Source organism: Haemaphysalis longicornis, unplaced genomic scaffold, assembly GCF_048455015.1.
Source record: "Haemaphysalis longicornis isolate Haplotype H1 unplaced genomic scaffold, Haemaphysalis longicornis Haplotype H1 scaffold_1, whole genome shotgun sequence".
Taxonomy (NCBI): Eukaryota; Metazoa; Arthropoda; class Arachnida; order Ixodida; family Ixodidae; genus Haemaphysalis; species Haemaphysalis longicornis.
In genome coordinates this window covers 337,684,403-337,828,581 of record NW_027526203.1, presented here as the reverse complement: position 1 = coordinate 337,828,581, position 144,179 = coordinate 337,684,403, and the positions used below count along the sequence as shown (strand labels likewise).

Sequence of the window (144,179 nt, the reverse complement as noted above, 5' to 3'; positions counted from 1 at the left end):
GTGTGCATTTCAGGTACCCCACCGGTATCAGTGGCCCGGAATCCTGTCCATAGCGAATGGCGGCGGCGTGAAGCTGGGCCACGTCGTGATGAAGCTGCGCGCTGACGTGGTGCCCAGCTGGGTCATCCCGAATTGCATCAGCCGGGGCGTGGACGTCACGAACCCCAACGGTATCTCAGGCACGCCCATCTTCAGCAACAAGTTTGAGGACAAGAACTCCCAGCTGGAGCAGAGGAGCCCGGGAGTCCTTCCATAGCCAATGGCGGCGGCGGGAAGCAGGAACGCGTCGTGGTGGAGCTGCGCGCCGACATGGTACCCAGCCGGTTCATCCAGAACATGATGTTCCAGGCCGTGGACTTCGCGAACCCCAACGGTATCAGAGGAACGTCCATCTTCGGCGACAAGTTCAAGGACGAGAACTTCCAGCTGGAGCAGAGGGGCCCAGAAATCCTGTCCATGGCGAATTGCGGCAGCGACAACCTGGGCCGCGTCGTCATGGAGCTGCGTGCCGACGTGGTGCCCAGACGGGTCATCCCGAACTTCATGTGCCAGGGCGTGTACTTCACGAACCCCAACGGTATCGCAGGCACGTCCATCTTCGGCAACAAGTTCTAGGACGAGAATTCCAGCTTGAGCAGAAGGGCCCGGGAATCATGTCACTGGCGAACGGCGGCGGCGAGAAGCTGGGCCGCGTCGTGATAGAGCTGCGCGCCAACGTGGTGCCCAGCCGTGTCATCCTGAACTTCATGTGTCAGGGCGTGGACTTCACGAATCCCAATGGCATTGGAGACACGTCCATCTTGGGCAACAATTTGAAGGACGAGAGCTCCCACTAGAGCACAGGGGCCCGGAAATCCTGTCCACGGCGAACAGCGGCGCCAACATGAATGGGTAGCTGTTCTTCCTGTGCAAGGCCCGGATCAGCTGGCTAGACAGAAAGCACGTGGTGTCCCGCAGCGTCGTCGCAGATATGGACATCGTGAAGATCAAGGCCTACGGCTATCAATCCGGCGAGATGTCCAAGACGGTCGTCCTCGGCGACTGTGGACGGCTGTGGGAAGAGCGCCGCGCAAGAACTGGGCGCCTCTTTATTGTATTGTTTTAACTTTCCCTGTGTTTAAATTCCCTGTTGACTGTTGTTTCGACATTTTGTTTTCGTTTCCTGTTTCGCTGGGAATCTTGTTTTCTTTTTTTTTGTATGTTAGTATTTTGAGGTTACATCAATGTTTATATCGTTAATAAAGAAACTCCAGATTGCATGGAAAATTTACTAGAAGATTGATTAATAAAAATGAGTGTCTTTCCACTCTGTGAAGAAGGATGTCCTGCGAAGCTGGACGCAGTCCACAAAGTGCACGAAACAAAACACGCTTGTTTGTAACTTGCGATTGAGCGCACTTACTAGCCAATAAGCTGAATGAAGCTTGGAAGGACCCGAGCTTCATTCTAGCGGTCAAAGATGGAGCCGTCTGTTTCCCTGTCACGTTGTAGGCAGCTTACTGTTTGTGTGACACACCAACCGAACTATCTCGATCACTGAGGATACTGGACAGGTTGCAGCGGGCCGTTTGACTTCCACCTTTAAATCTCCCGGCAGCACAACGGACATGTCATCAGTAAGGGCACAACATCTATAGCTGCGCGTGTACTCCCCCCCCCCCCCCTCTCTCTTCCATTCCCAACCCGTCCACACATAAACCGTGTGCGCATGCTTACAGGTGAAATACACCATCGAAACTGTCGCTCTGAAAGCCCTTTAAGCTGAACAAGTAATATTGGCTGACGCTGGTTTTCCCAGCGATCAAGTTGCTGTTCATCCGGAAGGGACTCGCAACTACTCTACGTGCTGGAACTTGAGGCGGCTACGGCGGTGGCAGCGGCTTTCCGTTGTTTTTGCGCCCATTCGCGCTTCTGTTCGAGCCGGCACGCTTCTTTAATTCCCGTTATTCTTCCCACAAGCGAACGACACGCGTCCGTCGCATGTCTGGAAGGCCTCGAGCTTTGTTCTAGCGGACAAATATGTGGCTTTCCGTTACTTCCCCCATTATAAACATCCTGCTGTCTAACACACCAACTCAGACCCAAACCACTCGATTACGGAGGACAGCTGACAGGGCGCACTGAGCCATGAGACTTCCACGTTTGAATCTCGGTTGCGATATGCCATCGTTTGCGACATGAAGCCCAGCTGTGTGCACGCCCACCTCCCTCCACCCCCAACCGGTGCTTGCATAAACTGGCAACCGGTGAGTAGCGCAACTTAGGCGTGAAATGCACCTGCGAAAATATCGCTGGGAAAGCCTTTCAGGCTGAACACGCCGGAATTCCAACCGGGTAAGTTCCTCTTCCACCTAGAGGAATTCGCTGCTATCCGACGAGGTGGAATTTGAGGCAGCAACGGTGGCGGCGCCGATTTTCGGTAATTTTAACGCCCATTCGCGCTTCTGGTGCTTCTCCGCAATCATCTGATGAAGGCGCTTACGCAACGTTTGAAAGAGGCATCGTTCTGTAATTACACGCTGAAATGACTTTCGTAGGCGCAGCGCATGTCTGTAACAGAAGTGTCTCAGTTGTAGCCAACAGCGCGTTCACTCGACGAGCTGTTTGGTCTCAGGGTTGCGTGCTCGCATAGCGTTCCGGCGGCCCTTGGTTCGGATGCCACCCAGGGCCAAATTTACCCCATTTTCGTTTCAACTCAATTAGTTACTTCGTTTAAATGTGGCGCCGTTCCGAGGATTCATCTACCCGTTTCTCGTTCTTTCAGCAGTCGCTCATTTTGTATACGATCCGTCAGCTATATTGTGCAAACGAGGTCCGGTGTTCGACCGACATAGCGAGACTAAATATTCCGCGTTAAAACGAGTTGTTACCGCTTGCTCAAGTAGGCCGACATTCACTCCGTAACATGACTATTGGTAAGGGTGCTCCGTAATTTATAAACGAACGCTTTGAGGGTAAACTTCATCGAAAGTTTTTGAATAATTCCGAGGACATATACGTACTTCTTATGAGGTGTGAGTGCGAAATCAAGTATGTCCGATTGAACGCCGCTGACCGCGCCTTCGAGTTTTGCACAGCGAACAATGAGTTTTGCTGCGGGCTATGTTTTCCGGTCTTGCGATGAAGTTTAGTGAAGGTTATTGTTTAGAGTTCTTCTATGTTCGCGTGTTGGCCGTTGACCAGAATCCTTTGGACGATATTGCTGCCCGGCAGAGTTGCCTCTACTGCGGAGCAGAGGAGTCTGCGCTCGCTGAGGGCAGTTGCGCCTCTGGGTGAGGTAAGCGAAATGTGTGCGTGATGCAATCTGTGCTTCCCATCTGGCTTTGCGTATTTGCAGGCTCTGCCTAGCAGCGCAGTTCTTGTATTGTTTTATCAACGCGAATCACGTGCAGTGGAACTGGATTTATGAGCCATTTCGCTGCTTAATTTCGTTTTTTTTTTTGCTTAATCGCATGTTCTCTCAATAATATTTCTCAATTTGTTGTACATTATTTATTAGGGCGAAAGCCTTATATGCCTCATAAGTCAAAAAATCTGGCGTTTTTGACCGTCCACAGCGGGTGCTCCCAAAGATCATCGCGGAGTGCAGTTCGTAAAGACATCACGTGATGGCACTCATGAGGAGAACAGATGCACCACAGCCTCAAAGAACGTTGCTCCTCGCGAAGTAGTGGCTGAAGTCAACTTGACTGCGTTTATATATAAATACTAAAAAAATTATGCGGCGCACTTAAGTCTGCTTACGTGCTATGAAGGGAAAAGCGTGGCGATACTTATTAACAACTTGTTTTCCGCAACATCGCTTTTGCATATCTTTCTTGGCTTTCGTATCTCCGTCTTACAGCACGAATTACGTCAGCAAGCAGCCTGGCACACGCCACAGATTTCCTAGAAGCAGGGTTTTGCGATGCTAATGTGCTCCTGTTCTACTCACGTGCCATCACGTTTAGGCGTCGCGCAGCGCGCACTGTTCTGCAACTTTTACGTTTCCGATGTTTATTTAGCTTTGTGAATTTTGTGAAGCGTGCACATTAAACTCACAAAGCTACCGATTCCTGGCCAATCCCCTGCATGGGTAGGTGCCACGAAGAAAGGAACCACAAAAACAACTTTTTTTGTTCTGCCGCTTGCAGCGTACGGAGGTGAGCTTTTTGACAGCGTCAGCAGTGGTCGGGTTGGCGGCATTTTCGCAGTTTGGTTTCATGCAAGTGTTGAACTCTCTACGGTATTTTGTTGGCTAAAGTGTTTATTTACACTTTACGAAGGTGGCCATTTGCTTGACCGGGCGCCACCAACGACGAAGACAGTTTTTCACACAAAGGGGCATTTAACGCCTTCGCCTTAATAAATATAAATAACGAAGAAATTCCTCCGGACACTTTAGTCTGCTTACGTACCGCCAGGGGAACCCCTGATGCTTTCGCATTCGATCCACGTAAGCAGACGTAAGCGCCCCGGGGAATTTTTTTATTATTATTATTGTTGACGTAAAAGTACCGTATTTACCCGATTCTAACGCGCCCCCGATTCTAACGCGCACCCGATTTTCCTGGCAAAAAAAAAAAACCGAAAAAACTTGCACGTCCAATTGTAACGCGCACGGAACTTTGTGACCGAGACAAACGAATGCGAGAGAAACGGGCGATTTATTTCCCGAAGTAATCTCACTCATTTCACTCCTCGTCGCTCTCCGCTGACCACAACATCTCGGCCTCGGTGCCTACAAGCGCGTTCGCGATGCCACACTTCTGAACGAACGTTCAACCATGGTCGATGGGATCGTGGCCCACGCCCCGCACGCCCATCCCGAGAGCTTCTCCAGAGGTGCACGCTTCAGCCGACCGCTCGTTTTGAACGCGTGGTAGCCGCTGCTGCAATTGCTGTTATCAAGCGCGCAAGGGAAACGATTTGACGATTTGTGTGAACGCCGATAGAAAAGCCTAGGCGCCTAGGCTTGCTGCGCCCGAAAAATCGTTGCTAAAAGCTTTGGCGCCATCTTGAGATGGTGATGGCGATGGGTGGGACGAAATTTCCGCTGTTTCGGCAGTTTCGGTTTTGTATCCGATTCTAACTGGCATGCGATTTTTCGGCCTATTTTTTCGGAAAAAAAGTGCGCGTTAGAATCGGGTAAATACGGTAATTGTATTGACAAAATGCCCTCATAATTTGTAGGTTAATGGCTGTCGTAATCAGCGCAACAGCAGAGGCTTTTTTTTTAATATTCCCCTGCTCTTCCGCCATTCCGCCGACAATGAATGACGATTCTGAACATACGTTTGAATGAAAATTTCGTTCTGCGCTGTAGCATCACACAATGCAAGCGGGGCGTTCTGCATTGCGCAGTGCCACGTTGCAGACCGCATTTTTGAGTCCTTTTGTATGGTTGTCGCTGTCGTACGCCTCGGCTTTGTTGATGGCATGGATTGGTCAATTGAGTGCATTGTGGCGAAGTTGAACCACGCGATCGCCTGAGGCTATGTTCAGACTACCGACGCAAAAGCCATATGTAATCAACGGACGTAAAAAAACGGCGTGTCACGCAGTTCGGTTGGCTAAGACGTGAAATGACGTCGTTCTGTAAAGTTATTACGACAGTTGTGGCAGGAGTCTGAACCCGGCTATAGAGTGTACGCATTCAATTAATGTTTTTTTTTTGTTTTTGTTTTTTGAAATAACGACAGAAAGCCCTTTTTATGCATATCTCTCTTTGACTCACATGGCTCCTTCAGTTTCTGTGGAAATGAAAGGGCGCATCAAAATAAAAACGGGAACGTACAATGAAAGGGCATGGGTCCTGCTTGTCTTCCATCCGTTACTTTTTGATGTCCTCTTCTATCCTTTTAGCAAAACCAGGTCGCCCAAAAGCATGCTTTATGTGTCTGTTTTAACTTCTTGGTTATCGTAGTTTACCCGATACATTGCGGTGATCGCTTTTCCTACTTCTTAACATGCACTTAAAGTATTCAAAAAAGGCAGCCCCATCCTGGCCGGCAAAGGTACCCGACTTTTCCCCTTCAGTCTCGCTATGCAACCTGTTGTGTTGTGTCCTGATAAAACTGGCACAGCCTCGCCAGGAATCGGTGCGCCAGCGGGGCTTGCTTCAAGCAAAGCGCGCGCGCACACACTTGATCGCCGCACCTGATCGACCGCTTGCAGCGTCTGGTCGGCGAGCGCCAGGTAGACGAAGTTCAGCAGCTGGCCCGGCGGCGGCGACGGGTGCTGGTAGAGGGCCGCCGCCGTGCTTTCAACCGCAGTCATGCCGACTCCAAGGGCACGGCCAGCGGCTTCGGCGACGACGGAGGCCCGCTCCGCTCGGCCGAGGGTGTTGTGCGGCGCGCGCTAGGCGCGTCGGTGCAGAGGTGCGTGCCGCCGCATCGCCGTTCAAGATGCGCCCTCGAGCAGGCCCGATGTCACGACGGCGAGCGGACGACCAAGCAGTATCCGATCCCGGGAGTCTCAGTTCCGCGCATGCTACCCAGTGTTCCTCCCCGTGGCCGCGTGCCTCCGGCCGCTGTGACGACGGCCGAGTTCCTATAAAAAGACCCCAGCGCTGGAATGCCTGGGCGCTCTCCCTCCAGACTCTTTGCTCGGAGCGCGCGTCGCCGAGGCGAACAAGTGGGACTGCCACCGAGAAGACGCATCGTAAACACCCTCGCAGCGTCACGCCAGCGCCTCGCGTTTCATTTCCCGCGCCCATCTGCTCGCGATTACAATGCTCATCGAGGCCCCTAGCAACGTGACGATGCGCGAGCGGATGTGCCAGCGTGCAGGGAGGGCATGCTGGTACGAAACGCACTGGGAAAGAGAAGTGTATGTCACAGACACTTTAAACCGCAAACTTAATTGCGCAGCTTGAACTGTAAGCAAGAGTATACAGGCCGTCCATAGCAGCGCGGAAGTCACGAGCCGTCACTATGCTGAAGTCAATGGAAGTTCCAGTGACTTCACATTAAGCGTGCTTGTAGGTTCACATTCGGTGTCGAACTGTCGAGCGCTCGGGCGTTATTTTACGTCCGTCCGCTCGATGGGGCCTTGGGCTCGGATGGTCCGCTGTCCAAACGACCGCCGTCCTGGAGGCTAGACTGACTTACATATCGCGATCAACGCTCTGCTGCGTGGGGCCGTCGAGCGTAAAGCCCCTTCCCGTCAAGTACCCACCTGCTTGCTTGACTCTCTGTTCAGCGAAGTCCAAGTGCTCGGGCCCGCCGCTGACTGCTCACTGCTCATCTTTGCATGCACACCAAGCCCGTCTCGCGGCTTCTGGGCCCGCTCCCGTCGAGACTCATCTCGCGGATGCAACACGACGCCCGCTCCGTGTGTTTGTGATGTGTTTGTGCGCGGAGGACTCGACCACATTGACAATCCCCTTCCCTCCTTTTTTCTTCTTTCCTGCCCTTCCCATTATCTCCTCTATGCTCCCATCCACCAGCGTCGAGTTGAATGCATTGGGCGTACAATAATATCCTCTTCGCATCTTCCTTTTTTTTTTCTCAAACCGAATCATTTACGTGTCATATAATCGCAGTGTTTGTTCCCACACGCCACATTCTATCTCCATTGAAATAAATGTGCCTAAGCATCTACTTTTTTTTTACTCGCATGATACTGTACGTACCCGTAAACGGGTGTAGGCCCGTTCGTCACATGGCGTTTCGTCATAGGCCGGTTCGTAATAGGCTGTTTGGTCACATAGGTCCATTCGTCACAGGCCAGTTTGTCACTTAAGCAAGTTCGTCAGATGAACGTTAAAGGAGCCATGAAGACAAAATACAAGTTGGGTTTATTAGAAAGACCGCTTAGTCCCGATAACAATGATACCAATATCATCGCAATCTTCGAACAAATAACGGAGATATTGAAGAAAACGTGTGAAGCAGTCGCGACCCCCTAGCCAATTTCCCCCAACTTTTCTATGACGTCACGGAACCTTGTTTGTGCGATTGGCGGCCGCCTAACTGACCTGTCACGACGACACATGACTGGACGTCTGTAATGGGGCCTCTAGTTCCATTTGACCGCATCACTTGAATGCTAACGTGCAGTTAACGCAATGAAAATTATGTTTTATTGTTGGCCCGTATGACGTCATTCTTGCTCATATCACGTCACTGTGGCACAAAATTTGGAAGTTTCTAAATACTTGTTTTTTTTTCGTTAAAAAACATCTTTTGTGGCTGTAATGAAGCTGAGTGAGATACTGAATTCTAGGTCTTTCAAATTGAACAAAGTTGTATTTTCTGTTCATGGCTCCTTTAAAACAAATTTGCGGTGTTTTTTAGACTTAAGTGGTCATAGGCATCCCTCATTATCATTTGTACATGTGCATAATGGTTGCTGAGTAAGAAAGTGTAATTATAGCTGATTTGCACGCGTTGTTCTCACAAATTTCGTGATTCTCGCAATCCTTTTTCAGCAATGTGGAGTGAAGAAGTTTTGTACTATATCTTTCCCTACCCATGTGATACATTTCTTTTGGAAGGAGAAGCAAGACAAGAAAGAGAGTGCTTGTTATACCAAAAAAATTTATTTCAACCACCATCTGCAAAGAAGCAAAGGGGAAGGCCAACCCACGAACTGTGAAAGGGTCAACCTGGTAGGAATTATCAGAGTTGAAGACACTAACGCCCCCTCCCCCCTCTCTCTCTCGACATTCGCACAAAATGAAGCTTCCAGGCGAAATTTCCAAGAACGAGAGGGTCGGTGCTACCCCTTTGCCTATTACAGGACCACTTAGAACCAGATGCCTCTTTGACCAGTTTTCCCATGACGAGTCGGCTGGGACGAGTGGGCCTGTTCCCATGGAGGGTGCCCAAGCCGGCCTCAACACTGAAAAGGGGGCGCGCGTTCTCTGTAGCCCGTCTTCCAAGATCTTTGTTAGGCTACGTGCCTGCCTCACTTCTCTGTCTAGGGTTGTTGAACTCGTATCGATATTCTTGATCAACCCAGGTCACCGTACTCACCCACTCTGGCTTGCATTCTTTGCTGAACTTTGCCAGATGTACGGCCGAAAAGAGAGAAAAAAAGAAAACATGTGCCTCGCTTCCCGCTTTTGAGTCGAACCGTCCTACCCACTTCGCTGAGACCCACATGCGTACAAAAAATAAAGCACGTGGGCACTCGTTTTGTGCACCTATGACGAACTTTCCCATTTGTCGAGCCGGCCTATGACGAATGTCCCCATGTGACTAAACAGCCTATTACGAACCGGCCTATGACGAAACGCCATGTGACGAACGGGTCGTATCCCCCCCGTAAACTTTTAACAAGCGTATTGGCTGTATTAGCACGTGAGCTAAGGCATGAACAAATCGGCCGCCTACTACGGGGTTTGATTAATGGTTTAACGAAACCGTCTGGAAACAGTCTGCGGATTGATGAGCATTGTTGAAGGTGCAGGTATCTTGGCGATAAGCTGATATGTCGTTGTTGCTTGGTTCCGTGGTTCCATGGTTCCGGCTTGAACTAATCAATGGCTTTGGCTCTTTAGTGCAAAATCGCTCTGAATTTCGATAAAAGGTTGACGATTACGCTTCAGAAAGGCGGGATAATACAAATATAGCCGAGACACGTACCAGCGATTCGCTGTTACATTCGCAAGTGGAACACTGTAGTATTTCACTTGTTAGCTGAACAGAGAGCGCTCTGTATCTTTTCGTGCGAATACGACGCATAAATGAACGACGACTACAAAAGGGAAAACGGGTCCATTAAAGATGACTGCTGATCCTCAAATAAAGGTTTACGGGGAGCTGAGCACAAAAACGATCAGTAGCACAGTGTACGCATTTGTCAAGCCAGGAGAGTCGTTGAAGAGCGAAACCAAAGAAAAAAAAAAACTAAGTAATAATGGAGACACACCTAAAAATGCGAAGGGTAGAAGTAACAAAAATAAGCCCAAACACTGAAAGCTACTACACGCTCTCGATAATCGGTCCTAAGATATACGCACATACGCGATTACATTACTAACATTCACTCAACAAGCGGATCATTTTCAAGCACCGTGACTGGAGGAGGAAAACTTTTATTGAAGTCAGATAAAGGCGCACGTGAGTGGAGTCCTCAGTCCAGGACAGCGGTAGAGCTTGCTGACGGCCGTCTTCGCCCTCCGAGTATATCCGGAGCTGCCGATCAGACCAAGTTTCTATGTTCCTATTCTGTTGACACCGTGATTGGTCGACAAGTGAGGTCGACGCGTCTTTTTATATAACTAAGAATTTCCGTCGGTACCCGTCTCGATAAGTAATTGTAGTACATAAATTAATGCAGCTAAGCTGCAGCCGTCTACTTGCATATATGCAACAGGTCACATCCGGTAAATTCACTTAGCTTTACTATTGCTCGCTGTACTTTATTTGTATCTAACTAGTTGTTCAGTTAAGAAGTCTCTCTCTACCTCCCTCTCTCTTTCCTTTTTGTTCCCTGACACCAAACTTCAGTTGCGCGTAAGCACTTGCCTCTGGTTCATTTTTGTGCTCGTCCGTTTTGCCGCTGTGCATGCAGAGATCGATATGCACCGACTAGGAATATGGATGTCTTGGTTGTGGGTCTATAGCGGGGCAAGTGCACAAGCTACGCGAGCGATTCCATGCCGGTTGCGCTCAGCCAGCCGTTCTATAGTATAAGAAGCAGCTCAGCTGAAACAGATTAATAAGATACGAATGAAAACAGCACATTTACGGCAGTGACTAACGGAAGTACTCGAACACAAAGAGGCCACCCCCAAGTACCTTCGAATCAGCCCGTGCCAGGCTGGTAAAAAGGGCTCTCAAGCTGGTAAAAAAGGATGCCCTCCCGAAATGGCGCCCCCAACAAACAAGGCACCTCGAGGAAGAAGGGCGCCGCAGGCAGTTGGGCAGGTCGCTCGAACGACAGGAAACGGAATGAGAGGTGAGTAAAGTGTCAGGTCGTACCCACGGTGTAAGAAAAACTATTCTTACACCGTGGTTGTACCATACATAGGTATGGTACGACCATATCATGCATAGGTATTCTTTTCCGCCCCCCCCCCTGGCGATGCTGATCCCTACCCCCCCACCCCTCCCCGAAGTGTCACCCGGCGTTTTACTAAATAAGTGAAATGAGGAAACAAATCATTTAACCGAGGTTGCTATAACGATAGTCGACTGAATGTTTCAAATTAAGAACTACTGGTACCATAAATTGACACACATGAAGGTTAATAAAAATTGAGCTATAAAATTAGGGTCAAATGAGCACAGCACGCAAGCAGGAATATACTTAGCATCGTACTCAACGGGCAGCAGGCAATGAAAAGGGAATATGGCGTATTGTTGACGAAGATGTCGACTCATTGCGTAACATTCCCCCCATATTTTAAATGCGAATACATTTCTTAGTCGAGCCATGTCAGGCGCCGTGCGGCGTCCACGCGCCCGCAGGTGTTATCTCTCCGCTCTCACCCCCTCTCCCATAGCAACAGCTGCGAGCGCGCGCGCTCCTCCTCTCCCCTAGCAACCGGAGCAGGTGGTGCGGGCGGATCAGCGGCGAGTGAGTGGAGAGGAGGAGCGCGCTCGGGCGTGTGAGGGCGCTCGCATCGCGGGAGCTCGCCGGAGCTCCCGCGTGTGTGGGAGAGTGTAGGCGAGGGTAGGCGCGGTGCTTCGGTGCTTCTCCTCTCGACGCTCACCCCACTCTCCCACGCCCGCATGCTTCTCAAAGACCCTTTGACTGTGCACTTTACCGACCACAAGGCAGTGATCGTGGCCGTCAAGTACAACGACAACACAAACAGGTGTTAAATAAATGGTTACGCTACAAATCACCGTCTCCTCATTAATTATGAATTCCGCGCACTCTCGCGCAAAAGAAATGCATTCGCATTTCCTCACGATTCCCTTCGGGGAGGTGGGGTGAATTTTTTCGACAGGACGATGTTTTGTATGTCATTTTACCAGTGTCTATTGCAATGTTGTTTATCTTCAAGTTTTCGCAGCAGTACTGCAACCATTTACGCCCTATTCGCCGCGAGATCGACGTATAGGTGGCGACAGCATCGCGCTACTAGTGTGGATGCTTCGCTGAGCGGCCCGAGAGAATGCACACTGTGGGCGCGCTTCGAGGCTTTTTCTCGCCGTATGTGCCCATAAAAGGCGCAGACAAGAGTGATATTCGGTAGTTCTGCTCCTCAACGTTCAATGTATTGCAAGCGGCAATAAGTTTCTATTACTACGCCGAAAAAGAGGCGACCCATCGGGAATCTCAGAACGGCCAAAGTAGACAATGATTGATTGATTGATTGTAGGGTTTAACGCGCCGACGCAACGCAGGCGATGAGGCGCGCCGTAGTGGAGGGCTCCGGATTAATTTTGACCACCTGGGGATCTTTATCGTGCGCCGAAATCTCGTACACACGGGCGTTTCTGCTTTTTGCCTCCATCAGAAAAGCGGCCGCCGCGGCCGGGAATCGAACCCGCGACCTTGGGCTCAGAAGCGCAACGCCTTAGCCACTGAGCCACCGCGGCGGGTCAAGTAGACAATGAACTCGTACGCCGTGGCTAGTAGAAAGCTCGATCTTTCCATACTATGGCTTTGAGCCTTCAATAAAAGCATAATTAGAAACAAATCACGAAGCCTCTATCTCTGGAATTCAGTTTACAACAGCAGTTTCGATCGCTTTCATTGGTAGCATGACGCATTCTTGCATTTGTGGGATACCCTGTAATGGTAACACCACTTAACTGCCCCCGCATTTTTTTTTTTCTAAGCGCTTACGATATTTTTTGTGTGTTCGAAAGGCGACATAAAATTACTGAATTTTAACCAGCGCAGCGATATAAATGCAACAATTCAAACGGGTCTTATGTGGAAAGCTTTGGTTAAATTACATTTTAGCGACTCTCGAGGCAGCTTTGATGAATAATGGTGTCGGGTCACTTATTTAAGGCTTTCATTGCAAATTAAATTGCAAATTAAATTGCTGACGCGCGCAGTAAAATCAACATCTCATGTTTACTTAGATTTGTGCAAAGTGACAAGATGGTTTACAGTGTGTAAACCAAGCTTGCCGATCAGTATTACTTGCCATTGGAAATACGCCAGGCGTCATGTTCCGTAGCGGTGAAAAAGCAGTATTTGAACAAGTAAGAACCAGTATTTCGACAACTCATGAACCCCCTTTTTGGCCCGAGATTGTCCAGGAGTTGTGGGTCGCCTTTTTTGAAAATGGTATTTGAAGAGAGCATGATGGGGAAAAAAATCCCGCGAGTCGGGGCATACGCCCTCCACACATGTGGGCAACAACGTGCATTAAATTACGCTATTTTTACTTCTTTAAACTTAGGTCTACCTTAAGGGGTTAAACTCTGAATATATTAAGCATTTGGTTATGCTGAGTGAAACACATTTTTGGGCAAGGTGATTCATGTCGTGAAAAATGACACACGACACAGGACACACGCAAACTCACAACTGCTTAATTTTTCCGAGAAATCCCACTGAAGTACTCTTGCGCATCCACAGAAACGCATTTTAAATAATACATAAAATTATCAACACATACGCAAGGACTGTCCAAAAATGGTATTTATTTTCGAAAAAGGTACGGGAAGAATCCGATAACACAGACGCGTGCGTGTGTAAAATACGTCCCCGTTAACGTATCGGCGATAGCGCACGGGTTGTGTGCAGTGTGTCATTGTTTTTGTTTGTTTTTTCTTTCTAAAAAACCCAGCGCAATATAACAAGGGTGTGGCAAATGTACACGGGTATGCACGGGCCTTGTCTCTTCTTACCCGTTTCGTGTAGTAAACTTTTATCCTTCAAATAACCACCACGCCACCATCAAAATGTACCCTTTGACATTTCCGAAACGGCACCAATAATAAAAGTGCAATGTGTCGAAACAATGTTTACACGTAACACGTTTCACTCTCAAGCAGTGACCACGGCGACGATGTTTCGTGGAACTAAACTAGCGCATTGTCCCGCTGCGGCAGCTGATTATTGCGCTTCTAGATAAAATCCGCAAGCAGAGGTAACTATGCCACTGCTTAGTGCCAAACAAATACACATAATCGGTTTTTTTTTTTTTTTTTTAATCGTGCGCAGCGCGCGTCTCGCCCCGCGCGCAACGCGAACGAGCAGACGACGCGATAGCGCCATCCACTTTAGGAGCGGTTCGTCCCGCCGCGGCCAGGGGCCGACTGTCAGGGTACGGTCGCAAGGAGGATTTCAATGGCGTCCCTACAGGCAGCGCTACTACAGCGCAGCAAAAAGCGATGACGAAAGAGAAAGCACGCAGGACGAATGCTGCCTTCACTTTAGTCCTTTTTTTGTTTGCTTGTTTTTGCGGCGCTGTAGGCCAGGTGGATTACCAACTCGCCAATCCTGCACTCTGCTAAAGCTGTAGAGGAATTAGCAAAAGGAATGGTCCTAGATTTCACACTCCATGCGAAGATAGTGGAACATAAAAAGGCATAACAAAGCGAACAAAAGTCGTATTGACTGTTTTCAGTGGGAAAAGAACGGTGCGGGAACCACTTAGCTGCACCTTCTCTTCGTTCTTTTCTCTATTTTTTTTAAAGGAGAAACATCGGTGTTCGCGCTTGACAGTGGATTACCTTAACCACCTTATTCCACGCCGATAACCGAACTCGGCCTAGCAGAGAGTAACACACAGGCAGGGCGTGTGCCTATTAGCGAAACAGTTGCTGCAAATTATTTGTCCGTGGCTATTTACTTCTTACACAACGACAGCAATTTAGCGCCCTCACGAGTAAGGACACGCACAGTTTCGGAAAATACCACGGCCGGGAAGCAAGTGGTTAGGGCTCCGGCAGCCCCGGCGCTAGCTTCCCCCCTGAAATCTGCCGCGCCCCGTGACATGCCCCAGTCCAGCGAGCGAGGCACACAAAGGCTTCTATTTGAGGTCCCCGATGCAGCTATTTGTCGTTACTTTGGGTGCCAAGAGCGGCTGTTGTCTTCCCCGGCTCGCGGTGAGGGTGAAGGCAACGGCGGGGAGGACGACGCAATCAGCGGCGCTCTAAATGCATCCGCCTGCGAACAATGCGGGAAGAAGAACGAAAGAGTCGTTTCTCTCCACCCACGGCCTCGGAACACAGGCGCAGGTGAATAGAGCGTCGCTCTGCCGGTGTTTCGTCAGCGGCGCCGGAGCTCGGTCATCTTATCTCGGTCCCGACGCCCGCCACGAGCAGAGAAATGTTTGTCTTGCAAACAGTTAAGTCTGATTCCGACGCGAGGAATGGTCTTCGTGAACAACACTAGCAGTTTCACGCTTTGGTGACCAGTGTTTCATTAAAAGAAAACTAGTGTTAATACAAATATTCAATTAATTATCCCACCGAATGTCACAAAACATTACCGAGTCATTGCGCGCCTAAAATGTGTGTACATCACGGAATGCACTGCCTTGGAGCCACCTTAGTGAGCCTAGGACCTCTGTATAAGGACGTTCGCGGTTTTCCTTTCTGGTGATAGAACCTCCAAACTGCCCCTTTTTGATTGATTACGGAAAAATTCTCAATTAATTTAAGGCATTCGTATGAGCAATCCAGGGACGCAAGAGCCAGTCCAACAGCTTTACGGGCCTATGACACATTGATTGATTACGGAAAAATTCTCAATTAATTTAAGGCATTCGTATGAGCAATCCAGGGACGCAAGAGCCAGTCCAACAGCTTTACGGGCCTATGACACATTGATTGATCTGTGAAAATATCTTTAACCTTTTATTTCTTAACCTTAGGCGCGAAATTTTGAAATATCCTAAGTTATTGAGCGTTTATGTCCCGGAAAGAATGTACTGTCCAAATTTCAAGCCTCTAGGTCCAGGGGGTCAGCGATGTTACCACGAAATACACGAAACCAAATGTTTTATGGAATTGACAGTTAACGCCCCTTGAACACCATCGTTAGAAGCAGAGGCGGATACACACTGACCTCCTGGGGACGGGGGGAGTATTCGGGAGAAGGGAGATCCCCTTCATCATCCATCGTTAAAAATGAAACCTAAAAATGCCGAAATTAAATTTGCGAACTGCTATTGAGTTAAGTTGGGAAGTAATAACCAAATGGATAACTGCCGACCTAAGGAACATTTCTGAGAACTCTTCACTCCTCCATCGTTAGGGTTAGGGGAGAAATTTCTTATCACTCCTCGATATGTTAGGGGGAAATTTTCTAAAATATTTCAAATCCGGTTCTAAAGTTTGTGCGAGTAATCCTCACAAGTTGCACACAAAAGCAAAGTGTCGGTAACTTCGCGGGCCTAGGAGAAAATCGGGGATTTGTGAAATGACTGTTTAAGCTTATATATATATATATATATATATATATATATATATATATATATATATATATATATATACACTTAACCCCATTCTTCATGGTGCGAATTTACCTTCGAATTCGCTGCTACGGCACCGCTCGTGCTGCAAAATGGTTTATTTTCGTTGCTGCGGCAAACTCCCGTGAACACCGCTCGGCATTTCGCAATTTGCCCGCAGCAACGGAAATAGATCGTTTCGCGCGGCGAGCAGCAGTGAATTCGCAGGTGAATTCGCACCATGTGATGTGGAACGGGCTATTAGATAAAATTTTCAAAAAATCCCGCCTTATGTTGTTCTATGTAGGGGAAGGGGGGGGGGGGGGGGAGGAATGTACTCTTCAAGATTTAGGCATTTATGCCCAGCTATTTGGTCTGGGTGATGATGCACTTGTCATTCAGTGAGTATTGTCTTGTGCTCATTAGTATCGACTAGCATTTATGGCCGGCACCAGCAGTACCCGCTCCTCTTAAAAGTAAAAGTAATAACACGTTCGAAGCATGTGTAAAGGCTATTCAATTCGCTCAGTGTAGCAAAAACGACAAAGGAATGACTAATAGTATGTATGTAGGAAATAGGTGCAATGTGAGCCTTGATGAACTCACTTGAGTAGTTAGCGTGGATTCATTCGGCGCGCGATCAGTAGTCCTTCGGCAGTTCACTTCCTATCATGTTGGGTTGTTTGCGTAAAAATTCGGAATTAGCTTTCTATATATTTTCACAAGTAATATTAATGCGCGAAATGTCAATTCGAGCGCTCTATAGGCCGAGGAGACGCCAAGAAATTTAATAGGACACGTGTAATCCCCTTTTATACCTTCAGTGGGGAAATGCAAAGAATTCGTGTTTTTATCGAACGTCAATTTTATGAGAGGAATTCTATCTCCGAATTTTAAGCTACAGACCCAGCGGTTCGGTGGGGATGATGATTGCACAAAACCAAAAGTCATTCATTTCACCTCGTAGGGTGGTGAAGTTTATACAAATCCTAAATTCTTTTTTGCGTTTGTATGGGAGTCGCTTTCAGGTAGAACAATTGATTCGATAAATTCACACGAACCTATATTGAGGGACGTTTGAAAACGAGTTCAACCATTCTAGCTTTACGAAAATTAAATATTTATAAATGATAAAATTTTTCACGCACCTCTAATCACTACTAACTTTCAGGCGCAAAAGACTAGATAACTTTATCTGAATAAGAGGCATAGAAAGAGTTCGGAAAACCTCGTTTATGACAAAATGTTGAACCCGTGAATTTTATTTACAAGAATTTGCAGTGTTTATGAAAACACGTTGTAATGCAGTTAGGAGTGGCCTTTCTGAAATTAGTTTGCACAAATTCGTGTGAGAAATTTGTAAGTGCAAAAGCTAAGTCAATAACTTTACGGGGCATGAAGACCTTGTGGGAGTTGCAGGATGCCTTTCAACACAGATAAGAGCGAAATTTCCAGAAACCCGGAAAGCTTCAGTATCAATGTTTGCATAGGTCGCCGCGCGCGAGTGGTAGACGTCATCCTCAGCATTGTAGACTTCCACCAGCTCTTCGTCATCGACTCGAGGTAGCGGTGACGGGATCTGCAAGTGGTCTCGCGAAGGATTGGCACACTCGTGCCACGTGGTCATATCCATAATGGCGTCTAGAGAATTCGGTGGCCGCGGTGGCCTCTCCCAAGCAGGGTGTCTTTTCAGCTTATATAGCATTAGCGCCGGATTTTTTTTTTTTTTTTACATACGCGGCACCGCTTGACGACAGCCCTGGAGTGTTATGACTATTATTATTTTCCTTTTTTTTTTTGCTAAATATGCGCGAGTCGGGGACTCGGCGGTCGCCGCGAGGCACGCGCTCACGAGCGTTCTCCCTTTTCTCGCTGCTTAGCTTCTTTGCCAGTTTCTTTTTCTTTTTTTTTTTTTTTTCTTTTTTTTTTTGCTAAGGGCGCTGCGCGTGCCGAGGACGCACGGTGGTCGCCGTGAAGCACGCGTTCACGAGCGCTGGGCATTTGCTTGGTATTTTTTCCTGCAACGGCGAACTTACGGCTTGCACAACAGCTCCGCTGTTGAAATTTACGTGCTATTGTTGCTAGGCAAAATCCAGGGCAGATGCCGTTTCTTACATCAAAAACTCTCCGTGAAACTATTTGCTTCGTGGTGAAAACCAACATACAGGTTGACGGCGCCCGCGCCAGGTAGCCTTTCCACGAACCGCGGTTTTTGGCGGCCGCCTCTCGGGTTGCCGGCAACCATGCTCTAATGGCTGCAGACGCTGTTGTGTTATAATACCGCGACCGAGGCTCCCGTTGCTGCTGCCCATTTAGCTCATTTCCCACGGGGCTCTGAAATATTTCGGCATGATTACTGCGTTACTTTCTGTACAGAGTAGTAACACGAACGAACTTCATTGCATAATCAGAGCCTGCCTCCAAAGCATTGCCTTTTAGACGCTGCTGGATGCTGACGAGAAAGTAGGTGTGTTTGTTATCTTATTCTGCTTAACAGTGATTTTTTCCTAGCTTCGTTTACTTGTGATTCCGACAGTACAAATTTTTCTATATTACGTTCAATTCATTCATATGTGGTGGCTTTTGGCTGCTCGCCCTAAATCGCATACTCACGGCTCATTTGACTCAGCGGGAAGCCATGTCGGCACCGACTCAAGCTCAACACGGGGTAGTACGAAATTCTCCTTACTATTAACTGCAGTACAAGCCACCCGTGCCCATTTTCTCCGCTGCACTTAATGAGGGAAATTTCCGGGGCAGATATCGAAGCCAGCTCTTGTGGGTCGCCAAGGAAACCGATTGCTCAAAATCAGCCCATTTCCAGGTGGTGCCTCCGGTGAGCGTCCGAGGGAATGAACAAGGCGGCCCCAGTCCCTGGCATTGCTGAATCTGTGGGGGATATCAAGCGGCGCTATGAAGACACGGCGCAAGTTCTGTTTCAGGAACGACGCGAGAAGCAGCGACCGTCGAGTTTTCTTTCGTATGGAGAGACCAAAAAGTGCTATGCGTACAGCGGCACGGGAAAACCTTACATCGACGTTTCCGACGGCGTTCGTGCAGACCAGCAGTCGTTTCAGAGTCAGGTCTGCAGCATCATGTAATGGTCGATCCAAGACGTGCCCTTTGCAGTGACCAAAAAAATTGGGGCACGAAGGCCACATTTTTTTTTCTTCTGTTTTTCATATCGGGGGCACATTATCGACACAGTTCCATTTCGTGATCAATGGCCAAGAGCTTGTAGCAGGCCTAATCTAGTCTTTCTTGGAACTGTTTGTTCAAAGCTTCGGGCACTGTAGGCCTATCTGTTGGACGTTTCCACAGGCCTTTGCTCGATGTCGTTGCACACTTGTTAGAACCATCCATTTGTCCTCCTTTTTATGTGGGTGAACCTTTGGTGTGGCCTCAGTGCACTTCAGACGTAACCTCCACATAACAAACTTGCACCACCTGCCTTTTTAGTTTTATCGACCTATTTTCTTCGCAGCATTAATAACTTTATGTACGTGACATGTTTCATAGCAGTGAGACCGAAGATCACTACCTTTTTAGCCTGTTTTGTTGTCTCGTGCACTGCTGTATAGAGAATACATTGTTTTTTGTTTGTGACCATGTCCAATGAAACGTGATCATGCTCATTTGCATTGTATTTGGTATTCTCAAGACTAGATTGCAACCGTTGTGTTGAAAACATAGTAATGCACCGTGGGTACCTATTTCCATGTGTGTGCAGTGCACAATGGCTGTACGAGTCTACTTTAACCGGTGCTACTTTAGTTTGCTGTTGGATCATCAATGCATCAATCTTAGTCCAGGGTTGTGTTGTGAAGAATTGTGAGCAGTGAGATAGTTAAGACACTTCAGTGTTTAAAAATACTCGGGTGATGACGGTAGGGTGCTGATGTGACAAGAAGCAGTCTGCCATTTCTGTCACTTGCCTTTCCTGCCAAAGCTGAGTATTGCGTGTGAGGGGATCAGCTAAATCATGCCGGTAGATAATAATGTAGATAATGAAGCATTGAAGCAATACAGCTTTAAGGCTCTGGACTGGGGTAATCTGAGCATGGAAACCATGCCATTGCAGGTATTGGGTTTGCAGTGAAAAGGTACCCAGCCTAATCGTAGCCTCTAACATGATGGCGCAGCACTTTCAATGCATTTCAGTATATCCTAAAAGCTTGAGGGTGCTGGCTGTTAGGTAAACTATAATGCTCACAGTGCAAAAAAACGGCGAGGGGACAGAGAAAAGGACACAGTTGAAAGTTGGGCGAGTTGGTGATGCATTCTGGGAATAAGTGCGAAAAAGACGACACTAAAGAAAGAACAGGACGGCACGCCGTCCTGATTCTTTTTTTGTGTGTTGTCTTTTTCGCGCTTATTCCCAAAGAAAGGGAAGGACAACACACAAGCACTGTGGAACCAGAACGGTGCAGTTATGTGTGGGATAACAAATTTGCAAACTGTAAAACTGTCCCGAATGCAGGTCTTCCACAGTGGCAGTACTAGTTCACATAACATTCACCTCGGCTGTGGAACTAAGTTACTAAGGATTCATTGAAAGTGCCTTTGTTGACAGCATGTTAACCTTGCTTCACTGCTGCTTCTCTATTCCATCATTGTTTAAAGTAGGAAGTATGCAAATGCGGCTCCGGAATGGTTCTTGTGTACAGAGAAATTGACAATGAACTAAACTATGCAAATTCCGTGTCCTTTCGTGGAGCCTGCAATCTGTGTTGTTGTGTCCTGAAAATGTGATGCCAGCTCCAAAATGCAGTGCATTTAATGCAGATGTACTTGGCGCAGAGAAAAGCCCAAATCACAGTTTAAGCATGCAACACATTTCTTTACTCATTGAAGAGTGTGCCTCAAAGTGGGAGGAAGGGATACCACTTCGCTTTCTTTTTTTTTTTCTCTCGCCATGGAAGTTCAAGGGCTGCATGATAACTGGTTAAATTGCATAAACCAACATTCAGTAATAAGGCCAAGTTAACTCCAATAACATATTACATTGCCAAATGTTTTACCTGTATTTGCAAGGTGAGAGACTAGCCAAGAGACTCATTTGCACCAGCTCTGAGAATATACCATGTGTTGCATTACTACCTGTTCTGCAGCGAGATTCGTGGATTCTGAACGGCAGATTCATACATGCGCAGCAAGAACTGATGACTTTGGTGAAGTCATCAGTTCAGTGATAAGTTCAGTGATCAGGCAGTGATAAGTTATTATGATAACGTAGGCAAACACTGCTGCCAAGCACCAAACACTTGCTGCAGTGGCTAAGGCGTTGCGTTACTGAGCACGATTCCTGCTAGTGGCGGCTGCTTTTCTGATGGTGGTGAGAAATGTATCGTGTATTGACATTTCTGCACATTTTCACAGGTCGCCAGGTGGTCTGAAGTAATCCGTAGCCCTCCTTTACGGCATGCCTTGTAGCGGCCCAGGTGTAGCTTCGAAGCGGAAAACTGCAGTTTTAACTTTGTGGATATACAACAAACCGGCTGATGAAATGCAACCCCTGTTTGTGGTTTTATCATGACTACATTAGCGGTGCAGGCAGAAACATTTTGTTTACGCATGGAGCCAAGTTATGGATGTGCAGTGGTTACAAAAATTTGTTGCAGCTCCCAAATTGGTAAACTTACAAAATATGCCTTGGTAATTGCTGGAAACTTGTGAAAAGATACTTGGCAAACAGGAAAAAAAGGTTCCCACAGAATAGCATTATTTACGAACACGGAGTTGGAAAACCAGAGCCAGTGGTTCACTGCAACGGCTCTTAAAACTGAACTCGAGCTGAATGCCTTAGCAAAGTTTTTACTTGCTCTATTTGTCAGTGTGTGCCAACAGTTTTGCGTGAATGTACACAAATTACAGTTGTCATTTTTACATGAGTCGTAACATCTTCTGCAGGCTGAGATGTGAATTTGCAAAACATTTGTGGTGCAAGACATACATTGCTGCATGAACCCAGGACAACAATGTTATGTTTTCTAGATGCATGCAAGCCATTGGCTCTACTGTCAACTACCTGGCATCAATATTAAAGGCATGGAAGCGGCTGTGACTAATTGTGTTTTGTGCCTGGTGTCTACCTAACATTGTACTTTATTTTAAAAATGAGGCCCAGTGTGATATGGAGCCGGACTTGCGAGTAGACCTCAGATGACCCTTTCCATGTGACTGGCTGCTTTAATTTACTCAGTGCAAATTAAAGTTTGGAGGGAAGCACTGTACCCATTTCACACGAGTTTCGCAATTCTCATGTGTGTGGCTTCAAAGCAGTTCAGTGTGCTCTGTACAAACAGGCACACACATGGCCGTATTCTCAGTCCCTCCTCCACTCGGCTGAGGGGAGGATTCCGCAATGCTCATGCATGAGGAAATTGATTTCAAGGGCCTCCTCCACTGGAGGCTTGAGTGCAGGAAGGACTCCGAATACTAGGGATACTGTGAATATATTTATATCTACCATAAAGTTCGGAAAGAATGCCCACCCAAACTACAAAGATATCAAGTGAAAAATACAGGATGGGCGAACTTTCGGTTCAGGTGCAAGAAACCACAAAAAAAGTGGCCACACCGCTAACCCAAATTGCAGAGATATCAAGTAAAAAAGCTGGACAGGTTGTGTCTCTTTTGTTCAAAATCGAGACATCAACGGTGTTCGCGACCACAGGACACTTTCACGGAGGGAGCTCCCTGGGCTTTCGAAGGCGTCGAAGCTAGCACGATTTTAGGGGGTGGGCAATCTTTGGGGTCTTTTGGTAAATTGAATATTTCACCAGGGCGATGCTTCGGGGGTGGGCGTTCTCTCGGAACTTTACGGTCAGTCTCCTTGCTGAGCCTTTCAGAAGAAGGATTACCAGCCAAATCATAGCATTTCTTGCATTTGCGAAAGAATAATCTGGCAATAGCATCTTCACGACTCCCTCGAGGCCACTCCGGTCACCATGGGAGTTATGAGAAAAGTGCAGATTTTCTCTAGCTTCATAATTGGCTCGACTTTGAACATTTTAGTGAATGTGAAGGTACGTAAAGTGCAGCAAAAATCCAAAGACGGTGTTCGTCAATGTAAGTATGAAATAAGAAACATTGTACCAACAGAAAATATGAGCATTAACTTTTGCAAAGCCACCCGGAGACGTATTGTTAAATGCTTCACTGTTATTTTAAAAGAACGAATATATATACAACTTTTGCAAAGTTATCGCTATAATTTATTCTTTTAAAATAAGCAGCAAAAGTGCTTTTGTGTGATTTTATGAAAGTTATAGCTCTTAGTAATGGTTAGCACAATTGCGGATAAAAATAGTCTCGTAGTCCTCATGATAAAGTACAAGAGAAAAAGAACTCGCATTGTTTCATTTTCGTATAACTGAAGTGTGTATTTTACTTCCTACAACAGTAAACACCCTTTTCTGTGCACTCTTACTGCACTTTATATAATCATACATTTGCCTTAATGACCCTAAGCCAAGCCAGCTACGAAGCTAATGCAAATCTTCCCATAATTGCCGTTATCTCACATGGTTGAAGTTCCGGCTTCCCCTCTAGTATATTTTTGTAAAACACTCTGTAGGTCAAGCATTGCGACTGAGCGCAGAAAGTAATGTCTGCTAAAAGCATGCATCTTTGGTGATGACTCAGTTGGCTACTTGAAGCAAGCTTATTTTCAAAATTGTCAGATCGTGTTATCAACTCCTTTATTCCTCAGCCATTAAATAAATGTTGGTCAACCCATGTGTCTAATTTAGTAAGGGGGGGGGGGGGGCAATAATTTAGGCATAAATTTGGGACCTTGCATTTATACATAACATGTGCAGCAAATGACTCAATTTTATCCACATATTTTTATGACTGTCAGTTAGTTTTAGAAGTGAAAAGAGGAAGCTCAACGTAGGAACTTAGCAGTGATTTTGTGTTGTACAGGAGTTAAACATCCAACAGTCATCATTTAACCCACTGATTGAATAAAACTGCCACTCATTGCGCACAAAACACCATTCTCCCTTTCATAAAACTCCAACCCTTTCTTTCTTTGTCTTTAGCTCTGCTGAAGAAGCCCAAATATTGCGCTACCACAAACACCCCCCACAAGTCCTTGAAGGGCTCGGCCAGTAGACTTGTCACAAAAAGGGGCAATCGTGCAGCTTTGCGCCATGTGCAGTGTACGCCTCCACTAGTTCTTTGCTTGCTACAGCACTCACTTATTCTGTGGTAGAGCATTTGTAGCAAGTTCTCACTTACATTTTAACAGCCTAGCTGTTTAAGCTCTTAGTGCCGCCGTATAGCGTCACCAAAAAAATGCAGAGAAAAAAACACCGAACGCACATGCGCATGCGCCTCGTGAGGAGCACTTGGCGTTGGCCAGCCTGACCTTTGAGAATACTCTGCCCAGACTTCGTGGCGTGATCTCTCGCGTGCTCTCCTAGTAGCCAGTTCTTGTGCATTTGCACCTGAAGTGTCCCAGGAGCACATTCGGTTCTACAGACAGCAAATTCGCAAAGCCACTTGCCGCGTGTTCTAGTGCGTGCTAACGCCGTCCACTTTGGGAGAGATGTGAAAGGCTGTGGGCGAAATGATCCGGGCCTGCTAGTCATGGAGAACTTTCAGCGGCAAGTTCGGAAATCCGTGTGAGGTACAACAGCCGGGTCCCCGACGAAGGGAGGGTGGCCACCAGGTCTGCTGTTTCTCCAGCCTTGCACCACTAGTGCAAGCTGTGCCATTTTCGTTTTTAATTCATATTCATTCTGATTATACTATTCATACATGCTTGGACAGTAACACACATAAAGCAATGGAACTGGTGATGGCTTTTTGTAGCACTTGAAGCAGGCAAAATGAGTTTTTGTAGCAATGTTTTTTCATTTGGCACATACTCCTTTAAATTTTTACTAAGCTCACTTTAATGAAATACAAAAGAAAAATGCACCTCTCCGTCTGACGACAATGGCTGAACGCAAAGCTTTCTCATTGCGAATTCTTTGGTTGTCATCCGAGTTTGGACTGAGTTTCAACCATGTCGAAATGGAGCAATCGGACAGACACTGGTGTCGTAATGCGGGGGACCCAGTTTCAATTCCAGCCACTGAAGCATTTCTTTCTTTCACTTCACCCACGATCATTCATCATCATCGTCAGAGAAAGTTGGCTTTCCTGCAGGGTGTTCTCGCATCACCGACACCATCAGTGAGCATCGCTTTAAGAGACAAAGCCTCGTTAATCCTCCAGGTGCCGCAAAAAAGTTAAAAAAAAAAGGAAGTATGCAGATTGGTGTACAGCAACAGCGTTGGGTTTGTTGTCAGACACAGCCAGTGGCTAATTTTTACACGCCACAATGGCACTGGCCTGCATCCAAGCCTGTAATATTAAAATTGAGTTAATTTAGTTTTTTTTACTTTTGTAGCTAGCATGTGCTGTAATGGCTTCCTCACAACCACTTTCCAAAGTGCCCAACCACCTTGAGAACAAATAAACATTTCGTTTTAATTCCCCTGGCAAACAATAGCTTGCCATTGCTAAGAACAATTTCTTTTTGTCAATTCGATTGTACCTTGTAGCTGTGCTTGCTGCATTAGCCAACTTTGTAAGAATGAGCAGAGGCCTCTCTCTTGCACTAAGTTAAGATACCTGCTTGCAGTCGCCACTTGAACTATCAAAAACGTAGGAGGTGGTTTTTGCACAAAGCTCGTGTAGAAGCTCCCTGATTAGAAACTTTTCATGGCACATGTCTTTGTCGCCTCACCCCTGGCATACTGACAACAGTGCTTCCCCACTGAAGAGGAGTAATGCAAATGCTGCATAATACATGAAACGTGCTGACAATTTATGCACCCAATCTCGATGTGGCCTTTGCTGCTGTCAATTCCTTGTAGTTGCATTGCATCGAATTAGCTGTGGCACGTTCAAAAGGAAGGAAGACAGAACTTGGCAAAGAATTTAAGTACTTGAAGCGCAATGATACCATCTGCTGTAACTGCGTCATTATTTTGGGCTTTTGGGACTGCAAAAACCAACTGCCGCTCCACCGAGAGATTGTGCTTGTGACCAGCCTGTGCACGGCGCATGCTGCTTGCTTCTAACTGATGGGGTACGATACCGTACTGTTACACATGATTCGCCATTTAGCTACACACGACACCATGGGCAAGACGTCAAAGCACCCCCTAAGAACCGGGGTCCAAGTCTTCACTGTGGACACTAAACTGAAGGAGAAAAGAGGCTATCATGTACATACGCAAGTGCACTAGGATCAAAGCTGCTTCCCCAACTCACCTGATGCAGTCTGTGTAGTTCATCAGAATGCCAGGGTGCCCGAGTTGAATTCTGGTGGTTAATGTCCTGTTTGAGGTATAGTATGCCTTTAACAGTACCCAACCAATTTTCAGGCGCCCCCAGATCAAGCCCAAGCAGCTCGGAATCGTAACCACTTGGCCTTAGTTCCTGTGGTTACCAGAGTGAAATGTCGAAGTTTTATGCACGTGTTGTATCACGAAGTTTAGGAGGCAGGTGAACTGTTCATTATGGCCCGCATATAATTTGCCCAAGTTAAAACCATACATCGCAAACCTACAGGCGCTAAATTAAGCTGGAGGTTTGTGGTGTCCTTAAAGCTACCCCACACCCATACACACTCCGGCACATAAATGTGGGGGATCAGTTAAAGGACCGGCCTGGGTCAATCGAGTGGTAGGCTGATTTGGTGGGTCATCTGGTATCCAGAACACAAAACTGCTTCAAATCAACTGGGCTGAAAAAAAATCCCGGACCATCTCCACTAACGTGAAACCAGGGGAGGGGCGAAGCATGCAGTGTATAAGTGTATTCTTGGCGCCTTGGTGTTTTTGCCCACGGTGGTGAAACCACTGGGGGATAGAGGTATACAGCTTTGCTGTAAAAGTCTCATGCCTTTGAAGCACGAAACGTTCTAGCGTGAGGCGTTGGAAAACGAGTGTCCCGGTGTGTTCTTTTAGTGCGCCTTTTTGCCGACGGAGCTGAAACGTTTAGTGCGAGGTGTTGGAAAATGAGTGTCCTGGTGTGTTCTTTTAGTACATGTTACGTCCTAGCACGAGGCGTTGGAAAACGAGTGTCCCAGTGTTTTAGTACCGTGACTACATGAAACGATGACGACAGGAGATGATTGCACAATTATGACTTCCACAATTATGAGGTTGTGTGCTAAACGACATAATAAACTTGCACAATAATGAGGTTTATGTGCTACAGGACATCTATGCAATAATAGCTTTTCACGAACAGCAGAAAGCTAATAATTATGCTGCAAATGTTGCCACCCCTTTCCTGTGCTTATTTGAAATTTCCACCATCCTTCCTGCCATTATGAGGACCATCACCACTTCAATGCATCATGGAGGAAAAGCCCCTGCCATTTTCCCAAAGCTTTCAGTAAAATTAGGGTGACCATAGTTTTGGAGGTAGAAAACGGGACACACCAGTGGGGAGGGGTTGAGATTGGGAAAAAGGTTCAGATTGCGTGTATTTTGCTGACGATTAATTTTTTAAGGACTTTATGCAGCAAGGCTCAGTTGTAAAATTATGCACCCTTGCACAGAAAGTTCAGTCGCACAAGATACATTGCACGCAATATGGACAGCAGGTTGATGTCCATGTCGAGTCCCCAAGGGAAAAAACAAAACAAAACAAAAAAACACTCGGTTTCAGGAAAACAGCGCCAGTTCCGCAACACCAGAAATCTCATCGCAGCGTACATCCTCTGTTGTCATCTCTAGGAAACCGAAATACCTGAAGGTTTCCAATCTTCTAGTTTCTTTTCCATGATGTGCTTGACAATGATCTAGTGGTGAAAGAATGCCTCTTCAAAGACGTCTTCGCAAAGAAACTTCAAAGCAATCTTTGAAGTCTTTGAGATCTAAAGTTTACTCTCTTAGTAAATATTTTAATTAGTAAATAGGGTATTTTAATTAAAGTACTTAAGGTCTATTTATAGAATGTAAGAGTCGGCACCCTTTTCGTTTGATCAACTTGCTTGGCGTTAATTTTGAAACTATGCCGTCGTGCAAAAATGGGACACGAGTATTTATTGGGACAAAAAGACGGGACGGCAGAAGCGGACCTCAAAAACAGGACAGTCCCGGCCAAAATGGGACATCTGATCACCCTAGGTAACATGCGTCATCCTTCCATGAACTGCTATCCATTGATGCTGGCACTTTTTATTAATTAGTGTTGCCTGCAAGATGAGGTCTATCATAGTTGTCTGTTTATGCATAACACACTTCGCCGCAAGACATGCACGCATGCACTTGGTGTAAAGGAAATGTGTAGACTGCTGGATTTATGCCTCCATTATAGGTCGCATTTGCGTGCATCCAAACATCTAGTGCAGCGGTGCACATGCCTAAGCATTTGGTGAAGCCACGTTTCCATTGCTTTCCCCAAAAAAGGCAAAAGTACTGAATTACAAAAGCAGATTTACAGTATCTAACTGCTACTGGCAACGCTTCCATTTTCTCTATACACACTTACAATATATTTTCAGCAACTTTAAGCATTCTCTACTCTGCTGGATGCATCAATTGCCACCGGAACAGATGCCACTGGAGCACCGCACATGATGGCTCGAATTCAACCCCAGTAATCATCATGCACAAACCATTTCTCTTTGGGTTAATCTTGCGATCAGGCTGTGACCCCACCAGGCCGGAGTAATTATGGGAGAACTGTTACGTGCACAATGTCACCACTATACTACCAATAAACCGTTAAACTAGAAGCCATTCGCTGATGTGCACAAAACAGAGCCTGTCACCATCCCAACCCAGTGCAACGCTAACTTACACCACTCCGTCTCAGAATGTGCCACCCACTACCCACCCTACCTCTCTTTTTCTAAACTGGTTAGCGAATGCATACAGGCACAACTGCCGGTGGCAGAATAGACTTACTGCAGGACTTAAATATCATAAATCATTACTCAGCAATAAAAAAAAAGAGGCTTGTTTGATTATATATAAAATTTTAGGAAATATTACCACATTGAGCCTACATAGCAAAATCCGCACTGTATGCTAGTTTAAATTCCTGATGACAGAAGCACAATACGTACTCCCCTCACTGCATGGCATTACTTTGATACATGGGTCCCCATGGGCAGTTTTAAGACTACATTAAAGTGACCATATTCCTCGGACCCCAAAGCGGGATGGGGGGAGGGGAGGTGTAAGGAAGAAAGTGGCACACAGCTTGAAGAGAGACTAAGGCTCAGTGAAATTTTGTTTTAACTTGAAGATAATACGTTCCGTAGTTCTCTCGATCTTTGTTCGACGAGCAACGATGCGTGATTTGCTGAATAAGTAAACAAGTACTGAAGCACGTCCACCCAGCGTTTTTCAAATGCAGAAGGGTGTGCTGAACGGATTGTTGGTACACTGTCACTTCAAAGAAAACAGCCCAGACATTCGGACTAACCAAGGAACACACAACACTTTTTTGCTTAGTTCTATCGTGTGCACTGTTTTCTTGAAGTTCTTCAAACGGTTTCTTTCGGCTCTTTCATTTCTCCAGCTTTTCATTAGTGACACTGGGCTTGATACCCGTTTTTCGTATTTCTGGCCGGAAGCGGGGCAAAACACCGTCCCACAAGCAGGCTGCGGGACAGCGGGACCACAGCCGCAAAACTGGGACATGTCCCGCCTAAATCTGGACGTCTGGTCACTTTAGACTACATATATTTAAAGGGGCCATGCAGACAAAATACATTTGTTTTAGTCGAAAGATTTTGTTTTATAGTGCCTCCAGCACTTGTGCGCAAGCAAACGATGCTTTATTCACTGAGAAATTAATCAAGCTAAGTTGAAATTTTCATTCTCCCGACGAATCGTGTTTTTGCGACATTTGCACTGACATCGCAAGAACCGCTCCCAAGCCGATCGCAAGGCCTCGGTTACCGCTAGTCAAAATAGATGGCGTCACTATACCTCAAAATGCCGTTTTCCGCCTTTGCTTTATTTTTGACCGTATTTGTTAAGGTAGAATATAATCGTTTTGTGAAACATGGTGTTCACTCAACAAATATGGTCACGCAAGACACCGTCGCTTACGCCAATCGGCTAGTATTGTCTGCGACAACCCGAAAGCGCCGCAGGGCTGTGCAGCTAAAACAAGTATAGTGCGTGCAGTACTAACAGCAGTACACACCGGTACTTCTATGTTTACGAGTACTTTCGTAACTTCCACTGTTTACCCCACAAATCTTACTGCTATAAAAAGAACGTGCCCGTAATTTAAACACAAATAGCTCGTTCGGAAAGCTTGTAAGCCCTGTCTAATTTGCGCTTGCTTTTGGTGGCCTCAGCCAATCGCAGAGCTGTCGCATATGACATCACAGGTTCTGTTGCTGGGAATGAGCTTGCGGGTCGCATGGCCATTCCCTTTTTTCCTAATTATATAGCTTATTTAAGCAAAGTTAACGTTAAAAGTGGTGTCAGTATGTAGCAATCTTTCGAATGAATTAAACGTGTTTTTTGTCTGCATGGCCCCTTTTAAAGGAGCCATGAAGAGAAAACACAAGTTTGGTTCATTCAAAAGATTGCCTCGTTAGAATCATACTGACAACTTTTAACGTAAACTTCGCTCAAATAAGCTACATAATTAGGAAAAAAGGGAATGGCCATGCAACCCACAAGCTCACTTCCCGCAACAGAACCTATGCTGTCATACCAGCCTGCTCTGCGATTGGCGGAGGGCAGCAAAAGCGAACGCAAATTAGGCAGAGCTTATAAGCTTGCCGAATGAGCTATTTGCGCTTAAATTTAGGGCACATTTTTTAGCCGTAAGAATGGTGGGACAAACAGTGGAAGTAATGAAAGCACACATAAACATAGAAGTACCGATGCGTACTGCTGTTGGTACTGCGCGCACTATGCTTGGTTTAGCTGTACAGGACTGCGGGGCTTTGAGGTTGTCTCAGACGACACTGGCCGATTGACGCACGCAACGGTGTCTTACGTGACCATATTTGTCGAGCGAGCACCATGTTTCATGAAACGATTTGTTTCTCCCTGAACAAAAACAAGGCAGGTTTAAATACGGTCAAAACAAACCAAAGGCAGAAAACGGCTTGCCACGGTATGGTGGTGTCTTTTAGGCTCACTAATGGTAAACAAGGCTTCCCAATCGGCTGCAGAGCGGTCAGTTCCCGTGATGTCATTGCAGACCACGAAAACGCACGATTTAGCGGGAAAATTAAAATTTTAACTTCTTAGTAAATTAAGCATCGTTTGCATTCGGACAAGCGCTGGGGGCACTATAAAACACGAAATCTTTTGAATACCACAAACTTGTATTTTGTCTTCATGCCTCCTTTAAGAACACTATAATGTTCAGATGGCAATGTTCCACATTACAACTGGTTACCAAGAGAAGGGTAGACCTCTTTTTATACGAGGTAATTGCAGTAATACTAATAATCACACCAATGACATTCTCAAAAGAGCAAATTACTCAAACAGTGCTGCGTGGTAACCTATAAGCTCCATAGCATTTAGGACCCCTTTAACGATTGCACGATAAATGTGCTTATTTTCAATGAGCATTTTCATTTTTTACCTTTAATATTAGTATTTCAGTCACCATTACTTATTCTCGTGCAAAAACTGGATGTGGACAATCAGTGAAGAAATGTACTGAAAAGCCAATTCGAATTCACAATTCCGCATGCCTAGGCTATACACGATCTATGCGAGCTGAAGCTGCACATATGGACCTTTTCCACTGCTTGCAAAGGAAACTCCCGACAGGCTATGTTGGCCAGCTATGGTGGCAACTTTGGGCATGTTTTCACGTAATATGTATCACATCAGCAGTATGTTGCTCTCCCCTTTGTTGCCTTTGCAATTAAGAGAAGTAAATAGCTTATTTTTTATTGGGAAAATCATCATTTGTACCCGTGAAACCTGGCTTGTAGCACGTTTCCAGACACAGCTTCGAATCGCCAAGCAAACAGTCACCAGATGTCTGCAGGGAGATTCATTTATAGGCTAAAAAACATTTACACACAGCCAGACTTTATACATGGCACCAGCTTAGTTCAGCACACCCGGAGTCCTTTAGCATCAGCACGCACCAAACTGTGCGCGCAGGCATTTCTGAATTTTACATCCATAGCAGCTGTAGCCAGAAATTGAAGCACCGACCTCATATAGCAGTGGAACACGTTACCTATGTAGCTTTTACTACCATAGAAGGTGTGCTCCAAACCCCAGAATCACAGAAGGGATAGAGGCCAAGAGGGCCAAGAGCTCAAAATTCATGCGCCTGTGACAAGCACAGAAGTTAAGCAGCTGTACTCCAGATACACACCCAGAAGGCAGCTAATTTGTCTTAGCGCTACTAATAACATGACAGGCCCATCATGGCCACCCAGTGAGATCCTCTGTGTTTGCTTTCAGGACATGGTAACAGCACAATTTACTGCCTGCAAGCAAAGTGATAGGGAGAGTGGTCCACGATGAGTCACATACTACTTCATGGGGCTGTGAACAGCATGTTTAATGACACAGGCCTCATAATAAGCACTGTATTTAGAAATTATAGCAGGCGGCTCCGGTGGTTGAAAGAAATAGCTGTGAAAGTCACTGGTAACACCAGAACTGTACAAAAGCAAGGAGCACATTGTGCTCAAGTATCTCGTTTCCTTCAGGCACGTTCACTTGCAGCTCTCAAGAACACCCCATGTACAGCAGTTGGATGACAACTGGTGTGCCAGAATATTTGAAGGTGGTTCTCCACTGAAATATCTGAGTAATTCTTGAAGGCAATGCATTTAACCACACAGCTGAGCACTTCATACCGTATCCTGAGCATGCTCAAGGCTTCCTGCAGCTTTAAAGTCTGGGATAATAAAATCTAATTATACTTCTAACATTTGGTGCGTTGATATTGACTGAAAAAAAAAAAAAAAAAAAAAAAAGCCGAAACTGGCTTCTTCACGATCAAATCTCAAACGATACACATTTGACAATGGTGCCAGCCAAGCCCCACTGCACCATTCCTGGCAAAGAGACAAAAAAAAAAAAAAAAATAGCACCAAAGATTCCCCGTTTACATCACGGTTGGGAGTGCAGGCTGCTACTCCTGGCCCACATCCTGTCAGTGAGAACAGACGGCCAATAATGAGATTGAATGTTTGCATGATTCCAGAAACACCAAGAAACCACCCCAGAGAAGATGACAGAACATTAAAACGTTTGCAACTGAACCATGTTTGCAATAACACTGTAGACAAAACTAGTAATGAACAAATGTGAGAATGAAAGGAATATTTCAGAGCAGTCAAGGTGGAATAAATTTTTTTTCAGTGTAGCTCTTTAGACATGCAGGGTACAAGACTGGTACAAGTCTGTCATGCAAAAGATGCCACAAAAATGTAATCTCCACACTGATGTCTGAGTGATTTCAATTATTTTTATTATTTATAAATGTAGACCATGCCATTATCTTTATTACAGAATAGGAAGGAACATAAAGAAAAAAAAAAGATGCAGTTAACCTATGGCACATGACAGAGATAACATAATGTATACATAATAACGTGTAAGAGTACAATATTTACCGACACAATGTGGCATAGGTGGCTGCCACACGTGCAGGGGAGTTATTATGTACATTCACAATAGGAGCGGCACCCTCTTAAAAAACCACGCAATATTATCATCCAGTGTGCAACACTTTCTCTAGGCTTCTGGCAATTGCAAGTGTCCTCCAAGCTGCAAGTTCATTAAGCTGCAAGGCAAAGTGCACTAGCTCTAGAGGAGGAAAAAAAGTGCCACAACAACCACCATAACTCCAGAAAGAGCTCCAATGGCCATCCATTGCCGGCGATCTGAAAAAATGAGAAATAAAACTTCATGTGGACAGGTTACATCATTTTTAGGCATATGACACTTCTTTTATCTCGCTGCGCACATGCGCTGATGTAGCCACCCGTATGTTGCCCCTTTGCAGCTGGGGAACCCCTGGGGTCAGTCATATCTAAACCATCTGCTCACAGCGTGTGGATGGTTGCTATGGAGCTCCTCTATTTTGGCTGCTTTCTGCCCATCACTAGCACACGATGGTTTGCTGCAGCACCGATAGTTACCGTAAAAAAATTACGCCCACCTCCCCTCGCGGGAACCCTGGTGTGATGCGACGCTGAAGGGGATTCCGTTGGGTGTTTCCGTTGGGTCGATTAGTCGAATTGCGTGAAACGTGCAGTGAACGTGAATTGCGTTTCAATCACATCATTGGGTTCCACGCGAGGAGATGCGGCGCAAGCGCAAGCGCAAGCGCGGGCGACCGTCGACTGAGAGACCGGCCGGAGTGTGGCACGCACCCGAAGGAGAGGAGACCGCGGAGAGAGAGAGTACTGCACATGCGCACAGTGTGCAGCGGCGCCCACCGGCGGAGTGAGAGTGCGCTGCGCCACGCGCCCGCAGATGTTGGGCGAGAGTGTTCGCTATTGGAGAGAGGAGAGGGGGTGAGCGGAGGAGAGACGCAGCTGTGCGGACGCGGACGACGACGACGCAGGAAGGACAGGGCCGCCGGCAAGAGATGCTCCTCTCAGCGTCGCATCTAAAAAGTTTAGACCGACAAAAGGAAAGGATGAATGATGAATTCGGACTGAAAAAAAGTCCTTACAAGTGGACCACTGCTGACCAAGAAAGACCCTGTTGAGACTGATACCCAGGAGGACCCTACTAAGACCAACTAAAATGTGCCACCCAATCACTGTGACAATTTTGGTTATCGCTGCAGCTACATAATACCCGGAGTGAAAAAAAGAAATGGCGCTGGGTGACAAACAGAAGGACACAGCTGTGAATGACTTCACAGTTGTGAATGTTTAGAAAGAATGCTTTGCCGTCGATCTCAGACAGTGCGTTGAACTGCCTTGAAGATACGAATCAACATATAGGGTGCATCACCAGGAATATTTCCTACTTTGGCCAACAACATTAAATGTTGCAGCTAAAGCTTGGCGGACTGCCGCAGCGTCGCCACCAAAAAAACCATTTTGGTGGTGCCAAAGTGGTGATCCACAAAGACAATATCGGCATATCACTTGGTGAAAAAAGTGCCGGCCTCTATTTGTCTACCATATGCATGGTAGAGCCTTATAGGCTTCAAGAAAATGACAGTTGATGTGCAGGCACAAAATGCTTTATGTACGTAGTATGGGCCAGATAATAGACAATTTTGGTTTCACGTACGTAGAAGCTTCCCGTACATAGCTTTCACAGATGATGAGTGCACATGCCCAGAATGCAAAGGGTCGCTTTGAGTCTTACAGACGTACACAAGATTCAAATTTTTACGTTGCGGACTTTGCCTTGCTTCCTTACGGAGAGTTGACCAACTTGGCGGCGCCCTGCCCTGCCCCGCTTCACGGCGATAACAGCTCCATCGCTAGTCCCTACGTGCGATATCGTGTTCTAAGCTGTTGATTTGACCTTCAATTTGCCTGTTCTAACCCTCACCCAGTTTCAATAAAAAAATAGCTTTTGCTTTTCAGATAGAGAAGCGATTTTTCTGCTGTTAAGCCCGACGAAGTAGCGTTTGTCGTCATAGCAACAGGCTCGCAAGATTACGAGTGGCTACAGCAGTGTCTGTGTCTGTTAGTAGGTGGCGCTAACAATACCGCGCGGCTATTGGCAGAGTGGGTGTATCCAGGTGCCCTACGTGCAGGGAGCGTGGTGTACGTGTAACCATAGGGTTTGAAACTACATTTGTGTGGGCTATGTATACTTTTCTTGTTTGCGTATGTGAACTCTATACGCACGTGAAAGTAAAACTGTCTAATAATAACAAGTACTTCGTTAATTGATTTGATTGATTGATTGCAGGGTTTAACGCGCCGACGCAACGAAGGCGATGAGGCGCGCCGTAGTGGAGGGCTCCGGATTAATTTCGACCACCTGGGGATCTTTAACGTGCGCCGAAATCTCGTACACACAGGCGTTACAACAACAAGTGCTTTGTTGAAGGGCCTCTATTACCACATGGCAAATGTTTTAACTACTGGATGTAAATTGTTTTTCACTTTCTACTTTAGTCAGCACTCGATAAACTTATCTCTAACTCAAAGAAATCCTTGTTTCTATTATAATAACTGCGCTAAGTGCAATTACCTCCCTTCCCTCCCCCCAGGCGTTTCGAAATGCCCACCTATTCTTTACTTTGCAAGAAAAAAAAAAAAAGATAAATGCGTCTTACTTTTTTTAATTTGTAGAAATGGAACCTAAACCATTTCTGTTCTTTGGCTTTCAAGTGCGCATGAAATGTTCATGTAAAAGACAGCAGAATTTTTAATTTTATCTGAAGAATATATTTTTTAAGCTTAACATTATTTGTTACGCGACGCACCTAAATTCACGCATACAATCACCATTTCTTGTTATACTTAACACCACAGCGTCGACTCTGCCCGCACTTCACTTGGGTCTCAACCTTCCAAGTTGCACCAGACTTTTTGTCAAAGCGAACTAAAACACTCATTAAAGGTACCATTTTGAACAAGGTGCAAAAATGTTTGATTGTGTTTAGGGACGTGTTTACATGAGGCCCTTCACCATTCCTGCCTCTAGCAGAGAAAAAAATTGAATCACACACATGAAAATCAACATGAGGCTGATAGCTGCAGGGTCAGTGATTGCTAATTAGAATTTCTGCAACCCAGGATGTGGTAAATATAGCCCTGTGAGGTAAAGTTAATGAAAAGTGATAAATTACCCCATCTGCTGGTTTTGTTTCTCCTTAAAATACCAGTGTAGGTGTATTCATGTAGCATTGTTGTGATGGCATATGCATACAGTCTAGTTAACTTATAATATCCAGGTGCCAAGAAAATCCCATCGTTGTAACCGATAATTATTATAATTGGGTTGCAAAAAAAAAAAAAAAAAAACGAAACAGAGCTCAAAACAGTTTTTTCGCATACAAGCAAGGTCATGCTACTACTAATTTGCGGAAAAGAAGCCATAGTCACTCAGCTTTGTTTGCTGCACGCAAAACTAGCGCACTTTTTCGAGACCATTCATAGGAGCTTCAACCTAGCTGGGCTAAATGTCGTTGGTGGAAACGAAGTCCCCGGAGGACTGAGTCATGAGTTGGGCCTCCTGTGAAGACACTACCTGAGTTGGCTGTGCAACCAGTGAGGTTTGCCAATACGGGAATGCAGTTAACAGTAGTGCCGAAGCACAGCCGTTTATTTGGAATCTCCCAAAACATGCAAGCACGAAGCTCAATGTCATTAATGAATCACGCCATCTGGTCATGATCGGAACAGGAGGCACAGACGGCTCGCAAGCGCGACAGAGACAGTCCCCTACCTGAGAGAGAAAAAAACTTTATTGCAAGTCATGACTACGAGGGAACACAGACCGGTAGTTGCAGCTTGCCAGTGACCAAGGCAGCCTGTTCTGTCAGACTTTTCTGTATATGTGGGTCTGAGCCACCCAGCGCCGCCTCCAATTGCTCGGTTATATCAATTAATGGAAATGGATCTTTGTTATATGCCCACATGGTATGAATGAGGGTGTCCTTCGAGCCACATGCAGGGCAGTGGGAGGATTGATACAGGGTGGGGTGAATTAGGTGCAGTCTGGCGCAAAGTGTTTGAACGAGGCACCACAAGTGTTCTTGAAAGTGAGAGCGGGTAGGATGAGCCGGCGGGAATATGCGGTGGGTGAGGCCGTAATGCGCAGTTATTTCCTGATAGCTTAGCAAGCTGTCTTGGGCCAATCGGGCTCCATGTAAAGAGACGAGGCTTGGGCCTGCTTGGACAGTGAGTTCTCGAGCTGCTTTGTTGGCTGCCTCGTTGCCCCCAAGCCCTGTATGGGCAGGAGTCCAGACCAGCTCCACGAGGTCGGTAGGGGCATTTTGAACAAGAATTTGAAACACCTGAGGAGAGACAGTACCTATGGTAAAGTTTTGCAGTCTCCACATGAGATAAGTGTTCCACCACGGCCATGCTGCTCGTCATATTCCACCAATCTCCCAGACCCGGCCTTCGATCTGAGTCCTCTCCCCACATGTGGAACGGTGGGGCCACCTCTCGGGGCCCTGCTGAACCAGCAGCCCTGCCTGGCAACACACCCTCAGCGCATCGCATACCTTACCGAAGCGTGAACCTGCTCGAGGTCATGTACCTCCACAATTTTCACACTTTTTCCCAATCAACAGCCAACAGAACCCTTGACAGCTGTGAACAAAAAGACGGTTGTTGGCACCCCTCCTTGAGTGAGAGGAGGGTCAAAGGATAAAAAGTAGGCTGTGGCCAAAGGGGCAAGGGTTGGAGGCACTTGTGGAGCTAATCTTAGGCCTGTGCAAAGTCATGACATGCTGGTGGGCCAACAAAGGCGAATTGGTAGAACTGGGGGTGTACAGTAGAGAGAATAGAAAGAATGTAGCCACCGAGAATATCAGAATGGGATGCGGTTGTGAACAGCCAAGTTCAAACCACACAGATTGTGGATGGACACACATGCTGCCAAGCGCAAGAACTCTCAGCCAGTAACAACTCTGGGTGGTTTTTCTCGACATCACTGAAAGTTAAGGGATTCATGGGCATCTGTCTCCACAAAGCGGTTGACGGACATTGGAGCCAACAAAAGACAATGTTTAAAGCTGATAAATTCCCGAGTTTCCTATCCTTGCTGGCTGTACCTGTGTCTCCAGCAGTTCCCTGGTGGCCAGTAAGCATGTGATTGTTCTGGCAAGCCCACCACATTTTGCTTGAGGCATTGTTGTATTTTCAAAATGGGGTCTCACAACAGCTGCTGTAAGCTAAAGCATGGTGCGAAAAAAAAAAAAAAGGTGCTCCGTAAAAGCAATGGCAGCTAGCCTATTTCTTTTCAAGAGTATGGAATGCAAAATGAACCTTCCAACACAAAAGCTAGCACAAAGCTGGTAGAGAGAGCGTGTCCTGTGAATTTTCAGTTGTGGCATCATTTTCCCTTCTCATAATTGGTCCAGTTACTGCAATTTGCACACAATTGTCCCCCTCAGTCCGGATATTCTGCCTATGATGGCACAATATTATGATGGAGGGGAATGGAAGTGCACTGGAAAAGGTAAAAAATGACACGACAAATTCCATGAAAATATGCCTCCAGAAGTTCTAAAAAATAAATGTCTAGGCACTGATAAACAAAATAGAAACACTGTGCAGGGGTGGAACAGGGTCCATGGGTTTGGGAGCAGTCCCGGGAGCAGGCAGAAGTGCCTTTTGTAGCAGGCTTGGAGCAGCCAGAAATGCCATTTGAAACAGATGTACATAACACCATTTCACAGCATTAGGGTGCCTCCCTAATCACCCTACATGCTGCTGTGCAAGTCTGCCAAGTATGCCTTTTATCTGTCTACTATCTCTGTCTACTACCATGCACTAGAGCGTACTCTGAACTTGAATGGCATTCAAGTGCATTATTGGGCTCGCTAGCATGGTGCTGTCTCCCCACGTGGGGTGTCAAGATCTGCTGCATCACGTGTGCTCCGGTAATATTGCCCACGATGACATCATAGATTCTGGTGTCCATGCACTTAGCGATTGCCTTCCCCGAGAAATAAGGTTATGATATTTCTACTAGGGCATCTTGAACCTGGACACTCTTCCCGTTAGCTAGACGCAATGCGGCTGTTTCACTCGTCACGGCCGAATCGGGAACCAGAGACCAACGGACCACCAGCGTGTTGCTATTGGTGTCCCTCAACACCGAAACTGTCTTCCCAAACAGTACCCCTTTCAGTACCAGAAGTCTAAGTGGTGTGGAGTTCCCCTGTTGGACCATGCTAGTCACTGTCGCTTCCTTCTCCCCCTGGGAACAGAAATGGTTACAAGGGGTTTCCTTCATCCTGTTCTTTGACGAACCGCGCGCGTTTATTTGACGACACACAACACGATGTTGCCTGCTTGACTCGTTCAGGACAAGACCTGCCGTCATGACCCACTCGGCAGCAACCGGAAAAGTACGGTTGCTTTGACTTTGAGCAGCAGCCTTAGGCTTTGTTCGTCACAAAGGAAGCAATGAGGCATTCTAGGTCCGGTCATCAAGTTGCGTCCCGTGTCTTCCAACAACCCCGGTTCCTGTTCTCCGAACCACAGCATATTAACTTGATGCTGGGCCTCAAGGAAGTAATCAGCCGCTTCAGTTATCTCCGAGAGTTTCTTGCAGTCCCAGTCCCGAAGGGACACTGATAGTTGGTCAAAAACTGTTCGCTGACAATCAAGTACCGGACTCCATTGTACGTTTTTGATGTCACCAAGGAGGTTATATAAAACTTCTGGAGTGGAGGCCGCCCACAGCGGGCAACGCGGGGAGGTGAAGCCGGGCGAACCGGTCGGCGGCCATACTGGCGTGGGTAGAAAAGGCGCTGCGCCGGCAAGGACGCTGAAGTGCGGTCGCGTTTTTTTGGCTTTACAAGGGAGAAAACGATGGTAAGCTAGTATATCGATTACGATATTTGAGGGCAGACTGAATTTTGCCTTACGCGTAAAGTTTTGACGTAAGATATGGTTCAAGCAGCGAGTTCGCCTGTGTATATCTTACGGTGGTCAACAGAGCTGTCGATGCGGGAAAACGCGCAGTGCTATGCTAAAGGCACCACCCCTGATTTTATTTCAATAAACGTTTATTCGGTATAGCTAAGGCTATAGACCGCCCCCTTAACATTAAAATTACCTCATGTTGCGCGCCATGGCAAGAGATTCCGCGTTATAAGGTTACTATTAGCCGTGATTTCACGCTGGAAGTGCGGGACACGCGAAAGCGCGATTATTTGACGCTTGTTTCTTTTAGCGGCGTGGCAAGGATTTATTAATGCTTATTCATTAATGATTAATAAATAACAATGCAGTAACGGTTCGAATGGTTTTTAAGCAGTACTGCGAGAATCATATCCATCAGGATATTGCAATCTTTATATGTAGTGCAAATGCACGTTTTCTGGTTTAAACCACATGCCCAGTTTTGCCCTTGCCGAAGACCAAATTAAGCACGAGCTTTTGATTGATTGATTGATTGGTTGATTGATTGATATTGTGGGGTTTAATGCGCTGACGCAAAGCAGGCGATGAGGCGCGCCGTAGTGAAGGGCTCCGGATTAATTTTGACCACCTGTGGAATCTTTAACGTGCACCGAAATCTCGTTCACACAGTAGTTTTCGCTTTTCGCCTTCACCAGAAAAGCGGCTGCCGCGGCAGGGAATCGAACCCGCGTTCTAAGGATGAGCAGCACAGTGCATTAGCCACTGAGCCAACGCGGCGGGTCTATTTCCAACTTTTCAATCGTATTTTGCGAAATGGATTTGGCACGCACTGAAGCACATTAAAGCAGGTTTTTTTTTATTCCGCGTGCACTTTACAGAAGCCATGGGACTCGCATTGACTTTATTTTTCAAATCCAGATGGTTACTTAATTGGATGCACGACTACATTAACCGCGCACGTTGTCACGATAGCAGCGTGCTATTGATAAGAAAACTACTCGCAGGAGGTTACTCAATCACATTCACAACCTCGTTGACCGCGCAAGTTCGGACGCGAGCAGCGTGCTATTGATAAGAAAATCATGTGGACGAAGAATGCGGAAGAGCATTGCGGTGCATCAAAAACTTCTACGAAACAGCGCCAACGAGAAACGTCGTATGGCCGGATGTAAAGGAAATATATTAAACAAGAGTGCCTTGATTTTTGACGGTAACTGCCTTAGCAACACTCTGCATTTAAATTAGTGCGGAAAAGCAATTTGCGCCCCACATATTTACAAACATGTGATTTCGCGCAGCCAAGCGTCTACAGGACCACCACAACTACGAGCGAAAACATTCGCATATCTGCGCAAACAAGCGCGTACGGTATGCTCAGTAAGCGGACGGCAGGTGCTACGGCAAATTTTCCCTTTACATCACGCACAAACGGCGGGAAAATGGGCACTCATAACGTTATAATACTAGTAATGCCCTCGAAACGCAAAACAAACAGATACCCTCAGTACTTACAAATGAAAGGTGATCCCCGACACCTTCTTCGCGTGATTAGCGCAGCCGAACGCGACGCACGAGCAGACCATTTCTGCTTTCTACACCTTTGGAGCATCCATCCGCGAACGAGGATCGAACGAACACGAGTTCTGCTCTTTGTCAAGAGAGAACTCGGAAGAACGACACATGGGGCAGAAAAAAATGTCATTGTGTCTACTGTTTATTTTAGTTGTTAGCGCCCAAGAATGTAAATAATTACCAGATGTGTGCGCCCCGGCGCACGCACGGGCGACTTGCGAAGCGCTTAACTAGAAACACGGAGAGGGGAGCATAACCGAAACCACATGCGGCGAAATGAACGCACGCAAGAAAAGCTCGGTGCGCTTGAAGGTAGCCGCATGAGAGAATCAACTTGCAAAACAAAACAAAAGAAAACAAAAAAAGAACGGAAGTGAAAATATAACGTAACCCGCCGCAAAAACAAGTACATTATGCGACGAATGCAATGCGTCTGCTACCGCGGAACGAGTTTTCTACCCACGGCAAGATGGCGGCCGTCGGCGTCAGTTTTCGAGCACCATCTCCACTCCAGAAGTTCTATACAACCTCCTTGGATGTCACTGACATTTCTACCCAGCGGTCGAAAAAACTCTCTAGACGCGTAAAAAATTGCTTCGCCATTTCCCTGTCTTCCGGCTTGCTTCGCCGAAACCTCTCCCTGTATCCTTCTGCGGTGAAACAAAAACGCTGCAGAAGAGCCAATTCGGCCCTATCATAGTCCATGGAATCCTCGGGAGACAGTCGACCAAAGACTTTAAGGGCCTCTCCTGCTAGCTACAAGCTGAGGGCTGTGGCCCATTTCTCCTTTGGCCAACGCTGTCCGTTTGCGACTTGCTCGAAACACTTCAAGTACGCATACAAGTCATCCCGAGCTTCATCAAAGACCGAAACGAAGTTATGTGGATTCAAGTTAAACCCTGCGCCTTCCGTGGATGTTGCGTTAGTAGCCGTCGCGTCAGAGTATCTATGCTCCCCGATTTCCACCAACCTGAGTTGTAGCTGCAAATTCTTTTGTCTTCTTTGCTCTAGCTGGAGTTCACTCGTGCAGCCTCGCGCTCTGCAGGTCTCTCATCTCTCGCCTTCGCGAGAGCATCGTCCACCCATGCATGCAACTCAGTGTCACTTAACCCGAGACTCTTCCCTGCTGCAACGCTTCCCTGCACACTCATCGTACCCTGAATACTGAGCCGTTAGCTTTCAATGTAGTAATGCCCTCGTCCTGTCACGGACGCCAATTGGTCCGCGCAGTTCTTGTACTATATCTAGAGGTTTACAAAATGCGGAGTTATCTACCTTCGGCACCAGCGAGCACCCCGCGTTATTACTGTTCGAAAGTCAAACCTCACGTGCAGAGTCGAAGGGGATCAGACAAGAGGCCTTGCTTCGTGTCCGGTAAGAGCAGTGTTTATGCGAACCCACGGTGGCATTGCGTAAAACAAGGGGTTTGCTTGCATTTTTCTATCAAACAGCGGTTTCTGTGCGTGTGGACCTGAACATAGCTTTGTCTTCGCCCGTCACAGGGTTGCGAGAGTCGACAAACTTATGCCAGACTACCTAACAAGAGCCCAACTAATGTTGGACAATCTTCCACTAAGCAAAGCTAACCCCAAAGTTGAATTGAATTTCACTGAAGTTTATTTGTTCTTTTCTGAATGCAGAAGAACGGAGGGACGGCAAAAGGTGACGAGCTTTCCCTCCGTTTCACAAAGAGTTCATTTCAAGTTTCAAATTCATTTCCTTTTCAAGTTCACACAAGCGAGAATGAGTAATTACCTCAAAACAAAAGCGCACCGAATTAACAAGTGAGGGCAAAGCGTCCAAGACCCTGTTAGTTCAATACATATAGCAATGGAAAGTTGCGGGCAGCAAAGCTAGGATCGCCAAAAATGGGCGACTAAATTAATGTTCACCTCAAATAAACTACAACATTTCATGCGGATATTATTCTATCTGTTTGCAATGAGACACAAAAACATTTTACTTTAGGTCATTTTCCATTGATTATGGAGCAGCAGCCGACAACGGCAAACAACCGTGCAAATGCAACACACAGAAATTCAAATGGGTAGCGGTGGTGCCTGCGGCCTTACGGCTAAGCCAAAGCCAAGTTCCATAGCCGCTCATAGACATGATGAAACCAAAACCGTAAATGCCCTGATGAAACAGAAAACACGATGTTTCAGCCAAGTTGTCGGGCACTGGGATTCATGGCGGTCGTATCTAGTGGCTCAATTCATGCACTACGGCGTAGGACGGCGCTGATAAACGAGTTTGGTGCAACAGGGGCGGTTGGGCGCAGGGTGGCACAGGTAAACAAGTTTGACGCAGAATGGCGCAAACGGCACAGCTGTTCAACCTCTGCACTGTGACACAAGCTATGCTGTAGACTATGCAGTGACACCGGAGGTCAGCACAGTGGTTTTGCTGCAACATCGAACTACTCAGCAAAATCATCGGATGATCCCTGTATGGCAACGTGCACATGACTGCTCCTATTATGGCCCCTACAACATGCTTCTACTGTAACAGAAACCTGGTGTAACTGTCAATTTCAGCTAAAGTCAGTTTAATTCAAATCCGCCAACTACAAGCAGCCCCCACAGACCAGCACAAGTCCTGAACAAGACTAATAGAATGTGCCTCTGCAATATTCATTGTGTGGCTAGCTAAGTAGCCAGGTGCTTCTGTGTAGAAAGTAACCAGAATAAAGGGGTACCGTATTTACCCGATTCTAACGCGCACTTTTTTTCCGAAAAAAAAATAGGCCGAAAAATCGCATGCGCGTTAGAATCGGATACAAAACCGAAACTGCCGAAACTGCTAAAATTTCGTCCCACCCATCGCCATCGCCATCTCAAGATGGCGCCAAAGCTTTTAGCAACGATTTTTCGGACGCAGCAAGCCTAGGCGCCTAGGCTTTTCTATCGGCGTTCGCACAAATCGTCAAACCGTTTCACTTGCGCGCTTGATAACAGCAATGGCAGCAGCAGCTCCCACGCGTTCAAAACGAGCGGTCGGCTGAAGCGTGCACCTCTGAAGAAGCTCTCGGGATGGGCGTGCGAGGCGTGGGCCACGATCCCATCGACCATGCATGGTTGAACGTTCGTTCAGAAGTGTGGCATCGCGAACGCGCCTGAAGGCACCGAGGACGAGATGTTGTGGTCAGCGGAGAGCGACGAGGAGTGAGATGAGTGAGATTACTTCGGGAAATAAATCGCCTGTTTCTCTCGCATTCGTTTGTCTGGGTCACAAAGTCCCGTGCGCGTTACAATCGGAGATGCAAGTTTTTTCGGTTTTTTTGCCAGGAAAATCGGGTGCGCGTTAGAATCGGGTAAATATGGTAACTACATGGAACAATTTTTGTTAGTGAAGCAACATGCATAACCCAATAGTTTACAGTGGACTGGTAGTGCAGGCAATAGCGACAGATGTCACCCACACTGCATAATAAATACACTGCTGCCGGGCCCCTGCATCGCTGGTGCTCGATTATGGCAGGCCAGAAGTGGCCATAAGCGAGCGATGAGCGTTGGGAGGGGGAGGTGGGTAGCGTGGATCCATGAATCCAAACCTCCTTGGTGAACCAAGCCACCACAGTCGCCATAAGGCCTAATGCAGTAGCCACCGCACCTTTTTAATTGCCCTCATTCCAATAAACTTTCTCCCTTGAGCTCTCTGTTAAAGGAGCCATGAAGAGAAAATGCAAGTTGGTTTTATTCGAAAGATTTCGTGTTTTATAGTGCCCCCAGCGCTTGTCCGAATACAAACGGTACTTTATTCACTGAGAAATTAAACAATTTAGGTTAAAATTTTGATTTTCCCGCTCAATCGTGCGTTTTCGTGGTCCCAAGTGACATCACTGGAACCGACCGCTCTGCAGCCTAGAGTACCTTCAATCACGCATCCGCCGTACAGGGTAGAGACACGTATACGCTGGCGCCGCCATTTTCGGTCGCTCGCTCGCCGCCGAAGCAAGTCATTGTGTCAAAATCGCGCTAAAATTATCGCCGCAACGTGGTTTACTGAAGAAGTTTGAATCATATTGTCTGTTTTGTGTTGCTAGGTCTCGTCGGAAACGAAAAGAATAACGCGTTGAGCCCGTTGGCCCAATTGCGGCGGCACGGGACCGTTCAAAGGTTGTCTCCACCCTGTACAGCGGTGTTGGTTTGTTCCCGCGTTTCTTTACGTTCCGTAACCTAGATGGCGCCACCATACCGTGGCAAGCGTTTGGTTTGTCTTTGCCCGCATTTAAACCTGGCTTGTTTTTGTTCTGGGAGAAAATATTCGTTCCCTGAAACAGTGCTCGCTCGACAAATGGGGTAACGTAAAACACCGTTGCTTGCGTCAATCGGCCAGTGTCGTCTGAGACAACCCCAAGCCCCGTAGTGCTGTGCAGCTAAACAAGCATGCTGTGCGCAGTACGAACAGCAGAACGCATCAGTACTTCTATGTTTACATGTGCTTTCGTAACTTTCACTGTTTGTCCCATCATTCTTATTGCTTTGTAAAGAATGTGCCCTAAATTTAAGCGCAAATCGCTCGTTCGTCTAGTTTGTAAGTTCTACCTAATTTGCGTCTGCTTCTGCCAGCCTCCGCCAATCGCAGAGCTTAGCTCATGTGACGACATAGGTTCTGTTGCGGGAAATGAGCTGGTGGGTCGCATGACCGTTCCCGTTTTTCCTAATTATGTAGCTTATTTGAGCGAAGTTTACGTTAAAAGTGGTGTCAGTATGATTCTAACGAGACAATCTTTTGAATGAACCAAACTTGTGTTTTCTCTTCATGGCTCCTTTAACTGGTCAACAATTTCAGCTGTTAAGAACTGGATCACCCTTAACTAATCCACTATAGATGGATTCCCGATCAGTGGTGTCCAACACAAACCAGACACGTGAGGAAAATGAACCCTTGCTTGCTTGCACTGTGGTGTGCAATTATCACATTCGGAGCGTCACTGAGCTCCTCGTATGCTGGTCCCCAGAACATCACAAAAATAGGCTTTACCTCCATCACACCTCGTAGACCGTGAGTCGGGTGACTCTACGGGTATCGAACAGCATCTATTAATTGCATTTAGCACTTGTTAATTGCATTAATCGCCTCCTCCCTCCAACGAGTGCATTTTCCCTTTTGGCAGAGGGAATGTGAACACTACACAGCAGTGGCGTTCATTAGGAAGGGGGGACCGACCTAAGAGAGCTTGCTTCAGCATTTAAGTGCGCGTACACGCACACACACACTGTGTTCGAAATGGAGAAACTGAAATTGACCTGCTGCAATTAGTTTCCTATAAACCCCCATCTTAAAATTTAGCCCTCCCATTTCAAGGAAGAGGAGGGGGCTGAAGCCCCACGAGTGCCATGCCCCCTTGGATACGACCCCTGCTGCAGATGTTCCGTATTTTTGCAATTCTAAGCACCCTCCCCTATTGTCGGGGGAAAAAAAAAATCGAAAAAAAGTCTGCATGCAAATCTAAGCACCCCTTGATCTAAACAACAAACGCCAGGGGGAATTCTGAAACGTGGAAGCTGGCCCGAGTTGATGTTGTGGTCAAGTAATTTATGAAGTTTTGAATTACAAACCGCTTCAACGGAACATAAGACAACCTGTTTGGAAATACTGAGAGCGGCGGCCCAAGCGGCACAAAGGACTCGAATGGTAGAGTGTGTGACTGAATACCAGACGCAAGTGGTGGGTTCACTCTCTGTGGCTATTTTTTTTTTAATGTTTGCCAAATAAAACAGTATTACTTCCACCCGTCTTGTCGAGATAGGGCCGTGAAAAAAAGTGCCCGGGAGGGGGGGGAGGGAGAGAAACAGGAGTAATTTAGGTTTTTCGGCTCTAAGCACCCCCTTCACTTGGGTCATTGCGATCATGAAAAAAAGGGGGTGCTTAGAATCGAGTAAATACGGTAAACGTGCATGGTGTTACCATGTTGACAGATGTGCTAGCGGCGATGTGGAATCTTGCTCCCACAAGGAGCGGGTGCTGGTTTAATTTTACGCTCTTCAATAAGGCATAAAACCTAAAACAAACCCCATAGATTAAGCTTTTGCATTGTGGTATGGAGCAGCAAAAATGTTCGACTTCGGGAAAGCACGAATAATTCGACCCAAACTAAAACCACTTGGTACTTCAGTTTTGTATACGCTTGACACCATGCCATACCACTGTTTCTTTTGTGCCTTTCTCATTTCCAGTTTGACGTAGCGCAAACAGCAGCAAGGTGCTTGCGTTATCAAATCACTAAGAAAAAGGGACTTTTTTTACGCAACAAAGTTTGACGCAACAAAGCTACATCTGGGATAGAAAGGTGCATTGTAGTGGAGGGCTATGAAATAATTTAGACCACCTGACAATCTTTTACTTATTTACGTACGCCGAAATCTGGATACATGGGTGCTTTTGCTTTCCGCCTCCACTGGTGAAAGCGCTGCCATGGCTGGGATTAATTAAACCAGTGTCGGTGCACTGACAAGCATAATGCTTTAGCCTCTGATTGGGCCACCGCGGCAGGTGAAATGACCAAAATGAGGAAGGGCAATGTGTGTGTAATTTGTGATTTGTAAGATATTAGGGCATCTTTTGTTGGTGAATAAATCTCAGAAAGCTATGGTAGGACCGAAACTTTTACTTGAAATGAACAGTTGTCTTTGGTGTCCCTTTAAAGGATCCATGAAGAGAAAATACAACTTCATGTAATTTGAAGAACTAGGATTCAGTATCTCACTCAGCTCCATTACAGCCCCAAAAGATTTTTAACAAAAAAAAAAAAAGCAAGAAGTATTTGAAAACTTTCAAATTTTGCCCCCCAGTGACGTGTTATGAGCAAGAATGAAGTCATACGGGCCAACAATAAAACATAATTTTCAGTGCGTTAACTGCATGTTAGCATTCAAGTGATGCGGTCAAATGGAACTAGAGGACCCATTACTGACGCCCAGTCATGTGTCATCGCGACAGGTCAGTTAGGCGGCCGCCAATCGCACAAACAAGGTTCCGTGACGTCATAGAAAAGTTGTGGGAAATTGGCTAGGGGGTCGCGACTGCTTCACACGTTTTCTTTATTATCTCCATTATTTGTTCGAAGATTGCGATGATACTAGTATCATTGTTATCGAGACTAGGCAGTCTTTCTAATAAACCCAACTTGTATTTTGTCTTCATGGCTCCTTTAAGAGGGGATACTGGTCTTAAAGCAGCTTCTTCTAACTTCCAATTCAACTTTGTGAAACTAGTCACACTGAAAGTTGGGCCAGTTGGTAAATCATCTTGAAAGAAACAACACAGCGCTTGTGTTGTACATCCCTCCGTCTTTCGTCCTGTTTTTTTGCGCGCTGTGTGTGTTTCTTTCAAGATGAAACTAGTCAGCCTTGCTGCTTTTTTCCCACTGATTTCGAATATGCCATTGTTTTTTCAGCTGGTCATTCAGTTCCCAAGATAATTAGAGATAATTAGCCATTTTTGGTCAAGCAATAGACAAAACAGTGTTACACTGGTCACAAAACTGTAATCTTTTCATTTTTCAATACTGTGAACCCTGGTGAATGCACTAATCAAATCAGTTTTTTTAAGCATCGCTTGGAAGTAATTTTACAGCTCATTAAACTTTGGTGTTTGAAATGAGCACTCAAAATAGTTCCTTGCCAACATGACATAGTAAACGTATTCAACCTGTACAAATACTGCTTGATCCGGAACTACAAGTGCAAAAGAAAAAGAGGTCTAAATTTGCTTTCCAGTCTAGCAAGCCTACAATTGTACGAGACTCCATATCCAAAGTGCCATAAACCCCATTGGGCATTACCCCCCCGTCCGTACAAACCATGCTCATCAACTCCTATCTTAACTACCCACAATATTAAACACACTCATTGATGAGGGTATCGATATTGATAATTTTTCACTGTCATTTTTACGCAGTTATCTTGCCAACAATCTACGTTCTACATAAGAATGTACAATTCATTGTTAATATTGAGATCAGTGATGTGCAACTTTGAATGTCTGTTTGACAAAAAAAAAAAAAAAAAGCTTGATTTGTTTTACGAATTTGTTAATGAGTAGTCTTGAATTGTTTGTGTGTATGATTTTTGTTTGTTTGATTGTTGCTTTTTTTAGTCCACTAAGCACAGCATAGTGAAATGTCATTTTTTCAATTTTTTTTCATTACGCAGAGCGTAGTTGAATGTCATTTCTTTTCTTTTTTTTACTACGCAGACCGTAGTACAATGTCAAACTCTGCCCTCTACGGCACTTTGCTGTCGCTGCCAGCTGTAAGAGTGGTGAGAGCTCCATCAAGCGATTTTTCGCTTTTACTCCCACCTCCTCCATCACTTGTATTGATGGAAATGAAGACTATTATTATTATTATTAATATTATTATTATTAAAGACAAGTGTCCCTCCTTAACATTATAAGATTCCTTTTTCTTAATTTGAGCTAAGATGCCTGCCACTGGAGTTGCTTGTGCCTAACCCCCAAGCATTACTCTGAGCATTCTTCATTCCATGGTTCGCTGGGCTGGGCCGAAGTACACAAGTTTGCGCCCGTAAGTCATTACACGGAGTATGCACTGGTTGAATACCTTTCTTTTTAATGACAGGCGTAGCCGACTGTTCGTTAAATCTTAGTGTGCCTGAAGAATGCACCCTAGTCTGTACTAAATCTACGCTTTATTTCTTTCTCTGGGTTTGGATCGGCACTGACAACTTGTCCAAGATAGCTATATCCATCCACCTGTTCTAATAGTATTTCACTAAGTAGGCTAAAGAAGCTTTGCATGCTGTTTTAACATTTTTCTCAATTTCTTAATATTTATCTTAAACATTAGCACTGAGCTTTACAAGTACAGTTCCTGGAATATTCTTGGCCCTACTTTGCCCAATTCACTGAACAAGACAATCATCTGCAAATTTCAGGTGGCAGAAACATTCTCCAGTTACTCATGTCCCTGACTTCTGCCAGTGAAGCTTCCTAAATATTCCCTCTAGACAGGCTATAAATGTCGGAACGATCGCAATTAATTTACTATTCAGGCGCATGCTTTCGGACATCTTATAAAGCTGGCACCCTTCTAAACCAACCCTGAAAGAATTGGCGTTGCACAGTATTTAGCTTCTCTTGCTGGGCTGCGGCGCCCTCTTCAGGAGTCAAACATTTTCTGCCAGGGTTCATTTTTGCTTCGCAGGTAGCCAAACGAAGCCTCGTGGTACAGGGTTACAATGTGGCCAATGGCAATGGAATACCTTCGAGGGAGACGAGTGTGACGTTGACAGAGCTGTGTCGATGCACTGCTGGGGTGTGGCAGACCCCTCTCTAACACTTTTGTTGTCAATGACATAGCATTTATTAGTGTCTCCCGGTGGATTCTGCAATGTGTGTGTGTGAAAATGATCGACAAAGTAAAAATTCAAAATCTCAATACATGGGCACTGTAGCATTTTGACCCCACTGAAATGCGAGTCATGGGCAGGAACCGAACCTGTGACCTGGCGCTCAACAACAGACCTCCATAGACATCGCACCTCTACAGCAGACACAATTCAAGGCAACACGTAAAGTGACGGGTGTATCAGAGCCACAAACAAGATTAATGAAAACGGAAAACTGCAGCACGTCTTGCAGAAAAACAACATCCTCACCATTGGACATATGTAGAACCTTGGCCATCTTCTTGAGAGCTCCATCCATTTTCGACTCAGCGTTGTCCATATCATGTCCCAAATCATCTAGCATTACCGACTGTTCATCTAGTTCGTTGCCGATTTGTTTGCTCATAGACTTCAGAGTGCCCACAGATGTTTGGATGCCTTCAAGTTCATCATCTTGGGTAACCATCAGCTCCTGCAGTTAGAAAAAAAAAAAAAGAATACATATTTTATGTTAAGATCAATCAAGCATGGGCATATGGTTTCGGCCTTCAGTCCAACTGTCACATACTTTTAGCCACTATGCTGAAAGGTAGCACACAACCATCAAGGAACTAACCAACACACTCAACCACATAGCAGTGACGGCTCGCATTCTAAGCAAATGCAAGTTTGGAGAACCACTATTTGGCTGCTGTGGTAGCCAGTTCCACTCCCAAAGCCTTTCAATAAAGAGGCCATGCAGACAAAATACAAGTTTGTTTTATTCGAAAGATTTAGTGCCTTATAGTGCTCTCAGCGCTTGTCAGGCAGCAAATGGTGCTTTATTCACTGAGAAATTAAACATTTGAAGTCAAGATTTCAATTCTCCCGCTAATTCCTGTGTCTGCGTGACGCCGACAATGACGAATCCAGAGCTGGGCCTTAAAACGAAAGATGGCCTGCTGACCAGGGCTACTACCATCTCACAGACGGCCGTTTGGTTATCTTGTTTATTGCCCACTTCCACAGATGGCGCTGCAATACCACTGAAGTGCCAGAGTTTGCACTTTGCATCTAGCCAGACTTCTATACCTGCTGTATTTTTGTTAAGGTTCATACTAATTGTTTCCTAAAACGCAAGCTGTGATTCGACAAACATGGTCATGTAAGTGACCATGCCGCTTATGTCAGTTGGTCAGTGTTGTGTCAAACAAGTCCAACCCGCCCGATGGCTATGTTAGGCAGTGTCAGCTGGCAAAGTGCCCCAATAACTGCTTTGGTGTTTACGTGTTCGTTCGTAACTTTAACTGTTCACCCCACAATTATTACTGCTATAAAACAAATGTACCCTAAATTTAAGTGCAAACAGCTCATTCGGCAAGCTTATAAGCCCTGCCTAGATTGAGTTTGCTTTTGAAGGACTCAGCCAATTGCACAGCTGGGCATAGACATTGACATCATAGGTTCTGTTGCGGGAAATGAGCTAGTGGGCCGCATGGCCATTCCCTTTTTACTAATTATATAGTTTATTTGAGTGAAGTCTACGTTAAAAGTGGTGTCAGTATAATTATAATGAAGCAATCTTTTGAATGCACCAAACTTGTGTTTTGTCTGCTCGGCCCCTTTAAGACATGTGCGCTGTATAGTCACTGGCTACAGATAACGCTCGTTCATGAATCGCTCGTTCACAAATCACTGATACCCCTTCACTGTTTCAATACTTTTCAAATTATTTATTGTGTGTGTAAAAAAAGGGGGATTAGCAAGTGCAGTTTCCTTTTTCTAACTTTCTGGCACTTAATGTGAATGTGAATGAATCGCGAAGGCATAAGAAATTCCCATTGCAATCTAGAAAGCATCAGCTTGCAAATGGGTGGCACTAGATCAGTGTAATGGAAGCAAGTGAACGACTTGGTGCTGCTTCAAGCTGGTTTCATATTGAGCGACTTAAGTACTGCTCAACGTCAGTCTATTGGAGCCTAGCTTGCCTCTTTACTTGACTCAACACTAGCATCACAATAGTAGAGGAAGTGAATTAGTGTTTCTATGTGAATGAGTATGCATGTCGGGGGGAGGGGGTACACTGCTCCTCACAAATGCTGAATAAACACCCTTTCAAAATGCAATACCGGCTATACTACTACTAGTATGTGACCCTAGCCCTAGCTACTGAGTGGCAAGTGTACCTGAAGTCTGTCCAAGACCTCAAGTCTAGTGACAGGGACTTGGCACCATTTCTTTCTAAACAAGAGAAGCCAGGTGAAGATTTTGATGTCCTGACTTGCTGGGCTGGGATGGAACATCTGACTCCAACACTTTCTTCCATTACCCTTAATGCCAATCAACTCTGTTGATGCAGAAAGGTCATTGTCGCTATGGTAACATCGTGTCTCACCAGCGCCATTCTCTTGGTGACGAAAGCACAAACCATCACCTGATGCTCAGCCACAACAGCTTCCTTCAGTTGTGAATTAAATCTAGCATGTTAGGAGTCTGAAAGTGTCCATTAAATGAACTGTTACATGTCCCTTATGCCTTTTCACTGTTGTTGCAGAATTTTGCAGATTTCCCATAGATCTATAATCGCAGAATTTGAAATTTTCTGTCGCAAAAAATAAGGGGCTCTACCTATAGTTCTATTTAGTTATGTTTTCTTTCCCCATTATTTAGTGTTTACTGACGAGCATTTGAAATGTGTTTGCTCACATTTCTTTTGGGGCACTAGGCTGGTGTTTTTACACTCACACTAGAGATAGAGACAGGTGTCTTCTTGCGCTACAATGCATGCAGGAACTTCCAGACATCCGTGTCATAAACGGACCGGGCTCCTTGGGCCGTGTACTATTTCGGGCACTGTTTGCATCAGCTGCTAATGCCAAGGGTATTGGCAGCAACATGGTGCAAGTGGAAGTTGGAGCAAGTATCCTCGTGCCTACGCTACCCCGCACCACCAGGCATGCTGGCGGATGGTGGCGCAGAGGCAGTAGGCGTTTCTCCATTTCTGTGTTTTGTGGTGGTAGAAACTGTGTCCATAGCGGTCACTTTGAGGGCAATCAGCGGCTGCTACACAAGGGGCATGTGCACTACCGGAAAGTCAGGTTCGCTGACTTGGGTCGCTGCGAGTGACCCAATGCCACCCCGCTCCCCCGGCAAGCTTCATTAGCATACCTTACTGCCTTGAAAGTAGAGGCACATCCCTTTCAAGCCCTCAGGCAAAAAGATGTTCTCTGTGACCTGAACGTTAACTTTTTTTTTCCAAGCTGAAACTTTCACATGAGCAGAAATCAGGGTTCGTACAGGCTTCAAAAGCAAAAATTCAAGGGTTTTCAAGGACTTTCAAGGACCAGAAAACACATTTTCAAGGTCCCCGTCTAATGTTTTATCTGGGATTATTTATAACTTTTCCAACACAATGCATTTAGATAGGTGCTAACGGGTTCGTAAATGCTCCCCCAGCTTCATTTTTTTATTTCATGGCTGGTATTTAGAGGTTTTCTTTTTTCTTGGTGTTTTGCCGAGGCTGATTGATTTCAAAACTTAGTTAATGCTGCGTGCATCTCCTGCCTTGTCAGCAAGAGTATCAGCTGAAATTAAATCGAGCAAGTGTTGCTTCAAGGCAGGATGAACTATGTACACGTCCACCATTTTCACGTTAAAGCAAACGTCGATGGAGCGTATGAGGAACAGCAAACATACAATGAGCAACCGTCCATAGACTAGATGGAAGATGCAAGATAGAGAACAGAAGCTGGCTTTCACTGGATTGTATCGTGATATAGATTGGATTGACAAGTGCCTGCTCCTAATGTTGCTTCGTAATAATGAAAATCTACCAAACTTGTAATTTCGCGCAATACACTGAAACTTGATTATTACAATGTTTTTTTACATTTGTTAACAGATAAAATCCACGACAAACACTTTAAATTCTTGTGAAAAGACAGGGCCATTGATTCTCTCCGGAAAAATCAAGGGTTTTCAAGGACCATTTAAAAATTCCAGGACTTTCCAGGCCTTGAAATTGACACTTCTAAATTCAAGGGTTTTCAAGGTTTTCAAGGACCTGTGCGAACCCTGAGAAATATGCCAGGTGTGGTGCTTTGCAGTTGATCCAAGTAAACTGTTGTGCCCAACAGTTTTTGGTGCGGTGTTCATGTTCTGAGCTCTTTGCGCAAGTTAATTCTGCCACGACAGGACTTGATGCCATGTCTGAAGTGCTGGAACTTAAAGCAGCAGTGCGGATTAGGCATGTAGGAAGGCTTGGGCGGAACAATGGATGAAGCATGCATTAATGGATTCATGGAATTTGCAGTAGTTTAAGGGGGACTCACCTGTTAACCTTCCTATGGGACTTACTGCTGCATGGCCCACGGACTTAAAAACCATCGTGCACCAATACGAAAAGCTTTACAAATACATATCAATGTTCACAACGGCCTAGTTTGCTTATTTTAGAGACATGTCACTTCTGTACTATATTAAAAAAAAAAAAAAAAACTCCTGCTTGGTAGACAGCTAGTGCCATCTAGTGAAAACAGGATAAACCAAAATGTGTTTCTTGTTATTTTGTATCTCAGTAAAGAAGCAATACATTTCTGAAGGAAGCAAATTGGGCCATTATGGTCATTTTCATGAATTTGTAAAACCTTTCGTATCGGTACGCGATGCTTTTTAAAGCACGTGGGTCATGAATTACAGTGTCCCATAGGAATGTGATCAGGTGAGCCCCCAAAGGTTAGGATAAGGCGCTTAGTGGGGGTTTCTTTGTTTTCTCTATGCATGGTGATACACTGAAAAAAAAAAACACTTATGTAACACCCCGATCCCTCAGGCCTTCCAAAAGATTTACTTCCATTTCATGCATTAGATCTGTCTGAGAGATCCCACCTTCAGCTCTGCACTGTCTCCGAAAACGAGAAAACAGCAAGTTTCACATATGCCCCCTTTTATTTTTCTCAACATACCCTAGCCAGCTGTAGAAGAATACCACAAAATTAAAGGGACAAACACTCAGTCTGCTGCTCCTAACTAACAGAAACATGACCATAAAAAAAATTGCTTTTAGTGGATGTGCCCTCAGAAATTTGCTTTTAGTAGAATATATTTAGGCGTACTTTATAACTGGCACATTTTGCTCCTTCACCATTCCCCTGCTACAGAATGTGCAATCGATACATTCAGTTTAAGAACCACAACACACTAAAATTTTCGCTCCGACTCCCACTCAAAGGTAAAACTGCATACGATATACAGCGACACTGCATCCTAATGGAACACTGAAGTGAATGTACCGAAGTCTTATTTGTGGCTGCACTGTGCAGTTTGACTCGCGTGGTGCATTATTTCACTATTTAGCGGTAGAGTCTTAGTTTTACCTGCTACGTGCCTGAAAAACAAAACCCAGGCTCCGTGTGTGGCTGCCGCACTACCTACCGTGATGATGTCACCCTGGTTAGCAATGTGATTTCATGCTATCCAGGTCTTCAAATTTTTCGTTTTCACACCTTTCATGGTCAATACAGACTTATGCTTGTTTGTGCACAGGCTGCACGGGTTAAAAATGTCAGCACTCTTAAAAACTCCGTGGGCTTTCCGTTGTGTGACGACTACCCATGCCAGTAAATTTGTGGGGAGGATGGTGCAAGAAAAACGGCACTTTTGAATGCTCTTTTCTCGCTTAAAAAATGCATAAATCGGCTGAAAAAACTTAGAACATTGCCCACACATTCTAGAATTTATTCTGGCAAAGGAATTATACAATGTTTACAACTCATTTAAGTGTCCCTGTAAGTATTAACACTATTTCATTTAACTAAAAAGGAGCTCACCTAGCTCAACAGCTAATCCTATATCGACAAAGACAACAACAGTGGTGATCACCATCATTTTTGTGAACCGATGCTGGGTTCTGCCAAAAGGGATCCCCTACAGCTACCACAGAAGAGGAAAACCACTAAGAAACATCTGCAGGAACACCAGATTTCAGGCAGAATAAAAAAAAATTGGCTCCAATCAACGCTGTGAAGGTGGCTGGACTGTTAAGGTGTAAACGACACCCACAACGGTTACCCATGCGGCGTCACTTGAATTGTGGCTCTACAAAGAGTGAAATCAGAGACTCTGCCCGCCGTTACCAGGGAATCGCGGGGGCAGCGTCTCTGACGCAGCAGCGTCGGCAAAAAGAAAACGGACAGGAGTGTCTTTCAAAGGGTGAGGAGAAGGGCGGGGCACGCGTGGCTATGGCGTCATCTCTCGCTGCCTCCCCTCACTCGTTTCATGCATTGCCTCCAAAAAGTGCCCTCCACCTCCCCAGGCACTGAATACAATCCATCGTCTGCGTCCCCATCTCCATGTGCAAATGACCGGCTCTTTGCTCCGCTTCTCTTCGGGCCCAGGTTCGATCCCTTGCGGAGCCAGATGTTTGTTTGTGTAGCCTGGGTGTAGCCAGTAGTAGGCCGGGAGTTTTCTGCTGGCGCGGACACGAAAATTTCCTTGGCTGGTCAGAGGTATACTGCTTCGCAGTAAGCACTAAAGCCTTGGTATTGAAAGGACTATGTCCAGAGGCCTAATGGTCACAAACACAACAAAGGCCCCTGGTTAAGAACCCCACCCCACATCCCAACTAGGCTACCAGCATGCAGCAAATTTTTTTGCAAGACCACAAACACACCATAATGGACAGACCTGCTGCTGCCGCTGGGTACTATCCAACAGCCGATGCACAGGGCTTTCTACTTCATTCCTTAGGCTTGTGTACTTGGCTGTCCGAGACGAGTTGAACAGCTCCTAAAGGGAGACAGCACACGTTGTATCACGTGCTGGCACAGGCAAAACATAGCAAAGTAGTAGCCACAGAAGAGGAGGCATTGCGGGGGTGTAACTTCCTCCTCTCCCATTACCAGATAATGTGCCTGGGAGAGGCGTATGAAGTCACAATGGTGAGGCACAATCGTGCGCCAACAGCCACTCTCTTTTAGGGGCATATTGTTGGTATTTTCCCATGGTTAGTCTGTTACCCAGCCCTTCTGCAGCGCAGCAGACCTTCTGGCTGGCTTTTTCTCTCCTCAATGCGGCTGCATTGCCAAACTTCACCCCCTTTCGTGCACCTCCCATTGCAGGCTGCTGCCACTCTGTAGTTTACTCAAATCATTGTATGAATGAAACCTTTGCTCACTAACAGCACCCAACAAAACACTTGCAATGCTTCAACATTTGCTCTAAAAGCAAACTAATTCATTTGTAAAAAAGCACATCAACAACAGCTGCTACTAGGCTTAGGATTGTTTAATGCAGAAAAAGTAGCCGCAGATGGGAACTCACGCCTGGTAGCACCTATCACTAAGCACTAGAAGCTGCATCATAGCTCTAAACTTGGTATGGGCATGCAAACTGACAACAGGTAGATTGATTGATTGTGGGGGTTTAACGCGCCGACGCAACGCAGGCGATGAGGCGCGCCGTAGTGGAGGGCTCCGGATTAATTTTGACCACCTGGGGATCTTTAACACAACAGGTAGATTATCCGGGCAACACAGTGGCTACCAAGAGATGGGACTAGAAGTAGGGCAAGGCCAGTAACCTGCTGGAGGGATGACATAAGTTGATCAGGATTAGGACACCGCAGGATGGGAGCGGGTGGAGATCTACGGGAGGGGCCTTCATACTGTAGTGGACCGAAGTAAGCTGCTGCTGATGATGACAATTCAAAATTGACCTTATGTCTCTTTTTAGTTTGCCCTGCCCCCATTCACTCGGTCTTGCTTGCTCTGCTGCAGAGGAGCAGCTCCTAAGGACTTAGTTCTCCATGGTAGTAACAGGTAACAAAATGTAGTATTTCAAGCAATATTGCAACACTCTTGCAAAGTTTCACTATTAAGTACACAGCCTCAAGCCCTTCAGCTGTCGTGAACTACAGCAGTAGCAAACAGGGATGAAAAAAGAAAATGATGGATCTTACCATACTGGAAGGTCGCATTTTTTTATTTTTAGCCTTGCTCTCAAGGATTGCTTCTTTCATGCACTGCGCAAAAAAATAAATAAATAAATAAATGAAACCAAGGTGGGCACACCATTTTGTCAGCGGAGTACCCACTCCGCTGACAAAGTGACCAGTCAAAAGCTTCATCAACAGTCATATTCATACACGGTAATTATGCATTTTAAAATAAGACCAGAGACTGGAGGTGACTTCATGGCAAGGTCAGCACCTAAGAAGTCAGCAGCAGTCTGCGGCCACGTAAAAGCCAACTAAAATGCCAACAAAGGAGGCTCAAGCAATCTTACAAGTGGCCTGCTGCAGGACCAATACAGCCTTCTCCCCTAAGGCCACAGGCATACACAGGGAATTCCCGATCATGGGAAATGGGGAAGGAGGGGGGGGGCAGATGAAGCCACTAACTCAGCCTATCATCAAAAAACAATTGCTGATATGTTTTGTGTCGCAAACACATCAATCATACGCGGCCTCAATGTGCGCTCTCCCCATGACAGTCAGCCATTTTGCAGTTTTATTGGGAGAACAACTAACAAAACAATAAAAAATTGTCATAAGTACGGCACCACCCCAAAGTTTTTTTTATCATGAATAAATTTCTCGCTTGGGTTCCTGCTTTGTCGTTTTTACTTTTTCCCTCCTTTATTGTTGTCCCCCTCCTACTTCCCCCAAAATCAAATCCTGCATACATCACTGGGAAATCCAAAGGAGAGAAACAAGGATGAGGGCAAGCTAACCCAAAGGAGGGCTGAACCTACAGAAGAAAACATCCAAAAACATATAATTACACTTAGCCTTAGCGTCTCACAAACAAAATAAAGACTGCCTAGCAATGCTGTTAACAGAAATGCTTTATTTGTAAGCAGCAACAACAGCACTGGTGGGAAGGTGGACTTTAATTGCACTTAATGATGGCCAGTGCCGGATAATCTAGCCTTATTCTTGTCCAGGGTTTCTAGGAGGTGCTAGATGCACTCTAACTACTGTAAAATGCTCCAACACAAAGCTATTTATAGCCGACTTGGCTAGTCAGAAAATAAATGTAGCATAGTCTGGGCCTTTACCCACGAAGGATTTACACACAAGGCAATGGATTCGAGTCAAAGTCGCTCAACCGGTGAAAGAATATTAAGACAATTCAACCAAAATTAAGCAAAAAATGCACTGGCTGGCATGTGCTTCAAATCCACTGTAATGTGTGTCGTGCCACAGTAATTTGCACCCCATTCTGGCATACTTTTGCGAAAGAAAAAAAGAGCTCTAAAAGAAAGTTTCGTACAAACCTTGACTTCATTCTTGGACTGCTCTATGAATGCTTTGCGGCTTTTGATTTCCTTTTCATCGATTTTAAACTTCTTTGGATTTTTTTCCACAATAGCTGCACAAACACGAGTTAAGAAAAGATGGCACGAGACAAAAAAAAGCACAAACACGTGAAGTCTGCTTTCTCTCGGTCGGATCGTAACTTTCGCACAGAACAACCGATCCCTGTACCTCCACCATAGCTCGTCAAAACTGGACGCCACTCACTCAAAAAAAATATATTTATACTAAAGCACTCACTCGCACTCACGCTCGCCACTCCGCCTTTACTACTCGCACTCACTCGCGCTCACGCTCTCCACTCGCGCTCACGCTTGCTCCTCCGCCCTCACCACTCGCACTCACTCGTGCTCACGCTCACAACTCATCGCCACCACTCGCACTCACTCGTGCTCACGCTCGCCACTCGTCCCCACCACTCGCGCTCACCACTCCGTCTCGCCACTCGCACTCGCTCACCACTCACGATTGCGAGTTCCACTCGCGGTGAGCCCCACTCACCACTCACGAGTGCGAGTGCACTCACTACTCGCAAGTAGTGAGCCCCGACCCTCGAGCTATTCTTCGCAGGAGTCGCTCGCTGTGGTGGACCACCACAGCGAGCGGCTCCTGCGAATAGCCAACACAAGTAGAAGCTCAAAGGTCGGCGCTCACAGCGGTAAGCACCGCACATCGCCCGAGTGCACCCGCCGCTCGTGAGTAGCGAGCGGGGCTCACTACTTGCGAGTAGTGAGTGCACTCGCACTCGTGAGTGGTGAGAGCACTCGCACTCGTGAGTGGTGAAAGCACTCGCACTCACGAGTAATGAGTGGGGGTCACCGCAAATGGAACTCGCACTCGCGAGTGGTGAGCGGGGCTCACCGCGAGTGGCACTTGCACTCGCGAGTGGTGAGTGTGGCTGACCGCGAGTGGAACTCGCACTCGCGAGTGTTGAGTGGGGCTCGCTGCGAGTAGTACTCGCACTCACGAGTGGCGAGTGGGGTTCGCCTCGAGTGGCACTCGCACTCACCAGCCCCCAACGATGGCGAGGCTCACTCACCACTCACTCATGAGTGAATTTGCCGACCTATGGCCTCCACCTTCATTTCCCCAATTGTGGAAAGGTTCCCCGTAGTACCTAAGCTGTGCTTACTGCGCCTGTTAACTGAACGATGTTGAGTAGCCATTTACAGGCATCCACCACATAAACCAGAATACAGGAAACTTGTGTGCTCCCAAAAAGATCAAAACACCGGGATAGCTCAACATATATAGAATTTGAACGTTGTTGTTTCTATGCTCACAACCCAATTCCAGGTGTCGACCTGAATTAGTGCTTTAACAGTTGTGCCAGCAATTAAAACAATGTCACCATGAACAAGCACAGTAGGTCTTGTGCACTTTTCAGTAAGCATGTAAGTGGCGGAGGTGCCGGAGGTTGGAGCCCCGAACCGCAACTCTGTTAGCCCACGGAGTCCTCTATTTACTATATTCCGTGACAGCTGACAGTCATTGTAAATGCCCAGTGACAAGTGCAGGTACAGTGTGCATGAAATAAAGCACTGACAAGAAACTGCAGACTTAAAAACAATGTCTCGGGGTTGGATTCCATAAAGATGACATAATGGCACAGTCTGCTCATTGCAGCTCATAATTGCCTGTTGTTATAAAAATATTGTAGCATCATATTAAGAGGAACTCTATAAAGAAACAGGAAATCTCTATGGCTTTCTTTTTTTTAAGAAAAATGTTTTTTTTTGCATTGTGTGTATTAAGTAAAGCAAAGGTGATTGTTCCTTCGAACAAGAGCCTACTGTAATACAAGAAGAGCTATGACGACAACACACATTTACCTGTAAGGGACATAGGCAATACCCCCGTGAAATACCACAAAAGCATGTATTATTCGCTGCTGGCAATATTAGATGAATGTCAGTGCTAATCCTGTCGTCTTTCTGTGTCCTTGTTTCTATTTGCACTGTAGCTTTTTTTTTTTTAAATGAATGACCAACTCGCCCAAAAGTACACTTTGTTAAGCTTTATGTATAGAGAGCAACAGCATTTATAGGGGTAACCACCGTAAACAACATACTGCCTCATCTGAGATAAGGTCTCACACCTCTGCTGCAGCCACTAGAAGCCAGGAACTCCTGCACCCATTTTTGAGAACATTAAAAAAATTACAACTTGCAACATTAAATGGTTCTTTTAGCACTACAGTTCCAACCCAGTTTCTGATTTATCAGCACAGGCCCGAGAACTCACAAGTAAACCCAATAGCTCAAGGACACTAACAAAAAAGGGTACTAGTCACACAAAGAACCAGCAGCATTCTGTATGTGAGTGTATGTAAAATAAAGTTGACAGTTCTAACGCTAAAATGTGCCTAGCAAGGACACGAGCACTTTTAAGAGGCTTGAAGGACGCCTCAGGTAAGACTTTGGATAGGAAGTCAAAAAAACAAAGAAAGAAAACACTTCTATTACTAAAAAGTTAAAAATGACCATGTACAGAAGGTGCAATAATGCTTGATTGCATGACAGATCAACCATGCACTCTCATATTCCTAAAATGCATACACTAAAAAAAAAAAAAAAAAACCAAGCAGCTGATCTTTTCTCAAGAAGCACCAAAAAAATTTTGTTCGAAGCATCGCAGTGTGCTATGGATTAGTTTGGACCACCAGGGGCTATACAACTCAGCAAAATCTCGCACACAGGTGGTTTTTGGTCTTTGCTTCCATCGCAGATAGCCATTGCAGTAAAGAAAAGAAACCATCGCTTCATGCCTACTAGCACAGCAGGATGTCCTTAGCCACTAACCGAGCATAAAGAACAAATGAGCCATTTTAAAGGTATGAGCTAAGGAAAGAGTAGACGGCATAAGAATCTGTAGGAAAGAAAAAAAGAAAGACCCCATAACTTTGCATTTTCAAAGTTTGAATCACAAGCAATAGAAGCCACCCTTAAGGCCCGTTCACACTTGCGACGAAAGCGACGGGTATTCTGTCACGCAATGAAAATTGGTCCCGACCATTCGTCAAAAACGATCGTCGCGTGACGAAGTGACCGAACTCCCGTCGCAAGTGTGAATGGGCCTTTAGAGTACCAGCAATTAAGTTAGTGACACTGCACAACTTTGTCTCCCCTTAATTACATGTTCCCTCTGAGCAGGCCACCGCTAAGGAGGAGAAAATTATCTCCCAATGCATACACGGCATATTCAAGTGAGCTATTCAGTGGCCTCAACTGTTACCCTTTTTTACTCCTTCACACAAAGAGTATTATAAAAGGATACCAACAGTCTCCTCAAGATCTTCTAGGTCCCATTCTATGCTCCGTAGACCTTTACGGAGTTCACTTGTGGTCCACTCGATGTCCTCTTTACTTGGCAGACTTGATGGATCCTGATATTGGTTCCACCTCTCAAACAATGTTTTGTTATTGGCTATGGCCTTGACGATTTCACTGGAAGCATAAGGATGTTTACATCATTACAGGCCACACACCCTAACAGTATTGATCATATTTGCAGTTAATGAGCAGTTTAAAAATTAGCAGTCAAAGTAAATGTTTCTGATCAGCAAATATGAGCTTGTTGTTCGCATATTCTAGAAGCAAAGCTTAAAAATGAGGCAGCAAAAACATATTTAGAAAGAAAACATTGGTGTACTTACTAGGCACATGCCTGCTGAAATGCGTTAAAAGTCTGTACTTAAGATCATATATTTTTTTTATAATTCCAACATAGCATTTCATAACATGTTATAGAGCTTGATATAATATAAGACCTCAGCATGCTTAATTTTTTTAGGGCAAACGCAAGCAGGACATAAAAGTTCAGATTGCCACACGTGACCGGAGAAAGCCTCTCTCTTGTTCATAGTATTCCGCCCATGAAACAAAAAGAAACAAGGCAACAGCAGTGAAACCAAAATGTAAGCTTTATGCAGCTGCGTCATGGGCTGCCTCATCTAATATGTCCGTAGACGAGGCACCTCGCTGGAGAGTTTTTGCCGTTATCGCACGTTCTTGCAACAGAGATCCCTCGAAACAATGGCTGGAAGACAACGTCATAGAGCTTTATCGCCTTATGGCCACCCAAAGAGCCGTAAGGCAAGAACTAAAACAGCGACGAATTCGGCGCTGTGTTCAATGCATCCTGCAGTCAATCCTCCTCAGTAACGTCTACGCTGAATATTTGTTTTCCGATCACACAATGCAGAGCGCAGCAGCTGCAGTGCCCCGCTTTGAATAAATGATAATGCGTCACTTTAAAACAAGAAAACAAAAACGAGTTTGCGCAGCAAATGCGAAAAACAGCATTCCTTCGCACCGGTGGCATCGCAGTTTGCGCGCTACAACATTCCAATTTTTCAATAATATGCAAAGTCAACTACTCAAGAAAGGCGCTCGACCTCTGGCTCAAAGTGTACAATTGAGCAAGCTCTCTGTTCCGCAAATTAAGCTATCAGGCTCAGTTCGACAGTATCCAACAAAACGCTCAAATGTGTGCATACAGGGAACTTACTCTTTAACGACAAAAAATGGATCCTCAAGACTCATGGCCTCCGCGTTCCACTCATAACAGTCCCGGCGTCCGTAGTGGCATGTGCGGCTTCTGTGACAAGTCGCCCACTATCGAAAGAACAACAGATATCGCACGGAGGAGCGGCGGATAGTTAGCAACCTTTGGCCAAGATTCCTAAGCACAATGCGCGATGAGCGCGATGACGTCCTTGCTGCAACAACAAAAAACAAAAACGACATGACGCGTTCACCAATGTTGCTGGATACGGATTTTACGTTTCTATGTTGCCAGCTTTCCTTACTTGTCTCGTCAAAGCTGCGGAATTGCACATTGTGCTTGTACTGCTTGCACAGCGCCTCGGGAGAAAAAAACAAAAGAAATACAGCGAGAGAAAATAAGAAAGAGAGAGGGCACCACATCGGGTACACCGACGGCGGGCTCGAGGGAGGGAAAAACTTTTATTTATATTGTGAGCATTCGTGACCACACTCCCGGCGGTGTACATACTCATCAGCACCAGCCATGCGACACTGTTTCATCATCTTCTGCGGACATGATCATCATCATCGTGTGTTTGGGGTGCTTGCGGCTCGAACGCCTCAATAAACGCCGTTCCTAGCCCTCCACCGGCACTCCACCGAGGGCTCGTGCCACGTGCGACAGTTCCCAACGGGGTCAGCAGGGGTGGCACCCTTGGTCCAAGGTTTCAACGGCCTCTGCTGCTTTGCGTTCCCGCTGAATCATACCGATCTGGTCTTCACAGCAGGCGCTGGCCAGCAGTGCCTCCCATTGCTCCGTATTAGGGTTTCTGATATTGGGGACAGCCGTTGTGCTTTGGCATACCCATGTGGTGTGGTAGAAGGTGGGTTTTCTTGATGGCACAATGGGCATGCGTCTGCATATCGAGATGGATCAATTTGACTCAGCAGTGTCAGCACGTTTAGGTTTGGGAAAGTCCCTGTCTGCAGCTGCCTCCAGTCGGTGGCTTCTGCCCTCGTCAGGGATTCGTGTGGTGGAGGGTACCTTTTCCTGATACCCCTGTAATGCCAATGTGGCCGTGTATTTCGAGGGAACTGGCGTGGGTTCTTCGAGGTCGGAGTCATCGGGAGCTCGGTTGGTAGTAAAGCCTCGAACTACCCTGTCCACCTCTGTATTTCCCTCTATTCCCGAGCGCGCCGGGGCCCACAGGATCCTGTGTTGAATCTTAGGTGGATGCTCATGCTGTTGAGGTACGCCACCTTGAGCCTGGAAAAGTACACGGAGTGCGCAGTGGATTATTCGTCCCTTCAAAAAGTGCCGACAGGCCTCTTGCGAGTCGGAAATTATTGTAAATGACCGGCCCGTCCGGAAGCCTTCCGCCGCAGCCAGAGCGACAGCTAGCTCCTCGGAGTCTGTCACGGTACAATGACGTAGCGAGCCACAAGTGATCATATGGAGGTCTTACAGCCACCCTTCGTCCTTTCCTTGGATCTTGTGTGGCTGCGTCCACGTACACTGTGTTGTTCTTGGAGGAGAACGTGCGGCGTATGTAATCTGCTCGTGCTTGCCGCCTACCTTGATGGAGGTTGAGGTCCATGTTTTTGGGTATGGGGGCCACGTGGAACTTCCGGCGGATGTCATCAGGAATGTCTGCTGTCTTGGACATTTCTCTGATCTGTTCGGTGTAACCCAGCTGTTGCAGGAGCGTCCTACCCGTCGGGGTCTGCATCAGCCTCTCAGTCTGGGATTTGAGTTGGGCTTTTTTATGTTCTTGGAATGTGTTGTGGGCCCCTAAGGCCAGTAGCTTTTCGGTTGACGTGCATATCGGTAGCCTTAACGCCGTCTTGTACGCTTTTCTTAAAATTATTTCGGCCTGTTGCTCTTCGGAAAGGTTCATGTTCTGGTAGGACAGACTGTATGTAACCCTGCTCACTACCAAGCTGCGTACCAGCTTCAAAGTATCATCTTCTCTCATTCCGGCACGTCGGCTTGCAACTCGCCTTATCATTCTGGAGACTTGCGTCGTCGCAGTATTGAGCAAGGCTAGAGTGTGCCTACTCCGTTGGTTGGATTGTATCCACTTTCCTAATATTCGAACCGTTGTTTTTTCCGGAGTCTCTTCGCCCTCGAGGTACACCTTGGTGCGGAGATTTGGATCCACTAGAACAGTTCGGTTTAGCTTGTGCCGCCAGATCCGAATTATTTCAGATTTTTCTGTTGAGCATCAATTGGAGTCCTCGTTCGTGGGCGTACTGTTCGACGCATGTAGCTGCTGCCTGTAGCTTTGCTTCCTTTTCTCCCAATGAGCCCTTGGTTATTTAGATTGTTATATCATCCGCGTACATGGCATGCCTTATGTCCGGGATGTCTTGCAGCTTTCTGGCCAGGCCTATCATCGCTTCATTAAATAGTAGCGGTGATATTACAGAGCCCTGTGGGCTGCCTTTGTTAGGTATCGTGAATTTGTCAGTGCGAGCGTCATAATTATGCCAATCGTGGCTGTTTGATTGGAAAGAAACGCCTTCAGGTAGCCGTGGATTCGTTTGCCACAGTTAAGATCATCTAGGCCTGCTAGTATGGTCTCGTGACTCACGTTATCAAAAGCTCCTTTGATGTCAATGGCAATAACTATCCGTTCACCTCTGGTGGTTACGTTCTTCAGAACTTCCTCTTTCAGTTGGAGGAGCACATCCTGTGCGGAGAGCTTTGCTCTAAATCCGAACATAGTGTGCGGGAAAAGGTCGTTCTCCTCATTGTGTTAATATTCGCTCGTACAGTTTGCCGAGGCAAGACGTGAGCGAAATTGGTCTAAGGTTCTCAACCTGGAACTTCTTTCCGGGCTTGGGGATGCATGTTTCCACCCTGTTAAAACACTCTCTGCCTCCCAGTGTGTATTTATGAATGCAGTTAGCTCTTGGATGGCTTCATCACCTAAGTTGCGTATATATGATGGCGTTTTCTATGCGATCTGCCCCTGGAGCTGTGTTTTTGGTTATACTTCGTATGGCTGCATAGACCTCCTCTTTGGTAATGGCAGCCTACAAGAAATAGCGTTTGCAAAGACACATGCCCTGACCTTACGTATATCAAAGGCTCGAGAACGTCATTCGCTGCGGCTGCCGCGCGATAATGCGATATTCTTTCTACGGATCTGAACTGTTCCCGATAAGGGCCTTTTGTCAGGACGCTGCCGGTGTTCGGCTGCAGCGCTGTCGGGTGTCGAAAAATAGCGTGGTCCTGTTGCATAAAATGTTTCCGCAACTGAAGCACCAACGTACATAACTGCAACGTGCGTTTCAGTTATGGCGCTGCAGTGTTGGTGTGGTTAAAATGGGCCTCGAAGACAAAAAATTACGCCCACCTCCCCTCGCGGGAACCCTGTGTAGGTGCGACGCATCGTAGGCTTCCCTTCGGCGTTTCCGTTGGGTTGATTCTCCCATCGCGTGAAACGTGCCGTGAACGCGTACGATGCATTTCCGTCTACTACGGGGTTCCCGCGAGGGGAGGTGGGCGTAATTTGTTGTTGTTAGTCTCCATTCAAAGCAGCGTTGGACATCGGAGCACCGGCGCTGAAACGACGGAGCGGAGCGCCGCAGGTACCGCGTTTTATACCGTTGCATAACGGTGAGGGGAATGAGGGAGAGCAGCGCATGCGCATGCGTTAACCGAGCGCTAGCGCGCGCCGACGCACAGCTGGCATTGCGAGGAGCGAGCGCTAACCCGCAGATAACGCTGCGGTGAGAGCGGCGGAGAGCGCAGCTGGCGCGGCGAGGAGAATGGGGGAGGGCGCGGACAACGACGACGCCGGATGGATGGAAGGATGCATGCATGCATGGACAAGGCGGGTGAATGAGATGCGTTGCATCTAAAATGTAAGTTCGCTTCATTCGAAAGATTGCCTCATTGGAATAACACTAACAGCACATTTAACGCAAACGTCACTCAAATAAGCTGTGTAATTAGGGGAAAGAGAACGGCCATGCGAACCACTAGCTCATTTCCCGCACTAGAACCTATGACGTGTTATGGGCAGCTGTGCGATTGGTTGAGGCCGACAGAAACAAGCGCAAGTTAGGCTGCAGGGCTTATAAGATTGCAGAACAAGCTATTCGCGCTTAAATTTGATGCATATTATTTTATAGCACTAAGAAGGGTGAGGTAAACAACTGAAATTACGAACGCCCACGAAAATAGAAGCACCAATACGTACTGTGCGCACTATGCTGGTAGAGCCGTCCGGCGCGTTGAGCTACACTGGCCAACTGGCATAAGCGACATCGTCTTCTATGACTGTTTGTCGAGCATACCCAACCATTACTATCAACCGTAACAAAAATTATTCGGTTACAAATCCGATCAAAAACAAAGCGAGTGCGGATAGCCGTCCTGAGCAGTATCGGGGCACCATCTTGAAGTACTAACGGTAAACAAGACATTTCGCACTTCGCTGAAGTCCTAGTCAGCATACTATAACGTTTATATAAGTACCTGCCCTGGATACGTCATCGCAGACGTCGGGCGCCTCACCTGCAAAAGGGTAAGCGATGCGGCCACGTCTCTGGACAAACTAAACCTTCTCGAACTTTCTTCAACACTAACAAAAAAAATTGGCCGCGTATCTGCTCCTTTCGTTGCAAATGTCGTCAAACGACGATAGTCTTTGTAGGCATTTGCCAAGGAAATGCCCCCCTTGGCTTTTCCGCTCACCTCTCATACTGTTCCTGTTCCGTCGCGCTCATCCCAAAGTAAACACACTAAAAGTTTGCTCAAGGCGATTTGAATTTACCGCGTTTCACTGCTACAGGCGGGGTTCCTCGATGCCAGCGCTGCAGTACGGCGGAGACGCGCGTGAATGGAGGCGGCCGACTACAAGGTTTATAGAACCGCGTGGCCGTGCTCCACATTGCTAACATTGCGTTCCAAGCAGAACGTGGAACCTAGCTAGTGGAACCTTTCGTTGCTGTTTCCGCGTGATTTTTTATATGCCGCCAGGAGGCGGCGGTTTTCTACAGTAGATGTAGAATATCATTTGCTATCGAAAAAAAACCGAGCACCCAGGAATTTTTTAATAAAGGAACACTTTAAATATCCCTTGTGTACCAATTTCCTGTCTTATATTTGCGTAATGAATTGTTCTTGTTCCACAAAGTTGACAAGTATGAACATATAAACCGGGTTTAGACGTTTACATTTGGCTGTGAGTATATAAGACTATTGCGCAGTAAGCATTTTACTTTGGCCGGGTGGCCGAATCGAGTTACAGACAGACAGGCGGACAGACAGACAGACATACAGACAGACCAAAATTTGTGGGTTTAAGTAGCCCAAGAAAGACTATCGTCTTTAAAAAGAAGGCCTTTACAACCTTGCAGGGTCGCATAACACGGGTTATTCGTAACGTAAGCCCCTGACGTCACAGTGCCGACAACCCGAACCTGAGTGTGTGAGAGTTCTATAGATGCTTCTGCTCCATTTGCTCTTCTAGTTTTCTTTCTTAATGCTGGGTTTTCCTCACTCGCGTTCAGCTTCTGCAGCCTGAACCGGTCCTACGATGTCGACCCGCGTCGAGGTGGCTTGACTGATAAGCTGCTTGCATGCGAAAGTTCCGTTCGGAAGACGAAGAGCCGGAGAACAAACTTAAAACTGTTTAGTCCAAGGCGAGACACATGCAGCGTAACGACGTTACAGCACACCGGGGTGCGACAAAACGCATGAGCTCGATCCGGCAGTGTAGCAGCTTTCGAGCTCTGCCCAAAACGCACTGGCTCACTAGTGAGATCGTAACGTCTGCAGCAGCCTTCATAGGCACAACCGTCAAAGCTTTGCAGACGGCACAATACAATTCCAACGGGAGTCAAAAGTATGCACAAAACAACTCGCACTGTCCGAGAGCACAGGTTTTTTGCAAAGCCGTGAGCATGGGCGGGAAGACGCCCTGCAATGCGCGGACTGCGGGCTTCCACCTGAAGTTGCACCCGCCGCGGTGGCTCAGTGGCTAAAGCGTTGCGCTGCTGAGCACGAGGTTGCGGGTTCGATTCCCGGCCGCGGCGGTCGCTCTTCTGATGGAGGCGAAAAGCAAAAACGCCCGTGTGTACGAGATTTCGGCGCACGTTAAAGATCCCCAGGGGGTCAAAATTAATCCGGAGCCCTGGCGCGCCTCATCGCCTGCGTTGCGTCGGCGCGTTAAACCCTACAATCAATCAATCAATCAATCAATCAATCAATCAATCAATCAATCAATCAATCAATCAATCAATCAATCAATCAATCAATCAATCAATCAATCAATCAATCAATCAATCAAACCATCTGAAGTTGCTTATCGAGACACGAACCCTTGGCAGCAGCTGGAGGGGCTCCGTTTTCACCGCTGTGCAACGGCCTCTTACGCTGCCCGCGAATGCAAGAACTGACCGTACATAAGCAGGCACCTTACAGCTGATTCGAAACACCGTGTTGTTATGACCGGTGCCATTAACTGGTACTGCATGCTTCGTCGCGTGCTGTTTTGCCTTTTGCTTGTGTCGCCGCTCCGTGTTGTCTCTTGCTATATCTGTATTTTTACGTGCTGCAAGTAGAATGCTTCGGCTTAGAGAGCTGGTTAACGTTCTTGAACGTTGCGCAGTTATTTGGATGGACGGAGTGAGTGGAACGTGCAGACATGAACATCTTGGTACAAACGCTTGTTGCGCTAACGAAATGAAACAGTCCTGGAATACTTTTGCCTCGAAATTCTCAATATAAACATACACCGTGAGAACAGCAATGAATAAATGTTAAAACAATTGCTGCGCGGAGCGTAACTGCGCTTGTCAGCGACATTAATGGTGACAAAACAATCGATACGCCGCACAAATGCAGGTGCAAAGTGTTCTTTATTGAATGCTCGTTAAAGCGCGTGGTCTCTACAAAACACCTGTTGCCATTGTATCTTCACACAAGCTCTCAGTGCATTTACGTGCGGTGGCAAGAAGCGAAGTTGATCAGTGATTCGTTTTAAGATAGGCCTCTGTTAATTAAGCAAATCAGCACGTTTAAAAGAACTGCAACGATTTCAGACTTATTTTACTGCATTTATAGACCGTTTCACAGAGCCAGGGGTACACGCCCACAGGGGACGCGGTGCGCCTTTGCTCATCTTTGATGCGAGCGCGTCCTCACTTTGACTGCCTTTTTTACACGCATCGCGCGAATAAGTTTGCCTAGATAAGTGCGCGTTTTATGAAGGTGTATTTTAATAAAAATATAATCAAGAACTGCACTCGTCTGAAAGCTCGTACTTTGCAATTAAGAGGCGTATAAATATTTCGTCATTTTGATTCAGCAGAGCTAGGCGCGCACACGTGTACACACCCTAAAAATCTCCTTGGACCTGCTTTGTCACTATGCCAGTGACCAATCGTGGCGTGCGTGGAACAAATTTGGCAAATAAAAAGGCCTGGCACATGATTTGACTCGAAGATATGATCTGTGCTGTAGCATCGCGCAATGCAAATCGCCATGCTTGCATTGCGCGATGTCGCGGAGCAGACGAGATTTTTCGAGATGAATCCTATGCTGGGCGTCGCCATTGGCCTATTTCGCCACTTTGGTCGCAGTGATGAGCCTGCTCTGTGCATTGTGGGGAAGCAGGCTCGAGGAAATTTTTTAGTGTACCTATGCTAGCAGAAAACTTCCTTAATAAATACAAAAGTTAATGCGATGTGTGCCTGAAGGTGGAGTCCTTTATTCCAGGTTGGCATGCGAAACCTGGAGAAGAGGGAATAGAAATTATATACGTTGATCTTCACCGGAAAGCTAGCAGTGCCCTGCGTACCGAGACCCGTTTTCTCGGTGTCCCCACGTGGCCATCGACTGCATAATCATGCATGTTTCCGAACGAGTTCCAGACACGTGCGCCTTCTCCAGAGAAACAGCCTCCTCCTCGATTGCGCAAAACTTCACCTTATCCGGCACTCACTGTTAACTGTGCCCTTCCCCGGAACGTCCTGAATGCGGTGCCCTTGCCACGCTTTCCCACATCGTTTAGGGATGCTTTAAAGGTCCCTTTCCTAAAACCTCCTGTGACGAGAAGTAGGCGGAGGTGCTAGGGAGCTTAGACCTAGAGTTGCAAAGCGCTCTGGTGAAATATCGAATTCGTCACCTGGGGTTCACTACAGGACCAAAGACCCCCCCCCCCCCTCTCTCCCTCTCTCTCTCTCTCTCTCTCTCTCTCTCTCTCTCTCTCTCTCTCTCTCTCTCTCTCTCTCTCTCTCTCGCTCGCTCGCTCTCTCTCCCTCTCTCTACTACGGCCCGGGTGTAGCTTCGGTGCGTAAAACACCTATGATTTTCGAATTTTTTTCGTGGTTTTTATTTGGCGTTGTTTTCTCTGGTACAATATTTCGTCAAGTACTATTGCCCCTGCACTTCTCAGTAATGAGAGATTCAGCTGTCCCACCCCTCAATCAAACCCAACTCAACTCTCGACCCAAAATAAACGAACGTGCTGCAGTTGACTGTGATGGACCTTGCAGCGGGTTTTAACGAGACACCGCGACGGGTCACCAACGGGACTCGCAAAGAGTTTCGAGGTCGTGACGCAACAGTTCTGCACAAGCAATTCGAACTGCTCTCGAAACGGGTTTCCAGGAGCCAGTGTAACGGGCCAACGCAACAGCTAGCTAGGTCTCCTCAGGGTGTCGAGAAGGCTCGGGTATACGTTAACCAGGGGCGGGCAACAGCTCTCGCTGTCGTTGAGTTACCGTACAGCAATTACCGTGATTGTGCAACGTGTTTTTTTTTGTAGGGAATACAGCGTGTCATACACAATGTCACGCTATATCCTGTTTTTTGCCACTGAATGCGAGGACGTGCGGTGAAAAGTGGGATTCTGCGACTCTGCTGCTCGACAGCTTGTTTTTGCTGAGGATTCTTCGCGGGTTTCTTCATGATGCAAGTGAGCGAACTGTGCGGTACAGTGGAATATTTTCGAAAATAAATGGCTCCTAGAGTGCATAGCTATCTATTCTAACTTGACCCATCTGGCAAAGAACGCGCCGTCCCCAGATACGCGTAACCGCAAAGTAAAAGTAAGAAACTTGTCAAAATTGCCACTGGCTGCTAACGGGCCTTAAAAAAAGCATAAAGAGGTCCTCGGGTTTTCATATTGTGGTAGGACTGCTCGTAAAAAAAATGTTTTCCGAGCAATGCGTTTAGGTAAAGTAGAAAAGCCGGCTTTGCATGGTCCCCGTAAAGATAGCTTTTTCAAATGTTATGTTGCAGTGAAGCCTACTCATGAAGAAACAGAGTTCTTACTTGTTCTGTGAGATCCTACACTCAACCACACAAAACTCAGCAACAGTAAGCTCAGCGACACTAAAATCAACGATAAGTGATGATCACGCCTTTTCGCATCATTAGAAAAAACTTGGGTACCCCAGTAGTTTTTTTTTTTTTTGAAGGGGGGGGGGGGAGTTAAGAGGGTGGAAATGAAGAGGGATGAAAGAATGGTTGGGATGTATTTTAAGCGAAAGCACTGTGTATATTATTTCACTGAGGGATCAAATGGGGTTACGTCCTATTCTTCATTATATATGAAAGACCAGTTTTTGTACAGCATGACATATGTTAGCGCTGACAGCACTAAACAAGGTTTGACAATGATCGAATCGGAAACATAAGATGGACATAAATGATCAAATCTGGAACATATCATATGTATACATGCGTAACTTGTCACGCATTTTCATTACGTATGCGTGGGTATCGATAGCGTGTAGACTAGCATGCACGAGCAGCGATGAAGTAAAGTCAGTCAGTCTCGTCGATGCATGCTGCGTCAAAAGTTGTGGTGGCCGCGGGGCAGTTTGTGCTCCTCCAGCCACTTCACCTGCAGAAAGCAATATAGCCAATAAGCAAAAATCAAATATCGACAGTCGGCTGAGGTTCGTCATGTACTATGCGCGCACACAATGAACCCACATCAAAACCACACGCGAGGCCGATTACCGCTGTCGACTTGCCGAAAGGAGAACACTGTGACACACTAAATTTCAGTCCCAAGTGATATGCTTCCGCCTAATTGGTTATGTCTTTTGTATACTTTATAATATTATTGCGCATTTATTATTGTTATTTCGTATTTGATTTAGTTTAGTATATTTTCGGCTAACATCGGAGCAAGCTCATAATATAAAGCGCATGTCGAGCCAGCAACAAACGAAGAGCAAACACGAATAGATTAATCTGACAGTCACATCGAAGCCCTTTAGTGCATGGGGTGAAACAATGGCGCAATTCCGCGATATGTAAAAAGCGCTCGATGGTCTCACTTAAGTACTAAAATTACAGTAGAACCTTCGCCACGAGAGCCGTCGAGCGCATAAAATGTGGAACTGAACCCTTCGACTGAGAAAACAAGCTATCAAGTGAGCTTGCACGATATAAAATTGAAAAAAACAAAAGAGTCGCGGTTGAATATTTACGCTTGCCGCATCAGAACTCATGGTTATAGATATCCAGTACTGGCAGGCGTTGTTTTTTTTTTATCATGTTTCGGCCAAGAGTGTCCATACACGCACGCACAAAAGTTTGAAGCCGAGCTGGGTACCGTTAAAAGTATATGTTATGCCGAATAGCAATCATTTATTCTTACTCCCATTTTACCTTTTGTAACGACGGAATTCTGATATGCATGCCATGGTTCGTATTCTCGAGTTCGCTTTTCATGTGGAGGTTGCTGACTGTGAAAGGCTAAGCCAACTGGGAACATGCCCTCCTCTGCTCCTTTGGATGCTCCCTTCGTTCCTTTCGGTAGAATTTTTTACTCACCTCACACCACGCGGAGGTAGGCAGAAATGTAGCTTTGTAAAATCAGCCTATTATTTGTACACGCAATGCGTATATCGAAGCCTAAACCGCTAAATGATTGTTCGTTTCGCGGTTATCTGTAGAGGCACAAAAAAAAAAATCAAGAAAAGAATGTCATGTCGGAGGAGATTTTCACGCACTAAAAGAACCTTGTTCTTGTAAGTAATTAATTAGTAGCCTCCCGCTACAGCGTATGCACCTCATGTGTAACTTCACCTAACTTGATTCCCTTTATTTATTTTTGCATCTTCTCGCCTTGGGATAAAAATGGACGCACCGGTCCTTTACGTCACGAAGGCGGAGTTCTCAGAAGCGCTGCTTCAGCCGGAACACATGAACAGCTTTATCATCAGCTTTTCCTCTGCAACGCAAGGGAGAAACGTGATTAGCACTGTCGGTATAGTCTGCGCGAGCTTGAAATTGCCCTGGCAGAGAAGGTCTCCCCTGGGTGCATATACACCTTTACGACACGCACGTACGGGCCGTGTTTATTAGGTGCGGAGTACCTTAGGACCGCTCAATGTCCGTCCGCGTCCGTGCGCATAGCATTTTCAATCGCAAAAAATCACACAGGCACCAGCAGGATTCAAGACTGTCTGGTAGGCCAGACAGAGTTAGTATCACACAGGCACCAGCAGGATTCAAGACTGTGTCTGGTAGACCAGACAGAGTTAGTGTCAGTCGCCTTGCCCATTGTGCTACGACCATGAGTTAGTACCCGAGAGCCAAACGGCTTACTCCCTCGCCTGTAACGGTGCGGAGTACCTTAGGACCTCCCAATGTTCGTCCGCGTCCATCCGTGCGCCCACCACCATCAAGCGAAAATCAAGCGAAATTTGATTTGAGCCGTGAGTTGCAGTTTCATTCAGGGAATAATCAAGGTGCAACTTATGGCCCAAATCGAATGACGGCCGGGGCGCAAATCGAATGTCCCTCGGGGCAGGGGCGCAACTTGGATGTCATTTCGAGTCCCCGTACTCTGCACCCTCGCCATCATCCATGCACGGAGTGGAGATGCTGCCATTTTTTTCCTTCTTTTGGATAGCCTTTCTGAGCAAACATACGCAAGGCTCTGGTGTCAGTTAGCAGCCAGCTGATACGGCTGGGTGCACCCCAGTTTTTTCGTCACAGGTCGAAACACTGGCAAAGCAACCAAGAGCAAAGGCGGTATTTGACACTCTCACGCAGGGTTAGTTTGTTCAGCCGCAATTCTCACAAAATCTCGCGACGACATGCAGCCACTCATTTCAGAGTACACTGAAAACGAAAGCTCACAGATGACGCTTTATAACACCATAAATACTTGCAGAGTTGCGTCACACAATGCCCGATATGTTACAGTCCTTAAGTTTCGCTGCTGTGAACGACCACTCAGACACAAAAACAGCACCTTCAAACAATTGATATCAGACGAAGCGCATAAACAGGAACCTGTCCGACTGGACACCAATGAAAACAAAACTTAGACAAGCAGCAGCCCCTCAGCTGGCGTTCTAGTGGGTCGGCCGACGACACTACCGCTACGAACTATATACGCAACGCAGATGAACACTGTTACCCTGCAGTTTAACTCTACCCTGCAGGTTAACTGCTGCTCTGCGTTATCAAGCTGAACAGATTTAGTTTTTGCTATTGTAATTTTCTGTCGAAAATGCACTCGCACGGACGCTCGGGGATAATTTCAGGCGCAAAGCTTAATTATTCCTTGGGGTGAACGTAATAAAGAAAAGAAAAAAGAAAATTCACATTGCACAATTTGCCGTGTAGTCGAGATCGCCGAATACATTTAAAATGTTGTGGTTCCTAAACGTGTCTTCCTTTAATTGTTCTATTTCAGCTTGTCAAAATACAGCGGTCGTGCACATAATCAGCAAACGTGAGAGGTAGCTCCCGTCCCGGGACACGGACTCGATGGGTATGAACAAAAGGAAAAAAAAACAAAGAAATTTATATCATCAGGGGAAATAAGAATACATATACGCACGTGTGCGAGTATATCTCAGTTATTTTTCAGAGGCATTTATAAGCTCTGTTCGGCCGATTCTCGAATCGCGCTGCCAGAGCAATACGACCGACACACGAGATGCGTCAAGAAGATCACTAAACACACTGCACTCCCTATATCGGGTGGGCTTTGATCTAAGACAAGCTGTATCCGCTGAGCCCGCGTTGGGGCAGTACAGAAAAGAAACTCGTCCATAGTGTGTACAGTATACGCTCCAAAGCTGGTTACCCCGACAATCAGTACATGTTGGTCAGCGCAAAGATCTTATCTATAACCCAGACACACGTCGACTCTCCTTTCCTTCACCCTGCCACTTGGGCGGAGCATCTGGACGTCCCTCAGGGCGTCGAGACACTCAAGAAACAGTGCAGACGCAGAGTTAACTCACACCCCGCTTGCGCACGAAAGAAATCGGACAAGTCTCATACCCAAAAGGTTTTTGGCGACCTAATTAACATTAATAGAAGTGCTGAGCCCAAGGAAGCGGGTTTGGTTCCGGGCCGCGGCGGCCGCTTTTCTGATGGAGGCGAAAAGCAAAAACGCCCGTGTGTACGAGATTTCGGCGCACGTTAAAGATCCCCAGGTGGTCAAAATTAATCCGGAGCCCTCCACTACAGCGCGCCTCATCGCCTGAGTAGCGTAGGCGCGTTAAACCCCATAATATTATTAGACGACTACTGGGCGTCCTCCCTTCAGCACATCAAGAAGGTGCTTGAAGACTCGTGAGTCGTGACATGCACCCCCCCCCCCCCCCCTCCTTTCAAGTCAATACGTATTACCCGCGGTTACGGCTCTTTCCGGTTTCTCTTGATCGTATCATAGCGCTCAGTATGAGTGAGTGAGCTGAGTAAAACGTTTAATGTAGCCGAGCAAAAATAAACGAAAAAGAACAGAAAGCTTGGTGGCCTTTTCTCAGTCCAAAAAGCTGCGAGCTGTCCCCGCTGCTCGGGCGAGCGGGATGAGATGTTATTTAAAGGGGCACTGACACAAAATTTTGAAGGCGAGATAACTTCGGAGATAGATTGGCGGGAACACATATACATCATCTGCAAAATATCAGCGGCGAATACAGCCTAGAACATATATAAAATCAATTTTAAAGTGTGCGAAACTGAACCGACCTGCCAGCAGAGGACCACGCGCAATCGACATCCCGAGGATATCGTGTAAATAAACAACATGCAAACACGTCACGAGTTTGTGTTTGCCGCTTCCGCACTGCCGGCGTTTTTCGCTGGCACGCCCGGCTGGCCGCTCCAATCGGAGGGCCGGAGGGCGGAGCTTCTGCTCTCGAGAACGAACGACCCGATCGTTGGCGGCGGAGGCGCCGTGATTTCGTCAGCTCATGGGGTAGCTGGCCGCGACCAAAGTTCTACAGCGATTCCAGGCACTCTGTTTCTATTACTGTTTATTACCATTGGATGCGAAAACGTCCCGGAGGCACGAAAAGCCCTCTGAGCTAGCCGCACGGTCGCTGTGCAGGCGGCGGCCACGGCCGCGCAGTGGCCCAGGCCGGCGCAGGTAGCTCGAGTGATAGCTTGTTACCGCTGCACGAAATTGCCCCCAAGTCCCGACCATGGTGGCTTACATGAGAAAGGAGTTAATGATGCGATGGCGGGTTGCATTAAAAATTGTCATCTGCACCGCTTACGAGAGCGGCACTCGAATATCCGCGCAGTGCTAAGCCGAACACATCTGTAGGCGGACCTGTAGGCAGACCGGCCGGCTGCTCCCAGCGCGCGTCTTGCCACCCACAGTCTCGAGCGTCGCGCGTCGTTCTTTAGCCGCGGTAGCATTTGCACTCGCAGCGCGTGCGTCACATCCACGGTCGCTTTTTAATTAAGCGCCTCACGAGATCAGTACGTGGGGGCATTCGCAGAAACTGCCGTCGATGCGGATTCGACAGTGCTACGGCGGCTCTGCTCTGTGATATCCCTCCGACGGTCACGTGGTCAGCTTTGTGCACACAAAATCCACAAAATCCATCGTTTCGCGGCACTCGCTGAAACCGAAACTGCGACTGGCCGCATTTAAAATGCCTCTAATTAAACAACCGTCGCACGCTGAAGCAAATGAGGTTTCTACAGGTTATAAGTAGGTCACTAGCTACTTATCGCAACAAAAAAAACAAGATACAAAATTTTTGTGTCAGTGCCCCTTTAACTTCAGGCCCCGAGTTGGTCAGTTCGCACTCCCACTGGGGACGGGGAAGCGAGGGGCGTTGTATATTGGGGGCACTAGTTCTCACACATGGTGGAACGTAGTCCAGGGAGTCTAGCAAGAAGGGCAGTTGTAGGGGTATTGGATAGGAGAGATGTGGTACAGAATGGGGGTGTTAAAGTATGTTTGGGTTTACCGTCTGCGCGGAATGCGGGCGTCACGAGCGTTAAGAGTGGAGGCGGCTGCGCCGTTAGTGGTAGAGAATTTCAGTGTAGCAAGCAGGAAAAGGTTGGATGGGGGGGAGTACGGCCGGGTCGTCCACCCTCGACGTGAATGCCGGGAAAATGATGTCGCGGGCAACGGTGTGAGCCGGCCTCATTCCCTTGGAGGGGTGCGTGTCCTGGAGTTCATACGATTCGCATGTTGGGGAGCCCCGAAAGTGTTTGAAGAAGCTTGACGACGGTAGAGGATATGCGTCCGGTGAGGTAATTTCGGCATGCTTGCTGACAATCTCTTATAACAGTGACGTAGCCGCTCGGAGCTGTGGTCAGCAGTGGTGGTAGTGGCATGAGCGAGGGCCGGGTATTTGGAGTGATGCATGGGCGTCGAGGACGGCGAGTGCGTAAGCTGATAGGTTCGAGTAGGCGGCTGCATCCGTATACCGGGTAGCTGCATTGCTCGAGTATTTCTTCTGATGGAGGCGTACTCGGGCTTGCCTTCTGCCCGCATTATACGTCGGGTACATGTGTCGGGGAATGGGAGGGCAAGATATGTACGAGCGAGTATGTGGCAGGATCCGTTGTGGGGCGTTGATGGATGTAGGGATGGGGTGGGCTAACTAGATAGGTAGGACATGGGACTGACTTGCTGTGCTTCGACTAGTCTTGCGAGCGTGCTGTGAAGGCCGAGCTTCAGGAGGCTGGAAGTGGGAGTGAAGGCCGGCCTATAGGGCAATTTTTTTAAGGTTTCCGGATGAGCGCGTCTAGTTTGGAATGTTCATTGGACTTTAACTGGACGTAGGGGGCTCGATGGGTTATGCGACTAAGCAGAAGGGCGTGGATGAGACGGCAAGTGTCTGGTTCTTTGAGAGCGTGCCATGGCGTTGAGTCCAGATAAGGCGGATGACATGAGTTACACTGTGAGATGTAGTTGTGGGAGCAGTGTGGCCCCTGAGCCGTCGTCTTGGAACGAGACACCAAGTATCCCGAGTGTAGTCAATTGTGGTATATAGGGGGAGTCGATAGTCCCTGATGGGTGTGGGGTTGCTTGCGGGGGTCGACCGCGGGGGCTGGCTCGGAGTACAGCAGAGCTGATTTGTGGGGAGCACAGGTGAGGCTAGTTTGCTTGAGATTCTTCCGTACGTTCAATGGCTTTTTGGAGCCCGTCTCGTTGACCGGGCGAGCCGTTTCTGGTCCAGTAAGATCGTCGGCGTAAATGGCGGGCTGGATATTCGGTATAACGGATAGCTGTGCGGGGAGTTTAAGAAGGGCAGTGTTTAAAAAAAATGAAGGAAGCTCACACTAACGCATGAGACTTGAAGGCAGCGAAGCTGTACGCAACCTTCACGACCATCACGACGGTCCACGATTGCAGCCGATTTGCTTCTTCTTCGTTGCCGAAACGACCTTTACTTCATCATTGTTGCTGTAAATGTAAGCTTCCTTCATTTTTTTTTTTTTTTTTGAAGTGATAATTATTGTACGACCCCTTGGGGGGGGGGGGGGGGGCGTGCACTATGACGTGTCTTTCTCGTTCCGAGCAAGTGTTACCACGATTACAACGAACGTTGGAGTTTTTTTTTTTGTGTGTGTGTGCCAATCTTGGCCAATCTCCCTAAGTGGATATGCTTAGCTTGACAAGCGTGCGCCGGGGACGGTGGTTGGTTGGTTGGTAAAAACTTTATTGAATGCCTGCAGAGCTTTCTCTGACCGGACCTCAGTCACCCGCTTGGGGGCGTCGCCGCTGGTCCTCTTCGCCCGTTTGGGGGCGTCGAAGTCCTGCCGCTTCACCACCTCACAATCCTGCTGGACGGCCCATAATTGATCGTCGAGGCTGGGGCTGCATAGGGCAGCGGACAGCCGCGGCGGGAGGTTCCGCAGTTAGCACCGTGCGAATCTTTGATACTATCCCAGAGCATGTGGGCTAAGGTGGCTACCTCTTTGCGGCAGACCTTACACGTGTTCGTCGTGTATATTTCGGGAAACATTATGTGATTGTGTGCCGGGCTAGTGTACATGCGCGTCTGCAGTTGCCTGAGTGCGACCGCCTGTGACCTGTCTAGCTTTGTCGCTGGGCGGAGGGAAGGTCCGTCGGGCCAAGCGGAAGGCCTTGGTGATTTCGTTGTAGCTCGCCATTCAGTCCTTGGTGCTGTATACCACGGCCAGTCATCGCAGGCGCGGTTTGTTAGCTCGCGCGCCCTGGCGTTTCGTCTCATTGCCATAACGATGGTTCTCGGATACTTCCCCCGTGTGTGCGGGGAACCACTGGAGTCTGGTTTGTGGTCCTAGTTCTCGGTGGACTTGGTGTCGGTTTAGGATTCGGGCCACTCGTGGCGATATCCGTCCTTTGGCGAAGTTCCTGATCGCTTGTCTGGACTCGCACAGGATTTTGCACGCCGGGTCCGTGAGGGCGATGGCCACGTATCGCTATTTCCTGCGCTTCTTCTGCGTGTTCGCATGCCACGCTTGCTGATATCTTTGTTGCCCCGTCTAAATCGAATACCTTCGTGGCAAATCGGGAGCCTCTCTGGTACTCGGCGGCGTTCACAAATCGTGTACCCATATCGTTGCCGTGGGCGTTGAGGAGAGCCTTGGCTCCGGCCTTTCTTCTGCCTCGGTTGTACTCCGCGTGAACGTTTCTGAGGATCGGATCGATTTTGGAAAAAGGGTTAACAACGCGGGAGACGAGGACGACGAAGAACACAGGACAAGCAGTAGAGGACAAGCTTCCACTCTACTGAGATCGGATCGACTCTAAGTGTCTGCCGGATCCTGTCCGGGACGGTAACTTTATGGCCCTGCTGCTTGTGGTACCCAATGCCAAGGTTCTCGAGGATGTGGCGGTCAGCGTTCGTGCCGGACCTCTCCAGTTGCGAGGTGCGCTATGCCTCGGCGATTTCCTTCAGTCTGATGTGGATGCGCGGCTGGAAGAGGCGTGGTCCGTGCCGGTGAATTCTGGCAGGTCCAAGGAGACCTTGTAAACCCTGCGTATGAGGACGTTGATCTTGTCTTCTTCTTGACTATCGAATTCCCCTCGGATATCTAAGGCAAGAATGGTGCTGGGGTTGGTTTTGCTGAAATTGTCGATGACCTGTTCTTTCAATTGTAGAAGGATGTCATCGGTGGATAAATGGGTTCGGAAACCGAACATGGTATGTGGCTAGAGAAGTAGGGGGGTATGAGGGTACAGGGAGCGGATGGGGCAAGAACTTCAGTACACCCTCGCCCGCCCCACACGGAACCCGCCCCAGGAAAAGACCGCATCACAAACGAGCTCATCCGGAATCTCGTAGACGAAACCCTAACGTCCGTCCTCGCCCTATTCAATAAGCATTGGGAAGCAGGCACCCTCTCCCCACAACCGTGCCGTGCCGATATTACACTCAGCCCCAAACCTCATAAACCCGTCACTATCGACAACCTATACGTCCGATCTTTCTCACCTCATGCCTAGCTGGGCGAGCTATTTGAACACACGGTCCACTCCCGACTCAACGCTCTTTATTAATAGTGTGCACAGAAGATTAGCAACCCGACCGGATGTCGTACACGCGTGTTAGCATTTTACGAATTTTTTACTAGGCTTTGCAAATTTACTGTTGATTATTTGATGTGGGAGATGAGGCGATTCATTGGCTGACCTTTGTGCTCTCTTTGCCACAGCGTTGGCCACGCGAGCTTCAACGTTGAGAAGCAGCGAAAGCAGCGAGAATCCCAACCAGATGCCGACGTATCCTCCAAAATATCCGAACGCCTCCACTGTCTGTAATGAGCACGAAAGAAATAACAGATCAATACAAACCACGCTAAATTTTAACTCGTAGCCGAGAGAATTTCTTCGAGCCCAATTTTCTTCTTCTAATGGACAGTAAAAAGAGTTATGAACACATTCCAATTATTTTATGAGTAAATGAAAGGCTTAAACAACCTCCAGTTTTCTTTATTTATTTTTTTTTTTCAGACGATTTACGCACTTTTTTTATTTCGGGAGAAAGGCTGCTCGAAAATTCCGCTTTCCCCGCAGACTCCTTCTCCTCGTAGATTTGGTGAATCGGCTGTGAAGAGATACGCTCGCGCCTGTAGAATGGAATTTAATGGGTTGTGGACGCATTTAAACTGTATAAACTAGAGTACTTCAATATATAGAGTTTCGAAACTATCCTTTAGGCCTATGTACCAAAAGTGACCTTTGATTTTACCGCCTCGGTTTAGTTGATGTTTTTGACTAGTTAAGAGTATTTGTATCCCCTCTGTAGCGGGGTGATGACATGTGGCATCTCACTATATAGAAGCTAATGTACCTGTAATATACTACCCTCCTATATTTAGCGCTGCTATTAGCGGTAGGTTCAATCAAATTATATTTCGCCCTAATTAAGTGAAAATTGCTGCAAGCTACATCCGTCTCTCTGCTGTTCCTCAACCAGCCTTCCAATTTTCTCTTAGTCACTACCACAGCTTTGTAGTTGACCTGAAAAATAATTGTCTTAAAACATTGCTTGAAGTTATTTCCGACACCCTGTACATACTTGGTCTACACTATTTGGTTGCCATCCAATGCTGCACACGTCATATCCTGGTGGTAGCTGTGGCATGTATACGAACATTGCATTACATTTTTCTCCCTTCTTTTTTGTCTTCTTGTTTTTTCTGATATTTTTTTCTAGTATGACCCTGTTTAGCTTATGCGGTATCTATTAGTTACATTAGTCCCCGTCTGCCTACGCCGTGTGCTTGATCATGATCCACCACGTAGGAAAACTAAAAGATGAAAACGTGTGACAAATTGGAACACACAGTGAATGTCTAATTTGAGAAGTTGCTGAAAAAAAGAAAACCAGCTGTGGCGGCCAGCAGTCCCGAGCAGTTCTTGCCATGCGTCAGCAAGTAGATACACCGATAGCAAGTACTGATACTGATAGCAAGATACTGATAGCAAGTAGATACACCGCGAAGGCGAACGGAGACAAGGCGACGGGAAAAGCGCTTGTCCTATTGTTTTTCTTATCTCTGTTCGCTTTCGACCTACCAACTCGTACACATTGCTTACCGATAGGTTAGGCTGGTACTGGAGTACACGTTGCGTGTCAGACGAAAATTTTATTATGAACGAAAACTTGTCCCTGCAATGTCGTAAGAAGATAGCAGTTAGTCGCCCCTGGGTATAGCACATTTGTTTTATTGGTGAATATTTTTTTTTCTGTTCTACGTTTCTCAAAGGTAATTGAGCCGAACGGACCTAAACATGCAGCGGATGCAACCAGGATCTGCTTACAAGATTTTGGTCAGTTATAGGCAGTTATATGCCTTAATGAACACCACAGCGCCGCAAAAACAAAGACCAAAGTGGAGGCACACAGGCCGAACGCTTCTTACACTTCAGTCATTGTTTTTTGCTGCGCTGTAGTATTCAAGATGAATTACCAACTCGCCCAATCCTGCGCTGTGTTAGATGCCTGTGTTAGACTGGGAAAGACAACGATAAATATATACCACACTCACAGTTCTGACGCTACGCGCCGCTATTAGGGTTCCTTTATTGTATATAGTAGCTTAGTCGTTTGAACTTAGGGGGAGGGGGGAGGGCGAAGGCAATGCTGTGCAAAGCAAATTAGAGCAACCCAGAGAACGTATACTGTGTGGTTTCAAGTTGATAATATTACAAGCATCCTATCACTGTGCCCAGCTATTAACAAAATGCAGCTTTCATAGAAAGGGCTATGAAGGCAAAATGCAACTTTGGTTCATTTAGAAAGACTACTTTCTTCCAATAGCACTGATAACAATTTTACTTCAAACTTCGAACAGATAATCGATATATTTAAGAAAGCAGATGCAGCAGTGGAAACACCTCAGCCACTTTCCGGCGATTTTTCAATGACATCACAGAATCTTGTTTGTGCGATTGGCGGCTGCTGATTTAATACATGTGCTACACGAGCGTTTTAAAAGACATTTCAGTCGAATGACCTCCGAAATTTCAAATGCCATTCGAACTGGAAGGAGTTTCGCCGATCTACACGACAATTCTCAAAGGCAGTTGAAAGTTACCGCATTCGGCCGCCATGTTTTGGTGTCGCCATTGCTGCCCTGTTTCTTTATTGACATAAATTTATTTTAGAGTTAAAATGAGATAAAAACATATTAGCGATCGAATTGATAACAATCTACAAGCGCGCACAAAACATGCGCTGACAGCCAGTTTTTTTCTTTTTTCGTAAATAAATGTAAATAATTTTACAATTGCAAAATTGTAATTGTAAAATTGTAATGGTAAAGTTGTGAAATTGTAAAGTTGTAATTACAATTGTTTAAACTGTAACAACTCATAAATAATTGTTTTTGTAATTATGGCATGCAGAAACTGCTCCCGAGAGTACGAGCGTACGCGTTTCAATGTCCTTTGAGAACCCCAAAGGTCGTTGGCGGTGCTCCTTTGACTAAAATGGCATTTCAACCAAAGGCCTTTTAAAAACATCGTTTAGAAGCTCAAAGGTGTCATTTGAGTCAAATGACATTCGACTCAAAGGCTTTCGAAACGCTCGTGTGGCACGGGTATAAGCCGACGCCAGGAAACAGGACTGGGTGATTGTAGTGGGGATTCTAGTTGCGTTTTATCGTATCACTTGAATGCTAACTTGCAGTTAACAGACTGATAAAATGGTTTAGTGCTGGCCCATAATACGTTCCTCCTGCCCATATTACGTCACTGTAGGACGAAATTTGAAAGTTTTTCGATATTCCCTGCGTTTTTCGGTTAAGAAAACGTCTTTCGTGGCTGAAATCGAGCCCAGTGAGTTACCAAAAACTAGTTCTTTCAACTTGGAAAAAGTTGTAGTTCGTCTTCACGGCCTCATTAAGCCTGGCGCAACTTTTCTGGGAGAGACCTGGTACCATAACATTTTTGAAGTGTAACAGCTCACCCGTCTTGTGAATTCTGCTGTCCCTCGTCGTTTTTGCGCTGTTACACTTCAACATAAATACCCACCAACTTGCCCAGCTACCAATTTTGTTGCATAACCTTTTACTGGTAGAAATTATTAGCCATTCACCACGGACGGGACATGCAGAATCAGCTGTAGCGATTTGCCAATAACTTTTTCGAGTTTGATGAATTTTCGACCTTTGGAATCCTTTTCGCAGAGGGGGAGGAGCTTCGCCAGAGCCATGCGAAGAAAGAGGGGCGAGGTGGTTACGGCACCTCTCCACAGCGTCTCCGCCGCACCAGTCCCTCGCGTACGCCGTAGTGCCCGTAGTGCCGGGCCTCACGGTACGCCTCTGATAACATCACCACAAGAGAGATCCCATACCTCACTCCTATCCCTATTCTTATTCTGTACTTTCCTTAGACTTCGCTTTCTACATGTGCCCCCATTCCGTCACCCCCCTGCTCGTCAACGTGATGTGCACTCGCGAGAACAAAGCTCTTTTCCTGACGGTCTGCCTTGTTCCCCTCACCACACACATTCTGGGGAGATGGGGAGAAGGCGTTTTCTGGCCTGCGGCGAGGCGCATCAATGGCAGCTGTGGAACAGACATGCTGGACGACGCTCCGCATGTGACACCATCGGTCGTTTCGCGGGACGGAGTCGCCACTGTCAAAGTCACGTGATTAATCCTATATTAAATCGGTTCACTAAAACTTGCAAACCTTTGCATCCTTGAATCATACGGTCTCGCAAGGCTGGAATTCTCACAGGGTTTTTCGGGAAATTTATATCGGCTTACAATTCCACCGACCCGCAGGACACAATTCTTCAGAGGTTCCCGCTTTTCCGCTCATGCACCCAATTTTTACTATCGTAAGAGCTGCATCAGATCACAGGGCATCGAAGTGCAGACACCAACAAGTAAATGCTTCCAGCATTAAAACAACCAAAGTAAATGTCGTCTTCTATAACCAATATAATGAACTTGAAGGCGACCTTCGCATCCAGCCAAACACTCCAAGAGCCGACATTAAACGCGCAGCCTTCGCTTGTAACGTCACTTTTGTTCGCCCGTGCACAACTGCCGTCTGTTCACAAGTAATGTGGTACTCTGCATACTACTGTAGGAACCCACGCTGTCCATCTTGGACACGTGCTTTTGTTTACGCGCGAGTGTGTAAGAAGCGGGACCGGCGTATCTTCAGGATCGCGCACGCCGGGAATGCGTTGCGCGGTTACCCGTGCACAGAACTGTGCGCGGTGGCCGGAGCAGGCGCGCACGCTTACAGACAGTGACCGACACCTGCACCGGACACCACTACCGCAGAGCACAAGCTGCGGACGGGATTCTAGCTGTCACTGCTGAACCTTCTGCAAGGACCCCTGGATGTTAGTAGGTCGTCTGTGGCACCGGTCTAGCGAGGCACGGACTGAGCCGTAGGAGTATTTGTGAACGTCACTCGTCTTCACGCACGGTTCCTGACGAGAGTACCGGCGACCGCAGATGAGGGCAGCTAGCGGCGGCCGTGAACGCGCCGCCGCCGATGCCTTGAGAAGGACCAGCCGGTTTTCGAAACTGCCGCCGGTCTTCAACCGGCAGCGAATCATCTACTAAATAGATTAGATCTACTAAATAATAAATAGATAACGGCCAATAGATAATAAAATATATTATAGCCAAGCTGATCTTACTCACTTTCCTTGTCCATGCTTAGACTGTCACCGACAATGGGAAAAAAGGAACAAGCAGTTAGGAACAACTAATTCATAATGATGTTATTAGCGAGCCATTTTTTTGTTACCCGCAGAAAACCGAAAAAAAACTTACCTGTAATTAATCATAATAACCAAAAAGGATGTGTTTCATTGGGATGATTTTCGGTTTTACAGCCGAGCTGTATACCGCTACCTTCCAATGGTTCAATCGTGTCCGGCAAACGCCGACAGAAAACGCTTTGTGTGTAATGGTGTGCTACACAGCTACTTTCAATTGACAGATGAATGCTCCCTTAAAAGTGCACCTTATGTACTTGCAATGAGGAACTCTATATGCAATTGGTTCGAAGGCCTTCGGAAGGCCTTTGAAACGGCCGTGTAGCACAGGTATAACTTAGTATAGGCATTCGCCGCTGAAGTGCCTAGAGTTTGGCAGCAGCCACTGCGGAAGCAACTGCTGGAATTGCTGCATTTTTAAAGCAAATCTTTACTACTTTCGTCCAGTGATTTCGTGGAGGATGCGCAAATGACCTTTTGACTGGAGACACACCCCTCGATGCGCATCGCGTGATTCGCCGGGCCCGCTGTTGGCGCCTGCGGGCGCCGACAGTGGTCGCCACCACCGCTGCGGCCGAGGCAGCCAACCATCCCCGCAGCCTCTCATGCATGCGGTGCTGGGTCGTTTCGGGCAACCTGACTCGTCTCGCGCCCAACGAAGACGAACAGTGCCATGAATGAACGCCGCGTTCCCCCGGACTCCTTCTGTGAGCGTTGCACGGAACCGAACGGCTTTGAGAAGTGGTCGGCAATAAAGCTAAATCAAAGGTTTAACCAAGGGAAACCAAGCTTTTGCTTTGCATATCCAAGGTTAGCTGAGCTAAGCCGCAGCCATATTTTTTCTCCCCCTGGAATCACTACAACATTACCCTCATCTCAAAACCTCGAAAACCCCCTCCATTTACAACCTTCGCCCTATTTCCCTCACCTCCTGTCTCGGCAAATTGATCGAACACGTCTTGCAGAATCGTATCAATGCACACCTTGGGCCCCCAGAAGTCTACCCCCCCCCCCCCCCCCCTCAAGACGCCCTTATACAGTATCACCACGATTTCCACCAACACCCCATGCAACGAGATCATACCTGTACACTCTCACTGGACGTCCAAAACGCCTTTGACAATATCTTACGCCATAGCACCCTTCAGGCAATTTCATCCCAAACCTAGGACTACACTTCTACCACTATATCTAGAACTTTCTCACACAACGTACTGCTACCATCCGTTTGGGCCATGCCCAATGTGATGTTTGCCAAATGCCGGACCGCGGAACGCCGCAAGGAGCGGTCCTCGCTTATTCTCTTTAACCTCACCCTACATAATGCCACTTTCCCGCACTCTCCTCACCATCCCAACACTATGCAGCATACTGTACGCAGATGACATTGCCCTGTTGGTCACTCTGGCTGCGACCAACACATTGAAACAACACTTCAACACGGCCTCAACCAAGTCCTACACTACATCGAACCGACCTTTGGCGCTCCAATGCTCTCTACAAAAATCCGCTCGCTTCACCTTTACTCCCCTCGCAACAAACTCCCTCCAAACCCCCCATACAAATTTTTATACTCTCACCCAATACTACACACGCAGCAGCTTAGACTCTTAGGCCTCACCCTCACGCACAACAGATACCCCGCATCCATCGTCCAATACGTAAAGAAATACATCACGCAAACAACGCACCTCGTTAGACACATCGCCACCAAACACCACGGCACCATGGAACAGGATCGCGTCCGTCTCGTACACAGTGTTCTACTCAACCGTATCCTGTACCACCTACCCTACCTTAACGTTGCACCCATCCAACTCGACTCCCTTGATGCCCTCCTCCGGAAGACAAAGACATGCACTCCTGCTTCCCCCTTACGCCCCACGCATCTCTTGCTCGACGTCGACGCCCACTGTGTGTACCAACCACCTCTCGCTCCTCTCCGTATTCCGTCATCTTCTGGAAGTCCCGTCATTTATCTAGAGGGCTCCAGCCAGCGCCATCTATGTAGGCCCATCACAACCTTCTTCACTAAATAGACAGTTCCACTCCTGCTCTCGACTGGGATGGTGTCGTTCCTCTGGCCTCCCACAACAACAGTATACTTACAAGGTGTCAGAAGTATACCGGAGCCTGCAACTATGGCCTCTGCTTTCATACAACCCCCTGCAAACTTCGAGCCAGGCGGAAGCCCTCAACAAAACTGGGCAGATTAGAAAGAAAGACTACGAGCAAACATGTGAATACGCCACCAAGCCTAACGCATCCCGAAAAGCGCTGCTTCTCCATGTATTGGTCCCCACGGCCGCCGCATCACGAAGACGTTTCCACCTCAGCCACCCAGAGCCGACCCAGCGCAGCTGCAGAATCATGTTACTTAGCTCCTCGAGCAGTTCAACGCGCTCTAAAAGCCATACACAAACGTAACACAAGCGTCTGCTGCACTCAACTGCATGAAACAAAAAGAAAATGGGAGGTTCGACCATTTTTTAACAGACCTGCGAAGACAAGCTGTGAAATGCGACTTTGCAGAGAACACAGAACGGCTCATTGGCGACCGCGTCGTAGTAGGGATAAGAGATTAAGCACTCAAGGAACGACTACTTTTCGAGAGAGACCTGACGCTAAAATAGTAGCTACGTGCAAGACGAAACTTTCCAAGAAGCACGTAAGAGAGCTAGAAGAGCCTAAACTGCATGTGAAAGCCATACAGAGACAGAGAAAGTGCAACCAGCAACAAGTACAACAAATGGCTCCGAAAGTACCCAATCCTAAACAGTCGAAGCTGCAATAGAAGTGCTCGCGCTGTGGAACAACCCACAAACCGCGCGAATGTCCAGCTTACGGGCGTAACTGCTGCAATTGTGGCAAATTTGGACATTTTGCCTGTTTGTGTAGATAACGGCAGCGAGGCAACAATACCTCACGCCAAAGAGTATGGCTAGTCGAGGAGCCTGAGCAGCAAAACAGCCAGCAAGGCTTGTTTTTGGACAGCCTTGAACTCCTCGTCAGAGTGGATGGGGACGATTTCCGTCAATGGCCATAACGTGTTATTCAACCTCGGCACTGGCTCAGACGTGGACATCATTCCAATGCATTTGATAAACAAATGGGAGGCGCATCCAGAAACGAGAAAGAACAAATGCGAAAGTAACCACATATATGTAATGAATAGTGTTGTTGTGGGAGGCCAGAGGGACGAGACCATCCCAGTCGAGAACAGGAGTGGAACTCTTTATTTAGGGAAGAAGAAGGTTGTGGTGGGCCTACATAGATAGCGCTGGATGGAGCCCTCCAGATAAATGACTGGACTTCCAGCAGATGGCGGAATACGGAGAGGAGCGAGAGGTGGTTGGTACACAAACATAACACGCATCTTGCAACTCACCCGCCTCGCGTCCTCCCCTACAGGGCACTAGATTCTCAACTCTGTGAGCATACTACCCCCCACCATTCCAATTCCTCCACTCCCCATGCCAGCTCACATCCGTAACAGCCTCCGAATCCGCCTCATTCCTCGACACAAGCACCCAACTTTCCACGCCTTCCGACGACTAGCACGAGCCAACACGCACGCCAAACTATACCCACCATCACCATGCACACTATACACTCAGGCCACACCTTACCCTCACAAACCTGCACACTGTGTAGCTGTTGAACCAAACGTCACGGCGGCCCCCATCCTCACTACCAACACAGCCACGGCAGAGAAGGCGGTCATTCCCCTTGCGCACATCCACCACCCCATTTCCGATTTCGTCCTCTCTGACTCTCAGCAGGCCATCCGCAATTTTATTCGCGGTAACATCTCTCCCATGGCCTTGCGAATCCTCTCCAAAGATCCTCCATCTGACATCATGACCCTGTTGTGGACACATGCGACGCTCCTGCAGGCAAGCCAACCTTCCTCCAGTAATACAGGGACGTTGCCCTTCGCTACCGCCTCTTCCGCGACCGATACCCACTCCCGCACCCCAGGGCCGTACCCAGAGGGGGGGGGGGGGGGGTTGGGGGGTTCGAACCCCTCCCGAAATCTTTTCCAGGAAGCACGGAAGCAATACTTACTGTTGCTTTCAGCGAAACTACCCCCTTCCTAAAATACATACCCCCCCCCCCCCCCCCCCCGCCCCCGAAAAAAATTTGTGGCTACGGCCCTGCCGCACCCACACCTGTCCCCGGAGGCAGGCCACATCGTGTCTAACAACCACTCTCCCACACCGAACTCAATTGGTACCCACTCATTCACACTTTTTTACTGTCCCTACCTGTCCAGCCTGCGGGGCACTCGACACTCACTACCATTAACTCTGCGAATGCCCCGCAGACTCATACCCCCCTTCCCTCTCCTCACATCTGGGAGATGTAGCGGAAACCGGGGGAGCCAGGTCAAGTTACCAGCTCCCGGGCCCTGGCGGTCGCGGCGGCTCCGTGGGCCTGCTCCGCCCCCAACACCTGATCCCGAAGGACGAAATAACGTCTCTCTCTCTCTCTCTCTCTCTCTCTCTCTCTCTCTCTCTCTCTCTCTCTCTCTCTCTCTCTCTCTCTCTCTCTCTCTCTCTCTCTCTCTCTCTCTCTCTCTCTCTCTCTCTCTCTCTCTGCAGCCACTGCTATTTCGGTAGCAACTCCAATTTCTCTGTATTTCTGTTACGCGAAAACGCACGCGAGGGGAATGAGTATATCAGCCACAACTCTTCATTTGGTCCGATCGACACGTCCGCAAAGCTGATATTTCACCGCATCAGCGTTTATAGGGCACTCCACCGCTATCGCGTCGGCGTCGACAGAAATGACGTTATCACATAAAGGGTTACCATGTGGCTCCTGCCACGCTTTATACACCGTTTTATTCCAGTGGGCTGCCATCTTCTAGCATTGGTGGTATACACACCGTTTTTTGCTAGACGGGGGCGCTACCTAGCAATTGACCAATATTCTGACCGCATTATCTGCTGCAGTTGGCTGCGGACATTTCGTTAAGCACGCGTACTTCTCTATCGCATTCCAGATATGTATGCGGTGCATGCAAATGCATTATTCACGGCTATGCAAACTGCGGAATAGGAAGCATTCCTCCTTCCTGGTGTGTGCAACGGGTTACAAGTAAGAAAGCTGGATGGGGTCAAGACTAAACGAAAAAAATGGTCCATACCTAGCTCCTGGCCCGTACTCTGATCGCCTTATTTTTGCTACCAGCTGCGAAAAATTTCGCCAGGCATTGGTGCTTGTTTATTGCGCACAAGATACACATGCTGCGCATTGCGCGTGCGTCAATCGTAGTTTCTGAAAATTCAAGGAAAGTGAATCTTTCTCCTTTCTGATATGTTCAACAGGCTAGAAGCAACAAAATTAGCTGGGATCGAGGCTAAACAAAAAATTGCTTATAGACATGTGGTAAGACTGAAATCAGGCGTTTATTATGTGGCCTAATCGTTTGGGGTTGCGTGTGCCTGTGCGCATGTTTGCACGTGACCGTTTAGAGCTACGCACGTGAGCGCCATGAATTGCGCAGTAATGTACAGCCTAAGCTGAAACAAAATAGCCGCAGGCGATAGATACTCGTGGCGCAGTCCACCCGCAGCTACGGAAAGCTACGACGAGATAAAACGTATTCGAGAGTGCCCCTCGCTGCTGCCGCGATAAACCTAACGTTACGTACAGCGGCAAGCGGCTAGGGAAGTTCGCATCTTCAAACTAAGCGCAGTATAGTGGATAAATTTTATGTTATTTCGTGTCCTCGATTGACCTTGCGTCTATCAACCATCCCTTGGCCACCGTACTAAGTTAATCCGTGCCAGCCTGTCACGTTTCCCCCTATACCACGTGTTCGCTATAAAAACCGATATATATATATATATATATATATATATATATATATATATATATATATATATATATATATATATATATATATATATATATATATATACCTTCGCTGCGTCAAAAACGTGAAGTATATGGTGGTGGTGCTTGAGCAAGTACCAGAAAACTAACTTTCTTACAGCGTTGAAGCTATGGTAACACGGCATATTCGATCTCACAAATTGACAGAAAGCGAGTTTCAGGCTCAGCACCTGCTTTGCTCGAAAATTTTCTAGCAACATCATGCTTGCTAAATAAAAAACTACGGCACGCCTCATAACCCAGGTGTAGCTTCGGCGCGTAAAAATCCAAAATTTGAATTTTTGGCCTCATTTTCTATCCCCCCTGTTACTTTAAGCGTCTAACGCACGGCTTATATATGTTTCGAGAAAGGCAGATACAGAATAGATCGGGTGATTTAATTTTTTAAACTGAAGGAATAAAGATACCTTTAAGTTAGCTCTAGCTTTGAGACACCCAAATATAAATTCTGGCGGTAAATGTAGCAGGTTCGTTGAATTTCGTTAGTTCAAGGAACTCAATTTCTACGCACCTTGTCCACGGCGAGGCTGCTCAGCCGTACGTCATACTTTGTCTCCCTTCAGACGATGATGGCAGAGACGTGCGTGAACACACGAAATGAAAGACAACAGGACAAGAACGTTGAGAGCGTGGTAGGATGTCAAGTAAACACGCCGGCTTGAGCCAAATTTTTAAGAACGACAAACGTGTTATCGCACTCGCATTCACGCAGCGATACGCAAAGAAAATAGTCAATACAGTACTAATTTAGTTACTCATTAAAGAGGACCTGCAGCACCAGACTAGCATTCTTGCGGACGTGGTGGACAACAATTAAGGAAAGCATGCCCTATACAAACAGCAGCTCAAAAATTAAAAACTGCCCAGTCGATTCACAGCGGGCGCGAATAAAAAAAAAGATAAAAAACGCCATGACTTTTTCTTTCAATATCTAAAATATCATTTTATTAGTGGCGTGAGAATTTCAAAATATTGAATAAGAACCTAACAGTTCAAGGTACTCGATTCGTATTCAGTCCGAACATTCGAAGGAGTACTGACACGAACTTCTCGTGTTACGTTTTTTTCGCTGCTATGGGTGCCTACTAGGCCACTAATAGAATGGCACACTAGACGGTCGATCCAGGCGTAAAAAATCATTTACGGCAAAAATCAAATACTAACTTGAGACAAGAGAATAACCATCGATACAACAAAAAAAAGTAAAGAAGAAAAATAATTTAAGGGCCGAACTCGAACTTCTGTTCTTTGGATAATTAGGTTAGGACCTAACCGCTACACCACTATGCCAGACATTCCGCACCGTGCCAACCAACCTATAAATAAAATAAAATGCCGTCAGACGGCACGCTATCCATGAACTGGAGCCCTGTCTGTCGGACGGCACAAGTTAATTTAAATATGTGGGTGCACGGATCATCAGATTTCCAATGAAGCTGCTGTTGGCACCCAGCCATTTAAAAGCAAACTGGTGCACAAACAAGTAAAGTTAAGTAGGGGTTCGATCTGTCTGGCGCTAAAAGGCAGTTCAACGACAATAACGAGAGAAACACGGGGACTCGCCACGCGTGCTCTCGCTCGCTGTCTGTGCGATGTGGGCCGGCTGCGTTCGCAACGCGGACACAAATGTCGCTGCATACTCACTCGCAAGCCATGCGACAGCGGCTGAGGCAGAGCTGGTTTGTCTGCAAGCTCTCCACTTTTCTGGCACATATATCTGAAATATGAACGGCAGTCAACAGCCTTAGAAAGCAACGGCATGAAGGACGTGCAGACAGAGCGCCAAACAGCCACGTCACAAGAGAGCGTAATTCTTTTTTTCCATTTTGAGTAGACGCGCAGCAGCTTTATGTATACAAAATAAATAAAAACGGGTGCAAGGGTGAAAAGAAGTTATATCACTCACTTTTTTTTCTCAACATAAAAAACACTGGGCGTTCAAACTGAATGGCCGTGAACGGCCGCCGTGGATGATGCGGTGGTTGAAAGAAAGGTTTGTGTACAAGTGCGGTCAAGAATAAACGGAGGCCGGGCTCATAAATCAAAAATTATTTCTCCGCTAGTACAGGACGTGTGTGGGCGGTTTTCTGTTCAGTCCAGAAGAACTCACAAAAATCCGCCTAAACTCACGATCCTGCTTACTTTCGACTGCACCTACAGTGCACGTAACCTGAAACAAAGTCATTTTGTATAGCCCATGTCTAGTTTTTAGAGCTCGGAAATCTCGAGCAAAGGCAAACTTTCGCGAAACACTGTGAGCATAGTCTTCGCTTTCGCTTGAGATAACTAGGTTAACAAGTGTAAACCTGAGCCCATTTCTTAGGGGATGAAGCTCCTTAGGGACTCGGGCTGTCGGCGTCTCCTGTCGTTGTCGTCGTTTCATGTAGTCACGGTACTAAAACACCGGGACACTCGCTTTTCAACGACTCGCGCTAGAACGTAACGCGTGCTAAAAGAACGCACCGGGACACTCGTTTTCCAACGCCTCGCGCTAGAACCTTTCATCTCCGTCGGCAAAAACGCGCACTAAAAGAGCACACCGGGACACTCGTTTTCCAACTCCTCACGCTAGAACGCTTCTTGCTTTATAGACACGACACTCTTGTAAGAAATTTCTCTGTCTCTACCCCCCAACAGCTTCACCTTCGTGGGCAAAAACACCAAGCCGCCAAGAATACACTTATACACTGCATGCTTCTCCCCTCCCCAGGTTTCAAGAGAGTGGAGATGGCCCGTCTTTTTTTTTTCTTAACGCAAAGAGCGTTTCTTTGAGAAGTGGCTCAAGCAAACATTTTGCAGAAGTCGTCCCAAACAATACAAATTTGTTCGACATTCAACCAGGCGGTGCTACTTGTCGTGGGACTGTGCACGAATTTTAAATGTGATCCGAGGAAATTCCTGCGCCACGTCCCATTAGTATACGGCATGCATCTTCGTTAGGACCACCAGCTGCAGGACGCAGTTTCCGTCACGCTCATGGCAGAAAAAGGGGAACGCGCAGAAAAGAGTACGAGCATAAACGCAAGTGCCGTGCCGTAAGTACAACTCCAACCGTTGTGCCAACATACTTTCGAGGCCGACGAGCGGCACGCGTTACAGGATTCGGGGCACGCACACGGGGTGGGGAAAATCAGGGCGCAAGAGGGATCGTAACACACTTCTGTGGTATAGAAAACTGTAGGAGTGGTAATGGGGACAGCGACAGAAGCAAGGACACTTTACCCGCACCAGATGTGAATGCAGTTCCGAAAGTCATACAAGTTCTTTGTACAATGCTTTGAGGGCGACCCGCTTGCATCTTTATGTGGGAGTGCGCGATAGAGGGTGGTTGCGAAGTGACGTTCAGCGAGCCATTCGAGAACACCGCGCTTTCCTCTCCCGTATATTCCTAAGGAGGATTGTAGCGGCCTGAATCAAACGCCTCCTCAGCATTGGGAAGTCTCAATTGCGCGAAAACGCTACGTTATCGCATTTTAATGTAGAAATTAGCTAGCAAAGCCGACCTTTTTTTTTTTTTTTTTTCAAACTGTGCAGACACAAAGTCGTAGCTAGATTGGCGCTTAAACAGGCGGAATTGACGAAAGTGCGTGAAGTGACAGAACTGAGCTCGTAAAGCATGTTTATATGGTGCGAATTTACTTGCGAATTCGCTGCTGCGGCGCCGCTCGTGCGCCGAAACGAGCCATTTTCGTTGCTTCGGCAAATTTCTAAATGTTTGGAACGGCCGAACTTCCCCCGTGAAAGCCGCTTGCCATTGAGAAATTTGCCGCAGAAACGATAATTGATCACTTTGCCACACTAGTGGCGCTGCAGCAGCGAATTCGCAGGTAAATTCGCTTTAGTCATGTTACGCCGGAATAAATACCAATGCTTTTTTATTTTTTGCGAGAGACTTGTCTACGGCGAAAAGGTTGCTAAAGGTAACGCATCACACCCGTTTCGCGCGGAAATCCGAAGCCAGATGGCGCTGGGCCCCATAACCACTGCTGCGGCGAGCGGTATCTGACATACATTGCTCTCCCCTGTGCGAATTCTTACAAAAACATCGGCGAACGGCCTGTTTAGCGACACCATTCTACCAAAAGCCTGCAACTAAATCGAAATGAATTCCAGACCACTATGAAAAAACACAACGTTCCTTTATCTGTCACCCAATGTTCCCCGACTTTTTAAATCGCAGGTCTAAACGCCCGTTTCTGCATTTGAGCAGCACTGAAACCGAACGAACGGGAGGCAGAGGGGAGCGTATACAGAAAGTGCGGCGGCGAGAAAATTACGCTGATAGCGAAGAGAGTGCAAGGAGTAAAGCGGAGAAGGTGCAGAGGAAGCATGGGCAAGAACGAGGAGGAGGAGAGTAGCCGACAAGGAAACAGTGCGGAATACACGGAGGTCTGTATGCGGCGACTGCTGTGAAACGCGTTGACGCATCACCCACGCGCTCACTACCGCAATCTCCCGATTAAAGACGCAGTGGCGCCACGCTCCGCTCAGTTTGCAATGTGCCTCACGACATAATGTCCGCACCAGCCACGATACTCACAGCGTTCTCTTAATCGTAATACAGAAAGCGGTCTGCAACTGTACACACATGCATGCGTATCTCATATGTGTGACCCAATGTATCAAAAAATCAAAATACGTAGACGCGTGCTCTGAAATTTCGCTTTAGGAAGTATCAGGAATTGTCGGTGGATTTTTTATCAGTGTTTTAGTTCTAAAAACTTGCTTCGCCATGTCTCTTGTCAGTTCCTATTTATTCAATTTTCCTCTACGCTTTATTCCCCACCCCCACTCAAATCGAAATAGATTTTACCCGAAATCGATTATGGGTTTGACTAAACCGCATCAAAATAGCGCAACGTAGCTTGGTCTGCGCTGCTGTCGAGGAAAAATCGTGCGTACGTCCGTAACATAACGCTTTGCCCTTTATAGGGATACATGGGGTAACGTGAAATGCAATTTCTATGTCTATGTCTAATACAACAAGCCCACGCACTGTTATTTTGATACCACAGTGTATACTTAAGCAAATGTCTTCCCGTCAATGCATTTTAGTGAAACTTACTTTAAAATGGCTTGGTTATTGAAGTTAAGTCGCCGGGTGACTTGGTAACTTCAGAATAGACTTCCCACATTGCTTTTGTGTACTTCGGTAAAGCCTACTAAGCAAAAGACGCTGTTTTGGTTTAAGATGTCGTCTAAAGGAAACGAGATAAAATTAGAACAACTAAATAATATAAACAAAGTCTGACGAAAATGCATACAACAGCAAAGGAGCCACGTAGGGGAGGGTAGGAGGACTCTGTAAGTGTGACGGATGCGGCCAGAAGGCTTACGCACTATGGAAGCATTACTAACGTAAGTTTCCTGAAATGTTCCTGTACAGGCAATCAGCTTCGCCATATTCCTTATCGTTTCCTGCTCTTTTCCTTCCTTCAACGGCATTTTAGTTTCAGCGATTACTTCTTCCCTCCAACCGAGTTAAAAATGACTTCGCACTAAAAATCAATTTTGCTTTATCTCCTTGAAATGGTGATTTCTCTCATTGTGAATCTTTGTACGGCAAAGCACGCTTTAACGGGGTAAATATTCTGTTGATTGCAGAATTTTCGCTTTCTTTTTTATGGAGAAGGCCATGTCGGCGTTGGGGGGGGGGGGGGGGGGTACGGCATGGACTTCTACACGCCATCCTTGCCAGCCTCACCCGCAACACCACCCCGGGCAGAGACCACATTACCTGTCGAACTGTCCGCAACCTCCCGGGCGACACCCTTGAAGACCTCCTCACTTACTACAACAGCCACTGGGAAGCCGGCACGTACCCCTTACACTCAGACATCACCCTTATCCACAAGCCCAACAAACCCGTCTCCGCCACAACTCTCCGACCCATCACCCTCACCTCCTGCCTCGGCAAGATCTATGAACACGTAGTTCACCAGCGCCTCACCACCTACCTCGAAGACCGTAACCTGTACCCCATTATCCTGTTCGGTTTCCGCCAACACCTCTCCACCCAAGACGTCCTTATACAAATAAAATAACAGCTCCTCGACCACCTCAGCCGTGACACCCCCAGAACACTCCTCGCCCTCGATGCCAAAAGGGCCTTCGACAACGTTACGCACCCTGCCATCCTCGATAACCTCAACCACACCGGTTGCGGCCACCGCACCTACCAAATCGTCCTCGCGTTCCCCCAGGACCGCACTGCCATCCGCCAGCACGGCCCTCTCCAATCCCCTACCTTCCACACCCCTGCCAAAGACACACCGCAAGGCTCCGTAATTTCCACCTTACTCGTTAATATCGCCCTCCTCCAGCTCTCCAGCCTCCTGAATGCCATCTCCGGTATCCACCATACGCTTTATGCCGATGACCTCACTATATGGACTACCAGCGGCTCCAGCGGCGCGCAACAAGACGTCCTCCAGCAAGCCATCGACACCACCGTCGCCTACCTCCACCCCAGAGGCCTGATGGTCAAACCAAACAAGTCAGCCCTCATCGTTCTCCGAGCCTTCATCCACGGACGCCCTCCACAACCAACTCCGGACCCACAAGTGACCATTCACGGCACTCCCATTCCCAAAGGCACCACCCTTCGTGTACTCGGCATTCCTTTTCACTACGACGGCTCCGGCGCCATTCTTCTACAGCTCCACAAAACAATCACCCAACTTACGCACCTCATTCGGCGCATCCGCGGCTCCACCTACGGCCTCAAAGAATTCGACACCTGCAAACTCATTCAAGCCCTCCTCATCAGTCGCCTCACCTACAGCTGCCCTTTCGTCAACCTCAAGATACAGGAAGCTAACAAGCTGGAAGCTCTGATCCGCAAGACCTACAAAGCAGCCTTATGCCTCCCTACCTACACCTCCAACACACGGCTCCTCCAGCTTGGCCTCCACAACATCCTCACAGAAATCTTGGAAGCCCAACGCACTTTCCACCTGCACCGACTCTCCCTCACACCGACCGGCCGACGGGTACTCATCGGACGCACGGCCCCTGCCACCCCACACGCGCCCCAACGTATTCCCCTCTCAATTCGCCAACGCATTCACGTCCCTCCTGTCCCCAAGCATATGCAGCCCTTCTACAACCAAGGCCGCCGCAATGCCCGCGTCCAAGCAAATCTGGCGCTGCAATCGCGGGCGCCAGGGGCCTTAGGGACGCCGTGGACGCCGCCAGTGTAGCTACGACGTTCCTCGCCTACTTGGTTTGGCTAGCCATAAGGCTTCGTTTAGGGGCGAAGCCCCTTAGGTGCTCGGACTGTCGGCGTGTCATGTCGTCGTCGTCGTAACCGTCGTCTCATGTAGTCACGGTACTAAAACACCATGACGTACGCCTCGCGCTAGAACGCCCCGTGCTTCAAAGACACGAGACTTTTGCAGGAAAGCTGTGCACCTCTACACCCCGATGGTTTCATCTCTTTGGGAAAAAACGCCAAGGCGCCAAGAATACACTTATACACTGCATGCTTCTCCCCTCTCCAGGTTTCACGATGGTGGAGATGGCCCAGGATTTTTTTGTCTCGAAACCAAAATCAACAAAAAAGGGTAACATCTTTTTCTTGTTCATCTTCCATGACGCTTCTAAATAATCCCTGACAAATAAATCTTTTTGGAGCTGCAACTTTAAAATAATAAAACAATTTTAATTAATCGTCTACATCAATATTGCTTTGTTTTTTTTTTTGTTTTTTTTTTTTGCAGCCAGAGGCAACTTCTCAGCCTGTTCATGAGCCATGTCAACGACAAGTAGAACGCGTCTGCCCAGTACATGACGGAACGCTCGCTGAAGCGCAGCGCCTCGCCTGGACAGTGGCGCCAGATTTTCCTCTAGAATATATCCGTATGAAACTCAATGGCACTGTAAGAAAAAACACAGACTCTGCAGGTGCGAATGAGCGGCGAATTTGGATGCAGCCAGAACCTCCTAGTATCATTTCCTGATGGCACGCGCCTCCACCTATCTCCCATTGCGCACCCCTCTCCTTGGAACAAACGAGCGATTAGACTCTTTCGCTGCGCACCCGCACGAGGTGCTGGCCTCTGACCTTGGCTGAGCTCGACAGTCAGACTGACGCTACGAGGAACGAGTCATTTTCTGTGTTTCTGCCTGGAATAATAGAGGTTTGGATCTAAAAATAATATCAATAACCAGATTGACGCTAGGGAGAACAAGCCGCTTTTTTTGTGTGTGTGTGTTTAATTGTGCCTGGAGTAATAGAGTTCGCGATCTAAAAATAATATAATCCGCAATAACCCACGTGATACTAACAATGGTTTTCAGCGGAGAGCTAAGACCAAAGAAAAATGAAAGAAAAAGTGCCGTATTAAAGCGGTGTTCACAACACTGTTGGTGTTCCTGCATTGTTTTTCATAGCTTCGTAATTTTGTTTCGGCTTTCTTCCCCCTAATTTTTCGCGTCAGCCATTAACAACAAAATCGAAGACTGACGAGATTTCAACACAGGGAAATACGGCAAGTATACGGGCACACCCTCTTTACCGGATGTCTAAGTGAACATACCAGGTGTGTGTTTAGCATGACAGCTATGCTAGCGCTGAACGTGCCATGCTCGTGTGTGGTCGGTCCTCGGTTTCTGAACTCTGTCCAAATTGAAAGCGAACATTTCTCCAGTGCGTTTTACCACCTTTTTTTTGCACTAAGCTACTGAACCCTGTCTCAAGACCTCAAGTCGTTTTCATTCCTTTTTTTCTCTCTCTCTCTCTCTCTTCTTTCTTTTTTTTTTCGCTCGTCTCATTTTTCACCTGACGTAGCAGGTTAGGCTATCTGCTGGACAGACCTCGTCAGTATCATAAAACGGCATTGTCTCTCTCGCACCCTTTCTGTAAAAGTAAAGAAAGGCAAGAGGAAAAGAGAACTGTTTTGCAGCTAAGGTGCGCGAACAGATGTGAATGCTGATAACATTTCGTCTACATTACTCCCTCTCCGGCGCTGCTCTCTAACCAGCTTTTTTTTCTGCGCTTCAAACGCGACCGACCAGCCACCCACCCCATTCCACATTCACGGAGCCCCGTGCCTTTGCGGCTGCTCTCGTTGGAGTCCATACGCGAACAAACTAGAAAGTTGACGCGGTAGCGTACACCTCTGAACGGAACAACTGAGCTTCAATAAGCCCCACAGCAGCCTGTATCAGCACAATGACGTCAACCCGAACACCATTCCGTGGAAGGTGGAGTTTTGGAGTAGCACCACCCTGTCTCTTCGCGTGAGCAGCGAAAAAAAAAAGCAAGAAAAACTTGGACTAACAACAAAGGTAATATGAATGAATGTGGTGTCTGTAAATACCAATGCCTAACTACAGAGGCACTATGAATGCATGTGCTGTCCAGTATGGTATATAAAGGCAGTTGCGGTCTTGTGCTGTGATACTGGGCATATGATTATGTGTTGCGTTTGTATCTGGCACCGCAACCACCGTGTACCAGAATAAAAAAATGAATAAATAAAATCCAGGGCCAAGTAATCGGCGGGGATCATGGCCGCACAATGCATGAACAAATGCGTATATTTATCAGGGTGTCGAACCGACAAAAATACCAGTTCGGTTACGGTTACGATTCGGGAGAATTCATTTCGTTCCGGTTCAGTTCCGGTTCTACAAATCATGGGGCCGAACCACTTCGATGCGTGGCGTTATCAGCAAAGTGAGAAAAAAAACTTTTTCCAGTTTAAAGCGACCATAAACACAAAATATAAACAAAAGTTCAAAATACTGCTTTTTCACCCTAACAGTGGTGCGTTTTCAAAGAAAACCTTTAAAAGATTGGCCAGCTATAAGGTAAAACAAATGAGGTGATAACGATTCATCAGCACTTTTCTTGACCAGCCCTTATGTCATCCTAGGGACCATCCTTTGGAGTATTTTCTAGAGAGATGGCACTAGAGAGAGTGTGTCTAGAGAGAGCGTGTCTACTCGAGAATTTTATTTCAACGAAACATTTATATATAGCGGTTTACACAACGTATAAGTTGCCAGTAATTATTTTGCACAAAAGAAACTTCCCCTTTCTAAGAAAATCGCAAAGACGGCTTTGGGACGTTGGACGGATCACCCAAAATTCGAAACTTTTCCTGTGTAAAACACAAACTATTGCCGCTATCGTCGCAGGCGTTTTTCTCTCGAGTCGATGCATACTTTTATAGGAGTTATTTATTTTTGATTCAGGAAAGGAACTTTTTAGAAATAAATTAACAAGCATTGCTCATCTTCAGAAATTGCCAAAATGTTAGGTCCCGTTTTTCTGCATCTTGGCGAGGTAGGGAGTTCAATTTCCTAGTATTATTCACCCATAATTTTTCATTTTTCGTCCCAATGCTAGTTTATAAAGAATAAATGGTTTATTTAAAAAATCCCGCGCATTGCATGTAAGTCACAAATGTTCCTCTTATTTTGAAGCCAATATAAAAACGCCAGCTTGGATTTTTTTTAACTTTCACAAATCGCCAATGCTGTTCTCTATCATATGCCTCAAAATCATGTTGCATTATATGTGTAGTGTTGTAGCTACAAAGCACAAGGTGTGATCTAGTTGGCTGTACGGCGGTGAAATAGTAGAGTGGTTTGTAACAAAGTTATGACGTCGACGTAAAAGTGAAAATGGCCGGTGCAAACTTGTCCGCTCTATGCGTCGTGATTAACTGACGATTGTACGAGGCACCGCGGTACTCGCTGACATGGCAGTGATGGCAAGTTTAGTTATTTGAATGGTCGGACAAAGGAGGGACGTCTAGAGAGCAGTGCACCACTTGGTTTTGTGCTTGTGCTATAGCTGAAGGCAACAAAAAAAGAGCAGAAACTATTCCTGTGTGAACCCTATGCGGAATAATTTAAACCTAAGTGATAGGGTTTTCTTTTTGTTTTCCCGCGCGTACACATTTGTAAGAAATGTTGCGTGTTTGACGCCCCGAAGCTATGCCTGTGTTATCAGGCGCACCGTTATGGCAGGGTGGCAGAAAATTTTGAGCACCTGGTAATCTTTAACCAGTGTCGAAATATGTAGATACAGACATTTTTAGTTTTCGTCTACATCACAAAAGCAGCGGACGGAGGTGGCAATCGAACATACATCCTCGACAGTGGCTCAGCCACTGAATCACTCATGCGAGTAACAGTTGTCAAGTATTTACACTTTTCATGAGTGGGACCTCACTAAGCAAATTATTAAATGCAACGAGGAGGAGCGTTTACGGTGTGGGCGTTCACCTTTGCGCAGTGCAACAACCTTGCAGCCTGACTGCTCCTATGCCGTCGCAGCTAAGAAATGGCAAAGTTTATGTTTCATATCGCCTGCAGGATACCGAAAGTGTGTCTTATTCATACTTGCACTCTGCACGCGCGACCAGCAGCAGCATACCATTGAAACACTGCCGGGCATACGTTTCCGCATGTTGTGACCACGTATACAGCGCTGATAGTGTTGTGACTGCTCTCAAGGGGAAAAGCGCGTGAGAGGTTACGAGACTCGCGTAACCTCTCTCGCGTGAAAGGGAAAAGCCATGAATGACATTGACCGCGTATTATCAAGTACGGGGGGGGGGGGGGGGGGGGGTTGAACCGTATCGGCGTGAACCGGTAACCGTTATTTATTTTTTCACTTCAGTTCCGGTTTGGGTTCAACGAGCTCAAAAAATAACGGTTCGGGTTCAGTTCCGGGAAAAATACCGATTTGGTTCCGGTTTTCGGTTCGTTTAGGTCCCGGTTCGATACCCTGCTATTAATACATGTGTGCTGCATTAGAAAGTCTGCACAAAAACGATGGGACTATTTATTCAGTAAATAACACCCAGACTTTTAAACGCCCCCTCGATGCAAGTGTTGAAACTCTTAATAACGCTTACGGTGGTGCTTACCGTCTCTGATGACATCGCAGATCTGGCCTCCAAACATGGCGGAGAACTCGTGGCGCGTGCGAACGCACTGACAGTACTTCATATCTAGTGTCATTTCGCAGTTCTGGGCACATATCTGTGGGACATGAGAGTGAGCGAGACAGCAATGCTGGCGGGTGTAACTAACTTCAAACAGGAGCTACGAACGGGAGGAGGAGGATAACAAATGTTGAGCGCGTAAATTGTACACGCTATCTCTCAGTCCAAGAAGGTACACACTTGAGATGAACGGAGGAATTTTTTTAGGGGGTGGGGTGGGGGGGGGGAGGGGGTGCGAAACACGAAAATCCTCTGTACGAGCGCACGAGAAATATTCATGATTGATTGAATTAATTCCAAAAACTCCATAGCACTCTATTTTACATGCCTCATGCTCAAAACTTGAATTTGGAACACTCGAGATGGGTGAATTTTCGATCAGGAAGAAAAAAAAAGACATACAAAGAGGAACGTGCAAGACCTTTTCCAAATCTTTCTTTTTTTTTTCAAAGTTTATGGTATTTTGTGTTTAGGGTTGGCACGTAAATCAGGGGCCACGAAGCAGTAAAATGTTTTCTGACAGTTTTGCTGACGCTGTTGAAACTAAAGTTGCTCCAAATACATTGCCCTGTTAAAAGTATTGTTGCGTTACTCAATTACGTGTTCCGTAGTTGTGTGCGTTCTTCATTGGCTCATTTACGTAGGCGATGCTGCATGTGAGATACCCCCACAAGAGATACCCCCACAATAATGTCCACTGGGCACTGCAAGTACTTGTAAACAAATAAATATTTCCTGTGACACAAATGTACGCAGGAAAATGTGCAAGGAACTCAGCTGTGCATCGACTGTCTCGAAACGTAACCCCGAACTGGTTACGAAGGTCATTATTAGAGACCAGTTTTTAGGCAAATGCTATACTGTTCCCTGCACTCCTATCGCCACACTTTGATACATCAGCATGAATTAGGCGGTTTTTACCGCCTAATTCATGCTGATGTATCAAAGTGTGGTGCTTGTCCACTTTTTTATAGTGCCTGTAAATGCCTTTAAATTCCTATTTTCCAAATCAGCGCTTATACCAGCATTCTTTAGCCTCAAGTTTCTGTTTCGAGTAAAGTTTTAGATCGTTATTTATGTCACTGGGCAACATTGAGTGTTCTGAACTCTATGGGGTTCTGTTTAGTTCTGTTCAGAAAACTCCCGGAAGACAACAAGTAGCAGCAGTGAAATTGGACGCTCATTCTCAGTGACAAAAGGCACAATTTTGAATCCAAAATCCTAAATATGGCGATAGTTTGCTATTGTTTCCACAAATTGCACAGGGATTCTTAGGCAACGATCCGCGCACTCCACAAACAGATTACTTCAGACAATTACACTCTCATCCTCGTTTCAAAAAGCATACTCAAATCCGACTATATTTTCAACGGAATGGTTGAGCATCCAACACGCCTTTGTTAGCAGATCACTCCAATATTGAGGAGCCAACGGCGAAACATCACTGCGCAGATGCATTTCTTTACACCTTAAAAGTCCCTTTCGAAGGGCTCTAAAACACGCTTTTCCATCAAAAATCTGTTCAGCTGCTAAAAACCTTTAGAAGAAAAAAATTTCACCATCTTCCCGTAGGGAAACCTGGAGTAGTATGCGAAGCAGCCATGGGGTCGACTCAAGTTCCAATTAGTTTTCAGTTCGACCTCATGTAGAGAATATGTTAATTTCTTAATAAATCGTCGTCTCCCTTATATTTATTATTTGTGTCTGTTTTTTAGTGTCATAAATTAATTGTGTCAGGCAGACATAATGTAGAGCACTTTTTAACCAGTATTCCAAGCTCTCACGTATTATTTTCACGCCTGTTTCACTATATGCGACGCTCGAGCAAGTCATTGAACAATAATGTGAGCAGTGCTCTTGTTGAATTATGCCAACCGATCGCCATTAGTCAAGCAGTGTTATGGGACAATCGAACTGGTATGTTCAACTGCTGCCGCCTTTGTGCCATCATAAACAATAACGTTGTCCATTTTCTTTTCGTACGGTCGCACAGGTCTTCGTTTGAAATTACTTTCATTTATGTAAACAATTATAGTGCCTATATTTACGACGCTGGAGGCCTAAAACATTGCTTTGCCTGCGTATTTTTGGCCCCTGAAATGAGTTTTTAATGCAGATAATCCGGTCTCTGGTCTTTATATTATAGACAAAATATTAAGCTTTTCCGAATCATTTTTTTGTTTATAAAGAAAATGCGATGAAGTGGTAATGCAAACTGGTTAGCTTGTTGTAACAGAAGGCTATGTGCCGTCTTTCAGTACGTTCACAAGTGCTGCCTCTTTCCCGCTACTGGGGTATCTGAGCGTCGTTTTTTTTACTTAGAAGGTAGAGTTTTTTAAACCACAATATATCTATTCATGAGCGCCATATAGCACATAACGCTATAGCACCATTCAAAGGTATCTGCGTTTCTTATCTGATGCTTTGAAAAATGTTGAAAACGTAAGCTCAAGTACGCCCCCCCACCCCCCGCACAGCCGGTCACGGCCAGGGTAGTTACACCCCCACACCCATCCATTAACAAACATGTGGCGAGTAAGTTTGCAGCCCAGAGAAAATTAATTTCAATTTAAATGTGGTGTTTAACGCCCAAAGCTAGGCATCTCCTACAGGACGGCTACGAAATAATTAGCATGCCTTGAAATAGGCCCCTTAACGCGCCCACGATGGTTTTCGTATCATCACGAATACATACACCATGATCGAGAATGAAACCCGTGACCTCGTGCATGGTATTTCAATGATTTTTTTCCCGCGGCGCAGCGCGGCTTTATAACATGTAACACGCTGCCACGATTAGAAGAAGTGAGCAAAGCGCACACGCACGCACGCAAAACAAGCGGAGTCAGTGCACTCACGTCCTGTGTGTAATATCCGAAGTATTTTTTCTGGTTCCCCATGGAGATGTAGTCCGTGCAGCTAGACTTGTACGGTGCGGGTAACCGCCGCACTTTTTCCTGTGTGAGAATACAGCCAGGGTCACAGTGATGAGAGCTGCTTCCGTACATGCCTGCACTTAACGCTAATTTTATGCGAAGGCTGTAGTTCAAGGCACGGAAAACGCCAGACGCGTTTGTTCGCGTTTTCAGCAAAGTGGGCGCTATTTTCAGCGAAGAGGACAGGGAACCAAAAGTTCCCTGCGGCCGCTAATGACTGGATCTTACCAAATTTCAGTGACAGAGTTTTATCAGTGGCATTCTTTCTTATAGGTCACCATTTTCCGCAAAACTATTTGCCTGAGTCGTGCATCTTTGTACAGGTTGCAGCTTTTGAGGGGCCATCGGTGCGGTGATCCGCATTTGTGTATCGGCATTGATGAAAATTGTTGAGTTAAAGCCAGCATTAATATTTTTCGCCACTGAGCGAAACATTTTCCAACTTTTCCAACTTTCTCGACCTATATAGGAAGACTGTTCGAATATATCTGATGACTGTGTTGTTTAATGGCGCAAGGGCCACACGGCTAAAGAGCGCCAAGAAATAAGTGTACTGCGTCTAAAGTTAGTCACACGGGGTGTGCTTTTCGGTGGGTTCGGGTAATTAAAATTGTGTATAGAGCCAATAATGTCTAGATTAATATTGAAGGTAAAAACAATTTACGAGCGTATGAACGAAACTAGGCGTTTAATCAGGGTGCCACGGGGAAAGGGTATTTTGCTGAGGCAAGAAGAAGAGGCTCTGGAGTTTTAATTAAGAGCCGTTGGCACCGTCCTCCCCCCTGAGGAACAGGCTGGGTGTTACGTGTCGTATGAGACGTGCTGTAAAAAACTGACCTCAGCGAGGTAAATTAAAACTGTTTGAAATTGATTATTCCTTTGTCTAGGAGAAAGTGTGCTGGTTGTTGGGGAATGTGTTTGCGCCCGCACCTTTGTGTTTCGAGCTCTGCACATTCACATTGAGGACAGAGAGAGCTCCTCCGCATCCGGCACAATTTGGCCGTGCTATTGCGTTCAAAAATTGTCCCTGCCTTCCACATGTGTTAGTGCATCTTAACAGCTCTGTTTCGTGGTTTCGTTGTTGTCGTGTTTTTGTTGTTGTTGTTGTTGTGTACCTGCCTATACTGGCTTTGACTGCGTGCGTTTGTGTTTCAACTTTCATCCTAGAGTTCAAAGACTCTTTATAATGAGTGTTTTAGGTAAATGTAATTGTGCGGTGCTCAAGGCGGGAGCACTCGAAGCGCATCGTCTGCTATCGGTCATAAGTAAGAGTAAGAGGACGTTTCAGTGCGGAGAAGTGCTACTAACGTGTTACAAAAGGCAGAAAAATATTTGCCGTGGCTGGACCCAATTAGGGACCAAGGAACCTCATCATCATCAATGATCAACGAAGCCCTGACAGTCGGGACGACGTCATGAAACGGCGCCAGGGTTCCTGGTGGGCCCTGCCCGGAAGCTGACATTTCGTGTGCGGGCAAAGAACGCACAGTACCTGTGAAACAGCGATAGTGTAGGTCATTCCAGGTTGGATCATGACGGAGGAGAGCTTGTCCGGTGGGCAGGTGTACGGACTGTGCACCACCAGCGGCAGCGCCTCGGGTTCTGCCAGCGCAATCGTCGCGTTGCGATCCCACGAAGCTCGCAGGACCAACTCTGCGGCTCGCAGGCACGAACAGTAAGCATTGCTGGACCCTCTGTTGCCTACGATGCATGTGGATCATAACAACAACCCACTGATGCGTCACCTCTTTTGGCGCACACCTACCTCGATCGCCTCGCGCATTTATTTCTCCACTTTGTGCCTTTGAGTGCAACCCAAGCTATACTATAAACCAAAAACGCAAAGAAGAATGCGAGTCGCATCGATGTATTAACGTATTATATTCGATAGCCGTTCGTATTAGATTCGATAGCTCAACGTATTAGATTCGATAGCCGAACCTCTTGCGTGGCTTTTCATTTCTTGTGTTCATGCGAATTCACTCCTGATAAAGCCAGTATTGGGGAGAGGGATTGTGTACACACCTGACGTATAAAAAATGTGTACGCAAAGTTAAAAAAAATAGTGCCCTTCCACTCTGTGAAGAAGGATGACCTGCAAAGCTAGACGCAGTCCACTGAGTGCACGAAACAAAACACGTTTATCGTAATTTGCGAAGGAGCATATTTCCTAGCCAATTGGCTGAATGAACATCTGACGGATCCAAGCTTTGTTCTTGCAGATAAATATGGAACTGCCTGTGTCCCTCCCGCGTCGTAAGCATCTTACTGTTTGTGTAAGGCCGAGTTCAGATTGTTGCCGCAACTGTCGTAAGAACTTTAAAGAATGCTGTCATTTAACGTCTCAGCCAACCGAACTGCGTGACATGGCATTTTTTCACGTCCATAGATCACGATACGGGTTTTGCGTCGGTAATCTGAACATACCCTAACACACAAACCCAAACTACTCTACCACTAAGGACTCCGGACAGGTCCCATTGTGCCGTTTAACGTCCGCGTTTAAATCTCGCACAGCGCAACGGACATCATATCCATCAGTACGGGCATGAAACCTATAGCAGCCCATGCACGCCTGCCCTCCTCCCTCCCACTATTCTCCACTACAAACCTGCGCACGCATAAACCGGCAACCGGTCATGTGCGCGTGCTTAGATGTGACAGACGCCGTCGAAAATATTCCCTGAACGTCCACTGAAGTGATAGTGGCTCACGCCGGCGTTCCAAGTGGGCCATTTGCTGTTCATCCGGGAGGGATTCGCCGCTACTCCACGAGCTGAACTTGAGGAGGTAACGGCGGTGCCAGCAGCTTTCCGTTGTTTTTGCACCCATTCGCGCTTGTGTTCGGGCCAACGCTTCGATTCTACCTCTTCCTCCAAACGAATGGCATGCATCCGTCCCATAACGATTTAAAACCTGGAAGCCCTCGAGCTCTATTCTCGCGTACAAACATGTGGCTGTCCGTTTTCCTTCCCCCTCGTATGCATCTTACCGTGTGTGTAAGATGTCTGTGTAACACATCAACCCACACCCAAACCACCCGATTGAAGAGGACAGCCGACTAACCGCATTGAGCCATGTAATTTTGACATCTAAATCTCCCAGCAGCACAACCGGCGTTTCATAGGTAACGGCATGAAGTCTAGCTGTGCGTGCACGCCCACCTTTTTCTACCCGCAAATCGTGTACGCATAAACCGGCAAACGGTGATGGCGCATACTTAGGCGTGAAAGACACCGGTGAAAATGTCGCTCGGAAGGCCTTCCAAGCTGAAAAAGAAATATGGGCTCAAGCCGGCGTTCCAACTGGGGAAGTTTCTCTTCTACCGAGAGGGATTCGCAGCTACATGGCGAAGTGAATTTGAATGGAAACGGCGACGGCGGGTTTCGGTCGTTTTAGGGGGCAGCCCTTTGGCGGCCGTTACTTGGGCTTCGCGTGAGTGGCACCTGTTTATGTCCGCGTAACCGAGTGAGCGAACGCAGCAGCGACGAAAGAAAGAAAACGGAGTGGATCGTCTAGCGACGGGTGAAGTGGGGTACGGCACGTGCGGCTACGGCGTCATCTCTCTCACTGCCTTTCCCTCACACATGTTTCATGTGTCGCCACCAAGGAGCGCCCTACCCCTGACACTTTCCCCAGACGCTGTTCCATACTCCGCTAATCCAAACCACGTGACGTTTGCGGGGGAGGTTCAAACACAATATGCAACAACATGGTCGCTGCTCCCTTGTGCGGGGCTAATCTGAACCACGTGACATTTGCGCGGGACGTTCAAACACGATTTGCGACATGCTGGCCGGCGGCGGCGGCGCACTGCGAGGTAGCAGCACAGTAGCTCACGCCGCCGTGCGTTCGCTGATCACGCGAACACTTCCTGGGAGTCTGAGACGCAGCAGAAATGCGCCGTGACCGAGAAGACTGGCGCTGGCGCTGCGCACAAATTTTATATTAGGGAGTGTAGCAATCGTCAGTGCATTTTTTAACGCCCATCCGTGCTTCTGTTTATTTTTTGTAATAATCTGATAACCGCATACCGCCGTTAGCTGCCGACTGCGCAACTTGCCAAAGCGGCATCGGTGGAGGCGAGGGGGAAAATAGAAAATAGTTGTGAAAGAGGTGTCAGCGGTGGTGAGGAGGAGCCCCGCAGCGGCGCCGAGTAAATCGAGACACGGGAATGAAAACTGGGGGGGTTAGACATATACTGCTTTGCACTAAAAACGCCCTACCAGTACAGTCGAACACGGATATATCGAACTCCAAGGGGATCGCGAAATTGTTTGATATATCGATAACTCTAAATATGCAATCTGCGCATCTGAAGCTTATCTAAAACCTTCGCACATCACTGAGAGCATTTCCAAGTCTTGGCAAGCGCTAACTCACCCATTTGTTTCTCACAGCACGAAAAATTCGAAGCACAGCGCAATGACACCGCACTGTATATAACATGAAATAAAAGTCTGTGCGATTCGCTTGCTTCTTCTTGTGCTTCATAAAGTTCACCATACCGCCTTCAAGGTTACTAACGCCGTCAAAATGATAAAATGCGGCGTTGTACTCTGTGGCACAAAAGTTGCGAATCTGAACACTGACACAAGCTCGGCTGCAGTAGGCGGTTGGGAACGCTGTCAGGGTTGGTACTAGCGTTTGATTCTTCGCCATCTGTGATGTCCTCCCGAACTTGTTCATCCTCGACGGCACTTACGAACTCGTGTGCCATTGTGTCATTCGTAATGGCACATGGGAATGCTGACAGCTCTCTAAATACACTCTCGAGGCGCTCAGCGCGTCGTCTTCGGTATCAGAACACCACTCATTGGAGCCGCGCAACAAAGCCGCTTTGCACGCGACACGCACCAGAAAGCCAGGGCCGTGGCCGCTACGTTTGCCTTTACGTCAGATTTGATGCGCCGCATCTCACTCAAAAATGTTTCCAGAAATGCAGCCGACATCGTTTCACTGGCCTGTACCCGTCGAATAATATTCGCCTTCGTCGCTAAATCAAATTCCTCCATTTTTTCGTGACCATGGCCCCGAGACGCGTTCCGTGGACAAAACAAACACTCACCACGCCACATAGGTCCCCCTGCGCGAGCCACCACTGATAACCGCTCAAGCACGCAGGAAATAAAAGCCAGAAACCGATCGCTTCTCGTCGTTTTCCCCTGTTGCGACGTTGTCATCCCACCGCTGACAACCCGTTGCTGCATACGGTAAGGCGTACCCGAGCCGAGATCCGTCACCTGCGACATGCGTGTGGTAGCGTGGTGAAGAGAGCGGCGAGCCAATGTTGCTGCCTCGAAGAAGACCAGAATCTGAAGGCAAACTTAACTTGTTTACTTCATGGCGAGAGATGAGCGGCAGCCAATGAACAATGCCCCGACGGGCGAGGTTACAGTACAGGACTCGAGCAGAGTGACAGCATTGATTCACTGCTCAAACAGGAAAGAACTACAGCACTTGGGGGGGGGGGGGGGGTGTTATTATACCCAAAGCGCTAACGGTCAAAACAAGCGTTCCCTCTAGATTGTGCACACGACACGAATGGCACAGACACACACAACGCTCTTTCCAGAATTCGTGAGCAATCGGTAGTAGCGGCGCACGCTGAGTCTGAGAGAGGGGAGAGAGGAGGTCCCCGAAGCGGCTTCCGCGTCCTTCGGACAAGTCCCTGCGTGTCGCGTCGGCAGCCACCGAAGTTTGATCACGCCGATAGCGAGGCGCCTGCGATCCAGACGTGTAGCAGCTTGTTTGAATCGGTCGGCTGCAAGTGTGAGTCACCGACAGAAAAGGCCTGCTTGAAAGGCGCACGTAGTGGAGGCTTCGCCACACGGCCGCGGAGTGTTGAACAAAGTCCTGCGGCGGGCTGATTGGTAACACCCCTCCTGGTTTATTGCCTTTCGCATCCAATCATCCCCGCGTTCTCGCTGGCATGCAGCTGCTCATTATGCTAGCGTGCAAGCAGGTGCTGAAGGCCATCGAAGCGACGCGGTGACGCCTCCTTCTTACCGGCGCGGCAGCGCCAATGACAAGTCATCAGCATCATCGCGTCTACCCCATCAGGAGAAGTGCACGTGAAGGGGCACTTGCGGCGCAGCGTTCTATATATCGAATGAGCCCGTGATCGGGAGTTCGATACAAGCGTAGAACAGCACTATACTTTTGCGTCGGATTTCGAAGGGGTGGTTCCGACTGTTCGATATAGGCAATAATTCGATATATCCGTGTTTTATATAGCCGTGTTCGACTATACCCACACTCTAAAAAAATGTCCGTTGGCCACAATGTACCTGAATGAGCAATCTCCGCGTCAGCCGGAACAACTATGACAAGTAAAGAGGCCCGATATATGACTGAGGTTAACAGCGCGAAAGAACGGGACAACAGAGGAGTAGACTAACACAGCGCTGGTAGACGAAATTAACTCTCAGAAATATGTACCAACTGGCCCGCCCGTGTTGCCGATATATGATCCGACTCAAAGATGGGATCTGCGCTGTATCATCGCGCAATGTCAATCGACATGCTTGCATTGCGCGATGCCACAGCGCAGACCACATTTTTCGAGTCAGATCTAATGCTGGGTGTCGCCTTGGCTTACTTTACTGCTTTTACGTGATTGGCCTTCTCTGTACATTGCGGGGAAGCAGACTGACGGACATTTTTTTACAGTGCACGTCGCAACGCCCGCGATGTTTCTGCATTCACAACGACGGCAGGCCGAAAAATCGCCAATATAGCGGACGGATAGCAGACGACAAAGGACGATCAACTTGGCGAGAATCAAATGCAGTGGAAGCAGCTAGGTGCAGTGGCGTAGGGAAAAATTAAAAAAAAAGAAATCAGTGCCATCCTACTCTGTGAAGGTGGATGACCAGGACACTGAAAAAAAAAAGCCGATTTTTACGGAGAAAGCTGCTGGTGAAATGTTGCCGGACACATTTCCGTAACTTAGCAAACAGATAATTTTAAGAACGGACATTCTCTAGTACGGCAAGTCCGTAATAAAACTGGCAGTCCGTAATTTTTGGAACATCACGTCCGTCATTTCACGGACTCACCGTATTGCGATTACAACTTTCCGTAAATGACAGAATGTAACGTCCGTAATATAACGGACGCACCGTATTATTCTTGCGTCACTCCGTGAATGACAAAAAGTAAGGCCCGTAATATAACAGACCCATGCACCGTGTTGCTTTTTGTGCGTTTCTATCTAAATAAAACAGGTTTTCGTTTGACATAAAACGAATCATAGGCCCGCATCGCACGAAACCGAGTAAATTCCGTTAAACGTAAAACAGAGGGAGCGTCCGTTTCTTGAGAAACAGGGCTACTTCCGTAAACTTACGGCTGTAATATCCGCTTTCTAGGGAGCGTAACACAGTTCTGTACTTTAACGGTCGTATCTTCCGTAATTTGTCCGCAAAATTACGAATTGTTTTACAGTGAAGCTGTATAGGAGCGCAACTGAGACAACGTGCCCCATGCAGTGCGTGACTACACTATAGCCAAAGAGACACACATTGGCTATGGGACTACACTATAGCCAAAGAGACACACATTGGCTATTTTCAGTTTTATATGCAGTTTATTCTTTTGTTTATACGCAGATGTGGCTACAGCGCCATCTACTGACGACACACCTCTGATAAGCAAACAGAGTGCGCCACAGCTGTGAGGCGTGCACGCGACGACGCACAGGTAGTAAATGGAGGGGGTACAGGAGCCGTCAAAAGTAATTGGAGCACGGGAGCTGTGACCGCGAGCCGCATAGGAGCGCCGTGTAGCTGCACCGGCTGTAAACAAAAAGAGCAGAGCAAGCACGCGCGCCTGCCGACGGTGATAGCTCATCTATACTTCTCAATCCACTTATTTTAACACTGCTTCGAGCGTTATTCGCCGCATACTTGTCTCAGCGATGGCGCTGATAGCAGAGGCGGTATCTAGCAGCGTCGCTCACACGCTTTCAGCGCACGCGAGCTGCTGGAGGAGCGTCGCAATTGCAGGGATCTGGAGTGACAATTTTTCTTTTCTAATATTTTATGTGGGTCTGCTATCAGCGCCATCTCCGATACCAGCATGCTGCGAAAAACGCTCGAAATCGTGTTAGGAGAAGTGGGTTAAGAAGTAAAGGGGGCTATCGGCGTCTTTAGGTACGTATGCGTGTTCTGCTCCTTTAGTTTACCGCCTGTGCAGCTACATGGCTCTCCTTCGCAGTTCGGACACAGCTCCCGTGCTCCAATGACTTCTGATGGCACCTGAACCACGTATACTATAGCTATCTTTAGCTATATCGACGCCACGGGGTTTTCTGGTCTAAGCGCTCGGTCTTCGCACTCATCTATTTCCAGGAAACTAACGTATAACGCCTCCGCTGTAAAAATCCAAACAAGCAAAAACAAATTCGGCACACGGTAACACCGATCATGGGCAGGTCACCGGTCGTGATTTAGAGCGGAATAAGGTTGCGGTTTGAAAGAGCGAGAGAATAATACATCAAAATGTTGGGTGGGCTCCTCAGTTCGAGACTCCATCGGGCACTACCACTGTACGGAGGGGGAAGATAGCATGGATAAGGGGCAAACAAAGGGAAAGGGGAGAGCTGCAATGTACGGCAAACAAAGAGCCACCAAAGGGCTAAGTACCTTACCGTAATTCCATGGTGAGTCGCATTGCTGGATCGGATGCTGAGAGTTGGTCCACTGGTAGGCGTCAATCGTGTAGCACATTTCGTTCGGGTATCTGTAGTATGTCAACCGAATGCTGTGGAAACCGGCAGGTCATGCAGAAAATGGAAAGAGGTCGCCATAAGTCTCCCCTCTTCTTGCGATCTGAATCGCCGTCATTCGTGTTACCTCATACTGTTTGTGAACGTCGTCAAAGAACAAAAGTAGATCCAGGGGCGGGGAGGTAAGAAATAGGTTTGTGAACGTCGTCAAAGAACAAAAGTAAATCCAGGGGCGGGGAGGTAAGAAATAGGTTTGTGAATGTCGTCAACGAACAAAAGTAAATCCAGGGGCGGGGAGGTAAGAAATAGGTATACATGTGATTTCTGGGTGAAAGCGAGATACGTATGCGTAGTATAGGCCAGCGCTTTCATCAGTGTAATGTTATGTTACCCTAACCCACGGTGTAAGAATATTTTCTTACACTGTGCCCTAGACATTACTACCTGTTAATGACAACGAGAACTTTATTGAAATTATGGCAGAGGCAGTAATTAAGAAAGGTTCATCACGCAAGACTGCATGACCTCTTTTCTCTTTTAATCAGTACTTCCGTCGGGTCCATTTTTGTCTTACCAAGGAATACGATGGTGGAGTTAATACAAGCATCCTGGACAAGCGCCATCTGTCACGAGAACGGGACACTGGCATGACATAACTTCGCGCTAAGCTTACACTTACGCTTTTATTAAAGGGGCACTAAGTGAGGAAAAAAGTTGGCCTGTATTGGTAGGTCCGAGTGCCGTGACTGCACATGAGGCCACTCACGCGGCGTCGCATCCAAAAGAAGCGCACTCGGTGACTTTCGAGCGCATGTGGCACTTGAACAGCTCGTGCGGTAGGTGGGCGACCGGAGCCCGGAGAGTCCCGTCTGTCCGCATGAAGCTCCAGATCTCTGGATTCGTCAGCGCCTGCAATGAGCCGCAAGCCTGAAAGCTCCAGCCAACAAGGCAAGCGAGGTCTGCCTGCCAGAAAGAATGTAGTGCACCGAAGGCTTCGGGTAAAGCTCTACAAGCTGTGCGAGTCGTGCTTGGCCTTTGGGAGCCGCCAAAGTTTAAAAAAAGGGAAGCTAATTCTTCCTGAGTTGTCAGTGACACCGGAGTGGAGCATGAAATTCGCAGGTTTATGACATCGCCTGCGATGTTTCTGGCGACCAGTGATGCCTCCTGAAGAAGTATGTATGGCTTGCAGTTCACTGAGAATATATCTGTCATACTACGCACGAAACCCGCGCTAGTGGCCGTTTCGTTGCGCGCTGTAAACGGTTTTGAATTCCGCACAATTGAGCTGCAGTGCAAACAATGCTTGCATAAAAACCGCTCATCAGGCTCCATTTAAAGAACGGCGTATTCGTTAGCACACCTGCGGGGGTGCGAAATAGTACCTGAGCCATTCCCGCGCAAACACCCAACTACCTTGCTTGGCAACAGCGATTGTTGGCGTCCCGTGCACCCGCTCATCCCAGCACCCAATGGCCTGAGCGTGGCTCATTTTCTGGTTTTCAGTAGAGGTGCGGCGCATGTCCGTCAGACATATAACTCGGTCAGTGCAAGCGCTCACGAGGTCTGCAGCTGCAGAGGGCGAGACCCGGGGATCATGTTAATAGTCAACGAGGTAAGGGGGAAGTTTCGAGTTTCGTCTGGCGCTTGCTAAAGTTTAAACAATGTCTTAAAACCCAGTTTATGTGTAAGGTAACCGTAAAAACTTCCTGTTCCTTAAAAAAATAGCACCGGAGCAGTAACTCAACTGAGCACTTGACCAACGCTGTTTGTGCTTTTCGATTTCCATTTTTATTTTCCTCCCTGCGTACTCGTTAGTCGTTACTACCCCGCAGCGCAATTGCTTCAAGCAATGTGCAAAGTGGGCGCCTCTGAAGGTTTGGCTTTATCTTTGCACATCTGCGACGACCACTGGGCGACTATCGTCTACTAGTTCCGTCATGGCTTTACACAAAATAATATGCGTGAAATAACAAGGAACAAATTACCATTCCATATTTGCCCCAACATCCGACGCCATCTGTTCGGTGATCATATACTCGCACTTGCTTAGAAGTATCGTCCGAAAAAGGCTCGCAGGCGAAACTTAAAAATTGCGGATACAGATTCATTCGAAAAAGACTGATTTTGGAGGGTTTCTGCAGTAAAAATACAAGTCAATGTCTCGTTTTCTCGGAGACTTTCATCAATCAAGTTTGTTTCAACCAGCACAATATGGTCACCTCCGGGCCGCTTTGAGAAGTGTGCAAAGAGGCAAACCAAAACAGTATTCGCTGGAATTAGAGGATAAATTCTGCCCGCAGCTAAAGCATAATGCACGCTGCGAGCGGGAACAGGGCCGTTCCTCTCAAGTCGCGAAATGTAGTGGGACCGGGACCAACGTAACGGCCTAATCACGTGGGTGCCACCAAGGTTCCCATGTGAGGTGGTGACGCTTAGTCCGCTCAGAGCGCGCCCTGCCAAATTGTTAGCCAAATTGTTAGCCCTGCCAGTTAGCCAAATTGAATTGTCCAAGAACTCACAAGTCGCTGCTTCAATGACCACAATTATTTCTGCTCGAACCACTATGTACCTAGCTTAGATTGGGCCCAACCGCATGCATAATAATGGGATCGGGATAGTGATAGCTTTTCTTTCCTATGGTGATTTTGTATGTCGAAATGTTATCTGGTCGATACTACGTATAATCGTGTACTTTGAGTTGAAATCCCGTGTCGCAGTGTGCAAAACTTTTCAAAAGCGATACGGCGGTAATAAATTCCAACGAAGCTGTATAACTATTCGAGAAATATTATAAATGATGTCATCTCGAATGCAGAAAATATTTAGCGAGAAATTTGTTCAGGGTACAAATATGTTTGCGTGTTAAAAGCGGGGCGGGTGACAACTTTAGGCACCCTTCTTCACCTGGAAGCACTGATAAATCTGTAGTTATGGCCAGCACAACGCCGCCCAGTGTGATTTGCGCACCCGCAAGAGATGTGTTTTCCAGTTTCTGCTCCGACATTGGCGAGATTTGGCTGAGTGGTCTAAAGCGCCGGGAGTATTCTTTTGCAAGTCGCAAGTTCGAATCCCCGACAGTACATGCTTTTTTTTTGTAAGTTTTTTTTTGTATATCGCCGATGTTTTCTAAACTGAGTTTACCATTTTCTGGCCGTAACGTTCACTGCTCCACGAGCGAGTTTTCAGAACGCGCAAAACTCGCGCAGACTGACACTGACGCGCTCGCGAGTTCTGGTTGGCGCGCTGTTGCCACAAGCACCGACTACTTGCGGGTACGTGGGCACAGGCCAGAATCAGCAGACCCTTGTCGTGCTGCGAACACGCTTTTTACGATACAGGCATGAGTGAGGCAAGCTCTGGATATGCGGGAAAAGCGCATGGCATTCGAGCGTCTGCGGTGACGCGGAGGGCGTTCATCCAGTGCGTAGGCCTCGGCTAGTGATTGCTACGATTCCAAGCCGTCCTGGGAGGCTTATCTTAGGCATTTTACAGCCGACAACATGGCAGAAGCGCGGTACGACGATTACTGAGATATCGGGAATGCCCATCCAACGATGCCGTCGGATGTTAAGCATGTTGTTTTATAGAACCGAAACCGAAACTTCTTTAAATGCTAACCTTGGACATCGTCCAATCAAGGTGCATCTCCTCCTGTCGTCACAGCATTTAGTTGGTGCGGCCGCCACAGACCGCGCATGGTAGTTTTTCTTCTTTACCGCTTTATAAAATAATTACCGACTTATCAACCGCATAAACGATGAAAAGTGGGGTAATTTGAGCCAGTCTACGCAGTGCAAGCAAAACCGGGAGCTTGACTAATTCACTTCAGTGTCTCTTTAAATCACTCGAACTATCCCTTTTTCCCAAAGCCGCCGCAGCCGCTGCCGCTTCAGATTCCAACCGGCCAGTATGTGCGACTTTATCCCGATTGAAGAGCCAGTTTCCCGGTTGGAACGCCTTCGTGAGCCCATAATTCTTCAGCTTGAAAGGCCTTCCGAGCGACATTTTCGCCGGTTTATTTCATGCTGAAGTACGCGCCCATTACCAGTTGGCGGTTTTGCGTGCATGTGTGGGGCATGGAAGGAGGGGGGCGTGCATGCATAGCTGGGATTCATGCCGCTAAAGGTGACATGCTCGTTGTGCTGGTGGGAAATTTAAACATGGAAGTCTCATGGCTCAATGCGCTCTGTCAGTGGTTTTCCATAATCGAACGGTTTGGGTCTAGGTTGGGGTGTTACAGAGACAGTAAGATGCCTACGACGGGTAGGGAAACGGACAACCACATGTTTGTCCGCTAGCATGAAGCTCGGGGTCTTCCAAGTTTAACTCGCTATGAGGCGGACGCATGCCGTTCGCGTTGAGGAAGAGCGGGAATTGAGAAAGCGTCGGCTTGAACAGAGGCGCGAATAGGCGCGAAAACAACGGGAAGCCGCTGCCGCCGCCGTTACCGCCTCAATATCCAGCTCGTGGAGTAGCTGCGAATACCTCCCGGATGAACGACTATTTGCCCCCTTTGAACGCCGGCGTATGCCAATATTACTTGTTCAGCTTAAAGGACTTTCAGAGCGGCATTTTCGGCTGTTTCTTTCCCTTCAAAGCACGCGCACATAACCGGTTGCCGGCGTGCGCGGGCTGGGAAGCGGGATGGGCGTGCACGCGAAGCTATAAGTTTTATGCCCTTACTGATGACATGACCTTTGTGCAGGCAGGAGGTTTAAACGTGAATAGTGAAACTGCCCAATCCTACCTATCGGGTGTCCGTCAGTGGTCGAGCGGCTTGGGTTGGTGGGTTACCCAAACAGTAAGATGCCTACGACACGGTAGGGAAGCAAACAGCGCCGTGTTTGTCCGCGAGACTAAAGCTCAGGTCCGTCCAAGTTTCATTCAGGGAGACGTGTGCTCAATAACAAATTACAAACAACCGTGTTTTGTTTCGTGCACTCCATGAACTGCGCCCAGCTTCGCAGGTCATCCTTCTTCACAGCGTGGAAGGACACTACATTTTTTTTCTAATTACTTTCCTGCTTGTGGGGATGCAGCTTCCTGCACTCAGCGCACGAAGGTGCTGACGCTTCCTCGATCCCTTGTGGGGCGAGGGTATCCTCGCGCATTTCCATCCTCTTCCCAGGGCGACTCGGCAGGTGCCCGAGGGGTCTACCCGGGGAACGACAGCAGCTCAGGGAGGTACGTCACGCATATTGGTCATTCCACTGCCCTGGCCGTGGTTTCCCGCCTGGCTGTGAACGCGGCGCACACCTCGTTGGTTTGTGCATGCCATGATTGCGTTATCCCCTCTATAGTGCCAGAGGTTCGTTCAATCGGTTTTGGGGCTCCGCAAGGGTCCTCCATAGGGCTCATGAAAGGGTCTTCAACAGGTTACAGAGGTTGTCGGAGCGAGAAGAAAACAGGTTTCTAGGTTCGGTCAGTCTTGGCCGGGCTACATTGAATTTTGTCGGGTTAACCCGCGTCCGCGCTTTCACGTAGTGCCAATGCCGCCCAATTAAGCCCCGTGGCTTTCGGCGTAGCGGCCACCGTGGGCCGGCCCCCTGCGAGTTGACGCTGACGGCTCTTTCCCCAAGGGATAGGTGTACAATGCAGCGTCGTTTTTGTGTCGTACTGTCTACGTTTTAAACCCCGGTGCTGTGAAAGTTATCGCTTCCCCTTGGAGTGATCGGCGAATGTGCGGCAAAAGCCGACCCTGCCTAGTGGCTTGGCTTGCTGGAACCCGTAGCGGGCCACCCTTCCGCAGTCGATGCTGTACGAGAGCAGTAAGAGTAGGAATAACACTGTTATTCTATTATAATGTTACAACTCTATAAGTGCCCCCAAGCTTTCAGGATTGCGGGTAGAATACGTTGACCACCTAAATTAATTAGGGTACTTATTTATTACTATGTGTTTAAAACATCGGCAAAATTTATAACCGTAAAAAGAATAAAAGAGAATAACATTATGCTGTATAGGAAAAAGATACGGAACCTTGCTGACGGGTATACGGAAGAACTCAACTTTTCCTAGAAAGATACGCTGGCTTGCTTGGCTACCATAGAGGATGTATGTATGTCCTGGAAAGGCCCATCAAGTTGAACCCACAAAACTTTTTCGGTGAGGACGTCGAGACGGCGTTATAACCCCATACCATGCATCGATATAAGCGTGTTACGCGGAGGGAATATAAATTGTATATGTTATATTTAAAAAGAAGCTTATGTACTTACGTGACCCTTGAGTCACTGTATGTAGGGTAGTTATCTGTTAAAGCGACTTTAAAACTTTGGCTGTGTTACAAGCATACCTCGGCAAAGTTGGCGCGGCTCACTGAAACTCACTCACAAATTTATTTTGGAATCGCGACTCACTCAAACAGACTCATTGCTGAGCAGCACATCTGCGCTGACTCAAACTCCCACTCACAGTCACCGCAGAACTCGGAATGGACTCAGAACTCGGAATGGACTCGGAACTCACTCGGTCTCAGGCGTACTCAAACTCAGTCGGGCTCAAACTCACTCAAGCTCAAGCTCACTCAAGCTCAAACTCACCATGCCACACTAGCCTCACGCTCACTAAAACTCACGCGTGAGTTATGAGTCCACTCACTCGACTAATTTGGACTCGGAGTGAGTCCGCTACCTCTGGTACAAGCCCTTTTCCTAAAGGTTGGAACTCAATAAATAAAATTTTTAAAATCCCATTCCCACCACCATTTTTTTCTTCGTGTGACTGCATTCTCTCCCATATGAAGCAGCACTATGAAGTTAGCCCTACCGTTAATGGGCTAACATCTCCAGGATACATTAAAGGTTTCTCTCTCTCTCTCTCTCTCTCTCTCTCTGAAGGTTTTTTTATCGCAGAACGGGAGCTCCAAAAAACTCCAAATTTCGCGAAAAAAAAGCGTAAGAAACGCCTCGGAATCCGCCCAAAAATTAACTCGGAAAACGCAGTGCCCATCATCACAAGTCACCGAACAGGACAAAATGGTCAGAGCGCGTGGCGACTGCTCCCACTCACCTCTTTCCCAGCAGAATCACAGTGACTGACGTATTGCTCACAAATCTTAGAAAAATTGATCCTGGAAAAGAAACAAAGAACGAGCAATTATCGTGAACCTGCGGATAACACTTTACCGCGCGATATGTGTTATCTGCCAAGCGTATCTTGGCAAGCCCCGGCAGGTTCTACACTGGGCAGCTCACTGATGGCGTCTGTAACGCGAAAACGCCCTGCAGGAACGCCAACTTTCTCTGATGATGAATTATCGCAGGTGAAGTGAAAGATACAAAAAAAAAAAAACGTTCCTGGGGCCGGAATCGAACCTGGGTATACTTGGCGTTATGCAGCCGGCGTCTATCCGATCGCATGCTCTATTTCGACATGGCCGAAACTCAGTCCAAACTCAGACAACCAAATAATCCGTCACGAAAAAGCTTCGCGTTCAACCATCGTCGTCGCTATAGACGGAGGGGCGCATGATTTTTTTTCATAGGCGTGTATTTGTAATGAGTATCAATTGGAAGCGCGTGGTTACGGAAAATGAATGTAACTCCTCTTCCTAATAAAATGCGCAGAAAAAATTACGCCTTCTTTGAACCCTGTGATGAATCCATAACCATGCGACATTTCACAAACCTTAGTACAGTGTCTTCATTGTCACCGTTTGAAAACGGCGTTCATAAGTTTCTCACCGCTTCCCGGAATCGAATGTGGCTGCGGAAAAAAAAAAAGCCTTAACTACATATAATCCTAATGCACGTGCGCTTAAAATCTTGCCGTGCCAGAAATGCTTTTAATCCCAGCAGGGAAACTACGTTCGTTGCCTTCGTTATGCCGGGACTCGGTCTAATACGCATACTAAAAACCAAATTACATCGCACTTGACTTCTAAAAAAAGCGATGATAAAAATGCGAAATGTCGCTGGGCTCGTTGTGTCCGAAAGGCCTTCGATCGTATGCAGTTTGCAAATGACTTTTGTTTCGGATTGTTTTAGTGCGTTCTTGTGAACAGCGACGTTCGCCTCTAGAGCGATGGTGCACCAAAGCCGGATGGAATCCATGGTGCCAGTCATGCCGTAACAGCCGCGTTTACGGGGCTGCGACAGGAGCGCAGTGAACACAATTTCTGCTGCGTCGACATATTGCGAACGGTAGGTTCGCTCTGAAGGCACTTCCCTATTTCGCTGCGATCCTCTTCTGTCGTAGTCATGTAAACGGGGCCACAGACTTTCTCACTCATAGAGCGTACTGTGCTGTTATTGATACTTGTACAGAGGGCTAGCTGGTCATTCGGAAAGGCACGGGCCCACGAAGACGTATGCGCCCGCACAATCAACCTTCTGTACCCTTTAAAGAAAAAAAAAAGGATGGGGGATGTCACCGGGTGGGTTGATGGTAACGGTTCAAAAGTTCATTGAGAAAACCATCACATCATCGCGGGGGCTCACACATGACGGACAACTTGAATCCGGAACAAAATCCGGAACATGACCGGAACAAAAAGTACACTTGAAGCTCCACTGGCTTTCTAAGCGTTTCGAGGACATCTACATAAGTGACGAATGGCAAAGTTGTGTTGACGTCTAAAGAAAAGTTGAGGGTTTCTGAAATTGAAAACAACCCCACACTTGTGATGGCGTACTGCGGCTTGCCGACGAGATTGTTGCCAGCGGTGTTTCCCAGCATTTTAATCAGTTTAATCGGTATACCATGCCTTGTGGCGACTCCCGAAAAGTCGTCGTCGTATCTTCACTGCAACTGCTAAGTTGGCCACAACCGCCGTCAATGCCGCATGCCCCGGTGTGACGGCTGCCACCGGTTCGGACACCCAACCGACGAATTTGTCGTAACTAACGCAGACAAACTTCGACAAGGCCGGCGTCTTCCCCACGAAGCCTTGAAAAAGCATTGAATGGTTGTCACGGAGGTCCTAGATCTAACGGGAGAACTTCCATCTGCTACGGAAGACAGTGCCGGCAGTACTCTATCTGTGTATGCTGCAAATATGCTCCACCAGCAAGGCTTCACCGGATACAAATTTCGTCTTTATGGCTCTGTAGGCTTTCCTTGGCGCCTGTGGCGGAAAGACCCAACGTTCAAGTACCGGTCGAGTCGTCAGCTTCACATTTGCCGGAAGCCCCAGGTTCTACCGAGAACCTGATCGAGTATAGGGGCTTTTGAGAACTCCATGCTATAGCATGCACGACGGAGGGCATCAAAAACAACAGGTAAAAACACACCGTTCACTTTCAACAAGGTGGGGACCAGTCCAAAACTCGCCTCCTTGCAACACCGTAAGAGAGCTCATGGTTATGGATACTTCCATGCGCTCCACTCTGCTATTCCATCGACTGGGCCGCAGCACGAAACGTAAACGGTTAACGATCCGGGAAGAAACACGTACAGCTCACATATACTTCCCTCCTGCCTTCGCTTGCCCTCAGTAGCAGTACAGGAGGCGAAACAAGGGATATGAAACGACCGAAAAAGCTTTATGTCTTTTCCTTCCTGCTTAAAGGAGCCATGAAGAGAAAATACAAGTTGGGTTTATTAGAAAGACTGCTTAGTCCCGATAACAATGATACCAATATCATCGCAATCTTCGAAAAAATAACGGAGATATTAACGAAAACGTGTGAAGCCATGGCGACCCCCTAGCCAATTTCCCGCAACTTTTCTATGACGTCACGGAACCTTGTTTGTGCGATTGGCGCCCCCCTAACTGACCTGTCGCGACGACACATGACTGGACGTCTGTAATGGGGCCTCTAGTTCCATTTTACCGCATCACTTGAATGCTAACGTGCAGTTAACGGACTGAAAATTATGTTTTATTGTTGGCCCGTATGACGTCAGTCTCGCTCATAACACGTCACTGTGGCGCAAAATTTGAAAGTTATTAAATACTTCTTGCTTTTTTTTCGTTAAAAACGCATCTTTTGGGGCTGCAATGGAGCTGAGTGAGATACTGTATCCTAGTTCTTTCAAATTAAACGAAGTTATATTTTCTCTTCATGGCTCCTTTAAGGGATAATTGCCATGCGCTCAGTTGATCGCTCCAAAGTTTGTCTCTTGTTTTGCGTGCGTACGTGTGTGCGTGCGCGCGCCGTACCTTGGCGCTTAGTTAATGTTTCTACCTAAATGAGCGTGCTTGACGTGTCTGTTTATTCCAAATTTTTTGTTCGTCGAATTTGCGGGCAAAGGTGACGGCGTCGTCCAGATAGACGAGGCAAGTCTGCAATTTAAGGGCGCGAGAACGGTGTCCATGACGTGCTGGAATGTAGCTGGTGCCGTGCAGAGCCCGGAAAGTACCACTTTAAGTTCATAGATCTGCCTGTGCCCAATAGCCGACTTTTCTAACGCCCCGCTTCGTTTACATATACAGGGTGTCCCATCTATCATGCACCAAGATTTAAAAAAAAAGAGTAAAGGCGTAACTCGAAAGAAACCAGGTGCGTAATGTTTGCAGTACTGTGAAGAAGCGGGCAGTGTTTTTTTTCTTTATTGAGACTTAATTAACTAATTGTAATTAATTATCTAACTCGAGAAATACTGTCCTAATCACTAAAGTGTCAATGAGGCACTTGTAGGTAACCACGAGGGGCATCTAACTGCGGTATTTTCAGCGATGAACTAATTGCGTACACATTTATTCTGACTGATAAAGGAAACCCGCGAAATATGAAAAATACCACGTGACGGCGCCTCCGCGCACACAGTAAAGCAACGCCCTTAAACAGGCTGCCTCTGAGTTAGCCAGACTGAAATAGACAAAAGAAAGAAAGAAGAAATCGCGACAGAGTTTGTTCCTTATCTGCACACGCGTCCCGCGAATCTTGCTGCTGCTGCTCCTTCCATGCATGCTATTATCAACGTTATGGCTGTCTCTTCGGGCGGGTAACACGCGAAGCAGTTGCTTTCAATCAGCTTTGTTTGGGGACGCTGCTTTACAATGCGCGCGTAAGCGTCGTCACGTGGTATTTTTCATATTTCGCGGGTTTTCTTTATCAGTCAGAATAAATGAGTACGCAATTAGTTCGCCGCTGAAAATACCGCAGTTAGATGCCCCTCGTGGTTACCTACAAGTGCCTCATTGACACTTTAGTGATTAGGACAGTATTTCTCGAGTTAGATAATTAATTACAATTAATTAATTAATTCTCATTAACGAAAAAATTACTCTCCGCTTCTTCACAGTACTGCAAACATTATGCACTAGGTTTTCTTCGAGTTACGCAATTTCCCTTTTTTTTTAAATCTTGGTGCATGATAGCTGGGACACCCTGTATGTCTTCCATTGCCCACTATTCAGGTCTATTGACGAAAAATACTCGGCGGGGCGGAGCCGATCTAGGGTGATGTTCGATGCGTGATAGCGGGTATAGATATTTGTTACTCTTTTTAACCGACTATAATCTACGCAAGGTGCTAAGCCCCCATACTCCTTCTTTACAAACACCACCGGTGCAGCCCAAGGGCTGTTAGACGGCTGAATGAAATCGTCCTGGAGGATGTCTTGCTCTTGGTTTTGTACCGTTTATCGTTATTTGGGTGTAGCTCGGTATGGCGGTTGACAAGTTGGATGCGTGGCGTCATCAGTGAAAATAATATGTTTAGCAAGGGTAGTACGGCCTTGCAACTCCGGGCGATGGCAAAACAGTGATGAAATTCACCGACCATTGCAAACGGCTCTCACCTTTGCTATTCCGAAGTTTTGGGCCGATGTTAAGGCCCAAAAGATCTGTCTCTTTTCTGTGGAGGTGATTTACCCGCGTCAGACATCGCGTACACTGGGAATTCGGCGGTGCCTTCCACGTGGGCTGCCCATACCTTTCGTCAAAGGCTGCAGTTCTTTCTGCGTGCGTTCGTTGTGAAGCTGAAGTAGGCATCTGCAGGCACAGATTTCGTTCTCGAGAACAAGCATATTTATTCCCGCCTAGCAGTGCTTCCCCATCACGAAATGCGCCCACTTGTACCAGCAACAAAACACTGGCCCGCGGAGGCAGCTTCACATGCTCATCTAAGACCCTCGCCGAGGCGACATTTGACGTGTGGTGCCTCCGGCTTCTGAAGTATGAGGTTTCGTCAACGACGACACCACAGTGAGAGACCATTAACTTGTTGGAGGCGTTGGGGGGACGAGATATAAGAAAATTCAGAGGCAATATACTCCGGCTGCGCAGAAGAGGAGCGGGTGGAGGTCCGTGGGAGAGGCCTCCGCCACGCAGTGAACATAGATATTATTATTGTTATTATTATTATTATGAAATGTCATGCATACCCCACGAAAAACGCGTATGTTGGATTGGAACGATGCTATGGCGTCTAGCCACCATAACGCCGCGCTGATGGTTTCTTCCAGATCCCACTTCAAGGCATCATTAATCTACGGGATGCGTATAACAGAGGTGAATTTTATGCGAATCGGTACCCCCAGCTTGTTAGATGCTCATGTCTGCCCCTGGCTTAAACCGTGTGTTCATAATGTCCCAGTGACATGTTACAAGTGAGACACGAGCGGATTGACCAGTGGAGGCAACTCCTACACGCCCGCCTGGTATGACAACAAGAGGCCCAAATAATGCTATGAGATAGCTAAGCATGTATGCAGCGTTGTCGCGATCTCCCAACGTGTGTTTCCCGTCCTGGAGCGCGGTCCAAGCCATTTTGGATCCAGCTGCCCAATTAAGCTTCGCTCTCTTTCTCCATCCCGAAAAATTTCGGTCCAGAGACAACAACAATCTGCTTTGAGGCATGCGCGTTTTTAAACATGTATGCGGCAGTGTTTACAACTCGACGCTGTTGCACCATCAGCTCCGTAGTTCTTTGTTTTTACTTTTCCAGCGCACAATAATTGGAGGTAAGAATGTTTTGTTTTATCTTATGACTTCAGCGACTGCTTCATTGAAAGTGCGGTAAAAAATACTCAATAGTTTCAATCGAGCCCACTTCTTTGTTTCGGTTCAGTCAAGCTACACTCATGTATGCACCACACCCCCCGCCCCGCTCGCCCTAAGAATGCTTGACACGGTTTATGTAAGCTCAATAAATAAGAATGGCATGTCACTAACCATCGGTGTATGCATACAGTGGCCGCCGGAAACAGGATATTTTTGCGGACGTCCTCGACCAGCGTCACCGAGAAGGGGTACTCGAAGAACAGCGACAGCATAGAACTGGTCTGGTAAAGGAAGCCTACCAGGCAACCAGCCCATATGAGCACACGGAGGCAGAAAGCCACGGAAATCGCCATAACGTGTCTATGGTCGATGTGCTTCGTACTACGGCACTTATATTCCACTGGACGACCTTGCGCAGCGATGAATTAATTCATAGCCAGTGCACCTGCCTTGCAACGTCCTCGCAACCGATCAGACATTGCCTTGGCGCGTGGCCGCCGCGCTCCGAACATGCTCGCGTTATTCCAAACACGGCAGTGATACATCTCTGTATCGATATGGATGACGGCTTGCATGACCCAAGTTTCGCGACAGCCGCCATCGGACGCTGTCAGTAGGATGTTCGCCTTTGGCAGTGGCGTGCCACAGCAATCGATCACGGCGACCGATTTCACTCAACCTGTACGGAAAAATACATCCCCGCAGGCAACCGCCGAGGTTTAATAATCTCTATGGCGCCATGTATGCTGGTGCTCTCTACTTGTAGCTACTCTGAGTTCAATTCAAATAAAAAAGAAAAACATCACCTTTTGGTAGCTCTGTGGTATTACACTCAACGAAATCCATAAAAGGGAACTGACCATGTACCGCAGAATGAATGCTGTTTTATGAACGCCTGTTTCTCAAATGACATGCTGTGAGGCTAGTTCATCTAATTAACATAACCAAATGATCAATGCGGTGTTTCAGCAAACCACCAGTCGCAGCGCCGCGATATGGTATAAGCTTTTCTGCAGCTGATCGCAAATTTGCGAGTTCGATCTGTGATTTCATTCATGTACGAAGATTTTTCCCACAAACTGAATAAGCCGGATGTGGCCTGATTTATGCGAAAGCAACATTAATAATGCTGCCGTAATGGTTTGCATTTTGTAGCAACGGTGGGTAGAGAGTAGCGTCGGCACTCGGCGAGGCCAAGCTCCATGCAGCGAAAAACCGGAGTAGAACGGTCGAACAGCGCCCGGCGTTGGGCTGGCAAGCGTCGGGGTCGTGAAACGGCTGTTCGGCGGCAATCTGCCCGAGAAAAGCCAACTTCCATGCAGTGAAGAACCGGCGAACGACGCACGCAGTCTCGGCGTCGCAAAAACGGCTGTTCGCCGTGGTTCTATCCAAGCCTGATACCCGGCGGCCGGCGTTTGTCTCTGGTCGCCCGAGGAGCAGCGGACGATCATTTCTGCCCATTTTTGTGGCCGTGAGGGAGAAAAAAATGGACGCCATCCCGCCCTGCGAAAGTGAATGTCCAGCGCAGCTGTTCAAAACCACTACATATATGCTGATGGGGGAGTGTATGAAATGTTCCTTGCTGTCTCGGCGGGCTTGTCGCTTGCACTCGCCTTCTCTCGCGGCAAATCCTGGGTCCTGACGCATGCGCGCAGCGCCATGATCGAGAACTTCTGGGTCCTGCCTAGCCTGGCGCATACGCTAGCCATCCAATGACGTCAACCCCTCTCCCCTTTCGAGAGCATCTGCAAACGTAATCTCTTTACCAGAGCACATGGGGGGGGGGGGGGGGGGGAAGGGGGGGGGGGCATTGTTCACCATCATGTGGTTTAGATGCTTGCGTTGTCGTTTTTCCTTTCTATGCTGCACGCCTTATTAGCCTGACGCATGCGCTCAGCGTCTTGGGCGAGAACTGCTGGGGCCTTTCCGGGTTTTTTTTTTTGTTGTTTACGACATTAGGGACCGGGGGGGGGGGAGGGGGGTCGCCCCTTCACATTTTTCCAGAGGGGGCAAGGCCCCCCCACTTTCCGAACTTTTACGCTGATGTCAAGTTTTCGACAAAACCTATAGTTAAATGTTCAAACTGGCGGTTGTGTGTTCCAATGCTTTCCAAAGGCCGATGATCAATTCAACGTACAAAGGTGGCACGATGGTCGGTTAACAGGCCACAAATTAAGGCATGCCACTCACATACCAGCAACCAAACTCTTAAGTCACAACTATGCAAACAAATACACAGAAAATACACGGAATATTGACTCACACACGGAGAGGGAACAACACATCAATGGATAAGAAACATTTCCCTCATGCCAACGCACTTCCCTACGAAATAATACACAAGCCAGGCAATCACCGGACACTGTACGAACGAAACTGACCCCAACTCTTGCAAATGAGGAAAACCTGCACAAAATATCGATGGCCAGCTCATAGACTGCCCCCTAAGAGGAAAGGAAAGACCAGCCCTGACATGCAAATTTCCAAACACCACAAAATACAAACCTGAAATAATCAAACACCAGGGTGCAAACTAAGCTGTAGAAGAACTGGTAAAAAATATGAACCAGACCCATTGACCAAGCCGAACTGCCCCGATCTCGGCTCCACAGCAGCCAGCCTTCCGTAACGCTACTGAACGGGGCCCAGGATGACGTCTTAGGTACGGAGTACCTTAGGACCGCACAATGTCCGTTCGCGTCCATCCGTGCGCACACCACCATCAAGCGAAAATCAAGCTAAATTAGATTTGAGCCGTGAGTTGCAGTTTCATTTAGGGAATGATCAAGGTGCAACTCACGGCTTAAATCGAATGACGGTAGGGGCGCAAATCGGATGTCACTCGAGGCGCAAATTGGATGTAATTTCGAGTCCCCGTACTCCGCACCCTCGCCATCATCCACGGAGTGGAGATGCTGCCATTTTTTATCTACTGCGATGCAGTGTCCCGTCTACCCTGACGCCTCTCAAACTTGCCTCTACCAAACCATCTGCACCCTGCCATCTGTACTCGCGGAGCTCACAGCCATCCGGGATGGCCTTCAGGCTCTAACGCCGGCCCCTGAGCGCCCCAGTGGGTTCCATCCTGCATCTTCATACGGACTCCACGGAGGCGATACGGGATTTACGCCGACTATCCAACAATTGCACAATTTCAAGGAACGTCCACGCACTATTAGACACGTACCCCTGCCATCTCCGGCTGTTGTGGGGGTTCGGCGGAATACGCTCCCCGCTCACATTGCAGCGGATAGGGCTTGTCACCCTGCGTCTATTCCTCGGCCGCTGCCAATGTTAACAACCGGTCCCACAGAAAACTTTTTCCAACGGAAGGAGTATCTGCATCGCGCCACACGTGCCCTCATCCCACCGTGTGGAATGGACCTCCCCAGTAGACTTGCTCGCTGGGAAGAGGTTTTGCTGCACAGACTTTGTCGCGCACGGAACGCCACGAAACTACATATACGGCCCCCGGCTCTCCCGCCACGAAACTACATATACGGCCCCCGGCTCTCCCAACTGCGTGGTGTGTTTGTGTTTCGGCGGCGGCCCCCTGCGCTCAGGCGCGTGGTGTTACGTTTCACCGGATGCTCGCTGCGCGGCGGACTCGTAAAACGGGGACCAGACCCGGCGGTGGGAGCGGCGATACAGCAGGAGACGGGCGCCAGTCGCCGTCCAAGCCCCAAAGAAGAAGCATCATTTGTGTAACGTTCCTTTTCTTAGATTAAATAAGTTGTTTAGCTCACCTAAAGTGCATATTTTTGTGTTTTTCTTATCGTCATCGTCACGGACAACATTCTGGTGCCGAAACCCGGGAATTCATCGTGCCGTGGACTTACATCAACGAAACCACGCCCTAACGTCTCTACAACGACCCTGTGATGTGCTACGGGTGAGCCAAAGGAACTCCGGTGCTCTTGGGTGAAGATGGAACGCGGGCGCAAGAAACGTACTGTTCTCCGGTCCCAGGCCACACGCCTCATCAACGAAAGTCAGCAAAGCCTGCAAAGTAGCCTCGCACAGAACGAGGCGAGAGTGCTACATGCACGCTTGACATCCATTCAAAGGGAGCTCGACACTGTCAACAAGGAGATCGAGCCCCTCATTTCCGAGGACGACCTGGAGGAAGAGTACAGCCAAGTATTGGAATACAAGGACCGCATCGTCCAATGCTTGGCACGGCTGGAGCAGCATTTTAACGGCGACTCAAGGCAAGACTCTCCAGATCAAGCAACGATAACCCAAGCAACCGTACCAACGAACGGTGACGGATCGCAACCAACGACGTCACAACGGATCAACGCAAAATTACCAAGAATCGAACTGGGCAAGTTCAGCGGACGGCGGCATGAGTGGCAGTCCTTCTGGGAGCTGTTCGAGCAGATGGTGGACAAAAACGAACATCTCTCCACGCTGGACAAGTTCCACTACCTGAAAACATCCCTAACAGGTGACGCAGCTTCCGTGCTGACCGGTCTGCCGGCCACGTCCCATTGCTACACTGACGCGACGCAGCTTCTGAAACAACGCTTCGGCAACGAAGAGCTCCTAATTCAGGAGCACATGAAGAAGCTCATCGACATACAGCCTGTGCGCGCCTCAGACGATGTGCGTGGACTTCGTCGTCTGTACGACACTGTGTCAGCGCATATTAGGGGACTCGAGGCCCTTGGCCGAAAACTCGACACCTTCGACTGTATGTTGCTTCCCGTCTTGCAGAGAGCGATTCCGAGAGACATTTTGCTGGACTTCAGCCGCAGGGGAGTACTGGAAACGCGAAGCCCTACTTCCGAACCACAGACAAACCCAGACGGTTCACCAACAACGACGGGTGGAGAAAAGAAAGGTACCGTTTGCACGTTTTCAAGGCTCTTGTCATTCCTTGGAGTTGAAGTGGAAAGCCGCGAAAACCTTGCTGCACTGCAATGCATAGACGTGAAACCGCCTACGAGGCACAACACCAACGATCGAGGCTCCAAATCGCACGCAAAAGACCAACAAAGGCATGCTCCATCAGCTGCAATGCTACACCAAAATGCAACTCAAGAATGGTGTTTCTTTTGTAAAACTAACGGCCATACGACGCAACACTGCGGAGGTACAAAAACAATAGAAGAAAAGAAAAGGCTTTTGCTGTCCGAGGGAAGGTGCTTCAGGTGCACGAACAAAGGTCATCAGGCCCGCGCATGCAGGACAAACGTTCGCTGTACCAAGTGTCAGAAGAGACATGCTAGCACTATGTGCGATCCGACGTATGCAAGGGCGAATGCGGGAGAAGCGACCAACCCCGTCGCAAACGCGCACGTGACTCTTGAGGCTCCCGTCACAGAAAGTGAAACCTTCCCCAAACCGACGGTTTTGCTCCAAACTGCGACAGCTTGGTGTTGCGGAGGGGCTTCCAGAGCCCAGGTGCGAATCCTATTCGACGGCGGTAGTCAACGCTCTTACATAACAACGGCTACGTCGAGGAAATTGGGATGCAAATTGCTCGGAAGCGAGAAGCTTACAGTTGGCGTCTTCGGAGGTCACCAAGATGAGAAACTGTATAAGAGAGTGGCTGTAAAACTGCAAACCAAAGATCGAAAGGAACTTGAGTTAGATGTTCTGGAGACCGATGTAATTTGTGACCAAATTCTCCCTTCACCCCCAAGTATGTGGACCGATCGTCTCACGGCCCTCGGCTACGATGTGGCTGATGTCAGTGGCCCAGAAAGTATCGAACTGCTCATCGGATCTGATCACTTCTGGCAGCTCACGACGGGCCGGACCACTAAGCTCGAAGGAAAGCTAAGGGCAGTGGAGACGGCGGTCGGCTGGAGTATTCAAGGACCTGTGGAGGGGAGTTATGCGTCGTCCCAGTGCACGCAAACAATCGCGCTGCGAACGTCTGTCATTGAAAGAAATGCGACTGACGTGCTGACCAAGTTCTGGACGCTGGAATCGATTGGAGTGAACGACATCGACGGAACGAAGAGCCCACATCCCACCCTCGAATTTTTCGAGGAGACCGTCAAACGAGTGGATGGACGCTACGAGGTGGCGCTTCCTTGGAAGCCAATAACGTCGCTACACCATAATAAGGAGATAGCCTTGAAGCGCTTACAGCACTTGGCGAGGCGCCTTCAAAGCTCCCCAGACTTGTGCCAGGACTACGACGCAGTAATCCGAAACTACGAACGCCTGGGAATAGCAGAACTTATCGAAGACAGCATGAGTGAAGCCGATGCCGTTTACTATATGCCACATCAGGCTGTAGTACGTGACGCCCAGAAGCTTCGGGTGGTTTTTGACGCATCGTCGCACAATTCAGCAAAATCACTCAACGACAACTTGGAAAGCGGGCCGAACCTGACCGCCGATTTAGTCGGTCTACTGCTCAACTTCCGAAGACACCGAGTCGCGCTGGTCGCGGACATCGAACAAGCATTTCTACAGGTGGGCATACGACCGGTCGACAGAGACGCGTTGCGTTTTCTGTGGTTTGAAACAACACCAAAACCGGGTGAATCACTTCCACCGATTGCGACTTGGCGCATGACCCGTGTACCTTTCGGAACGACGGCTAGCCCATTTCTGCTTTCTGCAACGCTTCAACACCACTTGGGGAAATGCGAAGAACGGTACCCTCAAACTGCGAGTCGGATCAAGAACAGTCTCTACGTGGATGACTTGTTAACGGGAGCTGAAAGTGAGGAATCAGCAATAAAGCTCTACAATGATGCGACGGAAATGTTTGAAGCAGCGAAAATGAAACTGCACAAATGGTCGTCTAACAGCGAAACGCTACGCCAGCAATTCCAGCGTGACTCCCGGGCCGCCATTCATCTCGGCTATCTGTCGGGAGTACTGAAGGTTTTGGGACTTACGTGGGACCCATGTGCTGACCAGTTAACGTTCTCTCCATGCACGGATCGCCTTCGCGACGTAGAACCACCCACAAAACGGTCCATGCTGCAAACAACGGCGCGGATCTATGACCCACTGGGGTGGCTTTCTCCTTTCATCGTGCGGGCCAAGATCCTATTCCAACAGCTGTGGCGGAGAAACATAGACTGGGACGACACGCTACCTGACGACATCGCGGCGGCCTGGACGGAGTGGCTAGACGGGCTCCAACATCTTTCCGAGGTTCAAGTACCACGGTATTACGGGTCGCAGGTAAACGGAGGGAGGACCGACTGCCTTCACATTTTCGCCGATGCCAGTCCGCTGGCATACGGAGCGGTCGCCTACCTCACCGTCGAGGGTAGAGCACTGCACGGGCCGGAATTTCTAGGCCCGGCCCGACCCGGCCCGGTAGAGACACGGCCCGGGCCCGGCCCGGGCCCGACAAGTTTTTAAAACGGGAGCCCGAGCCCGGCCCGAGCCCGACAAATTTTTATAATGTGAGCCCGAGCCCGGCCCGAGCCCGACAAAAATTTAAAATAGCAGCCCGAGCCCGACCCGAGTCCGGTAGAATTTAAATGAAATAAGTCCGTGCCCGCCAGACTTTCTAAGTATCAGCCCGAGTCCAAAAGGCTATAAACATGAGCCCGAAAACGTTTGCTGTTTTTAACCTAAAAGCGTAAGCATAAAGCGACTACATAAAGCAATGAATGGGAAATACTGTGATCACAATAATATAATTAGGATTGCTACCACTTGCTACCGCTAGCCGCTTGCTACCACGGAGGTGGCAACAGTAGACAGTGCGAAGTCTATATCGCCATTGTTCTGTTTGTTTTATTTCAAAAAACATGTTGTATTGTGTGTCTGGAGTGCCCTCGTCTGGCCTGCTCTCTCCCACTATGCTGCCCAGACTGTCTGTTTTATAATTGATGTGAAGGCTTTCTGAGCAGAATCGTCTATTTATCATGTTTTTTTAACGGCGCCATAGTGACATTGCACTTCGCTTTTTTTTTCTTTTCACTTAACCTCAAATATCAATGGGAAAACTTCTTGCTATCAACAATTTAGAATTAGCCTCACAACACTGCCGTGCCTCAGGCACTGCTCGGGCCGGCTCGGGCCGGCAAGGCCCGAAACATTTTTCGTTCAAGCCCGAGCCCGGCCCGGGCCCGAGAAAATGTGTGCTACCCGGCCCGAGCCCGGCCCGCGGGCCGGGCCGGGCTCGGGCTTTTTGGCCAGCCCGGGCCCGTGCAGTGCACTAGTCGAGGGTGAAAACGGTGCAAGCTCGACAATCCTGATAAGCAAGTCAAGGGTGGCGCCAGTCAAAGAAATTACACTGGCGAGACTTGAACTAATGGCATGCCTGCTTGCTGCTCGATTGTGTCGCTACATTTTGAAAACCCTCGAGGAACAGCCTTCCAACGTCTACCTGTGGTCGGATTCAACAATCGCGCTCCACTGGATCCATGGAAATTCCGACCGCTGGCAGCAGTTCGTACGCAACAGAGTCACCGAAATTCAACACCTCACGGACAAGTGCACATGGAGACATTGTCCGGGAAAGGAAAATCCAGCGGATCTTCTAACACGCGGGATCCCAGCCGCGCAACTGTCCGCGAACGCCCTATGGTGGAACGGAGCACCGTGGGTTTGTCGCAGAGAGTCGGACTGGCCCGCAGTGGTTCCGGAGGCGACATTCAGTGAAATTGAACTAGAAGAAAGGAAGGAAACTAGGACATTGCCAGCGACGACATCGCCCACTGCGGAGTCGGCTGTGATCGATTTGGATCACTACGGGAAATACTCGAAGCTAACCAGAGTCACGGCATGGGTTTTTCGGTTCATCTCAAGAACTAAACGACAAAGCACCGAATTGGGAACCCTCACAGCCGACGAGTTGAATCAGGCTGAGGAGTACTGGATACGTCGGGAGCAAAAGAGGGGATTCCCAAGAGAAGTTGCGTGTGTCGCCCAAGGAGTAAGAATTCCCCTTGACTCGCCTTTGAGAAATGTGTCACTGATGATTGACAGTGTTGGCATTTTAAGAGTTGAGGGAAGGATTCAGCGTAGCCAACTTGGATACAACGAGAAGCACCCCGCCGTCTTACCCAAGAATAGCAAAGTGGCGGAGCTTCTAGCTTTGCAGTGTCACCAACAAATGTTGCACGGAGGCATCCGGGATACACTGGCGCAAGTGAGAGAGCGGTTCTGGGTGATCGGAGCAAGGCAGCTGGTTAAGCGAACCATAAAGACGTGCATAACGTGCCAACGTTTTCATTCGCGGCCAGCAAGCCAAGTGACCGCCCCCCTTCCGACTGACCGCATCACCCGGGCCTCTCCCTTCGAAGTGACCGGTGTCGATTTTGCCGGCCCTCTTCTCGTTAAAGGAGCGACGAGTACAAAGTCATACATCGTGCTCTTCACATGCGGTGTCACCCGAGCAATACACCTCGAGTTGGTGAGTGACATGTCGGCGTCCTCCTTTCTGCTGGCTTTCCGTCGATTCATTTCTCGACGAGGATTACCGAGCACTATGTATAGTGACAACGCCCTCACGTTCAAGAAGACAAGTAGGGATCTAGCCGCACTCTGGTCAGTCATTACAAACGAAGAGGTGAAGAACTTCGTCGCCAACTTTCGCATACAATGGAAGTTCATTGTGGAACGCGCGCCATGGTGGGGCGGTTTTTATGAGCGCTTGGTCGGACTCACTAAACAGGCTCTAAAAAAGACGCTAGGAACGAGCAGCCTCGGATTTGAGGAACTGTGCACAACGCTGAACGAAGTAGAGGCAATGCTAAATTCGCGCCCCCTCACACATGTCTACAGCGAGCCCAACGAACCTGAACCACTTTCTCCAGCCTTGTTTTTGACTGGAAGACGTCTCACATCGCTACCTAACGCACAGCGCCAGGAGATAACGGCACTTTCTTCTTCCCTATTGAGGCAAACGCTGTCTCATAGGAATAGAATGCTGAACCATTTCTGGAAGAGGTGGGCTACAGAATACCTGAGAGAACTACGGAACTCTCAGCTGCAAGGAAAGACACCCAGACCGCTAAAACCCGGCGACTTGGTGCTGTTAGGCAAAACAATGCAGCCCAGACAGATGTGGAAAATGGGAACCGTTGAAACAACCTTTCCTGGCCGTGACGGAAAGGTCCGATCTTGTGAAGTACGACTGCCTGGAGGGACAGTTCTCCGAAGACCCATTCAACTACTTCACCCATTGGAACTATGTAGCTAAAGGCAAATGACGGAGTCATTTGGGGGGGAATGTGTCGCGCACGGAACGCCACGAAACTACATATACGGCCCCCGGCTCTCCCGCCACGAAACTACATATACGGCCCCCGGCTCTCCCAACTGCGTGGTGTGTTTGTGTTTCGGCGGCGGCCCCCTGCGCTCAGGCGCGTGGTGTTACGTTTCACCGGATGCTCGCTGCGCGGCGGACTCGTAAAACGGGGACCAGACCCGGCGGTGGGAGCGGCGATACAGCAGGAGACGGGCGCCAGTCGCCGTCCAAGCCCCAAAGAAGAAGCATCATTTGTGTAACGTTCCTTTCCTTAGATTAAATAAGTTGTTTAGCTCACCTAAAGTGCATATTTTCGTGTTTTTCTTATCGTCATCGTCACGGACAACAGACTTCGCGTTGGAGTGGCGCTTTCACCTGCTGTGACCCGGTCGTGGCCACTACGCTACCATGTCCCGTTCGAAGACACCTGCCCCTTTTGCACAGATCCTGCCGAACAAGCTGAGGCGGACCATCGATTATGGGCGTGCCCTTCACTGGACTCAGCCAGAAGGCGGCACCTGAAAGGCACAGGCCTTCATCCTGGAAGTCCCTCCGATCGGACCGGACAACTGTACCCTTTCCTATGTCACAAAATATTCAGGTCGTGAGCGACTTTAAAATTTTAGGAGTACATTTCTCTAATTCACTTAACTGGAATATTCACGTAAACTATGTGATAAATAAGCTATTTTCCGTTGTGGGCGCGTTATCAAAACTGAGATTCGTAATACCAACTGGAGTAAAAATACTAATCTACCACTTTTTTCTGTCTCATCTAAATTATTATCAACTTGTCTGGGCCTTGACAACCCAGACAAATAAACAAAAAATATTTATTTTGCAAAAAATAGCGTTGAGAGCAATTTTCAATATTCAAATAGACCAATGCATAGAATCCGCCTAGAATACCTTAAATAAATTCAATATTCCAACTCTATACGAAATCCGTTTCTTCACGGCCCCCGTTCCCCCCCCCCCCCCCCCTCGTTCCCACCAGCAAAACCGTTTCAATTAGCAAACCTCACCGTGCGAAATCCACCTTATCCTACACGACAACCTGACAAATGAATTGTAACGTGCCCCAGAACAAATTATGGCTCACAGATGTTGTCTTGTATTCTACCCTCATGGATACCTTGTATTGCAGTCTACAAGATATTATTAGTCTGCTGAGAAGTTGACTACAGACTCATTAACATTTTTTTTGTTGGGCAGTAATGCGGCCTCTTTTTGGCTTTTGTTGATTTTTTTCTTCTCGTTTACTTGTTGTCTGAAGTGCTGACCACCTTGTCTGTGCTTTGTACCTGACGGGGCCAAGGACTGGTCAAGCTGACTAGTACAGCTTTTTTCCTTGGCCCCGCCACCTATCTGTATACATAAGTGGAAATAAAGAATTCATTCATTCATTCATCTCCCCCAGTGGCTCTGGGGACCCCACCACCGCTCCCTTCTTGCCTTCCTTCGAGAGACGGGTGCCCATATCTACCTGTAAACAGGTTATTTTTAGGCCAACGGGTATACTATTGCAAAAAAAAAAAAAAGAAACCGGCGTATCCTTAAATTCGACGTTTTGTTCTGTTCCCTTTCTTTCGTTAAAAGCTCTCTTTTCTTTAATTTTACATTCCTCTTGTTTCTTTTTTTTCAACTCTTCTTGCCTATTATTCACTGATGTATTTTGTTTATTTCACCAACAATTTATCACGCGCAAAAGCAGATTTTAGGCGAGCTACAAATGGGCTGTCTCAGCCAAAATATTTCAATATAGGCTTTTAGAGACGTCGCGATAATTTCGGCAGCACAATACTGCCTGCGTTGGCAGATATCAGAAAAAATATGAACAATGTCAATTATAGTCAGCCGTTCAACTATTTCCTGATTATATAAGTCTTCAGCTATTACAGCTAGGAAACCGGTTGCAATCATAGATTGCTGGCCAGTTGTTAGTAATGTATGTAAGTGGTTTATTCAAAAATATTCATTAAACAGAAAGAAAATATTTTTGCTGGCCGTGGCAATTGCTGTAGACAAGACAGTTTTCCGAATTTCTAAAACGCGATTAGCCTCGACGCTGTGGCCGAAGAAAACAGCACAAAAAAAACTAAGTTTCTTGT

General features: G+C 47.5%; 4 protein-coding genes across 6 annotated transcripts in view; 1 reads left to right on the top strand and 3 right to left on the bottom strand.

Moving 5' to 3' along the window:
* The window catches only part of LOC144152907 (zinc finger CCHC domain-containing protein 24-like), a 349,875-nt gene extending 343,288 nt beyond the window's left edge, over positions 1-6,587 (bottom strand). For 2 of the 3 annotated variants that reach the window (XM_077684461.1, XM_077684480.1), the window contains exon 1: positions 6,139-6,587. In XM_077684461.1, the coding sequence (XP_077540587.1) occupies positions 6,139-6,258 (120 nt within the window). In that variant the 5' untranslated portion in view covers positions 6,259-6,587. The remainder of the gene's footprint in view (positions 1-6,138) is intronic. The other variant, XM_077684470.1, reaches the window with a different exon arrangement.
* A 27,143-nt stretch (positions 6,588-33,730) lies between these two features.
* Syx6 (Syntaxin 6) lies at positions 33,731-65,775 on the bottom strand. Its single transcript, XM_077684352.1, has 7 exons — positions 65,544-65,775; positions 64,311-64,480; positions 60,995-61,089; positions 59,676-59,738; positions 58,403-58,504; positions 52,010-52,211; positions 33,731-34,166 (listed from the first exon to the last, which is right to left on the bottom strand). The coding sequence occupies exons 1-7, from the start codon at positions 65,576-65,578 to the stop codon at positions 34,090-34,092; spliced, it is 744 nt and encodes a 247-aa protein (XP_077540478.1). The 5' UTR covers positions 65,579-65,775; the 3' UTR covers positions 33,731-34,089.
* A 9,214-nt stretch (positions 65,776-74,989) lies between these two features.
* On the bottom strand, positions 74,990-110,225 carry LOC144159723 (uncharacterized). Its single transcript, XM_077691426.1, has 9 exons — positions 110,184-110,225; positions 107,248-107,362; positions 97,004-97,076; positions 95,871-95,916; positions 89,379-89,398; positions 85,804-85,876; positions 84,395-84,516; positions 76,648-76,731; positions 74,990-75,390 (listed from the first exon to the last, which is right to left on the bottom strand). Exons 1-8 carry the CDS (start codon positions 110,223-110,225, stop codon positions 76,677-76,679), a joined length of 546 nt encoding a protein of 181 aa, XP_077547552.1. The 3' UTR covers positions 74,990-75,390; positions 76,648-76,676.
* Positions 110,226-135,812: 25,587 nt separating this feature from the next.
* LOC144159719 (uncharacterized) lies at positions 135,813-142,590 on the top strand. Its single transcript, XM_077691412.1, has 2 exons — positions 135,813-136,493; positions 142,513-142,590. The coding sequence occupies exons 1-2, from the start codon at positions 135,813-135,815 to the stop codon at positions 142,588-142,590; spliced, it is 759 nt and encodes a 252-aa protein (XP_077547538.1).
* The last annotated feature ends 1,589 nt before the right edge of the window (positions 142,591-144,179 follow it).

Coding starts and splice junctions, on each gene's coding strand:
- LOC144159723 (XM_077691426.1), bottom strand. CDS start 110,225: ATGGGGAACCAGAAAAAATACTTCGGATATTACACACAGGAC. Junction 95,917..97,003: donor CGCTGTCGCATGGCTTGCGA/GTGAGTATGCAG, acceptor CATCGTCTGAAG/GGAGACAAAGTATGACGTAC. Junction 85,877..89,378: donor TCTAAGCATGGACAAGGAAA/GTGAGTAAGATC, acceptor ACGACATTGCAG/GGACAAGTTTTCGTTCATAA.
- LOC144159719 (XM_077691412.1), top strand. CDS start 135,813: ATGGAACGCGGGCGCAAGAAACGTACTGTTCTCCGGTCCCAGGCCACA. Junction 136,494..142,512: donor CTGTGCGCGCCTCAGACGAT/GTGCGTGGACTT, acceptor CCTTTTGCACAG/ATCCTGCCGAACAAGCTGAG.
- Syx6 (XM_077684352.1), bottom strand. CDS start 65,578: ATGAGTCTTGAGGATCCATTTTTTGTCGTTAAAGA. Junction 59,739..60,994: donor AGTCCAAGAATGAAGTCAAG/GTTTGTACGAAA, acceptor TTTTTTGCGCAG/TGCATGAAAGAAGCAATCCT. Junction 52,212..58,402: donor GTACCCAGCGGCAGCAGCAG/GTCTGTCCATTA, acceptor TTCTAACTGCAG/GAGCTGATGGTTACCCAAGA.